The sequence below is a fragment of the Podarcis melisellensis genome (assembly GCF_964234715.1).
Source record: "Podarcis melisellensis genome assembly, chromosome: 4".
In the NCBI taxonomy this organism is placed as follows: Eukaryota; Metazoa; Chordata; class Lepidosauria; order Squamata; family Lacertidae; genus Podarcis; species Podarcis melisellensis.
Genome location: NC_138531.1, coordinates 85,500,089 through 85,644,267, shown reverse-complemented (window position 1 = coordinate 85,644,267; position 144,179 = coordinate 85,500,089). Strand labels below are relative to the sequence as shown.

The following is a 144,179-nucleotide window of genomic DNA, read 5'->3' as shown; positions in this document are numbered from 1 at the left end:
GGTCCCTGCCAGAGAGGAATGACAAACCAAGCTGTTGGAATACATTGAAATGGCAAAGCTGATCGGAAAGCTCAGGAACCAAGAAGACAAAAACTTCTAGAAAGAATGGGGAAATTTTATAATTTATTTAGGAGACCACTGTAAGCAGATGAAAAAAAAATAGCAGGATTCTAATAACACTATGGACAATATGGAGAGATACAAAATACAGTATGGATTATGAAATAATATGCAGTTGAAAATGTTGACAGTAGGACCCATGGAAGGGAGGGTGGGAAGTCTGGAGATTCAGAGAAATCTCTATACATGGATATGTTCTTGCTATTGTTATATCCTTACGCTTGTGAAATCAAATAAAAATTATTTCAGAAAAAAAGAAAGAAAACCATTACTCTAAACCCCACTCTCCTCAGACCTATTTGCATGCCCAGCATCTAATACATCTGCTACTAAGGAAAGGGGCAAGTCTGCAAGTAGAAGGTGAATAATGAACGTGGGCATAGAGAAGTGGGCAACTATCAGCTTTTATCCATCTGCCTTGCCAGCATCTGGACACATTTCCATTTCCATTTGGTGGGTGTTTCATTAGTATATGGCAATACCTAAGATTTCCCTCCTTTTATTCTGTTCCAAGGTTTGGGGCCTTGATTAAAAGGTCCTAGAGGATGAAAAATCAGACTGGTTCTTACTAGCCCCTGCATATTTCTGTGTTTTTATTTGAGGAGCCAAATAAAAAAGTACTGTGACTCAGTTCATAAAAACAAGCTTAGTTTTAGATTCTGTAACTGGGAATGGATTCAGGCCTAATATCCATAGTTAAAGCTTGAAAGATAACAAACTGGACCCAAAGTGCTTTATAAAGTTTATTTTATTGCCACTGATATAGGAAATCGGTGGTGTATGATTAAACAATTCTCATTATGTTGTGGGAGTTTTTTTAAGCAAGCCAAAATTGCTGTTAAGATGCGACGCAGCTGATACATCAAAGATTCACAAAGATTACATCCCTAACTCATCCAAATGGTTTGGGGTGCTTCCAAGCTTTTAGGACAATCAGAAGACTGAATAAACAGGAGTGTTGTGGACGTGGGGTTAGGATGACATGTGTGCATTACGCAAACGTTTCATCATTTTAGTGGTGCTCAAAAGCTTTGGTAATGATACAGATGTTTTCTGCTGTAAGATTCCGGGTGTGTTAGTGGCTTAAACCAAGCCCCCCAGCAGGTAAACTTTAAGATTCCTTCTGTGCTTGGGGTTGTGTCCATGCAACTGCTTGTGAATGTAATTAAACTGTAAGGGGGGGAAGCATAAACTGAAAACTGTGGATGTGGCAAGTGCATCAAAAATGAACCATTTTTTAATAAAAAAACCTCCTAAAAACAGTTCTTCTGAAAACAATATCTCAGTGTTGCCAGGAAAAGTATCTTTTGGCTGTCAAATGCCATACAATAAAGCAATAAATCTACACCGAAGAGTAAACAGGAATGTTATGAAATTTCTCCTGAAAGTCAGAGGATGACAGATGCATAGCTGTCAACTTTTCCCTTTTCTTGCGAGGAATCCTATTCAGAATAAGGCAATTTCCCTTTAAATAAGGGAAATGTTGACAGCTATGTACAGATGCATCACACCAGGAAGGACATTCCACAAATAAGGGGCCACGACTGAAATGACCCTGTCATGGGTCAATGCCAACCACGCAGACCCCAGAAAATTGCAGACATGCTAGTTCAAACCTTAATTTTATATATTTTTTCATGTTGAGCCAAAAGGCAGGCAGAGCAGATTATGTAGGATATGAACCCTAGTCTCCCAGATTCTAGTTCAATGGAAGGGGACTAGTTCATGCCTTGTTATTATTGACCTCCAGTAACAGAACCTAAAATCCCCCTACATAGCATGCTTCCAAATTTGTGCATGAAAATTGTACAAAACGTACACTTTTGTACATTTCTGAGGAGGAGGGATGGGACAAATATATCTTCACCATGTTAAGAAGTCACCAGGCTGGAATGTTTTTTTTCTTCCAATTAAGTCTGCTGGCCTTCCCTGCGGAGTTAAGAGACTAGTGCAGCCTAAGGGAATAAATGAAATATAGACTCTGTCACGGAAGGTTTAGAGCACAAAACTCTTGGGAATTTTATTGCCTCTTTGAAACAAGACAGACAAGTTTAAACCAGGAAATTCTCAGTTCCACCTACATGCAACTAAGCCAACTGCCACCCAAGTGTCTAAATCATATAATGGCATTATCCACATAAATCGTGCACATTTCATTTCCATTAGTGTTGAAATTGCTTGATCTCGTTCTTCCACAAAGCCTTCCCCACTTCACACTGCTGGATCACCTCGTGAAATTTAAGTATGTGTTGAACTGGCCAGAAACCTGGAAGGTGGGTCGTGGGACAGGGAAGCCACTTTTTCCGACTTTACAGCAAACTTGAGCCTACAATGGTCAGATGAAAAACAATTAAAGTGGCTGCTGGACCACTAATTGTTGGGAGTCAAGCAACAACAACCCTTTCAATAAGCTGGAAGGAAGGAAATAACCCTCCTTAATCCAGGAGTGTCAACTCCTAGAGGCTGAGCTCTTTTGCTCCCTGCCCCGATGTTGAGAACAAGGGGGGAAAGGAGATTGAGCACAGAGCCAGGCGTGGCGTGGCTTCAATGGCTGGCTCCTCTTGCTGCTGCATCTTTGCTCAGATGCACCTACCTGAACCTTCAGATCCTCATCTAAGGCCCTGTTTTGAGAGCCCCTGCCAAATGAAGCAAAGCAGGTAACCACAAGAGACTGGACCTTTTCCCTAGTGACATCACATTATGGAATAGTTTTGCCAGAGACGTTCACTTGGTATCACCCAAATGGTGTGGGGTTTTTATTTTGTTTTTGGACTTTCTTGACCTTTTAAACAACTTGCACATCGCATTTGGGGCCTCTCAGTTTTAAACAGAGGGATTTTTAAAAAAAACAACAACAACACCCGTATTTTAATTGTGTTTGTTTAAAAATGTAATAAATCCTATTGTTTTATGCTACACAGGCAATGCACGTTCAATTTGTGCGCAACTGTGAACCTGGAAGTGACCAAGGGCAGAAAAAGCCCTAAAAGAGCACAGAGGGGCAATCCCACAAGCCTTTGCAAGTGCAATCCCAGAAGCCCTTGCAACCAACCATTGTGGAAAGTTGGAGTTTGAGCAAGGATATTTGGAGGGAGTGATTGTGGTGTTTGCAGGCTTTTTGATGGGGTTCACAATATACATGATTTAACTTAAACGCATGGTGCCTCAGAACGTAAATGAGGAATTGACTACCGGTATATCTTGTTATTATGAATCGCTGTTGTTATTTAGCTTTGTGAGCACACCAGAACTGTCGAAGAGGCTTATGTCTGGGCAGGGCTCATATATCTCTCCAGTCTTGCAGCTTCATTCCTTGATGCAGCTAATCCATTTGCTTAGCTTGGTGCAAGCTGAGGAGCTATCTTTGTTCAGCCGCCAAACAGATAAGCACCACAACAATGTCAAAAGTATTTGAAACGCAGAACACTGTGTTCATACTATAGTGTTCATACTATAGAGACTGTAGCAACTGGGCAAATCCTACATCATCCACAAGAGAGATATTTTATCAATGGATCAGGGAAAGCACCAATCACCATTATGCAATGTGGTGCATGAGCAACACTCCTCCTTACCTATCCCTTCTAGACCATTGTCTCAGACTTCCTGTCTCAGCAGGAAGTAGATGTATGATTGTTTTTTTGAAAAGTAAATAGCAGCCATTGAAGGGATGAGTTTGATCTGCAGCAGGGAGTAAGGGGATTTAATCCTTTTGCTCCTGCTTCAGTCCTGATCCAGATCACTTCACCTTGCAGCTGCTGTCTACTTTATTTGAAAGAATGGCACAACTGCTAACTGGGTGATGACCACCATCTACTTTTGCCTCCACCCTTGCTTATATGCGTGTTTTAAAAATACAGGGGTTTTAGTTCATACCTTCTTGACCTTGCCATCCATTACTTCTCAAGGCCACATCACATGTTACACTTTCCCTATACAAGAAAGCACTCCCATGTAGAAAACATAGTGTAATTATGTGTGGGTTGCAAGACATGAGAATTGCACATTCATGTACGTTGCGCATCTGTGTGCACTGTGAAACATTACAAAGCACCACATTTTAAGAATGGCATAGAGTGAGTACAGAGGCAACTTGGTGGAGCATCTGGGAACCAAGACCTATGAAGGATAGTTGAAAGAGCTGGCCCGGAGTTTTGCCCAGAGAAGAGGAAGTTAGGGGGAGCATGACAGCTGACTTAAAATATCTAAAGGATTCCCCATGCAGAAAGTGCAGCAGGCTCAATCTCTGTTGCTCCCAGAGAGCAGGAAATTGCAGGAAGCAGATTTTGGCTAAAGATTACAGGGAACTGCCTGGTGGGAAGAGACATCTGGCAGCAGAACAGATTGCCTTCGGAAGTGATGGACTGTTTTCATGGGAGATATTTAAGCAGAGGATGGAAGCCCATGTGCCAGCAATGCTACATGGTTGCATCCTGCATTGAAGAAGGGTTGAGCTCCATGACCACCAGGGTGGTTCTCTGCCAACTTTACAATTCTATGAAATACAGGCAGTTACAAGAGTCACGAGAGCAGGAAATGTGTAACTTGTGAAATGGCCCTTATTGCACACCATGAAGTAGGCTGGTGAGGGAGTAGCCAGTGTGGTGCTCTACAGAAATTGCTGGAATGTAGGGCTGCCGTACGTCCGGATTTCTCTGGACATTACAGGGACTTCAAAGGTGGAATTGATGTCCAGTGGGTAATTTCCAAAAGCTGGAGCTTCATCCTGGATCAACAACTTTTGAGGTGTCCTGGTTTTTACTTTTTGAAATATGGCAACCCTCTGAATGTGGCTACCATCATCCTTGACTATTGACCACCCTGGAGGGGGCTGATGGGAGTTGGTCCCTAGAACATCTGGAGAACATAAGACTATAAGACAAGCTTGCTGAATCAGGACCATCTAATCCAGAATCCTTGTCCAACCAACCAGATTCCTGTGGGAAACCCACAAGCTGTGCATAAGGACAACAGCACTCTGTTTACCCATGATTCCCAGCAGCTGGAATTCGGAGGCATAATGCCTCTCACCATGGAGACAGAGCCTAACCATCGTGGCTAGTAACCTTCAATAGCCCTCTCCTCCAAGAACTTGTCTAATTCTCTTTTAAAGCCATCCAGGTTGGTGGCCATCAATGCCTCCTTAGGGAGCAAGTTCCATAGTTTAAGTATGAAGAAATGCCACCTTCATTGCCCCTGGACTAGTGCCTGCTAAGGCTACAGCATGTCAGTGAGTTTCTAAGATACCTCTACATATTGTTACAGAAGTTGGATGTTCACCCCAGTCTCTGCCAAGTGGTAGCAAGATTCCAGGGGGTTCCAGGCGCTCACCCAGGGTTTGTGCTCCTTGGGAGAATGGAAGATGCAGTTGTTATGGCTTGGGTTTCTAAATATGGCCAAACCTGGCCTCCCATTCCAAACTAGGCTTGAGTTGCAAGCAGGCCCCAATACTGCCTCACATCATGTATCGGAGGAGGTGGCCATCCATGGAAGAATATTGCAGGAGACTCAACGGCTGGACCTGCACTTCCAGAAGGCAGTGCGACGTTTTTATACTGCAGCTTATTGACCCTACATACTCATATTTGCAAGTCAGTTTAATAAGTGTTTCTCAATAGCTCGTGTTTATGCTGCCAGGCAAATGGGTTAACAAGACTATAACATTTAAAGTGGAACAGCTATAAAAATGATGATGTATTCTTTGGATTGTTCTTGAGAACAATGAAAAGTAAGAAGCACAAGGAGAGCCCTCCTGGATCATCACACTATACCCATCCCAGAATCCTGCTTCCTGCGTTGGCCAATCAGAGGCCTCTGGCAAGCAGGTCATGAAGGCAGTAACCATCCCCTGCTGTCCATAGCAGCTGGTATTCAGCAGTATTATTCAGCCTCTGAAACGGGAAGCTCCATACAGTCTTCATGACTACTAGCCTTTTGTCTGATCATCACTGTCAAGCCATCAGAGGAGTCCATGGCGAGTGTCATCTCCTCCAGTGAGTTACCATCAGTGGTGCAGAATTCCAGAGCTTGCTCCCCCCCCCCCCAAAAAAAAGCAGGAGCAATGACATCATCTGTCAGAACACCAAAGTTATTAAGGGACCTTTCTTGCTTGGCAAGTGAATCAGAATCAGGAGTTCATTTGTGGCAAGGAGGGTAGGTACTTTCCATTTTTTAAAATGGGGTAGCTACATCAAGCTAACAGTTTACATGGTAACACTTATTGACCATATACCATATTTTTTGCCCTATAGGACGCACTTTTTCCCCTCAAAAAAGGAAGGGGAAATGTGTGTGCGTCCTATGGGGCTAATGCAGGCTTTCACTGAAGCCTGGAGAACGAGAGGGGTCGGTGCTTGCGGAGAGTTGTCTGCAGGCCAAAGCCTGCGTGTGCTGAGCTCAGCGCGTCCAGGCTTCGCGCACCTCTCCGCGCTGGGCTCCCACGGCTTGCAGAGAGCTGCCTGTTTGGGGACTGGGGTTGGGGGAAGCTCGGGCCTCCCCCGCCCCAGCCCCGCGCCTGGGGGAAAAAAAATTTTTCCCCTTTATTTCCCCCCCAAAAAACTAGGTGCGCCTTATGGGACGGTGCGTCCTATAGGGCGAAAAATACGGTAGTTTGCATTTCCTATTAGAGGCCAAAAGCTGAATTTCAGATCTTTTGTCAAAGCTCAGTGTGTTTTACAACTCGAATGTTTGCAGCCAGAAGTAAGAACCACTGGCTTAAATGAAGCTTACTCCCAGCAAACCATGCCTAGGTTTGCAGTTACAGTGGAACCTCGGTTTTCGAAAGTAATTCATTCTGGAAGTCCGTCCGACTTCCAAAACGTTCAAAAACCAGAAATCAAAGGGCTGTTGGCAAAGCGAATGGTGAAAATGGAAAAACCTGCAGCGGAAGCCGTTCGACTTCCGAGGCACATTCGAAAACGGAAGCATTCACTGCCCAGTTTTAGGCATTCGGCTTCCGAATGGTTTGGCAGCCAAGACATTAAAAAACCGAGGTTCCACTGTATGCTGATCCTAATGAATGAGGCATTGTGCTATGTGCTATTTCCAGGGCTCTTTTTTTTCATCCGGAACTCGCTGGAACTGAGTTCCAGCACCTCTCAGGTGGGCACCATTGCCATTATAAGAGAACAATGTAGTTCATGGTGAATTCTGACACTTCTTTTTCTAGAAAAATAACATTGGCTTTCTCTCTCTCTCTCTCTCTCTCTCTCTCTCTCTCTCTCTCTCCCTCTCATTACATAACTGAGGGTGGGGGTGTCCCCCTAAATACAAAAAAAATTATAAATTCTAGGATTTGGGGTTATTTGTGATATGAAGGGGAAATATAAGCTGCAAAGGAATTCCTGGGTAGTTTGGCCAAACTAAGGCCATTAAGAGAGCCATTGTGGGTCGTTAACAAGAGAGTGGAACTTCTTGTCCCAGGCATGACCAGAGCCTGGAGAATTGAAAGGTTGACAGGGTAACTGCTCTGGGCGAGAGCATGGGGCTTCTGGGAAGAAGAAAGGGGAAGAAAGGCCAATAAGGCAGGGGAGAAGGAAAGACTCCCTGCAATGTTTTGGGCCATGCTGTAAGATCTGGACCCCCTCCATGGTGTAAATAGGCAAATAAACCCTATTTCTTAAAGCACGACAGCCTCCGCCATGACTTCTATTCTCAAAAAGGTGTGGGCTCCTGAGATCCTATGTGCTCTTGCCATGGCTTGGCAGAGAGAGGGACAGGTGTCGGGCTTTTGTAACAGTATTATAATTTCTCAACACATCTGTCTGTATCTTTGGACTTGCCTTAACAGGAGCTGCCATGATTAGTCCCCACACTTCCAAAGTGAATGTTTAAGCACACCACTTTGTGAATATTTCCCCCCCCCCCTTGAGTAGCAGTGTAGAAATGTGTGGATAAATAAATAAAATAAAAATATGCCACGACACCCCTGCACTCATATTTAATTTAATTAAGCATAGAGCTGCATACGTCAGTGACCCTGACGGCAGTCACCTTTGCGTTATTTGTACAAGATGTGCTGTTCTTATCGTGGAAAACAAGGTGTTTGGATGATGATGATCTGCTTTTCTTTCTCATAGGCCTTGAGAATTAATCCTCATTTGCTGACCTTGCTTCCGCGGGGAGCTGAGATCATCCCAAATGCATTGACTTTTATATTCCACTCACTTGGCTACTGGATTGTTCTGCTTGGAAACTGTTATCTCCAGGGTTAGACTACTCGACACCCACGCAGAAGGGTTGAGGAAGGTGCACCCCTTGGCTGTTCACTGCCAGCCAATTTTTGCTCTTTTCTGGAGCACTTAAGAGAGGAAATTCCTGCAATTGCATGGAAGTCTTTTTATAATTCCGGCTCAAATTATTTAATGCTGGGAACTCTGGGTGAATTGCTGAATTGCTATTGTCCTCTGGTTTTCCACCAATATAAATTCCAGAAGGGCTGTGATTTTTAACTACAGTGGTACCTCGGGTTACATACGCTTCAGGTTACAGACTCTGCTAACCCAGAAATAGTGCTTCACGTTAAGAACTTTGCTTCAGGATGAGAACAGAAATCGTGCTCCGGCGGCGTGGTAGCAGTGGGAGGCCCCATTAGCTAAAGTGGTGCTTCAGGTTAAGAACAGTTTCAGGTTAAGTACGGACCTCCGGAATGAATTAAATACTTAACCCGAGTATTTTGGCTCCTGAGTACTGGAGCCAAAATATAGACATCTACTCAGAAGTAGATTTAGGTAGGTAGCCGTGTTGGTCTGACGCAGTCGAACCAAGTATGCATGCACACAAAAGCTTATACCAAGAACAAACTTAGTTGGTCTCTAAGGTGCTACTGGACAATTTTTTTTAATTTTTTAACATATTTCTACTCGGAAGTAATTATGCTGAGAAGTAATTCTATTGAGTTCAGTGAGACTTACTCCTAAGTAAGCCTAACCTGGAGGCGCATGCCATTGTCTCTCGAGGTGCCAATAACCTCCACTGTCAGTGGCAGTCTGCTGATAGGTGTGGTTAACCTGTTGACAACTGTTAATGACTGCAATTGATCTTACAGGGAAAAGCAAGGGGTGAGATGGCTAAAAATATTTTTTCCTGTAAGAGTAATTGCAGTCGTTAACAGTCGTCAACAGGTTTACCACACCTATCAGCCAATCACCCATTCCCACCACCCTTCTGAGTAATACCCCTCCCCACCCTCTCACTATATATAAGGGTCTGGTGACTTCTGTCTCAGTGTATCTGAAGAAGTGTGCATGCACACGAAAGCTCATACCAATAACCAACTCAGTTGGTCTCTAAGGTGCTACTGGAAGGATTTTTTAAAAATTTTGTTTTGCCTTCTGGAGGGTCACTCTTGTCCTATAGCAGAAGTAAAGCAGGACTCCCCCAAAAAGAAAAAGAAAGACCCAGTACATTTGGATATAAAAAGGTACAGGATTTCAGCAGGAAACTATAGGACATGGGCCAAATGGAAATAAAATCACCCCAAAACTCTTGCATGCATAAAACGCATCGAAAGCTTCCCTGATACCATCATGAGCACAAATTGCCACGAATGCACGATAAAAAGGACATTGTAGGGGGCCCTTTGTTGTTGTTTTTTATATATATAATATTTATTCCAGATTTTAAAAGCTACAAAAAAAAAGCAAGAGCAATACCAAATACAAAGAAGAAAAAAATACACCAACAACAACAGATAAACAAGAAAGAATAAAGATACATTCTCTTAATAAAAAAACCAAGAAAAAAAAAACAAAAAACAATATTAAACCTTTATATGACTTTTTTCCTTTACTTCTTTCCTTGACCTCCTCACACCTCCCAATTTTGTATTCCAGTTCAAATCATTGTTTCAGCCCATCCTTCCAACCTACTTTTCATTTAAGTAATTTAATTTAATATATTAAATTTTAACGTCCTCTCTTTCGTCAATTCAACTCATTTTACTTAGTAGGGGGCCCTTTGACTATATATTATTTTAACACATTATTTTGAAAACATTAATGCATATTTTATTATTGTGTTTGTGGAATGCTCTCCCGGGGGGGGGGGTTGGCTGGCGCCTCCGTTGTGCATCTTTATGCGCCATGCAAAAACATTCCTCTTTAACCAGGCCTTTGGCCCTTTTAAACTGTGTTACGGAAGGAGGGATTATCGGCTTGTTTTTGTTTTTCTTATGCATTTTTGGGGGTGGGTATTTTCTATTGTAATTTTCTATTGTGAACCACCCTGAGATCTATAGATATAGGGCAGTATACAAATGTAATTAATTAATTAATTAATATATTAATTAATATATTACTATATTAATTAATTAATTAATTAATTAATATAGTACTGTAAGCTGCCTATTGAAGGGCATTTTGAACAAAATAAGCACGTTTTTGCTCCAGAGATATAATAATAATAATAATAATAATAATAATAATAATAATAATAATAATAATAATTTATTATTTATACCCTGCCCACCATCTGGCTGGGTTTCCCCAGCCACTCTGGGCGGCTTCCAACAAAATATTAAAATACAATAGTCCGTCAAACATTAAAAGCTTCCCTAAACAGTGTTTCTGGTGAAGGATTTCGAAAGTTCCGAAGACTCGCAGATTGCTTTATATTTGCATTTTCCCAATGAAAATATACCATGTTTGCTAGTTCTATTTTCTGCACCCTGAGAAAGTGGCATGTCAAACATGTGTGTGTGCGCGCGCAGACATACACACACGTCTGAGAACGGAAGAGACGCGGGAAGAGTTCCCTGCAAAACGCTCATAAAAGTTGCAGGAATAGGATCCGATCCAGATTGTTTATCTATAAGCAGCAGCCAATGTTTTATTGCTGGGAGGGGAAAGTGACAGTGGCAGTCTATTTACAATACAGGGAATTTGTACCTGATTTTATTGCTAACTGAATTATGGCTATAAACTTTTAAGGTCATGTTGTTCCATGCGTTTCCTCTGGGAATCACATGCTGGTCATTTGTAGCCCGCTCTTCATATAGCTTCCTAAAAAGACATGCTCATTTTTAGGAATCAACAGAATCAACTCCGGTCTTTTGCATTTTGAAACTTGCTCTGTTCAATCCATTCCACTGAATTTAAAACAAAGAGTAGAAGGCAGAAAATCCACACATTTTTTTTTAAAAAAAATTATTATGGATAATTTTTATGTTGTGAACTGCCCTAAGATCTATCGATGAAGGGCAGAATTCAAATTTAATAAATAAATAATAAATAAACTCATTAAAAGTGTGGTTAACAGAAGAAAGCAATGAGAAATCTGTTTATTTCTAGTAGGGAAATGAAAACCATGCCCGTCTTCTCCACCATACAGAGATGTTTAAATTCATAGAATCACAGAATTGTAGAGTTGAAAGGGGACCCCAAAGGTTCTCTAGTCCAACCCCCTGCAATGCAGGAATCTCAGCAGGCAAACTCCCATCCTATTTTAAACCATATCGGACCCTGTTTAGCTTTGCAAATTACATTAGTTATTTCCGATTTTGCATCTATACATATAAACTACCGGATGAAAGTTCTGATTTTGCTTTACTGACACAATTCCTTCTTTCTTTTCGAGTTGGGTGGGTGATGTATCAGGATTGCTTAGGAGACACTGGCCAGACCACAAGGCAAACAAACACCTCTGGCTCCCAAAATCTTCACAGCCAGGCTTGTTGTCCCCACAAACTCTACTCATGCAGCTGCCGGGAGTCTAGAGGCCTGCTAGGGCTCATCGCAGATACTTTCCCAGGTAAGAATGGACAGAACTGTCGATCTCAGTTGCTCGCAGTTTCTCATTTTTCCAATCTTATGTTAAGTGCCCTGAATTTCTACAGCCGTTTGCAATTTAGTGGTCTGTTCCACCATGCCCTATTTTCCCAGTACAGTGGTATCTCGGGTTACAGACACTTCAGGTTACAGATGCTTCAGGTTACAAACTGCGCTAACCCAGAAATAGTACCTCGGGTTAAGAACTTTGTTTCAGGATGAGAACAGAAATCGTGCGGCGGCAGCGGGAGGCCCCATTAGCTAAAGTGGTACCTCAGGTTAAGAACAGTTTCAGGTTAAGAATGGACCTCCAGAATGAATTAAGTTCTTAACCTGAGGTACCACTGTACAACTTCTGATTTGATCCTGGAATGTCCTGGGGGGGGGAGCCATCAGCCCAGATGTTTGCAGTGGTGCTGTGCTCTTGCCCGAGGCAGCTGACTCGTGCGGCACCAAAAGATGCACATCTTGATTTTCATCAGAGGAATGTTGGAAGGCATGGTTCCATATTGGATGGACTGCAGGGGGAGGGGCAGCACTGACATGATTGAACATTCCTACCTGGAATGATCTTTGGCAGGCAAGCAAGACCTGATAAGAAGTAATGACTCTCCGGCAATTTATGTAGGTTTATAAAAAGACACATTCAGAACCCGGCTTCTCGGCTGCTCGCATTTGCATTTGTTGGTCAGTCTGATGTTTCGTCCCTCCCATAGCAGGAAGGATGCCAGACTCTCACCTTTCCCCTCCTGCCCTTCCCTTGCCCCCTGATTTTATCCAGATGCCTAGAATGGGAACTGAGAGCCTGACCTCCCCCCTCCTCCTCATTCTCACTCGACCCAGACTCAGACCTCTGCTTATCTGCTGATTGCCTAGCAACCCTCTGGCTGCCTTCCAGCTCTTCCTCTTCTTGAGAGCTAATAGAGTCTTCCCTGGGGAGGGGGGGGGGTCGAACTGCCGTTTCCTGATTCTGTCAGCCAGTTCTCATCTGCAGAGCTGGTCCCTCATTCACTTAGTTCAATCTCTGAGTCTAACTCATCGCCTGAGCTCTGGGGGCCACGTTCCTGACACTACCTTTAAAAGAGATGTAAGTCCTTGGACTGTATATAGTACAGTGCTCAAATCACAGGGCAGGTCAGACAGTTGGATTTGATGGACTGTAAGTCTCCCTAAAATTGCATTATTCTGCATGCCCAGCATTATTAACTGATTGATTGATTTGACTGATTGAATGGATTTATCAAATTTGCATTCTGCCCTCCTTCCAAAGTAGTCCAGGTCAGCAAACACATGCACATTTTTTTAAAAAAACCAGCATTCTTTTTCAAATTAATAATGTTTATTCATTTTAGTATAGCTATGTAATAATAAAATGGAGAGGGGGAAATGAGTAGCAAAGTCGTATTAGGAAGAGAGTGGAAATTGTTTTTCAAGTGGGTGTCTAAGACGCCAGATGTCTACTAAACTGCAGTTATCCACCATGGTGAAAAAGGATTTTGGTAACTTCCCTTCTTTGTTTACTCCATCTCTAAGTCTATCCATCTCCAGCGAAACAACTGCGTTCATATCGCCCATTAAGATTATCTTTTGGTCTGCGTATTCCATTAATTTTTCTTCTAATCTTTTAAAGAATTCAGTTTTGCTACCATTCGGGGCATAAATCCCTACTACCATCATCTTTTCCCCTTGCCAATTAATATTGACCCCTATCATCCTCCCCTCCTCATCTTTAAACATTATTTTAGCTTCTATTTTGTTGCTGATATACAGTACCACACCTCTTTTCTTTACCTTATCCAAGGTTTCAAATTCATTTCCCAACCGTTTCTTAATTAACACTTTCCTATGTTTTCTGGCCACGTGCGTCTCCTGGAGACAAATAATATCCATATTTTTCCTTTTCAGACATTGTTCAATTTTATTTCTCTTTTTTTTATCGTTCATCCCATTGATGTTCCAGTTCCAAATTTTTAGTCCCATAATGCTTAGCTTTTCCTTTAACTATTCTTTAAGGTCTTGCTATCTATTATATATTCTCTAAGTCTTCCGTTTCTTCTTCTACCTCCTCTCCTGACCCGCTCCCCCCCTCCTCTCCCTCTTCTGACACTCTTGGTTCTCCTGATGGGGCCCTGTCCGCTCTTCCCGCTCCAAATACCTCCACTTTAAGTTCTTTATATTTCCTAAGGAATTTCCCGGTCTCTTCTTGGTTTGTCAACTTATGTCTTTTACCTCTGTATATAAATGATATCCCTTCCGGGAATTCCCACCTAAACTCAATCTTATTTTTCTTCAGTATCTGCGTCAAGGGTTTGTAAGAGTCTCTCCGTTTCAATAATCTGATTGGGACATCTTTAAAAATAATTATGTAGTTCCCATCTATGTTCAATCTCTTTTCTCTATTCCTCTGGAGGATCCTGTCTCTCATTTCTTTATTTTTAAATGTGATCAGACAGTCACCTGTGAATTTCTTTGCTTTTGTCACATTAACGCGCATTCTAAATGCGTTCAGTATACTATTAGCCATTTCTTCCACTGGTAGACCCATCCATTCTGCTAGCTCCTTCGTCAGTCTTTCTTTAATATTTTCATTCTGTGTTTCTGAGACCGCTCTCAGCCTCAGATTCACCTCCCTCTGCCTTAGTTCATTCATCGCTATAATATCTTTCATCTCTTCCTGTGTCTTACTTAACTCCGTCACTTCTGATTTGATCTTTTCCTTATCTCTCTTGATATCTCTTATCTCCACCTTTGCCTTTTTTAATCCTTCCTCTGTGAGCTGCGTCCTCCTAAATATTTCTTTTATTTGACCCTTTAGTTCATTCACAGTTTCCTCCATTTTTTTATCCAATATCCCAATTCTATTATCCACCAATTCTAACTTATGCTCTACATTAGCTTGACTTTGTTTAATCTCCGCTAACATCTTCAGAATATCTGATTTAAAGTCCACCTCCTGTTTGGAACCCCTCCTGTCTCCTGGGGTCCCCCCATTCGTCCCCTTCTTTCCTGTATGTGACATCATGTACCTTTATACCAGTCCCTCTCTTCCTCTTTCCACGCAGAGTTATCTGTTCTTAACACCATCCACTATTTCCTTACGTTCGCTTTATCCCCTTGTTAGGATTTACATTTCCTGCCTCTGTTTCCCTCCTAATGAGCAATAATCATTAATCAGTAAGTCCATATACAGTGATCAGAGGCAATGCATTTGGTCCGTGATAGATCCTCTCTGTCTCAATCTTGTTCTTACAACAAGGCCCCAGGGAATGATTACATCCCTGCCGAACTTCTGAAGTCCAACATTGGCTGGTGGGCCCCCCTGCTGGCGTCTTTATTTTCTTGGATCGACTCAACGGGTTTACTCCCAGATGGTTGGACTGAGGCAATAATTATCCCAATCTATAAAAAAGGACCCATGACAGACCCGGCGAGTTATAGACCAATCAGCCTTCTGCCTATACCCAGCAAACTATATGCCAAACATCTTTATATCAAGCTAACTAGCTGGCTGGAAACTGAAGCTATTCTAGCGGAAGAGCAAGCGGGTTTCAGGCAAGGCAGATCCACCATAGACCATTGCTTCACCCTAGCCTATTTAATTGACAAATATGCCAAAAAATCCCGTGGGGTGTTATATGCAGCCTTTATCGATCTAAAGGCTGCTTTCGATTCAATTCCACGTGTAAGACTCTGGGATAAATTGAGCACATCAAGTATTGACAAAAGACTATTATTTCTGATCAGCTGTTTATATAAAGACACGGTGCTGCATGTAAGAACTTCGTTAAATGGCCATCTTATAGGACCAGTTCCTGTCAGTAAGGGGGTCAAGCAAGGTTGTATCCTGGCCCCAGTTCTATTCAACATCTACATCAATGATATGGTTAACTGTTTGTCATCTCCGGACTTCCACGCCCCCAAACTGGCTGACAAATCAATATCAGTGCTTTTGTATGCTGATGATGCGATACTCCTATCTCGAACAAGAATAGGCTTAAATAGGCTCATAGGTGAATTTTCAGCATACTGTAGGAGAGAGCAACTTGCAATAAACTATCAGAAAACCAAAATTATGGTTTTTGCAAGGAAACACAGACAGTACAGCTGGAGGATGGATAACCAGACAATTGAACAGGTTAAAGCCTTCAAATATCTGGGTATCATTTTCCAGTCGACCGGGTCCTGGGATGTCCATCAAAAATGTGCCAAAGAAAAAGCAGCTCAAAGTATCAAGATGCTGTCCCGCTTCTTTTACACGAAGGGGGGCAGATACATTCCAGCAGCCCTTGAAGTTTTTCAAGCAAAACCTCTGGCGCAGTTACTGTACGGGGCACAAATCTGGACGGGGAACCACTGCTCCAGTCTTGAAACTGTTCAGTCTAAATTTCTAAGGCAGATATTCGGCGTCCCCTCCTGTGTTCCAAACGCAGCATTACGACTCGAGGCCTGCCTTCCATCTGTAGAAACTCAGACCTGGCAGAGAACATTCAACTATTGGCTTCGTCTTAATCTAAATCCACCTGGTCTACTGCCTCTAGTAATGCAAGACCCTCACAAAAGCAAGTGGTTCAAAACTGTGCATCAAAAACTCCTTACATGCGGTCTGCATTCACAGTCCCTACTATCAATGGGCCTCATTAAAGCAAAGAGTCTAATAGGCCAGCGCCTGAAAGACATTGAACGACAAAACAACCTGATTATCTTAAAGAAACTGTGCCCATGGTATACCTACTTTCCCCCTTCTCATTTTGACTCTCCAGCTTCATATTTGTTTAAACTAACCATCCCAAAATACAGACGTGCCTTTACATTGGCTAGATGGGATGTTCTTCCCTCTGCTGTACTCGAAGGTCGTTACCAAAAGACTCCATTTGAAAAACGACTTTGCCCATGTGGAGATGGTAACACGGAAACAGTGTCCCACGTCCTTCTATCTTGCCCCCTTTACAAAGACCTAAGGAACGAGATTATTACTCCACTCATTCTCTCCAACCCCGGCCGTTCACCAGACATTACACTGTATTTTCTATTATCTGATACGGATAGTCAGATAACAGAGAAGGTCGCGAGGTACATCGAGAGAGCTGCGAAATTGAGGGCCACCATCTGAGTGACAGACTTGTTCATCTGACAGACCTCCTTTTGCTTGTTCTTTTCTTCCTTTTATCCCTATTTTCACTTTTAACTCTTGTATAGCTGTGGCCTGTTGGCTTTGCTAATAAAGTTTTGATTCTGATTCTTGTTCTTAATTTGTAAAACCTTGTCTGATTCTAGTTGTCAGGTAAGTTCTTTTTAGGCACGTAATGTCCTCAAAAGCAGACGTTTCTTCCCTTCTCCCGCTAATTAGTCCAATTGCTGATTAGTCCAATATTAGTCCCTTAGTTGAGAAGGGTTCTAAAAGCTTTAGTCAAGAGGGGGGAGTTAGCAGAAAAAAAAGAGAACAAGAAGAGCAGACGGGGTGAAGGGAGAAGGAGGGAGCGGGGGGAGGGGAGGGCTAGTCGCAACTCACACCGGCTCCATTTTGTCCTCAAGCATCTTTAAATCAGTGCACCTCCCCGCTGTATCTTCGCAATGTCTTTTTTCTTAAGCTTTAAGGGGTTTCACGTTTTCAATCCCCCGTCTCCAAGTAGAGAAATAAGGATATAACCCTATGCATACAGTTCCCGATATAACGCTGGCAGAAGATTGTCCTCTTTCTTTCCCTTTTCGCAAACTCCACACTCAAACTCTGAATGGCGGCGGGGGTTTCTCTTCCGAGTCTCTCATGTGCGCGTGTAACGTTGGAAAAAAAAAACAAGAAGAGAAACGTCCCTTCTCCTCTTTGCAGCCTCCTGTTCACCGAGGACGTCAGTTCTCACTTTTCCCCTGGACCCTTTCCAAGCCCCTCTGCCCCCCAAAGTTTCGTTCCTTCCTTAAGGTTTGCAATTATTTCTCCGAAGGGGGGAGGGGACCTGGGAGAGAACCGCGTTACCGCCCGGGCAAGTCACTCACTTTCTTTTGCACTGGTTTCTCGCCGCGTCTAAGTTGATTTCGGCTTACCGCTGAACTCCGTTTTCCTCTCTTTGTTGCCCCCGAGGCTTCTTTGTTTCTACTCTTAGCCACAAAGTTGCAAGAATCGGGGGTCTCTTTTTTTTGAAAGCGCGCCGCTCTTCCTGCAAGCACAGGGCTTCGCTATCTGAAGGTAAGAAAATGGCTTCCCTCGACCCGTTGAACCTCTCCGCTACGCTCTTCGCCTCTCTCGAGGTTACCTGGCAGCCGGTTTGGTCCTTTCTTTGGTCGTGCTGGGAGCTAGACTCCTTGAACACCCTTCAGAGGAGTTTGGGGGGTCTCCGCGCCCTGGAGTTGCCCCTATCCTTCAGAATAGCTCGGGTTTCCCCTCACGGTGAGAACCCTGCTTGCGCTGGGATCGCGGCTCACCGGAATTTACCTTTCATTCAGAACCTAACCAATCACTTTCACGAATAGATCAGATTTGGATTTCAATAGAATTATGCTCAAGAGTCAAATCTATAGAAATAAGACCGAAAATAATATCAGACCACAACCCATTAGAAATGGAATTGGAAAGCTTTGAGACAAGAACCTTTAGATGGAGATTAAAAGACTATCTGTTAGACGATCAGAAGGTGGTGGAAATGGCAAGGAAAAAACTATCAGAGTATTTTAAGGACAATTGTGACAAAGGCACAAAGGACAACATAATCTGGGACGCAAGTAAGGCGGTAATAAGAGGGTTCTTTATTCAACAGAATGCAATCAAAAATAGGAATAGAGAGAAGAATAAAGAGGAAATTCTAAGACAGATAATGGAAAACGAACAAAAATTAGTTCAAAAGCCCAACTGTCCAAAAACAAAGGAAAAAATAAAAATCTTACAAACTCAGTTTGCCACAATATTAAACAGAGAGGTGGAGTGGAACATTAAAAGACTTAGGCAAAGAAATTTCGAATTTGCGAACAAACCAGGCAAATGGCTTGCCTGGCAAACTAAAAAGAGGAAAGAGCAAGGGATAATTAACAAAATAATAACAGACGGGGAAGATAGATAGATAGATAGATAGATAGATAGATAGATAGATAGATTCTTTATTGTCATTACACAAGTGCAACATTGCACAAGTGCAACGAAATTGGATGCCATCCCTTAAAAACAACAAAAACAAAACAACAACAACAACCAAACAAACCACATTCCAGCCACACCCACACCCACACCCATCAAACTCCCAGGTCACACTATCGAGTTACAGCATTCAAAAAGGCCACAGCTCTTGGATAGAAACTATTTGATAGTTGGATAGAAACAGATAAAGAACTGACCCCAAAGGAATCAGGAGTGAGTTCCTTAACTACTATAGAAATTTGTACAAAGACCAAGAGAGAGTTGGCTTGAGGAAGATAGATAGATTTCTGAAGGAGAAAGGGGGACAAAAAATCCCAACAGAAGGAAAACAAAGATTAAATACCCCAATTGAAAATGAGGAAATAGAGGAGTTAATTAGGGACCTAAAGAGGGGTAAAGCACCAGGCCCAGATGGATTTACTGCTGGCTATTACAAAGAAATGAAATCTATATTGGTGGGACCCCTGAAAAAGACTATGAATAACATCTTAAAGAAAGGAGAAATTCCGGAAACTTGGAAGGAAGCATACATCACGTTTATCCCCAAACAGGATGCGGACTTAACGCAAGTTAAAAATTACAGGCCAATCTCACTGCTGAATATAGATTATAAGATATTTGCAGAAATTCTAGCAAGAAGGTTAAAAAATGTTCTAGTAGATATTATCCATACGGACCAGGCAGGATTTCTGCCAGGCCGACAGATGAGGGACAATACAAGAAGTATTATCGACATGCTAGAATTCTTGTCTGTCAGGATTGACAAACAAGTTATCATGATGTTTATTGATGCCGAAAAGGCATTTGATAATGTCATATGGAATTTCATGCTGAGAAACCTAGAGTATATGGACGTAGGTAACGACTTTTTCAACGGGGTAAGGGCAGTATACACAGAACAGAAGGCCAAATTGATTGTAAACAATACGGTAACGGAAGAGATAAAGATACGAAAGGGAACAAGACAAGGATGCCCGCTCTCTCCGTTACTATTTATAACAGTATTAGAAGTCCTTTTAAATTCTATAAGACAACATGGAAATATAAAAGGAGTGACTTTAGGACATAACGTATACAAAATCAAGGCCTTCGCGGACGACCTAGTAGTGATGACAGAAGACCCAATAACCTCAACAAAAGAGTTACTGAAGGAGATAGAACTATTTGGAGAAGTGGCTGGGTTCAAACTAAACAAGACAAAAACAAAAATGATATGTAAAAATGTAGACCCAAGGACAATAGAATCAATCCAACAGCAAACGCAGATAGAGACGGCCAAAAAAGTCAAATACCTTGGCATCTGGCTAACATCTAAAAATATAGACCTATACAAAAATAATTATGAGCCAGTGTGGAGGGAAATAAAGAGAGATTTAGAAAAATGGGGACGGTTAAAACTGTCAATGTGGGGAAGGATTAATATAATTAAGATGAACGTCCTATCAAGATTAATGTTCCTATTCCAGACTATCCCTATAATAAAAGGGAGTAGGATTTTTAGAGAATGGCAGAGGTCAGTTTCGAGATTTATTTGGCAGGGCAGAAAACCCAGAATTCAATTCAAGTTACTAACAGATGTAAGGGAAAGGGGGGGATTTGCCCTGCCAGATCTGAAATTGTACTATGAGGCATTGTGCCTGAGCTGGCTAAAGGATTGGGTTAAATTGGAAAATACGGAGCTACTTGATTTGGAGGGCTTCGACAACTGCTTCGGTTGGCATGCCTATTTGTGGAAGAACAAAATGAAAGTACATAAAGGTTTCAGTAACCATATCTTTAGAGGGTCGCTAATTGAAGTGTGGGAAAGATACAAAAACCTGCTGGAACCGAAAACACCACACTGGCTGTCACCTCTTGAAATAACAAGCATAAAAGTCACTAATATGAGAAGCAACTGGGCAACATACAACCAACTAGTAACGAAGGTAGATGGAAAGTGGAGAACCAAACCTTATGATCAAATAAAAGAATATGTTTATGATTGGCTCCACCACCAACAGGTAAACCAGATGCTTAGCAAGGATATTAAAGAAAGAGGCTATGCAGACAAAGACTCTAAATTTCAGACGGAGATAATAAACAACAAAGTGAAAAATATATCTAAGATGTATAGAATGCTGTTAGACTGGAATCTAGCCGATGAGGAAGTCAAATCAGTGATGATCCGCTGGGCAAAACATATAGGCCATAGTATACAATTTGAGGACTGGGAAAAGTTATGGAAGGACGGGCTGAACTTTACGGCGTGTACTGTGATAAAAGAAAACGTTATGAAGATGTTTTATAGGTGGCACCTGACACCTATGAAACTCTCAAAAATGTACAAGGTGGATAACAAGTGTTGGAGGTGCAAAGAGGTAGAGGGCTCCTTCTACCACATGTGGTGGGAATGCCGAAAAATAAAACAGTTTTGGGAGAAGGTATATACGGAATTAAAAAAGATACTAAAGTACACGTTTATAAAAAAACCGGAAATCTTCCTACTAGGGATACTACGACAAGAGATAAAAAAGGAAGATCGCAGATTGGTATACTATGCGCTCGCAGCAGCAAGGGTTGTATTAGCTCAGAGGTGGAAACAGCAGGAAACCCCAACAGTGGAGGAGTGGAGATCTAAACTATCGGAATATGCAGAGCTCGATAAACTAACGGGGAAAATTAGATATATAAAAGACCAAGTGTTCACTAAGGACTGGGGAAAGTACGTAGATTATCTGGAATGTATAAGTGAAGGGCAAATAACGCTAAAGGGATTTAAAGATGTACTGTGATAGATTATGGGATATTGTGTAAGGAAAACAGAGAACAAAAGTAGGTATAATGGCAATATCAACGATGAAACGTGTAACCTTATCTACTGCTTCGAATGATTTGCGGTCAAGCTGAAGGAAGTCCTGAAAGATATAGCTACGAAATAGGAGAGTTAAGAAAATAATAATTTTGTGTATTTTTGTATTTTTTATTTATTTTTACTGTATGTTGTTTTTCTTTTACCCTTTTTTGTGTACCTTTTCCTTTACCTGTGTGTCAACCTTTGTTTTTCTTTATGGAATAACTAATAAAAATTTATATTGAAAGAAAAAAAAAAAGGAAGAGAGTGGAAAGAACACATTGCAATAGAAAATTAAATGCATGTAAATATGTTATATGGAACTATATCATCTGCCACTTTGTTGTTCCAGAATTGTCTGGGCACAGACCTTCTGATAAATTTGTTTTGATATTATTATTATTTTTTTAAAAAAAGATTCCTGTTTTATGTTTGCTTTATCTGCAAGACCGTTACCCTGGTTTTCTTCAGCCATTCTGTAATTGTTGAGGGATTTGTACATTTCGAAGACTAGGCAATACAGAATGTTGCTGTCGTCATTAGAGTTTGCATTAGTCATAATACGAAAAAGCATGCTAAAACAGTTAAAATATTATACAAAGTGTTGCATATAAAATACATTATTTCAGCCAGTTGACACCACTGTTCATTCATAGACATCAGCGCCCTGTGGTCTCAGAGCAGTGGTGTTTTGCTCCATTAATAACCAGCCCTTGTGGATGAGGGAAATTGTGCAAAGTGCAAAACACAGGCAAGCCAGAAAATGATTTTAGATGCAATGCATCTGAGGGTCAAGCCTCTCAGATTTAAATACGAGACTGCTGTGTGCCATTTCTGACATTAAAGCCTGTCTTAATGACATCGTTAATGTTATAGGGTTCATTTGTTTTCATAGTGGCGTCCCATTTATCTGGTGTATCAGGGACATAAAAAGCAGGAAAAGAGTGCCTAGTAAACAGGTTCCTCTGTATGTAGTGAGGATGCCATCTGCAATCAACAATTTCCCATTGCAGCAACAATCCGATAATGATTCATCTTGCAGGAAAGGATGTCCTTGATACTGCCAATCTTGCTCTCTAGCAGGACCTTTTTCAGCCTGAGGGGCACATTCTATCATGGCCAACCTTCCAGTAGCCACATGCCAATGGTGGGTGTGATCAGAGGCACAATTGGTGCCATGGACTGGTTGGGCGCAGAGGAATGGTGGGAGGAACCAGCTGGGGAACTACCAAGGGAAGAAGGCTCAGAGCCCAGGGAGTGGTGGTGGAACAACAGTGAGTGGTCAGAGGGAGAAGAGGGAGAAGGCCGAGAAGAGGAGGTGTCGGAAGCTGAGGAGGTAATAGGGTCTAGTGTGCTGAGAGAGTCTGTGGTAGAGAGAAGTGCAGAATCAGAGGCAGAAGCAGAAGCAGGAAGGTCGAAGGAGGGAAGCCAAGAGGCAGAGATGAGTCAGGCTGGTGGAGATTCACGTGAGTCTCCCCTTCCTGCTGCGACAGGCTCTGCTCCCCATTTGTCTCCCAGAACCAGGAGAGCCATGAAAAGGGTGGAGGGGAGATGGGTGATGTGCAGGTGCAGCCTCTAATTGCTGGGGGCAGGGCGGCCCTGGAGAAGATGGGACATAGACAGCTGTGGGAAGGTGGGGACCTTCCAATTCAGCAACTGCTTCATGGGGGCAAGACGTACCAGGGATGAGTTGCTGCGCTCATTAGCTCCTGTGCAGCTTGTGTGTTTGCTAGTAACGAGTTAACTCCAGCTTGCATGTTGTGATTTACTGTTGCTCATTTCTGCCAAATGGTGAGAGGAACGGGTGTGGCTTTTCTCTTTGTACTTTAGGCTACATTCCAGCCATTCAAAAGTCAGAGGTTTCTACACACTCACACCCAAGTCTCCATCAGCCTTCAGCCAAGCAGGCAACACACAATGTAACACTTCAAACACACATTCCAACAGGGTAGAAGCACTTAAGGTTGTGGAGCAGGATCAGTAAGGAATGTGACCTGAGGAAGGAGGTATGGCCTGGGGAGGGCCCTGGGAGCCAGAGAGAAGGCTTGGGGGCCACATTTTAGTCCTAGGCCTGAAGATCTCCACTCCTGGTTGAAAAAGAGCTTCTGCAGAAGGAGGGAGAGTTATAGAATCACACCAAATCATTCTAAGCCTATCCCTTTGCTCATCCGCCAATAACTTAGATCTAGTAATACTTGACTCTCACTCCCTAATTCCCTAACAATCCCCAGCATGACATTGCATTGGCGTGATAACCAGACTTTCAATGGCCTGCATGCTGGGCACTTGGCTTGATCAACTGGCAATTCAAAGGCTGGATACATATAAACTATTATCCAAAGAGCAGGTTGGTGCATAGCCTGGACCTCTCTTTCCTGCAGCAATAAATGTGCACAAGATGACATTGGCATCACCCTGTTTGGCTGACTGGTGGCTATGAACTTCTCTTGCACGAGACTTCCAACCCAGTCATTTGTCAGCTTGTGAGCATTATATAACACAAAGAGTCTTACTAGTCTTCAAGGAAGAAACACTTCGTTTCTGCAAAGCCCAAGAAAGAATTTCCAAGAAACCGAAGGCACATTGCTATCATTCTTCTTAAGGCTGAACAATACAGTCTCCTGGAACAAATAGCATCCTCCCCCCGCCAACCAGCAGAGGTTTTCAAATCACTAGAGCAAGGCTACCTAAAAAGCAGTCGGGAAAATGAAGCCAAACTCAAGACAGTAGAGTAGACCAGCTGCTAACATACCCTGTCTAGAGATTGCTTCAGGAGGCAAAACAAGACATGAGGAAAACTTAGCATGCTCAGATGCTGTTAATCTTTAGCTGGGCATCACAGGGCATGTGTTTGTGTGAATCCCTCTGCAATACAAAGTATAGAATTTACACACAGGTCCGGCTTTTCAGAAGTTCGCCATGCGAAAATTCACTTACCCAGACATGAGCCAATTCATCTAATTCACAACTTCTGTGGATTGAAACAAAGCCATCTTTTGAAAATCGCGCTCCACCAGATTTTGGAATACAGTTCTCCAGCCAAGTAGAAAAATGCATGTTATTGGGTAAGTGTGCCTAAGAATGAATATATGAAAATAACATGCAAAAGTGCATTATCCCAAGTGGAAATTGCTTTGCCAAAATGTGTGCATTAGGCAAAATTGCATATTGAATTATGTATATTATGAGAAAACTGCACTAACATGCTGATAAATTTTTATGAGGACTTTAAAAAAAAAAGGCAAAGTGAGATGGAAATATGGAGACCCACATTTAAGACTAGGGAACTGAGAAACTTAGAGAAACTGAAACGGACAGATTTGCCCATCCATTCCTGGTGATTAATTTCCTTTCCCCCTTTTCCTCTTTAGCAACACATAAGTGGCCACTCAAGCCCCTGACCCCTCATTTCCTATGTGTTGGCAAGGCATTGCTCTGTTGCCCTGCCAATGAAGTATTTTGAAGAGGTCAAAACTGAAAGAGGGCAAAAGCTATAACATTCCAACAGATTTCAGCAGAGTGATTCATGCAGGCAAGGAGTATAGAATGTAGAAGAGAGGGGAAAGGAAGAGCAGGGTAGGAAATCTTAATGTTCACCACTAGACACTACCTCTTTTGCAGATGAGGGTGCAGTCGAGAGACCTTGTTTCATGAGGGCAGAAGAGTGTTGGACTTCTGTTTCTTAAAAAGCAGGGTCTTCCCTTCCCCACATGCTCAACAGCGGGCAACTTCAAGAGCAGTTTGTGATGCTTTGCGAGAGAGGAGGAGGAGGAGGAGAAAGCTAGACAGAGCGGAAGAAAAATGTGACTTCCTGCTGGATGCTCAGAGCACAGGGAATAATCAGTCCATAGCCCACCCAAATGGAAGGAGTCAATAAGCAGTGGGAAAGAGTAAGAATGAATGGGAGACAAGGAGTTTCATAAAGGGTGTGTGCAATCAATACCAATCCTTTGCACAAGGAAAGCAGGACTGCAGGACAAGGGGAGGTGGTTCAATAGCTGCAATGTATGACAGAATAAAGGGACGCGGGTGGCACTGCGGGTTAAACCACAGAGCCTAGGGCTTGCTGATCAGAAGGTCGGCGGTTTGAATCCCCACGACGGGGTGAGCTCCCGTTGTTCAGTCCCAGCTCCTGCCCACCTAGCAGTATGAAAGCATGCCAGTGCAAGTAGATAAATAGGTACCGCTCCGGCGGGAAGGTAAACGGCGTTTCCATGCGCTGTTCTGGTTCACCAGAAGCGGCTTAGTCATGCTGGCCACATGACCCGGAAGCTGTACGCCGGCTCCCTCAGCCAATAAAGCGAGATGAGCGCCGCAGCCCCAGAGTTGGTCACAACTGGACTTAATGGTCAGGGTTACCTTATGACAGAATAACATTAGATGACTTTGCCATGTGAGAGCCAGGACATTTGTGTGTGTGTGTGTGGAAGCTCCATCAGTGTATATCTATCTGAAGAGGAGGAGGATAGAATAGCTTTAACATAAAGTGGGGGGATGGAGGGGACACCAACCCTATCCCAGAAAGCCCAACAAGTGCAGACATTTTTTGCAGGGTGGGTCCATTTTCCTTCCTGCAGCCAAATTCCAATGATTTTGAGGAAATAAAATGTCCTGTGTCGTGTTCAGAAGTAGAGCACTTAAGTCTGCTTCCCTGGTTTAGCATTTAATTTTAAGGAAATCCGGGACAAATCTTTATCCCAATACTTTACACTGACTGGGAATAAAAAGGATATTTAGGATATTTTATTTCGGGGACATTTGTTTGCTTTTTTTACAGACAGAAAACTGTAGTTGGAGCCAAACTACATGTGACCTTAGCCACGAAGTTCTTTCCTTGAGTGCAAGAAATTTTTCTGCCACCCTCTCCCCACAAATTGTCAATGTGGGGCCCCCTATTCCAGATTCGGACCCTAGTGTTTCGGGGGTGTATCTTTACAGCTGTATCATACCCCTCTGAGCTTGCCATCTGAATTTTTAAAAATAGAAATATGCCATTAATTTCAGGCTCCAAACTTGAATTCAGTCTCCCACATTTCCACATCCGCATGTGAGCTGTTTATTTATTCCTCTATTTATTAAAATGCCTCCTGGAAATTCATTTGCATTTTGGTGTGAATTTCTCCTAACTCAGACGTAGTGCTTGAGTTCTGAATCCTCTTTAGAATCTCTAATGGCTAATAAAAAGCGAACGGATAAAACTGCAGAAATGTAAACACTCTCCTTTGCCTTAGTAGCTGATGACGACTTGGAAGACAGCTTGATGCAAGCCAAGTATTTCATCACCCTCGTTACAAGCCACTGTTGAGACAGGGAGAGGGGAGAAGCAGCGATAAGTGCTGAAAGTCTCGTTCGTCAATCTGAACCCTTGGCAAAGAAGGTAATCCCAGATGTTTTTCTTTAAGATAAGATTCCCTTCACTTAACATGGAGCAGGGGCGGATATATTGCAATGCAAATTCTTGCGATTGAATTGCATCACGCAAATCTGACATCTGAAATGACAATATCTGTACACCAGACAGCGGACATTTCTAGCTATCAGACTGCTATGTCAGTGATCTTAAGATCTCCATATTTGAACAGAGGAATTTAAATGTGCAGCTCCGGCGTGCAAGTCACAATTAGTCAAGACGTTCAACGCACTTTATAGAGATAATGTAGTCCTTTCCCACTACAAATGTTACTTGTTTGTGCTGGCTAACTGAGAGGCGAGGTCCGAGTCCAGTCTGAGGGTGCAGTATGGAGGCAGTCCATAAAAGTTGAAGCTGGATGCAGGGCAGGTAGTCGGGTGAGGTCAGGAGCTCCGGCAGGAAAGCATGATAGGGTTCAGCCAGGAACTGTCAACCAACGAAGTTGCTCCTGCAACTTGGGACTGGGGCTGGCTGGCTTTTATCTGCCCTGAGGCACAGGGCAGCCCCAATCCTCAGGTGACTCACCTCTCCTGGCCTGGAAGTGCGCACTCCTCCTGCAGAAACTTAGTTCCCTCCATCTCTCTCTGCCCTGAGCCTCTGCAGCTCAGGAGAGGCTGGCGGGTTACCAGACCCAGAGGCAACCTCAGCTTCCTCTGACGGGGCTGAGAGTGGAGCACCTGCAGGCAATGGGTCCTCCATCACCTCAGGAGCCAGAGCAGACTCAGCTGGTGCTTGCACCTGAGGATCCAGCACAGGTGAGGACCTTTTAAGCTCAAGCCCCAGCCCCGGCTCAGCTGGTTCTGGAGGCGGGGAATCCTGTGCAGGCTGGGATTCTTCAGGTTCAGCGTCTGAATCCAAATTCCAGACCATCACATTGTTTATAAAAGATGCACAGTACCTGGGGCTGTGGCCTGCTCCCATTGCTCACCAACCAACCCCCCTTAGATCTCACCATTTCTCCCTTGACAAAACCCCACCCCACCCCTTATAACTCACCCCAACCCCCTCCCACTGCATTTCACGAACTCCTACTCTTACAACTTGCAAGAAACCTTGCCCTTAGGTTTCCACTCTGCCCCCTGCTTATACTGCCAACCTCACACCAACAACACCATTTTGGCCTCAGCAGTGAGGAGGAGAGAAGCAGCAGGTGGAGGCCGAGCAGGCCTGTTGCTAAGGAGATGCCACAGCCTATTGTGGCTATTCGTTTACAGCTCACCTGGGCTGCCTGGCCATGTGCCTGCCTGCCTGCATCTCTGCCTTCCATTCCCTCTTCCTTTCTGCATGACAAGCAGATGAGCTTTTTTTGCTACTGGTTCCCACATTTCTGCTTTAGTGCTATTGCTCCAAACTATAAGTTTGTGGAATTCCTTGCAGGGGTATGTCCTGGTCAATGGAATCCTATGAGTGTACAGCTTGAGAGAAGGTCTGTAGCTCAGTGATAGAGTATCTGCTTTGCGTGCAGAAGGTCCCAGGGTCAACATCCAGCATCCCCAGGCAGGGCTGGGATTGCCCCTTGTCTTGAACTCCAAAGAGCCTCTGCCAGTCAATGTAAATCAGGCATGTCCAAAGTCCGTTTTGGGGGCCTCAGCAACTTTGGTCGGCCCTCACGCATGTTCATGTCATCAAATCCGGCCCTCTTTGAAAAAGGTTTGGGCACCTCTTAGCCAGATGGACCAAGGATTATCTACCAAGGTTCAAGATGATGTATTCAAGAAAAGAATTAATTTCACACCGCGGGGACTACCATAGTAGTATCTCTTTATCTCATGCTGAACACAAGGAGAACTAGAGTACTTAGACTTCATAGAAGTGCCAGGGAAGTAAAGTGATTGATGTTCCTCCTGGATTGATTCTGCTAGAACAGTGGTAACCACTGTGGTCTCCTTCAGATACAGCTCCCATCATCCCTGACCTTTGGCTATGTTGGCTGGGTCTGTTGGGGGTTGTAGTCCAAAACCATTTCTCCAGCTTAGTTAATGAATACTTGTGTTGAATTCTATTTTATTTTCTTCCCCTTCATAAATATTTACAATGTTTCCCAAATGTTGGCTTTCCCCATAGATTACAGCGATCTGGCGTGCGCCTGACACATTGATTCAGGATGCTGGATGCTGCAAATCAGAGAGATACTGTGGCAATATCCATGTTGATCATTGCTCAACTAAATTTTCTGGCACTGTGGAAAGTCTCCCATCCAAGTACTAGCCAGGCCAGATCCTGCTTAGCTTCCAAGATCAGATGAGATCAGGTGTGTTCAGGGTAGTAATGCCATACACTGGCACAGTGGTAGGTAATGTTCTTAGTCAAGAAGCCCTCTGTAGTTATTGCAAAAGTGGTTTCTTTGCAAATCGATCCCATTAGGCCCAATGGAAAATTACTTGTCCACCAACCAAAGTTCAGCTCATCACCTTTGAAGAAGACATTCCCAGTCCAGAACAGTGAAGCTGGCAACATTTCCTTTGTATTCACTCAGCCTGTGGGAAAAGTTTGTAGCTGGCAGCTCCCAGCTGATTGCAAGCAGGCGTGAACTATATCTCCATCTCTCATGAGATGCTATCTTGGCTGATTTAACACCTTGTCAGAGTGGAATGGCCAGCTGGATGAAAGCAGTTGTGAATGTAAGACTGAATGGAGGAGGGATCATGGCCACCTTTGTGGAGGCAGTTATTAGACCACTCCTAAAGAAACTCATTGGACCACATTTGACTGCAATGACAGCTAACTAGTTACTGATCTCCATTTTCTGGCCAAGGTGCTCAAGTGGGATGTAGTGGCCTGATGCCAAACATTCCAGGTTGACGCAGAAGATCTGGATTCATTTCAATCCAGCTTCTGACCTGGTTTTGACTAGAGCTCTACGTAAATATAGCACACCAAACTTCTCTTACTGGAAGATTTCCTCTTGACATGAAGAGATGCTGGCCAAACTGAGAACTGAGTTTAGTGGCCATAGCATGCTGATTGATGGTTGTCATTTAAATTTTTATTATTTCCCATGAAAGAGAAAAAAGGCAAAGAAGAAAAAAGCAAACAAAGAATAAACAAAATTAAATTAAAAAGATATAAACATAAAATTACACCTGTGTGTCTTCCCTCCACCTCAATTCAACATTCTTTATATCATAAAACCTTGTTATCACTGCGTCCTATACATGATGCTTCATTCCAACCTAAGATTAATTTCCCCAGTTATACTTTAGAGTCAACTTTACATACTTAGTTGACTGTTGTTGCTGTTGAAGAAGTAATGGAATGGAAAGGAATATCCTGGGAAAGGTTATGACTGGCTGGCTGGAAATCTGAACACAAAATCACTCCATATGGCAATATTGTTTTGCAGGGCTTTTGCATTCTGTTCCATACGTACAGCTGTTTTATGATTAAACTGTTGCAAGTGGTTTTTGGGGCGTGAACATACTTTTAGAATAAATATCTCTATAAATAAAGGCTTGACATTTAATCCACATTTATGTATATTGTTTGCAATTTTACTTTTTTAATTTATGGAAGCCAAAGAGAGAGAGAGAGAAGGACAGAAAATCTATTCGGTTTGATTCATTAATCCGAAAGGGTGTGTTGCTTTTCATTTTCATAATTCAACAGGAATTTTAGTCCAATATCTTTATACATCATAAATACATATCTCTCAGGAAAATAGCTGCAGCCATCACTTTTAGACTTTATAGCTCCAGAGGGCAAAACATAATTCCATTTGTGATAGACTTGCATCTCACAGAAATACATCCTAATGAACCTTGCTGGATGTGAGGCTGAACCATTCAAAGTTAGTTCTATCACTCACAAAGTTTTATTCTAAACACACACAAAAGCCACCTTTAAACAAAACATATTAAACTCACATTTTAATTGTCATTTGATTAACAGTTTCAAAGTACAGTGGTACCTCGGGTTACAAACGCTTCAGGTTACATACGCTTCAGGTTACAGACTCCGCTAACCCAGAAATAGTGCTTCAGGTTAAGAACTTTGCTTCAGAATGAGAACAGAAATTGTGCTCCGGCGGCGCAACAGCAGCAGAAGGCCCCATTAGCTAAAGTGGTGCTTCAGGCTAAGAACAGTTTCAGGTTAAGAACGGACCTCCGGAACAAATTAAGTACTTAACCCGAGGTACCACTGTAGTTCTACAGCAACAACAGTAACAATAAATACAAACAGTGCTATTTTTCTAGAGAAAGAGGTGCTGGAATTCGTTCTCTTAGAATAGCAATGGTGCCCACCTGAGAGGTGCTGGAACTGAGTTCTGGTGAATTCCAGCTGGGGGGGGGGAAGCCCTGGATACAAACATATTAACAACATTCTTCAACATCAACCAACATGGTCAATGGTCAGAGATTATAGGACCTGCAGTCTGGCAACATTTGGAGGGCTAAAATAGTAGACGAAATGTGGAAATATATTGTGTTGAACACAGATGTAGAAAGCCTTTGAAGCAAATAAGTGTTAGTTATTTAGTAACATTTTGTTCCTTCTGGAATGACTGCCATGTGCAAATTGAAATGCTAGCAGCCATGAACAGTAGAGCATTTTCTCAGGCTTTGTATCCTAAAATGCTCCGTATATGTTACCTTGATGCTGCTTCAGTGAGGCCCTCTAAAATTAAACCAGCTATGAATGGTTACCTGTATTCAGATGGAAAAGCAAAGTCTAGGAACTAGGAAGAACTAGGAAGGCAGAGATGTGATCATGGTCCCACCTGCTGATGTGCTAAATTCAACCCAGCACCTTTCAGGAGAGAGTGAATGTCAAAGAAGATGGAGAGTCAGATGTAGAGAGTCCACATTTTTCACCTTGGGAAATCAAGCCACAAGCTTTGCGGAAGGAAAGAGAGATAAGAATTTTAAGCATTCCGTAGTAATTCACCTCGCTTCCTCGAAAAGGTTGACATTGAGAGAAGCCCAGCAGGGTTAGAAGGATGAGATAGAAACAGGGGTAACCAACATGGTTGTTCAGATGCTGCTGGGTCCCATCTCCCATCAGCCCAGTTGGCCCAGCCAATGGTCAAAGTTGATGGCAGTTGCAGTCCAACAACATATGGATGGCACCATGCTGGGTACCTAAGCTGGAAGGAGATGGCACAGGTATTTTGGTTGGGAGTTCTGCAGGGTGGTTAGCCATTTTGGCCGGTCCTTGGGGAGGTGGGGTTATTTGCCAGCAGTGGGTGTGGCCCCTGCCAAAGTTGGGGTCTTGGGAAGGCCAGGAAAAAATACTTCTGGGGAGCCAAGGTGTGTAGCCGCCCTGATGAAAAGTGAGAAGGGAGGGGTGGAATTAATGACCTAAAAGGAGGAGAATTCTGGCCCAGAAATGGAAGCAAGAAGAAATACCAATGAAAGAAGAATGGCAGACAAAATTAATGGACTACGCAGAATTGGATAAAATGACAGGAAGGATTCAAAACCTGCAGGACCAGAGATTTACAGAAGATTGGAAGAAATATACGAACTATTTGAAGAGCAACTGTATCCAACAAATTACGCTAGTAGGACTGCAAGAAGTTTTGTAAGGAGAAATATATGAATTATTGCAAAGAAGAGAAAGAAGAGAGACATTAGTTATGATATTTAAATGTAACAGGGAAAGTAAGAAATGTAAATTAAGTGAAAAGATTGGAAAAATTTCAGATGTGATTGATGGAAGTAAAAAAAATAAGATATAAAAGTATGTTTAATAATTGTTGAAAATGATATGTTAAAAAACTAATAAAAACATATATTAAAAAAATAAATGAAAGGAGGAGAATTCAGATATTAACTATTTCAACCCAGTCCTGTGAACTGAATTCAGAAAGGGCTGCCTAAAGTCAAGGGGCATGCTTAAAATGGCAGTGAGGCTAAACTCCTGGCTAAGCAGTGTAAGTATCAATTTCCTTGTAGTACATCCCATGCCAATAAGGTATGTGTGTATAAATATATCAACCACATGAGGCAGGGAAATCGCACAAGCCTTTCATACCCAGTTGTTGCCCAACCAAGAGGAAGTACTACAATTGGGCTGGAAAGACACACACACACACACACACACACACACTGCCTGTATAGTTACTTTACTCATAGATTTGACCATGGGAGAGTTGCTCCTATACCAATGAACGTGAAAGTCACCACAATCTCTCTGTGTCCAGATTCTTGACCCACAGTAGGTATAATTGACCCACAGTAGGTAAATCAGTCAGGTGCTCATTGGTTCTGTGCAATGCCACAATCTCCCTGCTTTCTGTGGTGTGATCTTAGCTCAGCAGTACATCATCTAATTGCTACAATGGCACCTTGGGGAGGGGGAGTTGCCGCCTGCCTCAGCCCCAACTATGCAGTATAGCTTGCATGGTGAGGCTAGGAGAGAAACTTGATTCAGTTCACATTCAAAGGTGAACCTAACCCAATTCACACTTTCTGAAACAAGTTGCAAACCAAAATACAGCAGTCTTGCAAAATTCGCACTTCTCCGAATTTTTGCAGTGCCATTCTCTGGCTGAGTAATGTGTACAAAAATGCATTTGCAAGGGAAATGTGTGCATGTGAATGCATATACTAGTGCAAAAATGCATTGCACCAGGGAAAGCTTTTAAGTCCCATTTGAATAAATGACTACCTAGAATAGCTGCAAGTAACTTGTCTTGCTGATTTCAGCAGGACATACATGGCTGTGTAGATTGAAAAGGACAACTCTCTAACCTAGAAGACTTTGCAGCAGCTTGCATTAAGTCTCATCCTCCTGGCCTATTACCCTTCGTTTTCTAAATATATCTCGTGAGGAATTTGTACTCTGGAACCTGTCCTAACGCCATTCTTGGCAGGGTCAAATTACTAAGATCAGTCATTCTTGTTCTGAGAAGAAGAAGAAAAACCGCAAAGCAACTTGCAGTGGCTAGAACAGCCCTCATCCACTGGGTTCCCCCTCCTACAGCACAGGAAGTGGTAGCTGGGGCTGATGGGAATTGTAGTCCAAAACATCTCAAAGGACACCAGGTGAGTGGAGGCTGTGCTAGAGACTATGTGTCTCTCTTCCCAACCACTGTGCATGCAATGCTTGTTGCAGAACGGGCAGCAAGGGAGTAATAATAAATAATAATAATAAAATTATTTATACCCTGCCCTCCCCAGCCAAGACCGGGCTCAGGGCGGCTAACACCAGGTATAAAAACAATTGATTAAGATACAACTTTAAAAGATCAAAATACAACATTAAAATGCAGCCTCGTTTCAGTAGAAACTCAAATCCAAAACGTTTTGGGGATGAAAACGTCAAATCTTCACCAAGGCCAACTATCGAAACTGGTCCTATGTGGGCTAGAAAAAAGCCAGGGAAGTCCCCAAATAGGAGTTCCATCACAGAAGGAGAAAGGAAAAAGGAAAGGGGGGAGAATCAAGTTGATTCCAGTAGAAGTTGAGTAGAAGAGAAGAGTTTGGATTTGATGATATCCCGCCTTTCACTACCCTTCAGGAGTCTCAAAGGGGCCAACAATCTCCTTTCCCTTTCTCTCCCCACAAAAAAACCTCTGTGGGGTGAGTGGGGCTGAGAGACTTCAAAAAAGTGTGACTGGCCCAAGGTCACCCAGCAGCTGCATGTGGAGGAGCGGTGGTGCGAACCCGGTTCACCAGATTACAAGTCCACCGCTCTTAACCACGACACCATGCTGGAGTAATCTGGATATATTATAATATAATCCCTGCATTACATTAACGTCGCATTCTCATAGCTAATTTGATGGTTTCTTTGACAAAGCTGCAAACACCTGGTTACTTTCCCCAGCACAATTGGGGTAGGCCAGGGACCACCAACCAGGTGCCCTCCAGATGTTGTTAGACTCTAACTCACATCAGCCTCAGCTGGGGATGGGAAAGCAGTTCATTTGCTTCACCTTTTTAATGCAAGCCTACATAATCTGCACTTCCCAAACCAACAGGTTGACTGACACAACCTATTCTTTGAAATTCGCACCTCTGAATTTTGCGCTGCAGTTGTCCAACCCAGAAATGGGTGCAAGATGCATCTATAATAAGGAAGGTGTGCCCCCAAATTGTTCATATGGATTTGGGCCGTTTAAAACACTGTGAGCCCTTGTGGGGGAAAAACAGAGGCTTTTTCGTTAGGCATTTTAGGTACAGAAATTCAGAAAGAGCAGAAAAGACTTTTTATGTACGTGACAACAGCAGCAAGAGTACTACTTGCCCAGAGATGGAAAGAAGACAGTTCCTTCTAGAGAGGAATGGCTGATAAAGATGATGGACTATGCAAAATGGCAAAACTAACTGGGAGACTCAGGAATCAGGATGAGAAGAAGTTTAAGAAAGATTGAGAAAAACTTGTAACTTGTTTAAGAGAACACTGTAAATAATTAAAAACTTTGGCAGGATTAGAGCATAGCTGTCAACTTTTCCCTTTTCTTGCGAGGAATCCTATTCGGAATAAGGGAATTTCCCTTTTAAAAAGGGAAAGGTTGACAGCTATGCAGGGGTCTGCAACCTGCAGCTCCGGAGCCGCATGTGGCTCTTTTACACCTTTGCCGTGGCTCCGGGGCAGATACTAGCGAGGGGAGGAGGCGCATTGTGCACCCGACACTCCCCACAGTGGCGGGCGCTGTACTGGCTGTGACGTCGCATGGGGGTGGTGCGTGCATTGGTCACGCACCGTCCCGACGTCACCTTCCTGCCCGCCTGCTACATTGTAAGGGGCATGTATGCTGGTCACTGCATTGAAAGGGGGCATGTACGCTGGTCACTGTTTTGAAGACGAGTGAAGAACACACACACACAAAAAGGTAACTTGTTAATTTAACGTTTATTTCTATGAGGAGGAGTAATTCCGAGGGGTCAAACAAAGAAATAATAAAAAAGTGACAAAAAAGTTTTTTTTATAATGATGAGTTTTGCGGCTCCCAGTTTTTTTTCTTCTTCGGAAACGGGTCCAAGTGGCTCTTTTTGTCTTAAAGGTTGCAGACCCCTGGATTAGAGTAATACTTGTAATATAAAAAAATATAAAGGAAAAGGTAACAACATTACTAACAAATTAGAAAAATTGGATAAGCGGAATGAAAAAAGGAGTGACAATGGAAACTGAAAGAGGATGGTGGGAAGTCAGTGGATCCAGAGAATCCTATATGTAATGGTGAATGATATGTTTTAATGGGAATTTTATCAGCAAAACGTAATAAAAAATATTTATGAAATAAAACACTTCGAGCCCATACAAAACCATATTTAAGATTTAGAAAATGTGACTTTTTTGTTTTTTTATGAACTGACTATGACTCATGGGAGTGGGTAGAGTGTGTATGTGAATTCAGCAGTGCTTAGTTTGTTAATAATGTTTTGTGGTTTATGAGTGCTGGAATGCTTTGTGAACTTTATCATATGACTTTTTTGTAGTTGTGCTGTTTGATCGATTTTTGTGTAGTTAATAGTGTTTTATAGAAGGCGGTTATTTAATTTGATCAATTATTTTATACAACTTACGTTGCAATTAGGGATGCGGGTGGTGCTGTGGGTTAAACCATAGAGCCTAGGACTTGCCGATCAGAAGGTCGGCGGTTCGAAACCCTGCGACGGGGTGAGCTCCCGTTGCTCGGTCCCTGCTCCTGCTGACCTAGCAGTTCAAAAGCACGTCAGAGTGCAAGTAGATAAATAGGTACCGCTCTGGCGGGAAGGTAAACAGCATTTCCGTGTGCTGCTCTGGTTCGCCAGAAGCGGCTTAGTCATGCTGGCCACATGTACACCGGCTCAATTGGCCAATAAAGCGAGATGAGCGCAGCAACCCCAGAGTCGGTCACGACTGGACCTAATGGTCAGGGGTCCCTTTACCTTTACCTTACGTTGCAATTATGATGATTGACCATGTTATTACTTATTTATGTAAGCCGTTTTGGGACTCATGGAGGGAAAAGCAGAACAGAAATATAGTAAATGGAAATGGGGGAAAAAACCAAACTGACAGATACCTGACAGATTGACCAGCACGGACAAAAACCAGGTTTGGTGGAAGCTGTAGTGCACAACAGCTGGAGGGCATATTCCTTGGTTCCGCTGAGAGGAAATGGGGGGGGTGAATCTCAATTTAATTTCCTCCCAGGAAGGTCAGGAAAGAAACCAGACACCAAAAAGACTTCTAATGAGAAACGAAGAAACCAAAAAGACTTCTAATAAAATCTGCAGCACTGTCCCTTCAGAGTTTACAGTTTCGTAGTTCTGACTTCAACGTGGACAAGAAATGAAGAAGGAAAAAAGCCCAGTACACCAAGTTAATAATATCACATATTTTTAAAAAACCTGAATCTGGTGTTAAGCAGGTAACTGTTTGCTTTTTGCACCTCTCAATGTTAGCTGAATAAATAATCCAAAGGAAGCACACGTTATTTTATATTATGATTTTAGAGCTGTTTCTAGATTCTGCTGCACAAAGACACCCACTGTAATATGCCAGCTGTTCTCCACCTAGAGCGAGGTCAGCAGGATCCGGTTACTCATGACTTGAAATCTGTCCGCTGGCTGTTTCATATAGATTTAAAGCTCACTTTGGTTTGTTTACAAGTTCTTCCTCAACATCGCTCCAAAAGAACTATGGTTTCAATGCGAGGAACTTAAGCATGTTGTAATAAAATTATCCTGCCGGAATATAAGAGGCTTTACAATGTTTACTTGGCAAGATTGCACCATAAGTATATATAACAGCCTTTCCAAACCTGATGCCCTCAAGATGTTTTGGATAACAGCTTTCCCCTACCTTCATGACATGTTGCTTTCCCCTGCTTAATGAATCAAATTGATACGCTTGTGACATTGGTAACCAAATCTTGAATTGCCACTTGCACCTCAGGCCTATTTGCACACCAACATCATTTACACCAGAGGTGGGGAATCTGTAGCCCTCCAGAGTCTGCTGGACTCCAACTCCCATCAGCCCATGGCCAATTGTCAGAGAAGATGGGAATTTTAGTTCGGAACATCTGGCAGGATGGAGGAGACTGATGTATAACATTCACAGTAAGTGCTAGAAGGATGTAAATGTCAGAGGGAGAATCTTTTTTGTACTCCTGTCCTAATCATGCTTACCCAGTAGTAAGCTGCAAGTGTGCAAAGCTTGCAGTTTTGATGGTGTATATTTACAAGGCAGAGGGCCTTCTCAGTGGTGGCGCCAGCCCTGTGGAACACCCTTCCATCAGATGTCAAGGAAATAAACAACTACAGTGGTACCTCGGGTTACATACGCTTCAGGTTACAGACTCCGCTAACCCAGAAATAGTACCTCGGGTTAAGAACTTTGCTTCAGGATGAGAACAGAAATTGTGCTCCGTCAGCATGGCAGCAGCAGGAGGCCCCATTAGCTAAAGTGGTGCTTCAGGTTAAGAACAGTTTCAGGTTAAGAACGGACTTCCGGAACGAATTAAGTACTTAACCCGAGGTACCACTGTATCTGACTTTTGGAAGACATTTGGAAGTTTTTAATGTTTGCAGTTTTATCTTGTTTTTAATACACTGTTGGGAGCCACCCAGAGTGGCTGGGGAAATCCAGCTAGTTGGGTGGGGTATAAATAATAAATATTATTATTATTATTATTATACAACCATCGCACCAGTTTGACAGAAATGACTGCTTCCTGATAATTCTGGGAACTGTAGTTTAGTAATGGTGTTAAGAATTTCCTGACCTCCCTCACACACCTCACAAAAAATAGACTCTGGGAAATTACTGTTAGAGCAGTTTAGTAAATCATTATAGAATACCACAGAAAGAGCTTTCAAAAACGGTGTGGACATTATTGTTTCCTGCTCTAACAGGGGTTGGACTAGATGACTTTTGAGGTCCCTTCCAACTTTTTTGGGAAGTAGGTTTTACTCACGGTTGACCCAGTGAAATTAATGAGCATGACAATGGCCTCATCTGCACTATGCATATAAAGAATGATCATTTCACTTTAAGCAGTCTTGGCTATGAGGCCTCAATTCCCCTCACACAGCTGTAATTCTCTGAGTGGTTTAGGAGCCAATCACTCTTCCCAGGGAACTCTGGGAATTGCAGCTGTGTGAGGGGCAATGGGGTCTCCTAACAGTTCTCAGTTCCCTTAACTAACTACACTTCCCAGAATCCTTTGGGGGGAAGCCATAGCCATGACTGTCTAAAGTGGAATCACACTGCTTTAAATGTATAATGCAGATGTGGCCTAAGTTAGGTCCATTAACGTCAATAGGTCTACTCTTAGTAAAACATAGTTGAATACCACCCTATGATTTTATTATCAAAGATGCACTTATGCATAGATATTTGGGGGGAATCAGCTCTCCTATAAGGCACTTTTGCTTTCTAAATGCCACGTTTCACATCCTTAAGTAAAAAGAATCCAACCTGATGAGAGTCCATGTTGGCGCCTTCCAGGATGCAGAAGCTCTTTGCCATTGTTCCCAGGAGTCACATATGTTGCAATTTACTTATTTATTTAAAAACATTCATATGCCACTGACTTGACAGAAGACCTGTAAGCAGTTTCCAAAGAAAGAATTTAAATATTCATTTAAAAAAAAAAAAAGATAAAAGCAAACGTGACAAACAAGCAATTAAAAAAACCACATACCTAATTATTTATGTATATTACAAGGCAGCAGCTGTGATCTGCATACAGTTATGCATCCAAGAGGCACGGGATCTGGGGTCCAGAAAACTATATGAAAAGATTCTAAGCCAGGAAATCCTTTGAGGATCAGGGCTTTTGGATGCTATTGGAAAGGAAAATGAGGCACGACTGCCCCCATGTGGTGCGTTCAATTCCTTGACTTGTTAAAGTTCCAGGGGATAAGAGGCCTTATGAGAATGTTTCCAAATGAACAAGAAAACTCTAACTGCTGAAATATGAAATATTTTGTCTCTGTTTGTGATGATGGATGAGCCTCACTAGTTGCAATCCGGAAGCCAAATCAGACATACCCAAATTATCTTTCCAGACATCCACTGGAAGTCTGCTCCAGAGTCCAAATTGTTCCTTACTATGCAAGCTGCTGTGGTCTGTTATTTAGCATGCCAGTGTTACACAGAAGTGCAAAATCTCAGCCCTGGCCTAAAGAGACAGGCACACCCATTACCTGTCACACAGCCCCGCTGTTGTATCAGGCGCCGAGAATTAAGTATTGTGTCTATTAAATGCATTACTCTGTTTCTATCACATCCTCCAGGAATCAGGAAACAGAGCTGTTCCATGTGGTCTGGAGGCTTCCTGCCTCAGATTCAGGAGGGGCGGGGTGCTCCTGTAGCAACCTCCGTGAGAGGTTGCAATATGTACATTTTGAGGATAAAATCACCCAACTTGGTAATGACTTCACCAGGGATTTTTTTTCCAGCCGGAACTTGGCAGAACTCAGTTCCAGCACCTCTCTGGAGGGTACCAAAGCCATTCTAAAAGGTATTCATAGTGAGTTCTGGTAGGGTTGCCATATTTCAAAAAGTAAAAACCAGGAAGGGCACCCCGAAAGTTGTTGAGCTTTTATTAGAAAGACAGTTTCTAGTTGAGCTGATGTTGTTGTTGTTGTTTTTACACAAACGCTGAAGAAACATGATTTTATGATTGACTTGCCTAAGATCCAGGACACTTCCCCCCTGACGTCAATTCTGGCTGCCTTTGAAATCCTGGTAATATCTGGACGAATGGCAGCCTGAGTCTTTTCCAGGGAGTCTTCTCTTCTCATGATTTGGCCAAAGTATTGGAGCCTCAGCTTCACGATCTGTCCTTCCAGTGAGCACTCAGGGCTGATTTCCTTTAGAATGGATCAGTTTGATCTTCTTGCGGTCCATGGGACTCTCAAGAGTCTCCTCCAGCACCACAGTTCAAAAGCATCAATTCTTCGGCGATCAGCCTTCTTTATGGTCCAGCTCTCACTTCCATACATCACTACTGGGAAAACCATGGCTTTTACTATACAGACCTTTGTTGGCAAGGTGATGTCTCTGCTTTTTAAGATGTTGTCTAGGTTTGCCATCGCCTTTCTCCCAAGGAGCAGGCGTCTTTTAATTTCGTGACTGCTGTCACCATCTGCAGTGATCATGGAGCCCAATAAAGTAAAATCTCTCACTGCCTCCATTTCTTCCCCTTCTATTTGCCAGGAGGTGATGGGCCCAGTGGCCCTGATCTTCGTTTTTTTGATGTTGAGCTTCAGACCATATTTTGCGCTCTCCTCTTTCACCCCCATTAAAAGGTTATTTAATTCCTCCCCACTTTCTGCCATCAAGCTTGTGTCATCTGCATATCTGAGGTTGTTGATATTTCTTCCGGCAATCTTAATTCTGGCTTGGGATTCATCCAGCCCAGCCTTTCACATGATGAATTCTGCATATAAGTTAAATAAGTAGGGAGACAATATACAGCCTTGCCGTACTCCTTTCCCAATTTTGAACCAATCAGTTGTTCCATATCCAGTTCTAACTGTAGCTTCTTATCCCACATAGAGATTTCTCAAGAGACAGATGAGGTGATCAGGCACTCCCATTTCTTTAAGAACTTGCGACACAGTCAAAGGCTTTTGCATACTCAATGAAGCAGAAGTAGATGTCTTTCTGGAACTCTCTAGCTTTCTCCATAATCCAGCGCATGTTTGCAATTTGGTCTTTGGTTCCTCTGCCCCTTCAAAATCCAGCTTGCACTTCTGGGAGTTCTCGGTCCACAAACTGCTTAAGCCTTCCTTGTAGAATTTTAAGCATAACCTTGCTAACGTGTGAAATGAGTGCAATTGTGCGGTAGTTGGAGCATTCTTTGGCACGTCCCTTCTTTGGGATTGGGATGTAGACTGATCTTCTCCAATCCTCTGACCACTGCTGAGTTTTCCAAATTTGCTGGCATATTGAGTGTAGCACTTTAACAGCATCATCTTTTAAAATTTTAAATAGTTCAGCTGGAATACCATCACTTCCACTGGCCTTGTTATTAGCAGTGCTTTCTAAGGCCCATTTGACTTCACTCTCCAGGATGTCTGGCTCAAGGTCAGCAACCATACTACCTGGGATATACGAGGCATCCATTTCTTTCTGGTATAGTTCCTCTGTTTATTCTTGCCACCTCTTCTTGATGTCTTCTGCTTCTGTTAGGTCCTTTCCACTTTTGTCTTTTATTATGGAAATCTTTGTACAAAATGTTCCTTTCATATCTCCAATTTTCTTGAACAGATCTCTGGTTTTTCCCATTCTATTGTTTTCCTCTATTTATTTGCATTGCTCGTTTAAGAAGGCCTTCTTGTCTCTCCTTGCTATTTTTTGGAAATCTGCATTCACTTCCCTGTATCTTTCATTATTACCCTTGCATTTTGCTTGCCTTCTCTCCCCCGCTATTTGTAAGGCCTCGTTGGACAGCCACTTTGATTTCTTGCATTTCCTTTTCATTGGGATGGTTTTAGTTGCTGCCTCCTGTATAATGTTACGAGCCTCCATCCATAGTTCTTCAGGCACTCTGTCCACCAAATCTAAATCCTTAAACCTGTTCCTCACTTCCACTGTGTATTCATAAGGGATTTGACTTAGATTGTATCTTACCGGCCCAGTGCTTTTTCCTACTTTCTTCAGTTTAAGCTTGAATTTTGCTATAAGAAGCTGATGATCTGAGCCACAGTCAGCTCCAGGTCTTGTTTTTGCTGACTGTATAGAGCTTCTCCATCTTTGGCTGCAGAGAATATAATCAATCTGATTTCAATGCTGCCCATCTGGTGATGTCCATGTGTAGAGTCTTCTCTTGTGTTGTTGGAAAAGAGTGTTTGTGATGACCAGCTTGTTCTCTTGGCAGAACTCTATTAGCCTTTGCCCTGCTTCGTTTTGAACTCCAAGGCCAAACTTGCCAGTTGGTCCTTTTATCTCTTGACTCCCTACTTTAGCATTCCAATCCCCTATAATGAGAAGAATGTCCTTCTTTGGTGTCATTTCTATAAGGTGTTGTAAGTCTTCATAGAATTGGTCAATTTCAGTTTCTTCAGCAGCAGTAGTTGGTGCATAAACTTGGATTACTGTGATGTTAAAAGGTCTGCCTTGGATTCGTATCGAGATCATTCTATCATTTTTGAGATTGCATCCCAGTACAGCCTTCGCCACTCTTTTGTTGACTAGGAGGGCCACTCCATTTCTTTTACGGGTTTCTTGCCCACAGTAGTAGATATGGTGGTCATCCGAACTGAATTCGCCCATTCCCGTCAATTTTAGTTCACTGATGCCCAGGATGTTAATATTTATTCTTGCCATCTCACTTTTGCCCACATCCAACTTACCCAGGTTCATGGTTCTTACATTCCAGGTTCCTATGCAATATTTTTCTTTACAGCATTGGACTTTCCTTTCGCTTCCAGGCACATCCGCAACTGAGCGTCCTTTCGGCTTTGGCCCAGCCGCTTCATCAGCTCTGAATCTACTTGTAGTTGTCCTCCGCTCTTCCTCAGTAGCATGTTGGACGCCTTCCGACCTGAGGGGCTCATCTTATATGCCTGTTGTCTTTGTCCATGGAGTTTTCTTGGCAGGGATACTGGAGTGGTTTGCCGGTTCCTGCTCCAGGTGGATCACATTTGGTCAAAACTCTCCACTATGACCTTTCCATCTTGGGTGGCCCTGCACGGCATAGCTCATAGCTTCTCTGAGTTATTCAAGTCCCTTCACCACGGCAAGGCAGTGATCCATGAAGGGGGAGACCAAACTTAGATTCACAAAATGTTTAGTGTGTATCTGAAGAAGTGTGCATGCACATGAAAGCTCATACCAAGAACTAACTTAGTTGGTCTTTAAGGTGCTACTGGAAGGATTTTTTTTTTGTTTTGAAAATGTTTAGGGATATGCGTACCCATGTGTACCCCCAGAAAAAAGCACTGTGCGTAACTATTTGCTAGCCACTAGTACCCCTCTTTTTTGGGTGGTGGGGGGGAGGAAGTAGGGAGAGTAGTAGCAGAAACAAATTCAAGAGTTCCTGGATTATACTGGCTACAGCATGCTGATAACATGAAGCTTTATTTCAGCACAACATCTGAATCTGCAAAGGCTGCAAAAGCTCTGGATCTGTGCCTGATTGCAGTGGTGGACTGGAAAAGGGCCAAGAAACTTGAGTTTGAATCCTGGGAAGGTGGAAGCTCTCTGAATAGGTGGTTCCTATATCTAGAAAATAGGCTAAAAGGGAGCAAGTGTGTAGCTTGAGGACACTCCTGAAGACATCTTTGCCATTAGAGGGTCAAGTGGCTAGTAGTAACTTTTACCAGCTTTGCCTGACACACCACCAGTGTAGTCCATTGAGGCTGGATTATGGCAGTGTGCTCTCTATGTGGGGCTGCCCTTGGGTGTAAAGGATAAGAACACATTATAAGGTTAGGAAGTTGCATTGGGAAAATTTGGAGGAGTGTGAATGTCAAAAGATGGCTGTGTTTGAGTTTGCACACTGTTTTAGGAATTGCAAATGAGATAGATCCATCTTTAAATGAGAACCGAATCATATTTGTTCTCCATCCTTAGCTCTGAGCAATTTTGCTCTGGAGGCTGCATGTTCATTCCCAGAAACACACGGGCCTTTACTGTAGAATTTCCAGGAAGGCTATCTAATAGAGAGAGGGTCAGCACACTCTTGTTTATTTTCATACCTGCCCATCTCGATAGGCTTGGCCAAATGTTTGTTCTGGCAATCCCTAGCTGTAATATGTCACATTGTCCCTTCTCCGCACACATAGAGCCTGCATGGTAATTTTACAGATCTGCCTAGGAAATGGCTCCATTACAAAGAAAGCATTAGTCAAAACAAACAGCAAACCTATAGGTCTCTTCCATGTAAGAAGTGTTCAGGTCCTGACCAGACCAACAAATTGCTAATATGCAAATAAATAGCACATTAGTTCTTCTATGGATTGTGGCATTTTATGTTTCTACTAGGAAGTTTTTCCAAGTCAGCGGTTTCCATGCTTTCCAGCTTCAGGAAACGCTTTCTGCACTAACTCGCCTGCTAAGAAGATCCACTGCCCTTGCAACAGAACTGCTCTGCGTTGCAAAGGATTCTGGGAAGTGTTCTAGAGGACTTGGGCCCTGCAGAGGACAAACCAGGCCTATATGGCCTCCCCTCCCCTCGCTTAGGAACTGAGGTAAAAGGTAAAAAAGGTAAAGGACCCCTGGATGGTTAAGTTCAGTCAAAGTCGACTATGGGGTTGCGGCGCTCATCTCGCTTTCAGCCCAAGGGAGCCAGCGTTTGTCCACAGACAGCTTTCCGGGTCATGTGGCCAGCATGACTAAACTGCTTCTGGAGCAACAGAACACTGTGACGGAAACCAGAGCACACGGAAACGTCATTTTCCATCCCGCCGCAGTGGTGCCTATCTATCTACTTGCACTGGCATGCTTTCAAACTGGAGCTCACCCTGTCGCGGGGATCCAATCCTCCGACCTTCTGATCAGCAAGCCCAAGAGGCTCAGTGGTTTAGACCACAGTGCCACCTGTGTCCTTTGGGTGCAGGTAACCAGCAGCATGTGATAGTTCTGCTAAAACAGCTGCATCAGCTGCCTATATGCAACTAGGCTGGGTTCAAGTCTTCTGAGCAACACGGATACTTTCTGAGCCCTTATATCCTAGCTTGATCAGTGAGATTACATGGAGGAATACTGTTAGTTGTCTCCCATGACACCTGACTGGCCTCAAACTAGAAATTCATCAGACACTCTCGCCGTTGACTTTGGGTTGACTCCTGAAGACTTTTTTATGGTGACAGACTTATGCAGCTGCTCAAAACATTTTTTAAAAAATTAGCCAGTCATTTTAATGACTACTTTGTACCACTTTTAATAGTTGTCCATTTTTTTATTGTATACAATCTGTCACACCCCACCCTGATGTTTTACAAGATGGCGGTATGAATACAATACAAATGCAAGGGTGATGCAGAAAATAAAGCTTTCGCTTTTTTATCAGCCCTTCATGACAAGCTACCTCTAACTGCACAATTTCAAAACTGGCCGTTGACAGAGTAATCATCCCATTTCACAGATGCTCAGGTGCACTGGACAGTTAAAGGCATCATATAAGCTTAAGCAGACACGGCTTCCCCCAATGCATCTTGGGAACTGTTGAAGTTTGCTAAGGTGCTGAGAATTATTAGGAGAGTGACAATTCCCAGAGTTCCTTGCAAAGAGGGATTGATGGTTAGACTGTTCCTGTTACTCTCCCACCAATCCTCTGGAAAGCCCATTTTTCAGGGCCTATGCTGGCGTAAGGTCTGCTGGTGCTGGCTCAGCCGATTGAGCCCCGTTCAGCTCAGCTGCAATGAGAACAGGGCTTTGCTTCAGCCGGAACTGACTCAGTTCCAACACCTCTCAGATGGGCGCCATTGCCATTCTAAGAGAATGAGGGAGATGTTCGTAGCATAGCAGCCAGTTCTGAGGGGCCAAGATCCCTTCCCTTCGCCCCAATAAAATATTAGAGGGGGTTGCCTCCCCAAAGTTGATGTGCGTTGCCATTCAAATGATGTGCGTGCACCACAACATGTGATCAATTATGTTGGGTGAGGATTAACCCCCCCCCCCCAATATTTTATTCAAGTTGGCACTCCTGGTTCATGGTGAGTTCCAGCACATGGTTTTCTATAAAAGTAGCACTGAATGAGAGGGTTACACCAGCATAAGCTGCATGCGCTGGGAATCATGCATTTGATCTGGAGATCTGCTAGATCCAATCTCACTCATCCCAGTGGATCTCTGGTTTGGATGACTCCCTCAGTCATTAATATAACATCTTTCCTTGTTCCTCATGCAGAGGAAAGGACTATAAATTGCTAGCTGAGGTTTTAGTGCCGTCTAAACAATGACTTGAAACGACCCTTGAAAAGATTTGCCCCTGGCAACAAGTTTGCCCCTAGCAACAGGTATCCCCCCAGCAACAAGGTTTCCCTTAGCAACAGGCTTCTTTATAAGGCAGGTTTTGGAGGAGAGGTTTGCATGTTGTGTTGCGTGAATGCTGTCACTCTGGCCAAATGGCTGAAGAGTCATGAGACAGAATGATTCTCTGTATACAGTTCTACTTTATTTTCATTTGACCAGTAGTTATAAAAGCTGTAGTGTCAATTCTACAATAAATACTTTAAGAAGAAATGAAAGGGGTGAGGTGTTTATGGGAGCTCACCAACAGATGAGCTGAACTGAGAAAGGAAATTCCTTAAGACTTTCTGGGTGACTCTGCTGACTGAGAAAGGAACGCCAAACGATTGGCAAATCGGGTTCTCCCTTAAAGAGGGATTGTGGTGAGACCCGGCAAACCGACACCCTGTGTTGTGGGTGGGTACAATTGGTCAGCCACAACACCGGATTGGTAGGTCCCTCAAAGATGGGTACAATCTGGGCAATGGGATGCAGTCCAAATGGTTCAAGGGACCTATTTATGCCCATGCATGTGACCCAGAGCTTCCTCTTTTGGTGCATGCATTCGGAACACCTGCCCACCTTTCCCTACTTTTAGGGCTGTGCGCTTGACCTTGCTATGCCGTCGTGTGTCGTCTGTCATTGGCACATTGGCGTAGCAAATCATCACAACTTGTAAGGTTGCGGAAAGGCTCTGGTTCAGGTGATAGGGATGAGAGAATGCTCTCGCCATCCCTATGTGAAGGGTATTCCATTAAAGGAATCCAGGGACTCAATGGTTTGGTCAACCCCTGAGAGGGGGTTGTGCCCATACCTGAGTCCAGGGGACATTTGGGGGGTGGAGTTAGCCCGTTCCCGGCTTTCCGCTTATCCAGGTGTTCACCCTCGGCTGACCTAGCTGGAACCCTGCGTCAGCACTACCTGCAACGGTGCAGGGAGTTAGTCAAACCAGAGCCTTTGCAACCAGTCACTTTCTGTAATCAATAAAGTTGTGGCCTAAATTCTGCCAAAAAACAAACCAAAATTTTGAGTCAAGTGTAAATTTATTTAGGGGGGAGGTTTCAGGGTCTGAACACACAAACCTACACTAACATAAGAAAAATGCAAAACAAAAGTGCAAGCAAGCGGGACCGACACTGAACAAGGACTTTTCCTTGCAGGGATGTCAAGGCCTGCTTGCAGGCTCAAGAGAATAAGGAGTTTGAAGGGAGTTCCAAAACTTGATGTCCATGGCTCAGTCACACCTGGCAGAAGTCGTGACTCGGTTGGGCACTGCAGTTTTAGAAGAAACAAGCGGTACCTGCAACAAAAGGTTGTAGCATATCGTGCTCCTCCCTTCCCTATAGTCAGTCAACATGATGTCCTCACTGAGCATTGGGATGTCTTAGAGGAGTTTTCTATTTTAAGAGTCCCCACCCTGCCCAGAAGACCTTTGCACATTGTCAAATCTCAGGTCCCCCCCCCCCAAATCTGCTGATACTTCTCTCCTATGACTACATGTAGCACTTGAAGAATTGTGGTATTTACAGTGGTACCTCAGGTTAAGTACTTAATTCATTCCGGAGATCCGAACTTAACCTGAAACTGTTCTTAACCTGAAGTACCATTTTAGCTAATGGGGCCTCCCGCTGCCGCCGCACCGCTGGAGCCCGATTTCTGTTCTCGTTCTGAAGCAAAGTTCTTAACCTGAAGCACTATTTCTGGGTTAGCGGAGTCTGTAACCTGAAGCGTATGTAATCTGAAGCGTATGTAACCTGAGGTATCACTGTATTTCCTTTTTATTAAAGGGAGGGGAAAGCATTTTTAAAAGTTATAACACAACAAAGAAAAGATAAAACAATTTTAAAAGACTTGGATAATTATTATCATTTTGTTTCATTTATGAATCACTTCCCGTGTAGCATCCTGAAGTGCTTTCACAATGCAAACAGATACTGTATAAAAACAACTGCATATATAAACACTGAGTTTGTTATTGGTATATATGACCAGGAAAAGCTCGCCTATCTTTTGACCAGACAGGCGGTGGCAGTTGTGATTAAGCACTGCCTATAATAATAATAGCAGTGTCTCCAGGATAGGGAGGGATCGCACAGGTGAACAAATACCTGAAATACGTATCCAAATTTCTCTTCAAACCCATGTGTTTCTCTGTCTGCATAACTGCTCTCTTTTTTTGAAGCTACGTCACGGGGTTAAATGCATTCAAGTACCGAGCAGGGAAATCTCTTTTCGAAAGGTCAAAACTTAAAATACACGGCTGAATAATCTGCCCAGTGCTTGCTCTGGGTGTGAGTCACCAGAGCATGATTCATCCAGGGAGAAAAACAGCTGCTGGTGGAGATGAAAAGTTTATGAGAAGGCCTGGGCTCTTGAATCAGATGGTTATCGGCTGCTACGGTTACTACCTATTTTCCCTTGGCTGGTTGCTAGGCCTTTAACTGCAACCTGACACCCACAACTGAGGTTTCTCCTGACAAGGAGGTTGTTATACACCACCTCCCAAGCTCCACAGTAGTGTGAGATTCCAGGGAGTTCCAGACACAGTATATATGTCTCTATGATACATGGTGTCTCTATGATATATGGTTTATTTACAAATATATACAACCTGAACCTGCCATGGAGGGGTTCGGACCGAAAGCATTCCTCTGCTTCCCCCAGAGCCAGAATAGCATCCTTGCGCTCCAGCTCCCCTTGCTCCCTCAAGGCACATCCCAGCTTCCTCTTAACTCTGTTCTGAGCTCTAACCTTCCCTAAAACACTGGCGTTGCCTTTTTAAACTAAACTCCCAGTTGAGGGAGGGATGAAACTCACCCATGGCCAAACGAGATTTGCCCTTTCATCCTCTGCCTCGCTCATGCGGGAGGCTAGTCCTGATTTCGTTGGCTTTTGCCACTTGGCTTAGCAAGGTCTAGCACACGGTTCAAATATGCATTGGGTCTATCCTGAGTACACATGAGTCTGGCTATTTCCTGGTTTTACTACGCTAAGCCTTAATTAAATTCTAGCACCTACAAACCTCTATCTATATCTATCTACAGTGGTACCTCGGGTTACATACACTTCAGGCTACATACGCTTCAGGTTACAAGCTCCACTAACCCAGAAATAGTACCTCAGGTTAAGAATTTTGCTTCAGGATGAGAGCAGAAATCATGCTCCGGCGGTGTGTCAGCCCCATTAGCTAAATTGGTGCTTCAGGTTAAGAACAGTTTCAGGTCAAGAACGGACCTCCAGAACGAATTAAGTACTTAACCTGAGGTACCACTCTAGCTATCTCTCTATCATCTATCTATCTATCTACAGTGGTACCTCTGGATGTGAACGGGATCAGTTCCAGAGCCCTGTTCACATCATGAGCAGAACGCAACCCGTGTCTGCACATCTGCACGTGCACGGGTCGCGATTTGCCTCATCTGTGCATGCATGTGATGTCATTCTGAGCGTCTGCGCATGCACAAGCAGTGAAACCCGGAAGTAACCCGTTCTGTTACTTCCGGGTCGCCGTGGGACGCAACCTGAAAAGATTCATCCCAAAGCGACTTTAACCCGAGGTATGACTGTATCTATATCATCTATCTATCTATCATGATATATATTATAGACAAGATATAGTCTTCATTCGGCTAGTGGTGTCCCCAGAGGCCAACGATCGTGCTGCTGTGTCGGTCACCAACCTTTGCAGAGGCCAGAAGGCACAGGTATAATTTTGAAGTGCTTGCAGGTGCCAGTCACAAAAATGGCTGCCATGGCATACCACAAGGGCAGCTGCATTTAAAAAGGCGGGAAAAGTGACATGAACGTAAAACGAAGAGGCTGGGCTGGTGTAAAGAAGGACTGAGCAGGAAAAGCAAACAGTCTCTGTGCCTGTACACAGAATATGCACCTCCTGCTCCCATACCTGGAAGAAAGAAGCAAGACACCAGTAGTTCAAACTTTATTTGAACATACAAAAGGAGATCTGCAGTACTCTAGTTGTGCCAGAATTGTTGGAGCTGCTCATGTCTATTTGAAAGGCTGAACCTATCCTGCCCTGGGCTTTGGGTGGTATGTTACTTGCCTCCTTCCAAAGCCAAGGCCTTTATGAGCAGGGAAGGAGGCTCTCCCAACTCACTGCCTCCCAGGGCCGTCTTACCCATAGCTGCTAGGGGTGCGGGGCACCTGGACGCTGGGCTCTCAGGGGTGCCAGGCCGAGAGTCCAGGGCCCAAGAGTTGAGTCCAGGGAAGAGCCTTCCCGTCGGTCGGAGCGCCATGGCAGGCTCTTCTGCTGCGGGCGGCTCTGCGCCGCAAGTTTGGGAGCGACCGAGCCAGCGAGACCCTGAGGCAGCCGGCCAGCTCTACCCTCCTGCACGCCTGGGACTGGGCAACTGGGCACCCAGGCACCACATATGCTTAAGACAGCCCTGCTGCCTCCCCAAGTCCCGCGGCTTTAGGTGTGTGCACAGGTTAAACCCCAAAGGGAGTCCTTTCCCTTCCCCCAAGGGCCCCACAGTCCTTGGGAATCAGTCTAGGGTTGAGCCCAGGGGGGCACATTCTCTTCTGTTCAGCCTTCCAGGAACCACATGGCAGTGGTGGGCAGGGTCAAGAGGCAGAAGCAGAAACATGCTCCCAGCAGGAGCTGCCACTGTTGACAGGCCCTCCCATTGCACAGGAAAAAGTCACACCACAGATTTTCTTGCTGGGGCTTTTGATACTGAACTACATGCCCCATTATCCCTGGTGTGAGGTGACATTCGGGAATGCCATTTCTAGTCAGTGAGCTATAGGGCTGCAGAGAATGCCTGTGGCATCAAGCAATGCTTATAGGGATGCAATTTTGCTGACAAAAAGGATCTGAGACTGACTTCTTTGCTGAATAAGAAAAAGAAAACCTGAACAGCATCTGCCATGAGATTTCTCTGTTTCTTCGTTTTTCCAGTCTTCAATTCAGTTCCTCACATTTCCACACCAGTTTGCAATTTTATTTTATTCAAAAAGGCCTCTTAAAAATTCACCAGTATTTTAGTGCAAATTTATCATTATACACATTTTTTTCGTATGCAGTTTTGCCTTATACACACACTTTTTGCAAAGCTGTTTTCCCTAATGCATTTCCGTATGTACATTTATATGCAGTTTAGTGCACGCTTTAGCCTGGTGTATGCACTTTTGCACACACTGCTTGGCTAGAGAGCTGCACTGCAAAGAATTTGGAGAAGTGCTCTTTTTGAAGGATGCTTTGCTTTGTGTGTTGCTCTGGAAAGTGCAGATTTAAATGCCAGCAGAATCCAACCTCTCCTCCTTCACTATTACAGGCTGCACACAGAGTTCTCTTAGGCTTAAGCCTCATGCCCTATGTTCCCTTTGCAGCAGGCTCCATCTGATTATTGGTTGAAAAATTTCTTCCTTGCAGGTTTTTTGCTTAATGGGAAATTTCATCAGAGATTCTAATCAAGAGCACAAGAGAAGTGTGCTCTTCCAACTGCTCTGTTGCCCCCAGATAAAGGAACAACTGATGTGAGGCAAGTTTTTATTTTATTTAGGATCAATTTTGCAAGTTTTACAACTGTCCTTTCATATATTTTACAAAATAAGCTATATATTCTGTGGGCTTCCTCTGCCTTAGAGAGGCCTTTAAAGCTTCTATACACCCTGAGTTCAGTGATCTTAAGGCTCACAGTAGATGAGTCCATTTCTCCTATTAATTGACTGAGGAGGTGAGGCGAATGCATTTAAAGTGCAGAATGCTTCTTGACTTGAGAATCCACAAGACGACTAGCTCCAAAACACTGTGACCTCTATGATGTTTATATTATCGCAAGTGGGGCAGAGACCAAATGTAGCCTTACCACATATTAAAACCATGCACTGCTTGTTAAAAACATGTTCAGAAAAGCAACTGGCTCTTCACCAGGAAAATTGTCCTTTAGACAGTGGGCCAAGCTAGACAGGATCCTAAATTTGTCTTTGAATTTAATGTGCACATTTTAAAAAAGTGCAGCCATTGGAGGCAGGGTGGGGGCTGATAATTAGTTATTTAGTTATTTATTACCCATCCTTCACTCCAAAGTCCCAGGCACAGCAGGAGGCAAAGACAATTTAACTCTTTCCTCCTTTGGTACAGTTGTGACCAAAAAAACCCCAACTCCTCTGAAGCTGCTATTTGCATTGGAGGGAAACTCCCACTGGTGCCAATGTAACTTTCAAGGGTAATGGTGCCTTCGAAGGAGTAATTTTCATGGAGACAGTTGCAGGGGAGAAAAGGGCAAAATTCTCCCTCTGCACCTCCTTGAGATCCTGATAATCGTCTGCCACACTCCAATGGCTTTTACGTGCATTTTTAAAATGTGCATCAATCGTGAAGATGCATTTAATGTCGTGTCTATCTTGGTTCTGTTTATTTTACAGCTTAAAGGCCACTAGAGTGGCTTTTAATCGTTTTTTTAAAAAGCCCAGCTCAAGTCTTGGTTTATGCAAGCTGTTTATACAAGGTAAGCTTCTCCAAGTATGCTGCTTATTCTTAAACCTCAAAAAGCAGTAAAATCCCAAGTACATCGCCTTGCAGCTTGAACCAAGTTAATAAAATGGTCGTGTTGATGTTAATAGCTTCCTGGTATGCATTAGGTCATATGCATGGATATGTATAAAAAACACAGCACTTTGTTAATGGCCTTTGTTTAAACCTCCAGTATCAAATCAGAGAAATGGAAGCAGTACCTGTATACTGTGGGTACAATGTATTCTAAACAGAGAAGGCAACTGGTCAAGGAAGGTTCAACCGAATGCTTCAGTTCTCCAAAGAACTGCTGCTTTCTTAAAACTCTGTTTGTTGGTGGTTATTCATACAAGATGGGAGTGGGATGATTGTACAAATGGATGATCGCTAAGGAAAAAGGTAAACATTCTTCATCTTCCCCATTGCATCCTGGAAGCAAAAGGGGAATGTTTTGGACTTCTTATGTAAATGTTTGTATCAGGGATTGCGAACATGGCATTCACGGCCGCAGTAGCACCCTTGAGGGCTTCCCCCGGCTGCTACAAAGCCTCTGAGCACACACACACCCATTGCCCCTTTGAGGCGGTGGGGGTGGCTACCATTTTGCTCCTTTGAAAAGTACATAGAGCTTTGAAAAGTACATAGGAGGAAGTTGGAAAAGTGAAAGTCTTCCCCACTTCCTCTTTCAGCTCTATGCCCTTTTCAAGGCTCAGATTAATTATACACAAACCAGCTTTGATCTGGATCCCTTGGAAAAGGAAGTTTTGGGTGTGCCTTCTCTTTTTGTGGGGCTGGGCTGATCTGGGGCAATAGGGAAAGAAGTGACCAAGACTTATGGCCTTTACTCAAAACTACAAATGCGGCCACAGACCTACTCTCTGCTGTCTATCGTTTCCACAATTCCCACATTCTGCTAATTGACTCAGGTCAGCATTAAACTGCTGCGATTCTACACTGATGGATGGATGATTGTGTCATCAGAGAATACTCCTGGATGCCCTTGCAGGACATAAGCGGGGGGGGGGGGGTTTGCTCCATAGCAGACTGAATAGGGTTTCCTGGGGAGAATCATCTACCTGGTGCCGTGGGAAAAGGGGGGAAAGTTCATAGAATCATGGAAGGGACCAGAGATTCATTTAGTCCAACCCCCTGCAATGCAGGAATCTCAGCTAAAGCATCTGTGACAGTGCTTGTTATTCGTTTGGCCCACATACCACTAATTGTAGTGCAGAGGTTTTTTTAATCTGTGGTGCCTGGTTTAAAAAGAGACTTGCATGATTAGGTCAACCCATACTAATCTGCAGATTAGGCAGATATAAGAGAACAGGGATACAGGAGTGGGTGGTATTGCCTGAGGTCCTGCATTCAAGGCTTGCATGCCAGTTAAAATGATCAAACAACCCCAAGATAAATCTGCCAAGTAGGAATTTTGCCTCCTTCATGGATCACTGCCTTGCCATGTCAAAGGGGTTTGAATAACTCAGAGAAGCTATGAGCTATGCCATTCAGGGCCACCCAAGATGGACAGGTCATAGTGGAGAGTTTTGACCAAACGTGATCCACCTGGAGCAGGAACCAGCAAGCCACTCCAGTATCCCTGCCAAGAAAAATCCATGGCCAAAGAGTGCCTGGCATGCTCTGGTCCATGGGGTCACAAAGAGTTGGACACGACTAAACAAAAACAACAGGAATTTTGCACAGGGTGCAGGTATAGGGCAAGGTCCTCCAGGTATTGCTAGACTACAACTCCCATCATTCCTGACTTTTGGACATGCTAGCTGAGGTTGATGGGAGTTAGAACCCAACATCATCTCGAAGGGCCACACTGGGCAAAAGGGTTATCTGTATCCAACTTGTGTAGACACGAAGTGCAACCACCATCAAATACCTGGCCGTGACTAATAGAAGGTTTGGTTGTGGGTGGTTCTTTCAGTGGTGCTGGGGTTACTAGATGAAAGGCGGTAGCAATACAAACATGTGAAATGAGACAAGGTAGGGCTGGCTTTTGGTTTCAGTTATTTATCATAGGGCTGCACAACGGATCAGGGCCAAGAAGGGAGTAAGGCAGTCATAGACCAGGCATACAGCGTACCTCCCTAAGAACACTTATGGTTCCAGTCATTTGCTCCTAGACACAAGAGCTTTAAATATATTGGGTTGCATCCCATTGCATTATTCTCAGAGTAAACCCAATGAAACATATGGACTGATTTTTTTTTCAAAGTAGACCCACTGAAATAAATGCCCACTGATTGTGGTGTATCAACTCTATGACTTAGTCCGATGCAACTCATATTGTATATCTCAACATATAAACATTCGCCAAGGAAAAATTCTAAACGTTGACAAGGCAGATAGTAGGAATTGCTGCTTGGCAGTGGAACGCCTTTCGTGGGATGGATTATCAAGACTCCTGGCACCTTGGTCCTTGGACATATCTGCAATCGAGACTTAAAGCATTTTAACATTTCTCCCCAACGATTGCTGGGGATTGTAGTTCTCTGAAGAGGACTACTGATCTTAGCGCCCTCACCTAGGATTCTTTGGAGAAACCCTCAGTGTTTAAGCCAATATGGGTTTGTACTGTAGATGCACTCCCAAAGAAATGTTCCAGAACGCCTTCTTGCAATGGAGGGATTTAAAGAAAACACTGTAATGTCACGGTAACATCATGGCTTTCGGATGTGTTCTATTGAGCCTTCCTCTTGTCCATCCCAAGCGCTTAGTTAACGGAACAGAAATTATTTCTTTTCACTTTAATTAAAGCAATGTAATTGTATTTTTGTTTTTGTTTATTTAAAGAAAGACCAGTTCATTATTTTTTAAAAAAAGAAAGTGATCAGAACCTTATTCCTAAATGCTTAATTTGTAAACCTCATTCATCTCAGTGGAATTTACTTCTAAGTGTGCATACGTCTGAAGTGTCAAAATATGTGTGCACGTTAGTGGGAGTGTGAAAGAGAGTGAGAGAACAAGAGAGCTCCCTGGCACCAGTAGAACCAGTAATTAAAGTCTTTAATTGTGCGGCTTCTCAAACCATATTTTACGTCTTTTCCTTTCAACGGTTGAGTTGGCCTCCGTGGATGGGGTTAAATAACATCTGCTCAAAATGCCGGTTTCCCCCAGTTAACCAAAAAGAAAAAGAATGGTCAAGATGTATCTACTGCTGCTGCAAAAGTGTCAATTATGATTGAAGAAGAATTGCAGGGGGAAGGGGTGTAGATAGAACTGATATGGCTTTCACTGGACTGCCAGCTTGGAGGAGGAGTGTGCCCCCCCCTCACTTTCTTTTTCAGAGAGAAGTCCTTTGTTCCTGTTTTGGCTCAATACACAGTTTCTCCCCAAGCTTCCGGATGAGTTCTGCCAGGTCTTCTGTGTTCTGTGATTTTTCTTCAAGGAGCTCGTAACGGAGGCTTGAGATGTCCTGTTTAATTTCTTTCAGCTCACCTATAAGAGAGGGAGAGAGAAGATCAAGGGCTTACGAGAAGAAAAAGGAGAAGCCGGAGATGGGGAGAGGGACAACATTACGAAAAGCCCCGATGAATCAGACCCAAAGGCTCATTTGGTCCGGCAAATAAAACCTTACAACCCCCTGGAGCAGAGGGAACTGGCTGGCCAGTTCTGCCACCATTACCTCTAGCTCCCCCTCAGGACCCCAATGATTCTATGATTCTATATATATATTTGTTCTTGGGAGAGTTATAACCTAGAAGCCACGGCAGCTGTTATGCTAGGGTACGCTGCAAATCAAAACAGAAGCATTGTAGCAAAGGTGCCATTTAAGTATGGGCTGGGGGAACCCAACAACTTTGGCAAGCCTTTTAATTCTGCTAACCCGATATTCCAAACGACATCCATTTTGGAAGCCTACCTTCATTGACTTCGTCACTTTCTTTGTCCACCTGAGCTTTCAGTACGTATCGCTTGATAAGACGTTTCATAATTTTCTGGGAAAGAGAAGCAGAAAAGCCTTTCAGATACAGTATTGGCTTGCGCATCCTGATCCTAGACAGCAGTAGCGGCACATGGGGTGAGGCACAGTTGTGTCTGACATAGACCCATAGGGTGGCCGTATTTTGAAAAGCAAAAAAGAGGACACATTTGCTGACATGCGTGGGGGATCTCTAGGACGACTCTCATTTTCCATGCCCATGAAAAAGAGGGCATGTCCGGGAAAAAGAGGACATATGGCAGCCTTGTCACTGGCACTGAGGCAGCTTACCCAGATGAGGGCAGAACAGGGGAGGCAGCACAGCTAGATAATCCTTTAGGGAAGTCTCAGGAGAGGAAGACTCAGAGCCAGGGGAGTGGTGGTGAGAGACAGGAGACAGGTCAGAGGATGAAAGGAGGAAGCAGAATGGTTGGATGCTGAACAAGCAATAGGCTTGAGTGAGAGAGAGAAGAAGAAGAGGGCTGTGGATAATCCTTCTCTGTTTGGCTGTCAAGTTCTTTACAGTTACTGTACTCTGTTAGCATCTAGATCCTACCTGATACTTCCTTTGAGGGTTCCTTAAGCTGTTTAAGTTGAGGTCATCTGAGCTTCTTATACTTGATTCCTTACTTTGACCTAGCTGAAAAACAGAAAGAAAAAAGTACTAAGTGAGGATTGCTTAATAAATCTCTTCTTCCCCCTTTCCCTTCTTACCACATATTTCATTAGAATACTGTACTCCCTCAGCATCGCTCCTATGCACAAGAGAGAGGATTTGGAGATATTTTGGATAAAATAACTCTTAATGGGGGAAGCTGCTGGGGAGAAAATGAAATGTAAATGTTTGCTGAAGAAATGAATGTCTTCAATGAATGTTTAAGGTCACATTCACACCATCTTCTTGAGACACTATAAACAATCATGGCTTGCCCCAAAGAATTCTGGGAGCTATGGTTTGTTAAAGGTGCTGAGAGTTGTTCTCCTCACAGAGCTATGATTTCCACAGGGAACTACAGCCCCCATAATTCTTTGGAGGAAGCCCTGAGTGGCATCATAGTGATATAAATGTGTGGTGTGAATGGGGCCCAACTGTGTGCTTCAACAGCAGAAATTACAGAAATCCCATTGCTCCAAGACCAACATGGAAATCCAAAGGACTGGTTAAGGGGGAAGGGAAAGGATTGCTCAACCCCCTCCGCCACCAATTCACTGGAAGAAAGCTTTTAAATTTTATAAGTCGCCTACAATGAAGATGGAATCATGCAGGTCATAGAGGGCTGGGGGATCCTTTCTTCTGCAGCATCCCAGAAACACAGATCCCTTGGAGCAAAGATACCTAGTAAAATGTTTTTTGAGGGCTAGCAACTTTTGTGGGTTTATTTACAAGTCTGCCTTGAGATTTTTGCAGTGCAGCTTTCAGGAAGCCAAGTGCCTGTGGGGCCATATGCAAGAATTCCTTTCTTCTAATTGTGGAAAATCTTCTTTTTAATTACACTACTAACATGAGCAGACAGTTCTCACAAAACATTTGCTTGGACTGGTTAAGACTTGTTACAGCAATGTCTGGACCGATTCCTGGATTTCAGTTGTGTAAGCAAGCCATACCAAAATAACTTTATGTTGCCTTTCAGAATGTGACCACTTGGTGGCAAGCGATGCTCGGCTTCTAAAGAAGCCTTTTATTCTCTCACAGGAGCTGGAAGGCTGCAGCGAAGGTTTACATCAACAGAATTGGACGGATAAGTAATAGCCATTCATTTTACCCGCAGGAGTGAATCATCGGATTTGGGGAGCTGATAAACATTCTTTGTGAAGATGCAGAAACGCTCAGGCTGAGCTCTTATTAGAACATCTACACATCCTAACTATTGACTTTAGCCTTTTTTTCCTGAAAAGGTGAGGCAGGGGGAATCAGACAGCAGAGAATAAGAGTTTTTATGGAGCTTATCTTCCTCTGGTTCTCATCCCCTGCCCTTCTCTATTACTTTGGGTTGTATGCATGAGCAGAATGACTTTCATGAGCGCAACAGAACTTCCCCTCCATCTCTTCCTCCTGTGCAACCCACAAATCTGCTACGGGAGTTCCCCTAAGTCTCTGGAGCACATTTGAGGGAAGTGCAGGTGGTGTTGGTGGTGGTAGGAGAAGTTCCACTGCACTTGCATAAGTTTGCAGGTATTTTTCTGCTTATGCAATGACTTAGGGGGATTCAACCTTAGGCAGCCTGGATGGTTAAGTCCAGTCAAATTCGACTATGGAATTTGACAGCAATACACTGCCCAAAGATTTTCCTGCTTACGGAATGTCCTTTTACTATGCCTATTTATAGGGTAGTCGTGTGTCCCAACATTACAGAGTCCTCTTTTGGAAGATCTGTCAGGGGGCAGTCATCTAGTTGAAGGGCTGTCCACCTCAATTCTGTTTCAAAGATGAAGAACCATCAGAACGTCTATGGTGACACGTTTTGCATTCTGTTTCCCTTATAGTCATTATTTCAAAAATTGCATGTATACACATAAATGAGCAAATGCAAATTCTACGCAAACTGATACCACCTTCTGATTTCTGTGTTTTTGGTGATTCATACATGGCCACCCTACCTAATTAGGAGTTTCCTCCCAATTGTATAAGTTGCAGGTACGAAATAGATATATGTTAACATGGGGAAAAAGGATGCCCTGGTCACTCAATCTAAGATTTTCTTAGCAGAAATTACTATCCTGCTGATGTGGACAATAATCCTGAACCTTCAGTATTCTACATAATTTTACTTTCCACTTAGCAGCAGGAATGATGGAAAGATGCACAGATAAACTCCTCTTCAAGTTAGTTGGGGGGAGGGATCTAGAGATCAAATGCATATGTCCATACAGATATGAATGCATGTTGTCAAGTGCAGATCTGCTGTCAGCCCTGCAATACTGTGGTCTAAACCACTGAGCCTCTTGGGCTTGCTGATCGGAAGGTCGGTGGTTCAAATCTGTGTGATGGGGTGAGCTCCTGTTCCTCTGTCCCAGCTCCCGCCAACCTAGCAGTTCAAAAGCATGCCAGTGCAAGTAGATAAATAGGTACCGCAGCGGTGGGAAGGTAAATGGCGTTCCCATGCACTCTGGCACTCGTCATGGTCCTCTGTGCGCCAGTAGTGGTTTAGTCATGCTAGCCACAAGACCCGGAAAGCTGCCTGTGGACAAACGCCGGCTCCCTCGGCCTGAAAGGGAGACGAGCGCCGCAACCCCATAGTCACCTTTGACTGGACTTAACTGTCCAGGGGTCCTTTACCTTTACCTTACTCTTGGGTAATATGCACATTCCAATCCATAACTAGTAAAATGAGTCAGCAGGCAGCGCTGTTCTCTGGGATATCTGTTTGTGTGTTCAAAGCTAAGCCCACAGACATTCCTTCCTGTACATACGACCATTGGTTTAGGTTCCACATTTCCACCACAATGGACACTGAATCAGAGGCAATTCACCCTCCAGACTTCAAAACTGTAATCAAGAGAAACGAAGGATGCTTTTCTCTCTACCAAGAACCCTGCTGGCAGCATTTGCAAATTTAAGACTGCATTTAGAAACCCTGCGGCCAGCAGAGCCAGGCTGGGCTAGGCGTTTGGACACCTCCACACTCCCTCCAGCATAGCAGATCCAGAATTTGGATTGCTCTGCCTGTTTCTAAAATTGCAGCCATCAAATTAACGTTGTAGGTTAGGGAATTTCTACCAGAAACCCTTGAAAGAAAACAACCATTTTATTTAGTGGTGCAGGTCTGGCACGAATTGCCCTCCTCCAATGGAGTCATGCATTGCATAAAGTTGTTTACAATTCCAGAATGCGGCAGGTTTACTCCATTGCGAAGTTACCTTATTCATCTCAGCGTCTTCCTGGAAACCTTTTCTATTGCAAAACAACAACTTAAAAATCCACTTCTTTATTCTGAGCGACAAGTAAATCAGAGATTTGGGGCTAGGCACTAGGTTGAACGGCACCGGGAGCGTTCTGCCCTCCTCAAAATAGGAGAACCACAGTTTTGCTCTTGCAAACTTCCATTCCACATCAGCATCATCCTGGAAGGCAGAGAAAAGAGTTAAGCTGTGGTCATGTGAAATGATACGCAAAAGTTGTTTTGCTGGATGCTCAGACTCCAGCTAGACTCCTGCGCTGAACTAAACTGCAGGAAATAACAGTAACGCTACTTCATAGGGAGAGCTCGCCTGGATCAGATAACGGGTGGATTGAGGTTCTAATTGTGTTCAGCCCATTTCTGACTGTGATCAGCTAGGTGGTTGGAAGAAGCTCCCTGGCAGGTCATGATTCTAAGGAATTTGACTTGGACGCAGTCTAATGCAGTTGAACTTAGATTCCATTGAAATCTGTAGGACAAATTAATACTGACTTAGCTCAAGTCCTGTTGAAATAATGGCACTTTTAAGCAACTCAGGGTTGTAACCAGTGCTAGTCCTACTAAGAGTTTGTTTTTTGATCATGAACTTATATTTGTTCTGAAAAATTGTACTGATTTAATAAAGCAGGGATGGAATACCTGTGGCGCTCCAGATGCCACTGGACTATAGTTCCTAATATACTTTGACCACTGCCCATCCTGGCTGGGGCTGAGGGGAGCTGGGAGCCCGACCACATCATTACTCAATGATGACTGAGTAAGCTAAAGGTACTTCAAAAGAGCATTATTACCTCAATCTCTTGGAATGAGCTGTTGATCATCGCGATAAGCATGTTCAACAGAACAATAACCATGGTGACGTTATAAACCCCATAAAGGACATAACCAATGTTCTCAATAAATTTGTGCCTATAGTTTATGACAACTGATTTCACTTCTGAGAGTCCAAATATTGCCCAGAACAAAGTCTTGAAGCTTTCTTCCACTCTGAAAGAAAGAAAAATAAATCCCAGAAACATGAACGTAACAGTGGAGTAAAATATCTGTAAAAGCTGAGTATGGGACCATCCAGGCTTGCCCTTGCCCCACTTTTTCCCCTGACTATTACTGATGAATCAGAGCAAACATCAATCGGATTTTCTCCAGATTGCTGTTTGCTCTGATATATCGCTTAAGACCGGGTTTTCCTGGAGAAAGAGGCAGGGCAAGGGCAAAACCACTCAGACCCAGCCTAGAAAGCGCAAGAGAAGCGGAAAACCTCAGGCCCATGCTTTCTAGGAACAAGCCCTATGTTGGCACCAACTTGCCTCCAATTCATGATCATAGAATCAAAGTTGGAAGGACCCTCGAGGGTCATCTAGTCCAACCCCCTGCAATGCAGGAATCTCAGCTAAAGCATCCATGACAGATGGCTCTGCTTAAAAGCCTCCAAGGAAGGAAAGTCCACAACCTCCCGAGGGAGACTGTTCCACTGTCAAACAGCTCTTACTGTCAGAAAATTCTTCCTGATGTTTAGTTGGAATCTCCTTTCTTGTAACTTGAATCCATTGGTATGGATCCTACCCTCCGGAGCAAGAGAAAAGAAGTTTGCTCCAACATCCATGTGACAGCCCTTGAAGATGGCTATCATATCTCCTCTCACTCTCCTCTTTTCCTGGCTAAACACACCAGCTCCATCAACCATTTCTCATAAGGCTTGGTTACTAGACCCTTGATCATCTTGGTTGCCCTCCTCTGCACATGTTAATGGCGCAGGAAAATCAGGTATGTCATGATAATGTTAAAAATGTCCACATTTTAAATGTTCAAACAGGGCATGATCAACCTCTGCTTTTGCACAAAAACCATCAGGGAGAACGTGCAATGGAAGTAGCTGCAGTCGATATATACTTTAGCATGCACAAGCATAATTTAAATTTTAATGGACCTGGTGACATATATGGACACTAGCAACTAAACTATGCAGCACTGACTAAAGATGTCTACATCACACTCTTGTTATGCACAACAAACTGACCTTGTCCTAATACATCTCGCATAGGAGGAGTGCATTATGTATTTATGCAAACTAAATAATATAAAGGAGGACCTAATCTATAATTCAAAGCAGGTGCTTCTATTTGCTGGTTGTTGCGGCTGTTCAGAGCTACCATAGCCGCTGCTTTTGGGAGTGACATCTGAACTGATCCTGGTAGTCCGTCCGGACTAGTAGAAATCAAAGGATTGCCCCAAAGGGATAGCCAGCACTTTAATTGAATGCGCCAATCACCATGAATCCATTAACATGGAAGTGCCTTTAGAATTACTTTATAGTAAATGTGCTTGGCATTAAGATGCATCACTACTGCTAGCTTAGGAAAGATGGTTGGCAAATCAATATTTAGGAATTGCAGACCATAGCTAACCATGGCCATAGTTTGGATACTTAACATTACAACAGCGAATGCGCTTAAATCCGACTGATTGCCTTCCAACAAAATCATCTACACTTACTACAGCAAAAGCAGATTTCAACATTTACTTACGTAGTGAAGGCTTCGTTTTGCTTTGCCCCCAGGTAGTAAGAGTAGAGATTAAACATTCCTATCATGAAGGCCACAAAAACCATGATAAATATGACCATGAACTTGAATATGTCTTTCACAGTTCTGCCAAGCGATATCTGTAGAGGTCCGAAGCTTTCATTGGCTGGCAAAATATAGGCAATTCTTGAGAAGCTTAAGACCACAGCGATTGCATACAGGCCTTCAGATATGATTTGAGGGTCTGATGGATCCCAGTCTATTCTTGCTGTAAAAAAAACAAACAAAAGAAAACCCACAAAAACATCTGTTTAATGTTTTGATATATGTTCCATATTTAGCTGCCCAAACGTTAAGCCAATGTCTGGAGATCTTGCTGTGCATCCCCTTGCTATCAGAAGTAAAGCGCTTGTGAACAAGAGAGAGAAGCACCATTCAGAGGGATGTCAACACAGAGAGACAACAACAAAATGGCTGCTGCTTTTCAGGCAAATTTGTGACATTACCCACATGCCGTTTCTGTGGCTATTAATGTATGAACTGCAGCCCCTAGTTAGGGTTGGGCAATATCAGCTTTTCAACATTGCAATATATCACCAGTCAAACATCGCAATATAGTGATACATCGCAATGTTGAAAAGTGGAGGGAGGAACAAGCTGCATCGGGCCTGGTCCCGTGAGGCACCGGGGTGAAATCGCCTCAGCTCCCTCAGTGGGAGTGGCAGTGGATTCACCCTGGCCAGGGTGAACGCCAGCTTGTTCCTCCATGCGCCGGGTGCTGGAGGGAGTCCCTCTGCTGTCAGTGCCAGGCGCACCGAGGGAAAAACAAGACTCGGGAGAAGGTGCCATCACGCTCTAGCCTTCAAACCGGTCCTGGGCAATGTATTGATACACCATTGCCCAGCCCACTCCTACTAATAGTTTCGCATACCTCTGGTTTTTGACATTTCAGTGTCTCATTGTTCTTATTATTTTTTAAAAAGTGTTGTTTCATTTAATTTTATGACTATGCAGTTACCTGGCTTTACATTAAGATTAATATATAAAAAAGGAGAGAGATGAAATAAACAAATGAACAATTCTGTTCACAGTTATCTTTTTATTAATCATTCTTTCTTCATTTTGAAATACAAGTAACTTGGCAAAATAAGAATAAATAAATAGAAAGGGAGTGGAAAGGGGGTGGTCATCTAGGAAACAAGACTTTGGGGATCCCACTCATAATTGAACCCAATGTGTTTTGACTATATGCAAATTTGGCTTATGTGCTACCCCTAGAATGTAACCCCTGCGTAGGTTGAAAGTCACCTCTATTACAAAACAACAACATACAAACTGCATTGTGAAAGATAGAATCATAGAACTGTAGAATAGGGAAGGACCCCGAGAGTCATCTAGTCCAGCCCCCTGCAATGTAGGAATCTCAACTGAAGCATCCATTCAACCTCTGCTTAAAAACCTCCAATGAAACTAAAAACCTAACAGCTCTCAAACTCATCCATTGCAACTGCAGTGGGTTCAGAATTATATTGCTTAGGAAGTGAAGAGCAGATCCTCCACTGTTATAAATTGCCATTGCTTCCTAGAAACTGGTGGTGGAGCCTGAAATCCTAGACAGTGGTAACTCAGGTTATATACGCTTCAGGTTACAGACTCTGCTAACCCAGAAATAGTGCTTCAGGTTAAGAACTTTGCTTCAGGATGAGAACAGAAATCGTGCTCTGGCGGCGTGGCAGCAGCAGGAGGCCCCATTAGCTAAAGTGGTGGTTCAGGTTAAGAACAGTTTCAGGTTAAGTACGGACCTCAGGAATGAATTAAGTACTTAACCCGAGTTACCACTGTACACGCTTATCTGAGAGAAAGTCCTGCTGAACTCTGTGAGGCTTACTTCTGAGTAGACATGCAGAGGACTGCACTGGCTATTGCTTTTCTGTCCAGCACACATCACTTTATCTCACTGTAACAACTCCTGATTGTTCATAACCTCTCGGTTTTACGTGAAGAAACTAGTTATACAGTAAGGGGGGGTGTATAAACTGCAGCTAAAAATGAACATTCCAGTTTCTTCATTTGAATTACAACCTGCTCTATAAGCCCAGAGCAACTTACAGCACTCTTTCTACATATTAATAGTTATGTTCCCAAAAGGGTTCACAATATAAGGAAATCAAATGGTTTAAGGATAAAAAATAAGCTAAATAATTTTTAAAATATTTATTAATAAAAATAGTAATAATGATGTTGTAAACATAAAAAACTGATGTGTTTATGTATAGCTATATAACATCACAACTACATCAGTCCATAAAGCCATCCAAAGGATAGCGTCATTCCCATCGGGGCTTTTTCTTCAAACAGAAGAAAATTATTTTTATAGGATATATTAGGAAAGAAAATGAATATGAAACCCGCTGCTGCCTTGCCAGGCAGGAGTTGTAAGCTCACTGAAAGTAACTGAAAATCTCCACCCCTTGCATGGGTTGTGAAAAGAAGAGGACATACAGCTCAGTAGTAATGAATTCCCCAGGCAGATTATATGCAGACAAGAACTCATGGTGGAAAGCCTATAAGGAGCAACCATGGGAGAGGTCCCTCAGGAGAAAAAAAGACTATTGTATTATAAGCTCTAGATGAAAACATTTTATCCCACAATGGCCTTACATGTGAAAAGGATCATGGGGGTCTAAGTAGACAACAAACTTAACATGTTCTACCCGGACACTGAGGTCCAGCACCAAGGGCCTTCTGGCGGTTCCCTCACTGCGAGAAGCCAAGTTACAGTGAACCAGGCAGAGGGCCTTCTCGGTAGTGGCGCCTTCCCTGTGGAATGCCCTCCCACCAGATGTCAAAGAGAACAACAACTACCAGACTTTTAGAAGACATCTGAGCCCTGTTTAGGGAAGCTTTTAATGTTTGATGTATTATAGTATTTTAATATTTTTTTGGAAGCCGCCCAGAGTTGCTGGGGAAGCCCAGCCAGATGGGCGGGGTATAAATAATAAATTATTATTATTATTATTAGAGTCAACGGTGTGATGAAGTAGCAAAAAGAGGTAACACTATTCTGGGCTGCATCAACAGAAGTCCAGGGAAGTAATCAAGGGAAGTAATAGTACCACTCTATTCTGCCCTGGTCAGATAACACCTAGAGTTCTGTGTCCAGTTCTGGGTGCCACAATTTCAGAAGGATATTGACGAGTTGGAACGTGTGCAGAAGAGGGTGATCAAGATGATCAAGGGTCTGGAACCCAAGCCTTATGAGGAATGGTTGAGGGGGTTGGGTATGGTTTGCCTGGATAAGAGGAGACATGAGAGGAGATATGACAGCCATCTTCAAATATCTCAAGGCCTGTCACATGGAAGATGGAGCAAGCCAGTTTTCTCCTGATTGGAGAACCCGAACTGGAACAGTTCTCCTTTGCTCAGCCAACACAAATCTCAATGGTTCATAAACTCACCCAGGGTGTAGTATTTTATACTGGGAGGCAATGTCACCGTTTTCAAGTTCTTCATATCCACACCTGCATCGACCATGCTCTGGGCTCTGGAAGCATGCCAAAATGCCATGAACCTCGCAATGAACGAAGCTGCAAAAATAGCTAGCATCCCGAAATCCAGCATATTCCACAACTCAAACAGGTATTCCTTGGGACCTTGGGACCAAATCTCTTTACACTCGGACCATATCATACCTAGAGGAGGAAAGAAGAGAGCACACACAGCATTAGCTTTCCACAAAATGTCATAGAAAAATATATCTGTTTGAGTTCCGTGTCTTGAGAAGTAGAGATACCTGCTTTAAAAAATGAAAGCCAAGTTCTTATTTTATTTATACAAGAAATATTCCACCCATTGCTTTGTGGGACATCACCAGGAGAAGAAAAACCTACGGACTAAACCCTACGCAAATCATGGGTGGAGTCCTTCAGGCAACTCCTGCAACTATTGCTCTGCTTTCCTTTGGACCACATAGGAAGCATGAAGAGTGGGGTGTTGTCATCTGGGCAGCCCAGGACTTCCATACACACTGCCTAGGCTTCTGCGCAGGGAGGTCAGTTCAGTGCTGCTAACGCAGTAAAAACAATGCGGGAGGCAGCAGTTATGAGTTCCTGGTTACTGCAGCCACAGCAGGCACTGTGATCCTGCAGCTCTTTACCCGGAGGTTCGTTCCACTGTCTCTCAAGATGGATACCAACAAATTCTATTCAGGTTCCCTATTCATTATGTAAAAATGGTGGGGTGGCAATTTGGTTTGTGGAGAGTTGTCAAATTGCAAGCTGGATATCGGCACTCTAGCTTTGAATTTACCAGTGCAGCAGATGTATGTGGCGGCTATGGGTTTTCATACACCAACAGCTTTTATCAGCACCCCTTCTATAGCAAACACTGGTGAGAGAGGCCAGTTTACTAGCAATCCTGGAATGGCAGAGCGTGTCACAACCTCCCTCCCTGCTAGATTTGCCAAGGTGAGCTGTGCCTCCCCAGGGATGCTCATTCAAATAAGGTTTCTGGTGTAGTGAATTCGTAAAGAAGCGATGTTTAGAGCCTAGCAACTGACCACGCCATTTCTGACTGCTGTGACTTGGGAGCAGAGCTTTGCTGCAGAAGCTGATATGAGCTGAGAGCTAGTGTGTGGAGAGGGGGAGAGAGAGAGAGAGAGAGAGAGAGAGAGAGAGAGAGAGAGAGAGAGAGAGAGAGAGAGAGAGAGAGAATTGAGCATAGAGGCCAGCCTCTGAACAATGAGCTTCTCATTCTTCTACCACCCTACACTACTTAAGAATAGTGCATGTTTCATGCAGTTGGGATCCCTTTTGAATTTAATATTTAATTCAACACTGGGCCACCTTGAGCAACTGAACCCAAAAAGCACCCCCTGCTGTTACCATACAGCAAAAGAGGAAGATATCTTAACCAAAGTTGGAAAAGATTTGGGACGAGCTGCATCTGCCTTCTCCTGCAGCTGGAAGTGTAAAGGTACTGCACAGATCTTCAGCTCGCTATGAGTTTTAGATGGCATTTCAAACGAATGAATGTGTGTTATAATTATTATCCTATGTTTGTGACTGTGTGCATTTCTCCTTCACAATTTATACAGCTTTCAGATATCTACTTGCTCCTTCATGTCTCTCACAGTGCTCAGTTCATTAACTTTTTATTACATTTTATAGTAGCTTCTAATGCATAACACCTAATCAACCAGAAATGCTATCTCCTACCAATTTGGATTTCTCTGATGTTGCATGTTAGTAATCTCCAGTGCTCACTGACAATATCTGAATACCCTCATTAGCATCAAGTTACTGTCTTGCCTGCTATCAACTTTCTTTTTAAAAATTGGCTTTAAAAGATTTAATTCTTATTTTAGATAATGCAGCCAGAAATGATTGGTTTCATTGGATGTAACATGCTGTCACTTCTATAGAACACTTCCCTGAATTTTCGGCACTTTCAAAGTAACATGCTACCTCTTTTTTCTGCATAAGGCTTAGAAGAAGGAAACAGAAGGTGTATTCCTTTTCTTTCTTACTTTTAGCTATAACAAGAGTAACATGTGTACACATTGAAACTTGCACCCCCTTTTTCTAGGCTTCTGAAATGTAAATTTTAAATGAATTAATAACAACATGTCATCTGTACGGTGCTGGGTGCTTTAAGATGTGACAATCAACTGTGTTTTCTGGGGTGAATTGTCTTCTCTATAACCAAGAAAGTAGGAGCTGGGTTTTGGAACCAGGTTAATTGGCAGAGACTTAACAGATCTGATTCAGAATGTGTTTGCTTGTATGAATAAGTAAATCATCTGATATAATCAGAGCATTCTGAAAATGCACCTCAAATGTTCCTTGTTTGGTGTGCTAACACATAAATGCATGTTGTCAGGGGCTCAGGAGCAGAGGCACAGGGGAGAGAGGAAATGGAGAGCGAAGGGGAAGAATCTGAGGGCAGCGTAGGGGAGTATGAAAGTGGCCCGAGAGATTCCATGAGCCTCTCCAGCGAATCAGAAGATTCCCAGAGGGGGGCGCCGATGGCCAGGGCAAGGGGGGTCCCAGGGGGGACACACCAGAAGCAAGGGGCCAGCGGGGACTCCCAAAGCAGCAGCGGAGATCAGGACCAGCTCCTCCACCAGAGCGTAGTGGGGGGGAAGAGTCACATGTATCAGGGCCAGCTTCTCCTCCAGCAGGGAGAGAAGATGAGTCAAGGCTGGCCACGCCTCCATCGCAGAGTGAGGGAACGGAGGTTCAGCTAGCCTCCCCGAAGGGGGAAGCAGTGACAGGAGCAGTGTAACGGTCAGGAGGAAGGTGGCCGGCTGGGCGCGCGCGCCAAGTTCGAATGTACAGGCACGCGGCGCAGCAGGAAACCCGGATTGGGAACCAGGTCCTAAAGCCCACCGGAGGGAGGGGGAAGACTCAGGGGACTCAGCGTCAGAAGAGTCTAGAAGGGGCGAGACCCCAGCGGACAGGCGGGCCCAGAGGAGAAAAGAGCAAAGGAAGAGGTGGAGCAAGGCTAGAGTCTTAAACTGGTGTCAGGGGGGAGGAGATTCAGACGGAGCTTCAGCGGTCTAGAGTTTGAGACGTAGAGCTGCGCGCCGCGGCTTTGAAATCGAAACTGAACTTCAATAAAGACTTTTGTAAATAGTAACGCACTGGCATTGGTCCTTTGTGAGCTGGGACCTCGGGCAGCTCTGACACATGTGTTTCATGAAAATCACCAAAGAGGAAAGGAAGGAAGAACGCTGTGGCATTTTCCACTCACAACCTATGAATGAATGTGGAATTCAACAAGACTTCACTTTGTGTCTCGTACTTCACCACTATAAGAGAAAAGAGTCCTAACAGACACACTGTCCTCTGCTATTGTTGCAAGACGCAGCTTTGCAATATGTTTTTTACCTATTACCCATGAGATAATCAGCAACTCCATCCACGAGAAGCACGAAGTTTTCATCCTGAACAGCTGTTTTCCATCCGTTCTGCTTTCATTGGGCTTCAGTTTGGTGCCATCAAACCTGTCTGCCGCATTCATGACCAGCAAACCAAGGAAAATGGTGAAAGAGGCTGCATGTGCCACAAATTTCATAAAGGGTCCGCGCATTATTCTACCCAACTGCAAAAATAAAAAAGAGAGATTTTAAAGATCACATCATTCCCCCACCAAAATAAATTTACCTTGAGAAGGCTGCTATAGAAAAGAAACAACAGTCAGGCACAGCAAAGAAACAGGAGAGAATGCTTTGCATAAAATAATTACCCCTTAATGCTATTTCTAATTAGCCTTCTGCAGTTTTCTGTACTTCCATACACCCTGTATGTTGCTCAAATTGCCCAGAGACTTCAGGATTACAGCAGTGCAGGGGACAGAGGAATAGAAATGCCAGGTGATGCTATGGCAAAATGGTTGCTGCCACTTTTGAGGTGGGAACCACAGATTGAAGAAACACAGCTGGGGAAGGGGCATAACTGACAGGTAAAGCACATGAGTCCCATGCAAGAGTCCCTAAGTGCAATCTCTGGCATCTTCAGGGATGGCTGGCAAAGACTTCTGTCTGTAAGCATGGAGACCTGCTGCCAACCAGCATGGACAATACTGATTTAGATGAGCCAGAGTTTTGACTTTGTATAAAAGCAGTTTCCTATGTTTCAATGACCACAGCGTGGTCAGGCAGTGGTCCACTTACAGGGCATCCCTCTCCAACTCACGTTAAGGATAATGGTTTAAATTCCTGAAAAGGCAATGTTTACTTATGTTAGATTACTGTGTACTTTTAACATGGGGGATTTCCTTTGGCAGTAGTTCTCAAGTGATTGGCTGACTGTGAGTCACATGAGAGAGGCATTCCATTCTGTTGTGACTTTTATTCCAGTAACTGTCGTTTTTAACTTCTCTCTGTTTTCTCTCTGTGTGTGAGGGAGAATGGCTGCTGAAAGAAACTTCTCAGGAATCTGCTGTGGATAGTGTGTGTCTCTGAGATACATCTGAAGTGAAACTAACAGAGGAAGATCCCTAAACATTAATAGGGAGAAACCCGGAGCTTCATGTAAGGAACAAAGAGAATACTGTTGAGTTGAAAGTAAAAACCTTTCATAAGAAACGTCAAAGACTTCCATCTACAATTCAAGTGAGAACATACCCTTGTTTGACTAAGCATGTGATTGTAAATATATTCTCAGTTATATGTTTATGAAAGTAAAGTTCTTTTGAATTGGACATTGTCTTTACAAAGAAGCTATCAATCACCTAGAAGAGTTATTTAGCTTCCTAGCTGCAAGCTACTCTGTTACTTTGCATATCATCGAAATTTATTTTTTATATATACACAGCAGCCCAGGAGAGGGCCAGGCTGTGGCACTTGTGTGTGACAGGAGTGAATCATGGGAAAACTGCTTCCCTTACCCTCTGCCTCAGACAGAGTCTAGACCAGCCTTTCTCAACCTTGGGGCCCCAGATGTTGTTGGACTACAACTCCCATCATCCCTAGCTAGCAAGGCCAGAGCTCAGAGATGATGGGAGTTGTAGTCCAACAACATCTGGGGACCCAAGGCTGAGAAACCAACAATAACTCCAGGAAGACCTTAGCCAAAGAAGTGGAGTGGAACCCTGTGTAGACTTTCAGCACCAAAAACCACCCAGCCCCCCAAGAACGCTGTCTGCCCCTGATGATGCCACACACAAAAGACCCCCACCTGGACCCCTGACTATCTTCCTTCGCCTGCAGCCCTCCCAGGAGCAGAGGTGTCATTGCTGGCCTGGCAAGAAGTCCAGAGCTGGCACAGATGTACTTGGCTGGCAGTCAGAGGGCTTCGCTTCCTGGGCTGTAATTGGGAGGAGCCAGAGTAGGACCTGGTGCCCATTGGGATGTGGCAGATGTCCAGGAAGGGGGAAGAGCTGCCTGAGAAGAGCTATACATCCCAGTCTTTTCAGAGATTAGAGCTCCCTGCCAGGCTCTGGGGAACTGAAGGCAGACAGCTTCTTGGGTAATAAGGGTGTCAGGGCATGGCTTAAAAATGACAAATGCAGATCAGTGTGAGCAAGTGTGAAGTGATTCACCAAACAGCAAAAAGGTCCTAACTCCAAATGTATGCTAATGGAGTCTGAAGTGGCAGAGACTTGGGGTCGGGATGGATAGCCGAGCGAAAATGTCGAGCCGGCGTGCGTCAGCCGTGGAAAGGTCAAACTCCACGCTAGGTTTGTAAGGAAAGGGATTGAAAACAAAACTACCAAAACATAAAGTTGTTTTATGCATCTATGGCGAGGCCACACTTGGAATTCCGGAGATCTGGTTGCCTCATCTTAAAAAGTATATGGTAGAACTGGGAAAGGCTAATAAAAGGGCAGCAAAATTATTCAATGGGCTACAACAACATCTCTGTGAGTACAGGTTAAAACGTTTGGGGCTAGGGCAGGGGTCTGCAACCCGCGGCTCCGGAGCCACATGTGGCTCTTTTACACCTTTGCCATGGCTCCTGGGCGGATACTAGCGAGGGGAGGAGGCGCATTGTGCGCCCGACACTCCCCACTGTGGCGGGCGCTGTACTGGCTGTGACGTCGCATGGGGGCGGTGCATGTGTTAGTCACGCACCGTCTCGACATCACCTTCCTGCCCGCCCGCTACATTGTAAGGGGCATGTACGCTGGTCACTGCATTGAAAGGGGGCGTGTAAACTAGTCACTGTTTTGAAGGGGAGTGAAGAACACACACACACACAAAAAGGTAACTTGTTAATTTAATGTTTATTTCTATGAGGAGGAGTAATTCCGAGGGGTCAAACAAAGAAATAATAAAAAAGTGACAAAAAAGTTATTTTTATAATGACGAGTTTTGCAACTCCCAGGTTTTTTTTCTTCGGAAACTGGTCCAAGTGGCTCTTTTTGTCTTAAAGGTTGCAGACCCCTGGGCTAGGGGCTTTTTAGTTTGGGGGAGAAGGCAAGTAAAAGGGAAGAAGATAGAGATGTATAAAAATTGTGCATGGAAGCAGATAGAGAGATATTTTTCTCCCTTTTTCATGATACTAGAACCCAGGGTTATTCATAAAGCTGAATGCTAGAAGCTTCAGGACAGACAAAAAGTAATATTTCTTAACACAGTGCATATTTAAATTGTGGCATTCACTTCTACAAGATACAGCAATGACCAGAAACTTGGGCAGCTTTAGAATGGGATTAGATGATTAATTAACATGTGCTATTAAGGTGAGATGGGGTATGCAGGAGAAATTATTTTGAGGAGATATGGAAGGTGTTTGTAGAATTTGTACTGTTAAAACGGAAAGGGGTCAAACCATCACAAGAGGTTTTGAAATTCTGGGAGGTTGGATAGTTACAATGGAATAGTCATGGAGGGTGGGATGCACATTTTTATTCAAAATTTTTTATTATTATTATTACTTTGTCAAAGCTGGATATAGCAAACAAAAACAAAAAAAAACTAAGATGTGTATAAAAATTTGGAAAATGTAAAAAGAAAAAAAGAATGGGATTAGACAAATTCATGGACAATGGCTATTAGCTTATGAACTTTTTTTGCGAATTCTACAGGGAAAATGTATGGTGAAATTTAAATGGAATTAATAGGAATTAAATCTATGCCTCTTTCTATGGGAAATAGTTTTGTGCGTATACTTGACTGTGTATGATGGTGTATGTCCCTGTATGTTAAGGGTGTGTCGGTCAGGTGTGCGGTTGAATGTGGCCCTGCCCACTATTCAAATATGGCTCCTGCCAGCTTTCTAGCAGGTAATGCAGCCTTCAGCCTGAAGAAGACTTCTCACCCAAGGATTAGAGGGTCAACTCAGTATTCTGAGTGCATCTGTGACTGTCTCCCTTCTCTTGCCAAACCTATTCAATGGAAGCAAATCCCAAGTAAGTGTGCATAGGATTGCAGGTTTAGAAATTGTTTCCCTAGCCACCAAAAAATGTGGAAAAGATGGGGAAGATCCAGGATTCTGTGTAAGGCCTATGGAAAACTTGAACCACTCTGTTTGATCGGTTCTATAGGAGGGTAGCAAATTATCTTTTAGAAAGCGAATACAGTGGTACCTCGGGTTACATATGCTTCAGGTTACATACGCTTCAGGTTACACACTCCACTAAGCCAGAAATTGTGCTTCAGGTTAAGAACTTTGCTTCAGGATAAGAACAGAAATCGGGCTTTGGTGGCGCGGTGGCAGCAGGAGGCCCCATTAGCTAAAGTGGTGCTCCAGGTTAAGAACAGTTTCAGGTTAAGTATGGACCTCCGGAACGAATTAAGTACTTAACCCGAGGTACCACTGTAAATATAACTATTAGATTGAAATTAGAGACTGTTAGAAATAGTAGGCATTGGAATTTCCCATAGGTTTTAAAATACTTTCATAGTCAGCACTCCAGAGCCAGATTAATTTGAAAGGCATGCAGGCTCTGGTCAGGTTACACGGCGAAAGGGGTGCATGACAGGTTGGAACACAAGACGTCAAAAGCGTCAGGCAGGATGTGTGCAGAGAAACTTTCCAGGATGTGGTAAGTTTGCTGCTCACAGCTCATGGGAAAAGGTTTGGCAAGAGAAGGAAGCAAACATAATATCTCACTGAATGAGGGAAACTGCACAGTGGTACCTTGGGTTAAGTACTTAATTCGTTCCTGAGGTCCGTACTTAACCTGAAACTGTTCTTAACCTGAAGCACCACTTTAGCTAATGGGGCTTCCTGCTGCTGCTGCGCCACCGGAGCATGATTTCTGTTCTCATCCTGAAGCAACGTTCTTAACCTGAAGCACTATTTCTGGGTTAGTGGAGTCTGTAACCTGAAGTGTATGTAACCTGAGGTACCACTGTATTTGCAATAAGTCTGGTTTATATGTAAAGGGAGGTTAAATTGTTTTCATTTTTCAAAACAGAATCAACCACAAATACTTCCATTTTTTTTATTTTTCCAGCAACTATTTAATAGGCACCATTACGAAGAGTCTCGAGCTACTTTCGTTCTTTTCTTAAGCATGTTTGTCACGGCCACCCAGGACGGGTCCCAGCTCACAAGAGACCTCACTCCGTTGCAGTTTATTTACAGGAAAAGTTTATTGAAGATTTCTGCTTCTCGTACAGTTCAGCATCGTGGCCGTACGTCTGTCACGTTAGACCGCTGAAGTCCCCTCTGACTCCTCCCCTCTTCCACACCAACTTAATAGCCTGGCTCTAGACCACCTCTTCCTCTCCTTTCTTTTCCGCAGGGTCTTCCTGCCCCCCTGGGTTCCCTCTCTCCGTGACTCGCCTGAGGCTGAATCCTCTGCCGCCTCTTCCCCCCTCCTTCTGGCTTTAGGGCCGGGCTCCTCCCCTGAGCTCTCTCCACTTCCGCGCGCCTCTACGTTTGAACTTGGCGCGCGTACGTTGCTGCTGACCTTTCTTTCGACCGCTACACCACCCCTTGTTCTGCTCTCCACCCTTTCCGGCTGAACACCTTGCTCCAACCCCCTTTCTCTGTTCTCTCCTAATCCTGCTCCCTCCGAGAGGCTGACGACTCCACCCCCTTTTCTCCGTTCCGGCTGAGACGCCTCTTGCTGCGTCTGTCTTCCACTGGGCTCCTCTCCGCTTCTCCCTTCTCCTCCCTTTTGCTTGATTAAGGTAACCCCCTTTTGAGAATCCTCTGACTCGCTGCTCAGACTCGTGGATTCCCTCAGAATTCCGTCATCTTCTTCCTCATCCTTCTGCCCCTCCTCCCACTCGCTCTCCGTCTCCTCTGTCATCTCCTCCTCTCTCCCAGAAACCCTGACATCCATCCCCCCCTCGAAGCCCCCCCTTCCCCCCTCCCGCTCGCCGGGTGCAGGTTGAGGAAAACGTGGTACTTCCTGGGTCGGTTCAGGATACAAGTTGTCCACCTCAACGTTCTCCTCTGTCATCTCCGTATATGTGTGTTCGAACTCGGGTTCCCCACCCACAGACCTCACAGTCTCTTCCTCCATCACTGCTTCTCCTGGCGCTGCCTGCCAAGGACCTACCATCCATCTCTGACTCCATGCCTCCCTTGGCTGATCCACCCACCAACAAGGGCCTGTCTCCTCCCCCCCCAGTCTCGGATCCCTGGTCGGGCTTGTTTCGGGCGTATGGCCCTCGGGTGAGGAGAAACCCTCGAACGTGCTGTCTGACAAAGTGGGCGTGAAAAGCCAATCATCAAAATACTCCTCGGGCATGGGCTTGTGCGGAAAAAGTGCATGGAACTCCTCCTTCAACAGGGGTTCGTCCAACGCGTAACCCGGCACCCAGCTATTGGCAGAGGCCGGAGTGCCTTCCCTGGCTAGAAAATATTCAACTCCCTCCTCCCCCCATCTCGAGTCCAGTATCTCTGTGACCTCGTTAAGAGGTTCTGGTCTTGGCGATTCCCCCCCCTCAGGCGCCCTCCTACGTGGCTCTGGGAGTGCTCCTGACTCTTGAAACCTGTGTGGGGTTTTGTAGGGAGTGAGCACCGACCTATGAAAGACCGGGTGCACCCTGGAACCCTCCGGAAGGGCTAGACGAAAAGCCACCGGATTGATCTTAGCCTCAACTTGATATGGCCCCAGCTGCCTGTGTCCTAACTTCTTCTTGGCCAATGACCTGGCCGGCATCGCGTGGGCTGCTAACCACACCCAGTCCCCAATCTGGATGTCCTCTCCCGCCCTCCTGTGCTTATCGGCCTGCACCTTATACGCCTGTTTTGCCAGCTCCAAATGTCTCCGCAGCTCCTCGTGCACCTCTTGCAACTCCGCTGCAAACTGGTCGGCATCTTGAGGCCCCCCCCCTCCTGGTGCCGCAAATCTCGGGAAGGTTCTGGGATGACGGCCATTGTTCGCGAAGAAAGGCGTCACCCCGGTGGATGCGTGTTTCGTGTTGTTGTAGGCGAATTCAGCCATCGGCAGATAGTCCACCCACGCCGCAGGTCGCTGGTTGGCGTAGCACCGCAGGTACTGCTGCATGATCGCGTTGACCCTCTCCGCTTGACCGTTGGTTTGTGGATGTCTCGCCGATGTCAGGTTGATTTTGACGTGCAATATGCCCAGAAGCTTTCGCCAGAAAGTGGAAACAAACTGGCGCCCCCTGTCGGACAAGACGGACTGCGGAAGTCCATGCACTCTGAAGACGTGATCGATGAAGAGCTTTGCGGTCTGTTCTGCCGTCGCCACCTTGGCACAAGGGATGAAATGCGCCATCTTGGTGAACAAGTCCACCACCACTAACACCGCCGTCTTACCTCTGGAGCTGGGCAGGTCCGTAACAAAGTCCAACGCTACCCTCTCCCACGGTTGCTGCGGTGTCTCCAGCGGTTCTAGCAATCCCGCCTGCTTCTGGTGCACTGGTTTGGACCTCTGGCAGATATCACACCTGGCGACGTAGTCCGCCACCTCTCCTCTCATCTGGGGCCACCAAAAGTCTCTAGCCACCAATTCCATCGTCTTCTCTTTGCCGAAATGGCCTGCACTAGGGGCGTCATGCAATTGTTGCAGAACCTTGGCTCGAAGATCGTCGGTGGGCACGTAAAGGGCACCCTTACGAGTCAAAAGTCCATCTTGCAATTGGAACTCATCGTTGTCTCGCGACCCTCCGCGTAGCTCCTCCATCTTGGACTGTGCAAACTGATCCCTTTGCAACGCGCGTCGCACCGCGTCCAGGTCGACTGCGATGGTAGCGCACGTCCACGCCTGCGGTGCGAAAATGTGCTTTGCTGCGATTGGAGCTGCTTCCTCCAAGTATTGCGGCTTTCGGGACAGCGCGTCTGCAATAACATTGGAGTCTCCTGGGATGTATTCTATTTTGAAGTCGAAATCCGCAAAGAACTCCGCCCAGCGCATGTGTCGCTGGGTCTGTAACTTAGCCGTCCGCCAATACTCTAAGTTCTTGTGATCCGTGCGGACTTGCACCGTGTGCTTGGCTCCTATTAAGAAGTGTCGCCACGCTTTGAAAGCTGCATGAATGGCCAACAACTCCCTGTCCCATATGGTATAATTGCGCTCCGTCTTGCTGAGCTTCCGGGAGTAGAACGCACCCGGTCTCCAGTTGCCTTGCGAATCCTCTTGCAAAAGAACGGCCCCAACCGCTCTGTCTGACGCATCGGTCTCTACCCGCATGGGTCTGCCGGGATTCACGTGGAGCAGCTGCTCTTCGGAGGCGAAAAGACCTTTAAGCGTCCGGAAGGACCGCTCCGCTTGTTCGGTCCAGACGAACTTCTTCTTCTTGGAACTGAGGGTGTCAGTGATAGCCGCCGTCGCGTTCGCAAAACCTTTAATAAACTTGCGGTAAAAATTGGCAAAGCCGATGAACCTCTGGACCTCTTTCCGATTTCGAGGGCTTTTCCAGTCCAACAGCGCTTGAACCTTAGCCCTGTCCATGGCCAGTCCCTCGTCGGACAACTTGTAGCCAAGGAAATCAACCTCTCTGACATCAAACTGGCATTTTTCCAACTTGGCGTACAGCCTGTGGTCCTTCAGCCTCTGCAGGACCTCCCTCACGTCCTTATCGTGATCCTCCGACGATTCCGAGAAAATCAGGATATCGTCGAGAAAGCAGACACACTTCTTGTAGAGGAGACCTGCTAGCACGTGGTGCATAAATGCTTGAAAAACGTGGCTGCCATTTTGGAGACCGAAAGGCATGACTCTGTATTCGTATGTGCCCAGAGGGGTGAACATGGCGGTCTTCCACTCATCTCCTTTCCGGATGCGGATGAGATTGTAAGCTCCACGTAGGTCCAGCTTGGTGAAAATCTTGCCCCTCCTGACGGTCGCTAAAAGGTCGTCAATCTTGGGCATGGGGAAAGCTTTGGGCTTAGTCAAGCTGTTTATGAACCTGTAATCCACTATAAGCCTTTTTTGGGGCGTGTTTTTCTTCTTCACAAAGAACACAGGGCTGCCACCCGCTGCTTTAGATTCCTGGATGAAACCTCGCTTGAGGTTATGGTCTATGAACTCCCGAAGCTCTTGCATCTCGTCTTCCGACATGGAGTACAGCTTGGCAGCAGGCAGTTGCGCCCCTGGCACTAAATCAATCGCGCAGTCGTAAGGTCTGTGAGGCGGCAACTTGTCAGCTTCCTTCTCACAGAAAACCTCCAAGAAGTCCTGGTACTTGTGAGGCACTGTTTGCACCATACCCAGATGCAACTGCTGCTCGGCTTCTCCTCCCTGATCGGTCTGAAAGCAATGCTGAGCACAATACGATGAACAAAAGGTGATCTGCCGCTGGTACCACGCAACCGCGGGACTGTGCCTCTCCAGCCAACTCATGCCTAACACGATGGGTGTGTCCGATAAGTGGGTGACATTGAAACTAATAAGTTCTCGATGGTTGCCAATCTGCATCATCATGGGAGGGGTTTGCTGCACCACTTGCCCCCCCAGCAACTTCCTGCCGTCTACCGTGACCACGTTCAGAGGCGTCGTTGCAGGCAGGAGCGCCATGTTGTGCTGCTTAACGAACTGCAGTCCCACGAAGTCGGCGTTGCTTCCCGAATCGATCGTTATTGGAACCTCGAGGAGTCTCCCATCAGGCAACTGGAGTGTTGCTGTGAGCAGAACTGCCGGTCTGGGAGGCAAAGGGTCCACGCTCTGCAGTGATGCTGGGGGCTTGTCTACAGATCCGCCTGGCTGAGCCCCAGTAGCTCTGCTTCCAGCCAGGCACTGTCGTTTCCCTGAAGCTGCTCCCCTGGTTGCACCTCTGCTGTTACAGTTGCCAGTGCTGCAGTGTGCTTCTGGAGCCTCTGGGGGCACTCTTTCGCCATATGGTGCGCACTGTCACAGATGTAACACTTCCTGGTTCCTCTAGGAGGCTTCGCTTTGGCTGCACCAGGGACAGGGCTCTGGGATGGCTTCTGAGCCCTAGCACCACCAATCTCCATTGGCTCCTCGCTGTCCTTCCCCATTGGCGAGGGGTGCGCACGGCTGAAATCCCTGTGCACAAAAGGGAGAGTCCTCGCTTGCGCACGCGCTTGGGGCCCGTCCTCCTCGTGCCACGGACGTCCCTCATGTCGAATTCCAATAGCTAAAGCCCGTTGCACCACGTCTTCTAGGGTCTGGGGTCTGTCCCCCCTAGCGATCTCATCCTTGATGGGGGGGCTCAATCCCTCCCAAAAAAGATCTCTGACCGGCTTACTGTCCTTTGGCCAATCTAAGGCGGTGAGCAATGCAAAAAATTTAGAGTGGTATTGGCGCACAGTCGCTTTCCCCTGCCTCAGCCCGTGCATTTGACGGCGCGCAATGTCCACATCCACAGAGGATTGAAAACAAGAATCCATCGCTTTGATGAACGCAGTTGAATTGCGACGGGCCGGTCCATCTTCGCGCCACAGATTGCGTAGCCAAGCCCTGGCCTCCCCATGCAGGTGCGAAACAATGAACCCCACTTTCTCCTCCTCATCTTTAAAATTGTGACGGAGTAAATGCAGTGCATATACGACGTCCGCTCTGAAATTGGGATAGTCTTGCAAGTTGCCATTAAAATGCGGAACCAGGGCACCCCCCCTCCGTCCAAGCGCAATGCCCTCCGCTCTGGAACCTGGGGCCCCCGCCCTGTCCGCGTGTTCCCACCTTGCCTGCAAATCCTGGCACGTCTTCTCCAAGTCGTCATTCTTCTTCTGCGAAGCAATGACTGCCGATGTGAGAGCGGTAACCTGATCCCGCAGTGCAACCAGCTGCTCCTCAGCGCTCATGGCTGCTCCCGTTCGTGAGCTTCGCAAAAAAAAATTTTTGCTTTCTGAGAGGGGACTTACTGTCACGGCCACCCAGGACGGGTCCCAGCTCACAAGAGACCTCACTCCGTTGCAGTTTATTTACAGGAAAAGTTTATTGAAGATTTCTGCTTCTCGTACAGTTCAGCATCGTGGCCGTACGTCTGTCACGTTAGACCGCTGAAGTCCCCTCTGACTCCTCCCCTCTTCCACACCAACTTAATAGCCTGGCTCTAGACCACCTCTTCCTCTCCTTTCTTTTCCGCAGGGTCTTCCTGCCCCCCTGGGTTCCCTCTCTCCGTGACTCGCCTGAGGCTGAATCCTCTGCCGCCTCTTCCCCCCTCCTTCTGGCTTTAGGGCCGGGCTCCTCCCCTGAGCTCTCTCCACTTCCGCGCGCCTCTACGTTTGAACTTGGCGCGCGTACGTTGCTGCTGACCTTTCTTTCGACCGCTACACCACCCCTTGTTCTGCTCTCCACCCTTTCCGGCTGAACACCTTGCTCCAACCCCCTTTCTCTGTTCTCTCCTAATCCTGCTCCCTCCGAGAGGCTGACGACTCCACCCCCTTTTCTCCGTTCCGGCTGAGACGCCTCTTGCTGCGTCTGTCTTCCACTGGGCTCCTCTCCGCTTCTCCCTTCTCCTCCCTTTTGCTTGATTAAGGTAACCCCCTTTTGAGAATCCTCTGACTCGCTGCTCAGACTCGTGGATTCCCTCAGAATTCCGTCATCTTCTTCCTCATCCTTCTGCCCCTCCTCCCACTCGCTCTCCGTCTCCTCTGTCATCTCCTCCTCTCTCCCAGAAACCCTGACAATGTTTAAGCTAGGAAGGAGTGAAAGGCCAGTGGAAAATGGCCAAAGATAAATAAACTGTTTACGAAAAGTTAAGTATGGCTGAATCTAATATTAATAAAGGTTGGTAAAGCCACATGCTGGGCACACTAGTCTGCTAAATTATTTAGGAAATCTTCATTCCACCCTCATCCTCCAGCCAAATAAATAAGTAGCAACACGCACTTTAACTCAGAAGCAAGTCTAATTCATTGAGACAAATGCTCCAGTAAGTTTGTTTAGGGTGGCAGCCTAAAAATAGTTTTGTTTTTCTTTTGCAAAACAGTCTGTCAGTCCCTTCAGAGGCTAAATGACTATTCCCTCCCCCTAATAAAGCTTGTTGTTTATACTGACAAGCTCCTTTTTAAAGCTTCCAAGGGGATGGTTAAAGACAGCAATGATTAAAACACACTTTGTAAATGATAAATAAAATACCTTGGCAGTGTCCTTTCAAATTGATTACCTGCCTGCATTCACAAGTGAGGATGAGGCTGGGAAACAGCGTCACTTGAAGGTGCCAGGAAAGCAGGTCAGAGCGGGCAGAAGACAGATGTGGCATGCAATAAGCAGCAGTAGTAAAAAAAAAAAAAAGCCAGTATGGCTAGCAGTGGCTCTCCAGAGTTTCAGTTGCCTGGGAACATTTCTGCCACAATGGCCTGGTCCACATGCAATGCTAAGCCAAGCCATGACATAAACGAGTAAGCGCATGGAGTAAAAATTACAGCCATTTAGCTCCACCCAGCACTGCTGCCGCCATGCTGCACAGCGCTAAGCCATGATTTAGTTCAGCATTGCTTCTGAACCCAGGCTAGTGGCTTGTTTTATTCTAGACAAACCACAAGGTTTGGTTTGGCACTCATGGTTTGTCTTAGGGAGCCTGGGTTTGGACACTAAGCCAACCCATGTCTTAGGGAGCATGGGTTTGGACACTAAGCCAACCCATGACTTAGCTCCAGCCAGAAGCAAAGTAGCCATGTTTTTCAGTCTGTGGGCACTTGCTCATTTGTGCTCAGCCATAGTTTGGCTAAGTGTTACGTGTGTACTGGGCCATTGAAAAACATGTCACAAATCTCTTTATCTTCTTACTGCCCTGGGTCTGCTCCCCTGGGTCTTCAGTTTAAAGGCGATTGCACAGCAATGTAAACATTTAGCTACTCTGTTTGTGTAACTGGACTGCAGCACCAGTATGGCGTCTTGTATTGTGTTAATGCTGTCATTGCTGTTGATATTTCATAATGTAATGTTGATATTGGATGTTGGTATTTCATTATGCAATCAGATTTTTCGTTAGCTTCAAGCTGTCCCATTTTCAGTACAGTACGCTAGTTTAAAAGGCTTAAGGCTTCAAATGATAAAATACAGAGAGAGAGAGAGAGAGAGAGAAAGAGAGAGAGATTATATGCATGTGTGTTGCCAACAAACAGCACAGGCACGAACACAAAAGACATAAATGATGCCTTTCAGCCACTGTTTTCTCCCCCATTCCTGCCACCTTCACAAATGAAAAGCAAATTAAGTTGAACATAATGCTTTCGCTGCTTTTTATTGCGAACAAGGTGTGTGATCCTGCCTTCACACCATTACAATAAATAACTTGCTACTAAAGCATTGCTAAGTGCCTCTCTTATTTATTGTGCATGCTTCACTTTAGCCCACTTTCAAATCTGCATGCAAACGAAGTACAGAAACTGTTTTAAAAGGCTGGTGCAACCTTGCACCAACTAGTACCTTACTGCATGGAGCAATCCAATAAGCCATCGACAGGAATGGCAGCCCAACAGCAACAGCAAGAACCACTAAAAACTTCACCGCCATCGTCTGTTGTCGTAAACCTGACAGATTCTCATACCAGATAGAGAGGAGCTGCTGCTGGCAGTTTGGATGTGCTACAAACTAAACGACAAAGGTAAGGAGTACAAGAGAACATTACCACCACTCATTTCATAATTAGCCGCTAGCAAAGGTATTAAAACAGAAACAAAGCAGGTAATCTTCATGTGATTATCACAGAGGGAAGAGCAGCGGTGTGGATGAAAGAAGCTTCTGTGTGCAATACATGCCTATATAAAACAGGAAGTTTCCTTGTCAAGACAACACACTGGGTTTTACGTTTTCTGCAATTTCATCCTTTAAAATGTTTTTTCCCTCCAGGTTTCCCCAGAAGATTCTTACTGCAAATAAAATCTGCCAGGTTGGGTCAAGCAGATGGTGTAAATTGTGTTCAGACATGGCCTCTGGGAAATTTTTCAATCTTGGCATGGTGGTAGCATCCATTCCCTTTTATTGGATCACAGCATTTTGTAGGAGAGGCCTTGTGCCTCTGAAAATGTGAGGTGCACTTTAGCTACATTTAAATAAAATCTGCACAGCAGGCACCTCATGGAAGCTATAGAGCAACTTTCTCCAAAGTTGAGTGTTCCCCACCCATGTAGTTGATACTCACATGGACCTCTCCACACCTTCAAAGGCTTCCATTTCATTGAAATTGGGGTTTTTTGGGGGGGAAGGGACTGTAATGCAATTGGGCTATATTATAATTTTGACTGGTGCAGCCCAGGTTTATGCAGAACATGCCAATTTTGAAAGGACTTCAGTGGCAATCTGTTAGAATCTAGGACTAGTTCCAATTATTGATATTTGCCTTTAAGCCGCCTTGCACCAAGTCACAACACTGCTCCGTCGGACTGGAAGTGGCACTCCAAAGTTTCAGAAAGGAATCTTTCCCAGTCCTACTTGGAGATATCAGGGATTGAACCTGGGATTTGCTGGGTGTAAAACATGTGCTCTACCACTTAGCTATAGCCCTGAAACATGTACTGCATGTGGGCTGTATGTCCTGCAGGTTTCCGCTTATGTACTGCAGGATATATAAATGCTAAATTGAATGTCAAAAGCACTTCCAAATTATCCAGAAAGTTCAGGAAGGTTTATCTTCACATGCTGATTCATTGGGACAAGGACAAATGTTCGTGGAACTCTGTGTGTTATTTGGATACTTGGTACTTGGGTAGGAAGATAAATGGGAAGGAAATTAATAGAAACATCTCTGACCCAATCAGCTGCTTAAACCAGAGCTTACCTTTTTGACTTCATACTTTATGGCAAGTTTTAGGCGGCTAAGGCTAGGGCGTCCGTGCTCCCCGTGGTGCAGCTCAACATCTCCGTTTAGAATAGCTTCTACTTCTTCTGTGTTTCTGCATAAATCAAGAAGTCCAACCACAAAGTCTTTGCACTGCATAGACAATTTTTTGTAATCATTCTGTGAAGGAAAAGAAGCCACAGAAATCGGCCATTTTTTAAAATAAGCAACAAGCATAACATTAACTAGTGACCCATCTAGCTTTATTCAAAGGTGACTGGCACAAGTCCTGCCTGCTCCAAGTCCATTTTAGGAGGAGGAGAGGGAGGTGGGGCTTGCATTTTCCCAATCAGCAGTGATCACCTGCACAGCAGCAAACCAAGCAGTCACATAGGTCACCAGGCTGCAGTCTCCCCCACTATGGTGAGATGCACGGTTAAAATTAAAGTAATTACTTATAAATTTGCACCTGTACATGCAAATTAGCATGCACATGTTTTGTGCAAACTGGCACCCTCTTTTGTCCTCATCTTTGGCAATGTGAAAGTGATCTAAAGGTGGTTCATTAGATTCCCCTTAAACTGGCATGACAATATATATTTTTTCCACTGTAGGCTGAGTAATCAATAACATCCTTAGCTGTGCTTGGCTTCTTAGCCTGTGGCCAAACAATGACAGCTCCACATTTTCATAACTAAATTGACCCCCCCACACATGCTCTGGGGGGCAGTATACCTCAGAATGCCAGACACTGGGGAGACAAAACTTCCATCCATATTTGTGGACTTCCTAGAGACATTTGGAGGATACGGCTATAGCGGAAAGTCCTTCTCTACCACAAAGTCACATGGCTAGAGTGGCCCATGTGTCATTGAAAGGAGGAAAAAATAAGCACTTTGTAGTAGACCAGCTTTGGCGGGTGGCACCAGAACGCCTCTGGCGGGGTGGGAGTGGCGGCAGAGACGGCAGCAGCCACATACCCCCTCAAAAAAAAATATCCTGGCAGGAGGGAAGAGTGTTCTTGTCTTTGGTTCCTACTTGCAGGTTCCCCACGGTGGTTGACCAGATGGGGCATTGCCCAGAACCATCAGGATCTTCTTATGTTTTTACATTAACCAATGGAAACAGGAAGCTAAAGTAGATGGCTTGATCCAGCAGTGGCCTCCTGTTATAAAACTAACCCCTAACCCCAGGAGAAAAAAACCCCCAAACAACTTACCTTGAATTCTTTTTCAATGTTAGCAAGCACAGCCAGCTCATTGCTTAGTTCTAAGGCAATCATTACGGGGTCCTCGCTAGACAAGGAAAGGTAAGCAGGGCTGGCCAAACCTTTGTAGGCATTGATCCTGGACCTGGAATGGCTGAAGGAATCGTGCTTTTGCTTCTCGTTGCATTCGCTGCATTTGCAGAAGTAGTCGTGGGGCCTCTCGATGCGAGCGCCTTTCCTCAGCAAGGTGTGCACGATTTCGTACTCGTGGCAGTGAGCAGCTAGGATGATGGGGGTCACGTCGTGAGAGAAGCGGGTGCCGTCCTCGTCGTAGGCGTAAAAGTCATCGTGCTGCACCTCCGATTGGCTGGGGCTTGTGGCCAGCCTCTTGCCTTCGGCGAAGGCAGGGTGACCCAAAATGGCTTCTACTATCCGGACATAACCTTTGCTAATGGCCAGGAGCAGGGCGTCCCCAACCCGTGACAGGTTCTCCTTATTAAGCAAGAGCTCAGTGATTTCCAGGTGTTCGTTCGCAACGGCGAGCTGCAGAGCATTCTGCCCCATGTAGTCCACGCAGTTCACGTTGAGCGAGGCACATTCCTCCAGCATCTTGCGGACCACAGGAATGTTGCCATATTCTGCCGCTTCCAAAAAACGTTCCTCTTCAAGAGAAAGGCTGGTTGAGTGGTCATTAAACATATATGCCGGTCCACGATTGGCAAGCCTCCTGCCTTTCTCTCGGACAATAGTCTGCTGTCGGAGGGCATGTCTGTTCTCAGCGCCTCTACTGTAGGGAAAGAGAGAAATAATTAAATCTTCAGCTTCGCTTTGCTTTCTTTTTAACGCATTTCTTAGACCTGTGTAAGGGAAGGTTTTTTTGAGCCAAGGCTGAGGAATCCTTATCTCCACTCACATCCATGGGCTGAATTTGATAGACAGATGGGGACAACCCAAGTGATGCCAAGTGACCTATTTTTGCCTGTGCAGGTTGAAATCAGCAAAGCACTTGCAAAGCCCCTTTGCACAATGTTTCCCAAGCACCAATTATCAGCTGACTGTCAGTGCTTCAGAATCTGTGTGCAAGGGGCTTTACAGGCACTACTAATAAGCTGGTCAGTGGTTTCTGCAAAGACCCTTTCATCCAAGCCCCAGCTTTACCTGGCATCGGGTGTGGGGTAGGTGGGTGCAGCTTGGACAAAATGCATAGCCTTCAAGTGTCCCGATTTTCCCAGGACAATCCTGGAATTGCAGAAGCCGTCCTGGCTTCTGATTTGATACCAGAATGTCCCATTTTCCCCCTCCACTAACACTGTGCTCGGGGAAGAAGATAAGCCAACACTTGCAGCTGGCACTTAGAGTGGTGCTGTGCTTTCATGTGTGTCAACTGCCTCCAACAAGAGCGTGGCTCCAAAACACACGTGCCCTGATTTTCATCAGAGGAATGGTGGAGGTTATGACAATGGCTTCACAAGCCAAATGAGCAGGCTTGCCATCTGTGGCTTCCCCACCCCTGCTTTGAGCCTTACCTCCAGTTATAAACCGACAGAACCAAATTAACTTAACATTAAAAACAAACTGTGGAAAGAACAGGTGAAAGCAGCACTCAATATGGCTAACAACTATAATAAAATAGCAAAAATGGGTACAATGGACAGCTAAGTGGCATGGGACATTCATAGGAACTCACAGAAAGCCACGTTATAGTCAATCAGACCATTGGGGTCTATCTGGCTGTGATTGGCAGTGTAGTGATAGGGTTCCGGACAGAACCTCGCAGTCCTACCTGGAGATGACAGGGATTGAAACTGGGACCTTCTGCATGCAAAGCAGATGCTCTACCTCTAAGCTATGGGCCCTTCTCCTTCCCTGCTTCCCCCTTGTGCAAGAAGGCACCAGCTCTACGCTACCCTTCCCAACTTAAGTGCCAATGTTACAGAGCTGTCCTGGTTGCAGAGGATAGGTCCCAGCAACCAGCAGATTGATCATTACATAACACCCGTATTGTTTTGTCGGGTTGCTCATCGCTGTGTTTGGGTGCCAATGCACAAAATATAACTGTGCAACAAGTGATTCCCTGTATACCACTGCATTACAACAGCTCCAACACGTTTGTTGCTCCAGTTAACCTCGTGAAGAAGTTTTGACATCTCACTAATGCAGTGTGGGTTAATCATATGCATTTTGGGAACTATAATTTAAACAACCTGCTCTCCAAATGATAGAAGAAATGGGTACACCCTGCTTTGTGAGTAGACATGGGCCAATGTCACCCCACCCACCTCATGATTTCATCCAGCTCAGAGAAAACAGGAAATTTGTAAGAAAATCAGCTGTCTTCTCACTCTCTGCTTGTTCTCTGTTTATTCTCAAAGAACCTCACTCAGCACCAATGGCGCTTTCACTTCCAGATCCTCAGAAACGTTTAAGGAAGGAAATTCCAATGCGGAAGAGCAGGGCCGATGGCATTTCAAAAGTTACTTGCACCACGATAAGCTATAATCTGTCAGAAACGTTTCCACTGGCCTTACCTTTATCCCAGCAGCATAACAATAGCTAATCTCGACTCACACCTGCTCTTCCATCCTCATCCCCAATCTGAATTAAGACCAAATCCATATAGCTTCACTTGCTCCCCTTCTCTCTCCTTTGCATAAGTCATCACAAATTACAAGCAAATCAAATGTATCCTTTGCATTGCATTTGGCAAAACTCATAGCAACTTGATCATCTGAAACAATAACTGAAATTGGCTTTTGTTTTTTAAAGAGAATTTTGGTGTTGTTGTTGGTAGAAGTACATTAGAAGATTCCAAAAAACAAATGTGCATATAAAACCACCACAACAACAAAATGTATGAAAAGAGCAACAGGTCTGCTGAATGAAATAACTTGCCAATAAACATAAAAAGAGTTCTACAGTATTGTTGTTATCCTCATGTGTGCTGTTTGGTATGCTGGTGGTTCAGTAGAACCATGACATTTATTGATATAACTGGAATCCGTGCAACATCTAAATTATCCTGTTTCACTTTACCCTCAATGACTCGCCTGTGTTGGGTCAAATGTTGAGATAATGCTGAGATTTGTTTATGTGAAGCTTTTTTCATCCTTCTCCTCAGCCCAAAAAAAGCTCCCCAGAGTAGGTTATGTAAGGCTAATAAAAGCAAGACAGTTGATGAAATGGGAAAGAAGCAGAACCACAGCTAGAGGTTGGGTCTTTGTTGTTGTTGTTGTTTAGTCGTGTCCGACTCTTCGTGATCCCATGGACCAGAGCACGCCAGGTACCCCTGTCTTCCACTGCCTCTCGCAGTTTGGTCAAACTCATGTTCCTAGCTTCGAATACACTATCCAACCATCTCGTCCTCTGTCGTCCCCTTCTCCTTGTGCCCTCCATCTTTCCCAACATCAGGGTCTTTTCCAGGGAGTCTTCTCTTCTCATGAGGTGGCCAAAGTATTGGAGCCTCAGCTTCACGATCTGTCCTTCCAGTGAGCATTCAGGGCTGATTTCCTTAAGAATGGATAGGTTTGATCTTCTTGCAGTCCATGGGACTCTCAAGAGTCTCCTCCAGCACCATAATTCAAAATCATCAATTGGTTGGGTCCAGCCTACGACAATAACCAAGCCAGGTCACCGGTGAAAGGTTTCTGAGACTTTTGTCTGTGCTATGAACCACCCCCACTGGGCACTCACAGGAAACTGTTCCAAATCTTAGTTCCATGCCCAGCTGATAATACCTATTAAACACTTCATATTATTATTCTGTTTTTCTTTTTTAGGCTTAGGACTTTTCTAGTTGCAGAGGCATAGTTGACCTCAGCCATCAACCAGTTTTCAAACTGAGCAAGACCTGTCCGCATCCGATGAAAACACACAGTTAAAACGTTTACCAACAAGTGGCAGGTAGCAGATTCCAGATTCCAGCCTTACAAAACCCACTAGCAGAGAATCCAATCCAAGACCATTGGCTGTACAGCTGGATAAGTGCTTAATGGTTATTGTATTTATTTATAAACCAATAAAAAATGTTGTTGTTGTTTAAAAAAAAACAGTTCTTGGATTCATTGGTTCATTTATTCATGTTTGGTGGGAACGTTAAAAACTTTTGAAGAATCATGTATTCTCCATTATAATCTGCAGTTACAGGTCAAGCCCTTTCTCCAAATTCTGCCTTAGCCCTGCTATCTTTGGATATAGACTTAGACTTCAAAGCAGCACAGTTTATAAAATGGGAACTAAAATTAGATGCATGAAATCATAAAACTTCCTCCTTCCCAATAACCCAGCAGAAAAGAGGAAGCGAAGAAGAAGAAGAAGAAGAAGAAGAAGAAGAAGAAGAAGAAGAAGTCGTCAATTCTGTGGATCACCTGAGTAAGTTTGAAAGGACTTGCTTTTGATGCTCTCAAAGTAATAACAACAACAATAATAATAATAATAATAACAACAACAACAATAATAATAATTTTATTGATATCCCGCCCTCCCCAGCCGAAGCCGGGCTCAGAGCGGCTAACAAAAATAAAAGTAACACAGCATTCTAAAATCAATTCATTTTAAAATCAATTCAAAATCAAATTAATGGCAACCAGTGGGCTAGAGTTCTGTGAGGATTACCAAAAGATGGGGTCAGACTGTGCCAAAATGGGCCTGGCAGGCTAAGAAGCAGGACCAGATTCTGACTGAGCACGGGGCATGTAGCAATGTGCCCTTTGCTGGGTCCTCTCTAGCTATATTCTGCGATATCTTCCATTGATTTGGGGATCCCCATGACAGGCATCAGTGGTTGGCTCCACTGGGACTCCACCAACTCCCCAAGGGTGCCCTTATGCTTCCCCCAGGACTGGGAAGGACACATGTGCTTATCTTAACATCTGTTTGCATGAGAGGCCTCTTTTCACATGGTGAGAGCCATTGATTTCTCTCATGACTCAGCACACTCGGGTCACTAAGGGTGCTACTTCACCTGCTATCACTCCCCGAATCTTTCTAATACCGCAATGTATGCAGCGTAAAGTATACTTGCAAGACAGCCTTTCAAAACACTTTCCTGCCAAGGCACTCTGCAGAAAATCCTCGGTAGAAGGAAAACCATTAAACCGAACAATGCTGCTTGCTTTTAAAGAAAAACCCTGAAAGGCCTTCAGAGAGATTGCAAAGGCTTTTCAACAATAAAGACACCAACACCCACCACCACCAAATACACACACACACACACATGCACACCCTGGATAAAATCTGATAGAATTCACTATCTGTTGTCCAAATCTCCTAAGCAAATAAGAGACAAACCTGGGGTGTATAGATTGGCGATGACTGGAGAATAAAAGGACCTCAACCAAATGATAGGGGGCACTGGATTCAATTTATTTTCATTCTTGCACAGGAATGCCAATTCAGCATCCAAGGATTTCAACACAGAAACACCAAAAAGCAACTCCAACTCCAAAGCAGTAAAACAACAAAATTAAGGCCGCTGAACCAATAGAAAAAGCAGCAACGGCTAAGAACCCTGAAATAATATCAAATAAAACCAGCTTTGGAGTCTGCGATGCTCCACTACACTGCAGTTATGCAGAGCTTTTTCTCTTTCTGGCACAGTCCAGTGATCTCATGCTCACATTTATTTACAAGCCATAAAATGGTTTCTTCTAAGATTTGCCCATAAAAACGAAACCGAGTATTTTTCTCAAAGTTCCACATCCTCAGGAACATAAACAAGGGTTTGATATTTTAAAAGCAGAAATAAATTTTACTGATAGTCAAGTCATTTGATAATTTCAGTTAGATTTCCTGTGAAATAAATATGTTACAAGTCCAAATCTATTCCCATATTTCAAACATCTCAGTCTTGCAGTATCAAGGGTTTAATTAGGGTTGTCAAGCAATTACAAAATTGGGAAAGATTAATCATCCGCCTATTAATGGTTTAAATTTAAATAAATCTACATACTGTCAAATCCTCAATATAGATGCCTAAAGGAAGTGTGAGGCAACATATAGCTTTAATAAATAATAGCTGTCATTAATAATAAATATCATTTTAATATTCTATTTTTCACTCTATGTTACAGCAATACACCACAATCAAAGTAGCATACTGAGTCACAGCAGCCACTACGGAAAAATAATCTTAATGCTTCATTCTGAAGTATATTATTATTATTATTATTATTATTATTAATTAGATTTAAATACCGCCTTTCCTCACAAGATCTCAGGGCTACTTGTGTTTTTACTTTTTGTCTCAACACTAAAACTACAAAGTAAAAACACAAGTAAATAGTTGAAACAAGGACAACAAATTATTATTATTGATTTGATTCATAAGTATACACTGTAGATGTGATCTTAATCTGCAATGTAAAAGATTTTCCAAGTTTGTTTTGATGCCATGTAGATGACTGCATACAAGACTTAACATCTGTGCATGTATTTGTCTTGGAGGACAACACTTTCTGCTTCACAATTTATTTATTTTTAAAAAAAAATTTAAGCTAGGAAAGGGGAGAGTCATTTCATCACTTTCCTGCCGTGTTCTGTAACGATCCTCAAATTTAATCGCTTCTGGCTGATGCCAGAAGCAGAATATTTGAAAGAAAGACATTCATCGTGTTCAGGTCTGATGTCAAATCCCACTGGGCTTCAAGGTGGTCAGGCAGGTCAGAAGTTACAGGACCACAGACAGCTCCAAGTGAACAGCTTGCTTTCACAAGAATCTCTCTTTTTATCATATGTGGTGGGAATGTAAGAAAGTGAAAGACTTCTGGGAAAAGATATATAATGAATTGAAGAAGATTTTAAAATATACATTTATAAAGAAACCAGAAGTCTTTCTGTTAGGAATATTAGGAAATGAGATAAAAAGAAAGGACTGTAAATTCTTTCAATATGCAGTAACAGCAGCAAGAGTGTTACTGGCCCAGAAATGGAAACAGCAGGAAATACCGACTGTGGAAGAATGGAGAATGAAGCTGTTAGACTATGCGGAGCTGGACAAATTGACAGGGAAGATTAGATATTTAAGAGACCAAAAGTTCATCGAGGACTGGGGGAAATTTGTGGAATATCTGGAACATATAAGTGAGGGACAGATAACGCTAAAGGGATTTAAAGAAGCACTGTGGAAAATTAAGAAGTATTGTCTAAAGGGAATAGAAAGAAAGATATAAATAATGTCAATATAAATTTAATTTAAATAATAACTATGGATGATTTATGGAAAAGCTGAAGGAAGTCCTGAAAAGGAATAAGTTGTGAAAAATTTGATGTGAAACTGATATGTTTTTGTTTTTGATGTAAACTAATAAAAATTTATTCCAAAAAAAAAAAAGAATCTCTCTGTTGCACTCAAAACCCACAAATCCCTTGTAGATGTTAGATTGTTCAATCGCCTCACCCTAATAATGGCTATAAAGAAAGCCCTTCCAGTTGCAAGCCAGGATGGGAGTGTTTGCATTACTCCAGCTGAATGACAGGGTGGAGTTCCAGGATGTTTGCAGATTGAGCCCCAGATCCAAATTATCCAGACAAGTGCATCATCTGGGATGTGACACTTCTAATACGTTCTTATTGCTATTGCTAATTTGATAGGCCGTAAGCCACTCTGGGCACATTTTTGCAGGGAAGTGGCATGGGGAGAAACAGACGACAAATACAGGATTGCTGGGGAAAGGCAAGCAGGGTGGGGAAATGGAAAGAAACACAGGTGCAGTTCCCTTCCAAAAAGTCACCACTTTTCTTCCTGCTTCTTATCTCCTATAAGGCTCATTTGCTGCCAGGGCAGATGTCATTCTTCAGACATGAGGCCTTCCACGGCGCCATTAAAAGTGTCCAAACAGCTCTTCTCTAAGGACAGAAAAACGAAAGAAGGAACTCATCTTTGTTACTAACAAGAACTGACACCATCTTCCTGTAGTTATCAATCCAGATTTAAGCTCTGAAAATCTAATAAATATACAGAATTAATGAAGAGATTGGAAATGTAATTGTTCGCCATATTGCTAAAGACAGGCTGTCATGCAGGGAAAAGGTATCGCCAAAGAAGCAAAGCATTATGTACAGTTTTGCTTTTCTAAAGAAGGAGGGTCTCCACAAAATCAGTTTTGGAATAAGTAAAGGAGTTTTGCATATAGGGGGAAGAAATTATTTGGCATACCTAAGGAATCACCACCCAGTCCAAATATGGTTGTTAGAGAGGCAGAAGTATGCTCAAAGAGTCTGGGTATGACCTTATTTAAGCATCATCCATACTAAGAGCTGAAAAAACATGGGAAACATAGCAAGGTGTGCAATCTTGAAGGGGGATTAGACAGAGCCCTCCTGACCAGACTACAGCATGCATCCAAAGTAGTTGTAAATCAGTTGTTCCTTTAGTGATCTCCCAGCAGCAGCAGGGCTGTCTTTGAATAAAGCTAGAAACTTGTACACCATAATTTAGGGAACAGATAGACATTTATTCCATAAAATGCTCATTGTATAGCAAGGCACAAAGGAGTAACAAGATATGATGTGGGAGGATCTTGTTCAGATCTCTTAGGTGCTGGTTATTGATGTAATTATTAAATGTAAAATATTTATATGCCACCCTTCACCAGAACTGATTTATAGAGCTGCTTAGAAGATCACAATTCTAAAAGTACAGTTCAAATAAAGTGAACAACTGCATAAAATGATTTTTAAAAAAACTCTGAAATACAGTATGTGGATGCTACAGCCAAAAAACATTCCCCCTTGTTGACGTCAACCTTGTCTCTGAAGGGATGTGGCATTGGGAGAAGGGACTCAGAAGGTGGTCTCAAGATAGGGGCTTTAAAAAAGTTTAATGGTAGCCAGGGTGGCAGCGGTAGTTAAATCCAATTGGGATGGCAAAGCTGTTCTACCTATGTCATTTTAATATTAAAGGGCTCCTGCTGGTTGAAATAAGGTGATTTTGATCTATTCCACCTCTCTCTGCAGTCCCCAGAGCTACCTCAATGCTCCTCCTACCCCTAGGCCAGTGTGGTGTAGTGGTAAGAGCAGTGGACTCGTAATCTGGTGAACTGGGTTCGCTTCCCCGCTCCTCCACATGCAGCTGCTGGGTGACCTTGGGCTAGTCACACTTCTCTGAAGTCTCTCAGCCTCACTCACCTCACAGAGTGTTTGTTGTGAGAGGAGGAAGGGAAAGGAGATTGTTGGCCGCTTTGAGACTCCTTAGGGTAGTGCTAAAGCGGGATATAAAATCCAAATCCAAACTCTTCTATTAAGGTGTGCAGAACGAAGAGGGAATTGACAAAAGCCATCTTCTTCCTCTCCCTGCTTCCACCAGCAGGAGACTCCTATGAGCAGACTTCTGCTCCTGGGAATGCAGGGATCCAAGGCATTGTTTCTAGTTGTGTTTGTGTTAGCGTTTTGTCTAATGTGTTTTTCAGAAAGAGTTCAAGCAGCACTGCAAGTGGTAGAAAGTGAGACATTCCTCTGCCACTTATCATGACACCGTGTAGGCTACACTATTCACAATGATAGCTGCTTCTTATTTAGTATATAAAAGATTCAGTTGTTGTAAGTGTACACCCTGTTGCCATGTGTCCTTGTCTACATGAGCATACGCCTACACACAAGGAAAACACATTGGGGTCTTTAACCAAAACATGCAATATGCCACAGCAAAAGCTGGGTTTTCTGAGTGGTGGGGGAAAGGAAGAGTTTTGAGTACAGTGGTACCTCGGGTTACAAACACTTCAGGTTACAGATTCCACTAACCTGGAAGTAGTACCTCAGGTTGAGAACTTTACCTCAGGATGAGGACAGAAATCGTGTGGTGGTGGCGCGCCAGCAGCGGGAGTCCCCATTAGCTAAAGTGGTACCTCAGGTTAAGAACGATTTCAGGTTAACAATGGACCTCTGGAATAAATTAAGTTTGTAAGCAGAGATACCACTCTACTCATTTACGCAGTTTATTACCAAAATAGGCATGATCACTGCAGATGGTGACAGCAGTCATGAAATTAAAAGACACCTGCTTCTTGGGAGAAAAGCAATTACAAACCTAGATAGGATCTTAAAAAGCAGAGACATCACCTTGCCAACAAAGGTCTGAATACATAAAGCTTTGGTTTTCCCAGTAGTGATATATGGAAGTGAGAGCTGGACCATAAAGAAAGCTGATCACCGAAGAATTGATGCTTTTGAATTATGGTGATGGAGGAGACTCTTGAGAGTCCCATGGACTGCAAGAAGATCAAACCTATCCCTTCTTAAGGAAATCAGCCCTGAGTGCTCACTGGAAGGACAGATCATGAAGCTGAGGCACCAATACTTTGGCCACCTCATGAGATGAGAAGACTCCCTGGAAAAGACCCTGATGTTGGGAAAGATTGAGGGCACAAGGAGAAGGGGACGACAGAGGATGAGATGGTTGGACAGTGTTCTCGAAGCTACCAACTTGAGTTTGACCAAACTGTGGGAGGCAGTGGAAGACAGGAGTGCCTGGTGTGCTCTGGTCCATGGGGTCATGAAGAGTCGGACACGACTAACAAATGAGCTAACAAAGACAAATATCTTTGTGTCTTAAATCAACAAGGCCTGAAACTTTACTGGGAGTTGGTATATTACAGGTTGAAGACATCTGACCAGGCATTTTTTTAAAATAAAACAATTACTGACCCTGCCTAAAGATGCTGAACAGTGCTTTATTTTATATTGCATAATCCTACTTTTCTAAACATAACTGTTAATAATGGTATTTGAAATAACAATATACAGTAGAGAGAACTGCATTTGTGGCCGGACAGGGGCAAAGTGAGATTCAAAACCAATCACCACCCCAGATCAATATAAGAAATAGGAATACTAGTCTATTAAACTGCAAGGAATCTGTTTTTCTGTTTCTTGTGTAATGAACATGATTGAAAAGTGGATGAGAGCTGCTTCTGCTTTAGAAGTTTCCCAGAGTTTAAACTTGCTTCTGGCAGCAGCTATTAATCTTTGGTAGACTCTGTTGGAATTCGAGCTTTTATTTTGAGCTTCCAGACTTTCGGCATCTTTCAGAATATCAGCTCTCAATCTGTTTTTTCTCTTACTGACTGCTTTTCTTAACAACCACCTCCTGCTAAAAGGCTTTTAAAGTGTCCCATACAGTCAAGATGGAATACCAGAATTAGTTTTTATATAAAGAGAGGAAGAAAAGGGGGAAAATGTTTTAATTATTCTTCCAAGTTTCTAGGCAATAAATGCAATGAGTAGGAACAGCTTAGTTCCTGGATCTAGGCTCAACATGTTTAGGTTTAATGCAACTTTCTGCTATATGCACAGTCTGGGCTTGCAATGGGACCAACATTAAGAGATTAATACTATTCATGCATCCTTCAGCAGCCAGGTGCCCTTTGGACCAATGCTTTGGACTACAGCTCCCATCAGGCCCAGCTAACATGCTTGCCGGGGAAGACGGAAATCCAAATCACCCAGAAAGCACCAGGTTGGCAAAGACTACATTAGAGAATGAAGAAGAAGAAGAAGAAGAAGAAGAAGAAGAAGAAGAAGAAGAAGAAGAAGAAGAAGAAGAAGAAGAAGAAGAAGAAGAATAGTAGTAGTAGTAGTAGTAGTTTGGATTTGATATCCCGCTTTATCACTACCCTAAGGAGTCTCAAAGCGGCTAACATTCTCCTTTCCCTTCCTCCCCCACAACAATCACTCTGTGAGGTGAATGAGGCTGAGAGATTTCAGACAAGTGTGACTAGCCCAAGGTCACCCAGCCGCTGCATGTGGAGGAGCGGGGAAGCGAACCCGGTTCACCAGATTACGAGTCCACCGCTCTTAACCACTACCCCACACTGGCTCTCAATGAATGAAGTGGCAGTGAAGAGACCAAATCACATCAATTCACTTGGTTCTTGAGAAGCCATGCTTCTTTGGAAGTCCAAGCTACTTCATCCAGATGCTGGTTTGTTTTTAAGGCCATAAAAATGTGGTGTAGGGAACAAGTGTAGGATCTGGACATCAAAGCCACCCTCTGATCCATGTCCCGCAACTCACCCACAGCCAATTTACTAAATTCAGGGCAGTCATGGGCCAATATCCAAAAGGCTACTTTTGGTTCCCCAAGACTTGAGTGTGCCTGTTAAGATTTCTTTGGCTTGCTTACTTTGAACATCAGACATACACACCCCATGTCACTACAACACAACCTGCTTTTGAATGTCCCCCATGTTTCAAAGCAAATTTGCTATGTGGTGTGGTGAACTTTCAGCTCAAGGAATGCAAACAAGTCCTTGGGGTATGTGGAACTGATGGGTTGGGTTTTTGGGTCCCAGCCATCAATATGTTTTTGCCTTCTAAGCCTTACATTATATTAATAAAATGAATTTGTTTTTAGGACTTGAGCTTAATAGGCTAGCATTGATCGGACTCTACGCTTAACTGGTTTGCATTGTATGAAATCAATTAAAGAAAATGAGTCATCCCATTTCACAATTTTTATTTAACAACATTTATATACTGCTTAATTGTAAATAACATTTGTAAGTATATGCAGAATGTATGATCCATTACAAACAGAGCTGGTTGTGCACCAAATCTCTTGTCTCATTTTCCTATTCCTTTCACTCTTGGTGAAACAGTGCAACTCTGACGCCGCGCAGCAAAACATGCCGAGGTAGTATGAAATGAAACCATCCATCTCCATTTGAAATGTCAGCAATGCAATTTAACTTCTGGGTGGAATAAATTGGGTGCTCTGCTTTGAGCAGCCAAAGTAAATGGATCCAACAGCTTGAGATTCCCTTTAACTGGATGTGTTTCCACACAATGCGGTAAACAGGAAGCTTGACACATTCCAGCTAAAACATTAAACACTCATTCCCTTTGCTTTATGTGAAATTATATAATGGACACTACCATGGGCTTTCTCACCCAGTTAGAAAGAATAATTACATTAGGCAGTATCTGACGAAATACTTCCACTTGTGCAATGGAACTTTCCCTTCCTACCCTCTTCCTATGCATCTCCTTGCCCTCCCCAAATCTTCTCTGAAGGGCTTGGGGGAACCCTGGAACAGATTCAAGAGGTGCACAGAGAAATGAGAAGGAAGGAAAGTTCCATTATGCAGCCCTAAGTATTGTGCTAGCAGATCTACTTTGTTGAGTAGCACCCATTTTAAAGTCCTCATAAAGATAATGGAGAGAGAGAGAGAGAGAGAGAGAGAGAGAAAGAAAGAAAGAAAGAAAGAAAGAAAGAAAGAAAGAAAGAAAGAAAGAAAGAAAGAAAGAAAGAAAGAAAGAAAGAAAGAAAGCTCCAATATAGCTACAATATAGCTACAATATAGCTACAATATAAAAAATACAGAAAGGACAATGAATACCATTTTCTCCTGGCTCTACTAAGGATTCAATGGGGCATAGACAAAGTATGGATGGTTGGAGCCAGTCTACATTAGTTGAACTTAGTTGCTATTTAAATCAATGGGACTTAAGTCATTAATAAAGTATCCAATGGATTTCAATGGGACTGAAGTTCAACTAACTTGCAGCACAACTCTTATCTGTATCTCATTGACTTGAATGAGGCATACGTCCCAGGCAATTTATATGTTTGCAGCCTTTGTTTGTATCCAACCAGGATCCAGGAGAGGCGTGGCAGAGTTCAAAACACATAATTTAGGTAAAATCAATCCATGTAATTAGATTCATGTAATTAAATATTGTAAGGCATTTAAAATGTGTTTTGGGGGAGCTATTGGTTTGCTTTTTATGATGATTATGTATTTTGTGTTCTCATTTTGTATTTTTATGTTGTGAACTGCCCTGTGATCTTCAGATAGAGGGTGGTATACAAATTTAATAAACAAGTAAGTAAATAAATAAAATGTAACAGAAATGTGCTTGCCCTTGTCCTGTTTTATGATGCAATATTTTGTTTTACGTTTCCCAACTCACATCTCTGCTTCTTGAAGCAGAAAATGGCCGACATTTTTAATGGTAGCAAGGAAAATTAGCTATTATTTCTGCCTAATTGGGCATTTCTAATAAATATTTATCTGATAGGATGTGTTTAGCTTAGAATTATTTAGAGGCCTGATGTTGATTGCTGTTTGTACTCAGAAGGAAGAGAAGAAGAAAAAATCCAGTGCTGGCTCCAGATATCAGGGGTAAACTCGCCATAAAAACAAAACCAAAGCACTCATCTATTTCATTTGTCTTTCAGACAAGATAGAGCAATTAACCCGCTGCCAGAAAGAAACCATTGCTGCAGCAATTTATATTGCAATGCATTGAGGGATTTTGTGGCTATGGTAGTGTTCATGATGCCTCTGACTGATGTGACAGAAGGGCAGGGAAGGCAGAGAGAGGGATGGAAATGCAGAGAGCTCAAAGAAGTAGGGAGGTAGAAACCTGAAAATAAGAGAAGCAAGCAACTGATGTAGCAAAGGATGGTTGGCACTGAAGTCATCGCTGATAGAAATGGAGATGTGAATTTTCAGCTAACAAAAGTCAGGGTAACAGCAGATCCATGATGTTTTGTCCCACAGAGCAAATATTGCAATATCTGAAATATTAGCATACTTACTACTGGAGTTTTCAAACAATATGTATGCATTTAAAGGTAAAGGGACCCCTGACCATTAGGTCCAGTCGTGACCGACTCTGGGGTTGCGGCGCTCATCTCACTTTATTGGCTGAGGGAGCCGGTGTACAGCTTCTGGGTCATGTGGCCAACATGACTAAGCCGCTTCTGGTGAACCAGAGCAGCGCACGGGAACACCGTTTACCTTCCCGCCAGAGCGGTACCTATTTATCTACCTGCACTTTGACGTGCTTTCGAACTGCTAGGTAGGCAGGAGCAGGGATCGAGCAATAGGAGCTCACCCTGTCATGGGTATTCGAACCACCGGCCTTCTGATTGGCAAGTCCTAGGCTCTGTAGTTTAACCCACAGCACCTCCCACGTCCCTAATAAAGGTATTGGCCCAGTATTGATTTGGGATGTAACCCAGGATTTACCCAGGTAGTTCCATTGAATTCAGAGGGCTTACCTCTGAGGTTACATGCACAGAATTGCCCTGCTAGTGTTGTTATTGTCAAAATACTGAATCTGAAATTTTATGGACAATCCTCAAGAAGGAATGGGACCGTTGTCTAGAGTATGCTGTCACTTACTTCAACTGCACCAATATCTGAGCCTGAAAATAGAAGAAAACTATTAAAATTTCATTAGCAGCAGCTTCGTGTTTACTGCATCATCCACTATAAATCAGAACACAGCAGAGAACTCAAGAAGGCACAGAAGCATTAAAAAATCACTGCCATGAAGGACTTTTAATTGCAAAGACTCCCACAGTGGCATTTGGAATGATTTTTCCAAGTAGACATTGAAGTCCAGAAGCAGAAGACCTCATTTTGATATATTTTCCTACTCCTAAGGCTCATAAATGATTATTTGGAACCAAAATACTAAAATAATCTGCTTCTCCCATGTTTTTATATAAAAACAAGCATCTTACAATGGATGCAAACATTCCTAAGAGAGTTCCAGTTTCTCTTGAATGAGACGGATTTTCTAGATTCATTTCAATCAGGGTTTAGAGCTGGTTTTGGCATGGAAACTCCTTTGGTTGCTCTGTGTGATGACCTCTGCTGGACAACAGACAGGAAGTGTGACCCTGTTGGTTCTTCCCGAATTGGTGAGGGTTTGTTTGACAACAATGAGAAACCAAGCCCTTAGTGTCATCGGCTGTCAGGGCTGGAGTCAGACACATGTCAGCAAGGAAAGAAGCAGATCTCCGTTGTCGGTGAATTTAACTCTCTATTCAAAGAAACAAACATACAACTCGGACTAGTGGTCTAAGCACACTTTCCAGTAGGTCTTGCCCCTATGGAGCAGTTGCCAGGACTGAAGATCTGCTATCCACCCTTTCTAAGGTTCCTCCTCCCCTGGATGTTTTCCAAGCAGTCTCAAACTGCATCTGCACACCTCTGGCCTCCGTTCTGCTCTCCTTATAATTCTGCATGTTCTTGGAGACCAGGGTGGAGAGGAGCTTGTTGCAGAAGGAGAGGGAGACTCCCTGGATTCTTCTGCAGCCTCTTGACTCCCCTCCTCTGCTTCAGCCTCCGAGTCTGAACTATTCCCTGTCACAGACTCTTCCTGCTCACTAAACCCTGTTGCCCCTTCAGCATCTGGTACCTCCTCCCCACTCTTCTCCATCTGACCTCTCCTCAGAGTCCCGCCACCAATCTCCTGGCTCTGAGCCTTCCTCCTTTGGGGTTTCCCTTGGGGGGTTTCCTTTCTGGTGCCTCCTACCACTCTTCTTCATCCAGCCAGTCCTGTGCAACACCCTGCCAATAGAGATTCAACAGGCACCTTCTGTGCCAGCTTTTAAATACCTCCTGTAAACTTTTCTATTCCACCAGAGTATATCCCCTACAGTGGTTTGTTAATGTTTGCTTGTAATTTCTTTTTAACGTTTTGTGCTTTTATTGCCTGGTTTTACTTTTTTATATTGTTGTAAACTGCTGTGATATATTTTTATGATACAGCAGTGTGTAAACATCTGGAGGGAACCACATTGGCTACCCTGGCATGTAACTTAACACATCAGTATCAAAACCCAAAAAACCCCACACTACAGTAAAATCTCAATTTGCTACCAATACATTGCTGCAGCCAGTTACCACCAACAACTGAAGCAGAAAGGCATTTGGATCAATGATTTGGGTTTTCTGTTTCTATCAGGCAAGTTTCATGGGGAAGAAAAATCCATTCCTAGAATTACATCAAAGACTGATGCTGGTAGATTAAGGTTGAATCCATAAGGCCACATAATACCTAATTAGCAACAAACCCCCTTGAGTTCAATGGGAATTCATACAGCTAAGTGAGTACAGGACTGCAGTCTTAGTAAGGATTTGTAAAATCCTATCCTTAAACGCTTATTGTGTTCCCATGATCACACTTACTTAAAAAAAATCCATATTTACAATTTTTCTTTTCTTTTCTTCTGAAGTGCATTTAAACGGGTAAGTGGTATTAACCTCCAACACTGTCAAAATATGTTGATTGATGTGAGGTAAACCACAAACTCCAACAAGTTTGTCAGCCAGCCCCATTTGTATAATCAAGTCCCTCTTACTCTTCAACAAGCACCTATAACGCTACTCAGAGTACACCCATTGAAATCAGGGTGAAAAGTGAAAGAAATATAGTAGATCAACAGAGTATTTCAGCTTGCATCTTCAAGGGGAATCTGGAGGGAAGGTTCTGTTTAGTGTTTCAGGGGCGTCCCATTCCGCTCTGCAATTCATGCCTCAGGAGCCACCTACATCTATGATTATGAAGCATTAAAAGCAAAGGCAGCAAGTGGTCTCAAAAGTCCAGTACATTTTGCAATCCAATCTAGAATAAACCCAAAAGCATGTCTTCTTTGTGAATTGCTTCCCGCTCTCTTTGCCCCTGGTTCAACTTTGTGGGTTGCAAGTTGTATGGCTTTGGTCTAACCCAAACTTTGGTCTCCAGCTGTTTGGGGGCTGCTATTCCATCATCCCTGACCACTGGTCTTGCCAGCTAGGGATGATGGGAATTATAGCCCCAGAATAACCGTGGAACACTGGTCTAACCTAACTGACATTTATTATGTGGCTAAACATGCTTCTCTGATCTCCTTGGTGAAAAAGAAAGCTATCCGCGCAAGAAACAAATAAATTTAGTGCTGCCCTACGACCATTAGCAAGCATTTGGGTGTTAACCCAAGACATCTCTTAACTAGTTCCCTAGTGACAGACATCCACAGAGACAAATGGGCATTAAGGCTTTCCATTTAAGACTTGAGACAGCATTATCACTGGCACACAAATTGTTTTCATGGTAGAAATATGACGGAATTGGATGTGGAGAGGATCTATGCTAAAAACCTTTATGTTATTAACTTTATCTTGAAGACATTAGTAAATCCCAATGAGGGAAAACTATGGATCTGCCACTAAACACACTGCTTGGGTGTAAAGTGAGCTTCCCTGAGCTTATCTGCTTGCATGTTTCAGCCTCGATAACACTTTCAGCTCATAACAATAAAGAACCTGGAGAAAAGTCGGGAGGTTATATGTGCTATTTAGCCACAATTTCCCACAATCCTTCCATTTTTCTTTTGAGGTGGAGAGTAGAAAATAAACCATGAAAGGCATCGTGTGTATGGATGTCAGCAAAGATACATGTCATGATTTAAGCACCAAGGTGAGTGTCCTGAGTGACCCCAGTTATAAGCAGTAAACTGAACAGAGATGCAGAGTAAAAGGTTGGGTAGCCAGTGATGCAGGTTTGCAGAAAGGAATTCAGGCCCAATTAGAACTAAGGAACAAATCATCTCTTTTGTGATCTGTCCAGGGTGCTGAAAGACCTGCTGCCCCTGACCACCTTTGCTCTCTGCTCCATGATTCCCAACCTCGCACAGGACATTCAGATCCCTGTGTACCAACAACCCACTGACATCGGCTCAAGATAACTTGCTGAACCTCGCTTTTCCCGACCCTTCTGTGGGCTCTGCCTCAACAGAATTGAGCATCGTAACCCAACGTTGGTGGATGAACCAGAACGAGAAGCAGACCCAAATTATCACTTGGATAACTGCAACATCAAGGAATGAATTAAACAGTGTGAAAGTGTAATTACAAAGGGCACTTCGCATCTCAGGAATAACTTCATATCACCTTGTCTGGACAGGCACACCTTCAAAAGCTGGGTGAATTGTTACCAACCTGAGGGATGCTTCCATGCCTTCGGCCCAACGATGGGCAGCAAAAGAGTTAAACAAAGAAAGTCTGGCAAAACCCATTTCGAGATGTATGCTTCTTCCTGTGTGCTCTAAAGGACTGTCACATGGAAGGAGGAGCGAGCTGGTTTTCTCCTGTTCTGGAGCATAGGACTCAAACCAATGGCTTCAAGTTACAAGAAAGGAGATTTCGACTAAACATCAGGAACAGACTCCCTCAGGAGGTTGTGGACTCTCCTTCATTAGAAGTTTTTAAGCAGAGGTAGGATGGCCATCTGCCATAGATGCTTTAGTTGAGATTCCTGCATTGCAGGGGGTCGGACTACTAGTTGATCCTTGAGGTCCCTCCTTCCAACTCCATAATTCTATGATCTGAGGAGCAGGCAAAGGCATCCTTGACTGCAAACTGGCACTATGGACAAGGAAAGGAAGGGAATATTGGTAGGCCGGGTAGCTTTCTGCCAGTGCTTAGCTAAGGGACACCTGATTAATTCAGAAGCCACCCTGTTTTATTACACTGTGCCCATTCAATATAAACCTAGTAAAGTGCTAATAGAAAAGATCCCACTTTGTAGGCAGGAAAAAATACAAGTCATGCTCTGCTTAAAGCACTATTCAATTCACAGGAAACAAAGCCTACGGTGTTTGCTCAAGCAGGACACATTTTTATTAGTCGTATGGAAAATGCTCATAATTTATCCCGCCTAGGATGCTCTGCAAGCTTCAATCCTTAGAAAAGTATCAGAGGGAACCTAACTGACTTTTCACATTGTAATATATACTGTAGATCAGGAGCGCTGTCAGGCTTGGGCAGGGTGCCTTTTTGCAAGGTGGGGGCTGCATCACCTCACCCTCTGCTGATCTGTCCCCACCCATATAAGCAGTAGTTGGATGGCCATCTGTCATGGATGCTTTAGTTGAGATTCCTGCATTGCAGGGGCTGGAATACACGATGCCTGGGGTCCCTTCCAACTCTACAGTTCTGTGATTATATGATTCTACATAGTCCTGGATTGGCTGCTTTGCTCTCTCTTTGCCTGCCACCCCCTTGTTCTGCTCTCCTAACAAGCTTGCTAGATGGGAAAGGATGGCTTCTAAAGGGTCCTTCCCCTATATGCTTAGCAAGCAGGAGAGAGTTCTTAAATGGGGAGGCTGGGTCACAAAGAGCTCACTGCAAGGAGTTTCCTGCCGGCAGATGCTCCTCCAGCTCCCTGTCATCTTCGTTTGCTCACAATGTCTCTGAGCCTCATGGCTCAAAGGCATTCCATGCAAGAGAGGATGATGGCTGGCTGGAGGCACATCGACTGCCACTTCTGCTTTGCTCTGAGGCCTCCTGCCAATGTCCTCATTATTTGCCATCATTCATTCTGGGAGCCCCTTCATCTGTAAGGTCCTGGACTTCTGCCCTGAAGCCCATTCGCAACAACACCACCGACTGTAAACTCAACCTCCGAATGCTATATAAGATAGATGCGCATTTCATCCTTATCGCAATCGTGTTCTAAATCCAGCCTGCAGACGGTTCGGGAATCAGCGTGTTTTTACATGAGTAGAATGTGTCCTTTTATTTAAAATGCATCTCTGGGTTATTTGTGGGGAATAGGAATTTGTTCATTCCCCCCCCCTTCCATATAGTCTGACCCCCCACAAGGTCTGAGGGACAGCGAACCAGCCGCCTGCTTTAAAAGTTTGCTGACTCCTGCTTAAGAGGGAGGAGAGATTAAATGAAGAAAGAAAGATAAATAAATAAAATAAATAAAGTTGCTGTAATAGTATCTAGGGTTTAACGTAAAATCTCTTGCTGGCCCATGAAAAGTTGCAGGTATTGCCTTGGATTAAATTAGGGATGGTGAACATTTTATTAGCCGTTAAGACTTATATTACAGTGCATGAATAAAGAAAGTGACTGAATGTGACTGAATAAAGAAAATGGCTGAAGTCATCACAGCCTCCAAAGAGAAACTATTACGGTCAATATTAAATATATCGATCTATGTTTCTGCCCAGTTATGTATATTCAAGTGTTTTGCTGCTGCCTTGCTTCTAACCTCTCCACAACAAAAGGAATTATCTATATTAGGTAAGGAGAAAGGTGGAAGGGTGAAAATGAAGATGGATCCAACCCTCTGAGAAAAACAAACAAAGCAAGCCACTGAGTCATTGGCAGTCACTGGTGGGGACAAGGAAACTTTTGATGTCAGCAAATAACACATTGAGTTATGCTGGTATTATGGTTGCAAGGTAGAGCTAAATCACAGGGGGTACCAATTTCCATGAAAAGCGTAATATGTGAACAAGGCCACTGTCGAGGAGTTTATTTCTTTTATATCTAATATATAAACAAGTAGTGAATGCAGTCCATGCCTTTCCCCGGTTCTGCAGTCTCCTGTATCTCAATCACTGCAACTCTCCCCTGTGTAGCTAGGATGCTGTTTTCGTCATTAGTGTTGAATTATTTGGTTCTGTAGCCGTGCATTACACATTCTGCAGTGATCTGTGTAGCCTTTGATCATCTGAATCTGACACAAGTGCCAATAAAAAGGAGGAGAGGCCTTTTACTTTCTTAATGATCAGGCTGCCCAAATTTCTCGAAGCCCTGGGTTGCTGACATTTACACCACAAATTTATCAACAGTTGCCGCTTACCGCAAGTCAAATGTCTATCGCACTGATCCTCATAGCTTGAACTACCATTTGTCTGTTCTGCAAGTTGCTGTTTATAAGCTGAACAGCCTGCTTACACAGTTATGAGCTTGCCATGCCTCAAAGGCTGTCTTCAACCTTAGTCAGAATTGATTTTACCCACCACATTACTGTCTCGTTTGCCACCTTTGTTCACGTTTGTGTTGAGCTTTAATCTTACAGTACAATTGTGCAGAGCACAGGTGTGGAACCTTCAGGCATTCCTGCCGTCCCCCATTTCCCCTGCCTCCCAGCTGTTTCAGATGAGGGAGGAGATTATGAGAAGAGGAGGCTTCAGCCTCCCACCTCTACTATCTTTCCCACATGATCTACATGAAGCACCTCCATGAAGCAACCTCACTGAGTTACAGAGCCAAGCAGGCAAGGGAGCAAGTTTTGTCTCTTCCTGCATCAACAGCTTGCTGTGTTTCCTCAATGTTCACACACCATCTTAAGATGGAAAATAGACTAGCCTGCTAGCAACTGAACTAGCGAACTACAGAGGTTTTACTGATGTTTCTACAGGTGTTTTTACTCATAATGTTGCATGCTGTATACTGCCTTAATATACTTTTATTGAAAGTGCAGGTTAAACATATTTCAGTAAACAAAATAGAATTTGCCCAACTCCCTTTTAAAAGCATCTGTGTTATTGGTCATCGCCATATCCCGTAGCAGCAAATTCCAGTTTAATTATGTGCTGAGTGAAGGAGGACTTCTGCCCTGCATTTCCCATCTTTCAGCTTCTGCTGAAACCTGGAAGGCTTGGGTTTCCCAGGACTTGACCCTGGAGAGAGAATTGTGAGATGTTTCATATATCAGATGTCAGGAACAAACTGTGAGGAGCCACAGACTGCATACAAGGAGAGAGGTGAATCTACGTGTTGAGGCTCCCCACTGCTCATTCACCAGACCATGGGGTTTGCTGTCTTGTCTGAACTGGCAAACAATGCTCTGTGCTTGCTATGCAACCCAGGACAGGAGACTACCCAGTTGGGCTTCCGTGTGCCTCTAATATCAGAAAGAAGCACAGTGATATTTTCCTAAGCTTTAGAGAAGTACAGGACTTCATCCCTTACATGCTAGGCTTTGGACCTAGAGCCTGGACTCAGGACCTAGAGCCTGAGAGAAGGGCAAGGAGTTGTCCCTGATAAGGTGTGTGCTTTGGGGAGCCTCCTTGCTTCCACATGCCTCCAAAATGACTCAGGAAGCTCTGACTGACAGTAGGTGACCTGCCAAGGCTGGTCTTAGCAGGTGTCCAATCACATAGACCACTAGTGCCGGACTTGGATGGGGAGTGAGACCCAGGAGTGGAGAATCTTTGTTCCTCCAGTTGTACACCATTTTCCATAGCCATTGGCTAGGATGACTGGGGCTGGTGGAAGCTGGAGTCCAGCCAGATCTTGAGGTTCCCTATCCTTGTTTTAACCCTTTCCCCACAGGGAAAGAGGAAAGAGGAAAAACATACATTTAGGGCAAAGCCGTTGGGGAAAATATGTGGGAACAGAAGCCAACCCCCCCCCCCCCCACTTTTTGCTAAATGTATATTATCACTTCTCACATAACATGTACTTTGTCCCTAAGAGGGGAAGGAAAACTGAGAGCGAAAATGGACACAGAGAGGTGCAGTTGGAACCGCAGATGTGAGAAAAGCTGAAGTTCACATATAGTTTTCAAATAACCAGCCAAAATATTTGGCTGCAGGCTTCTTAACTCCATGCAGCAGGGATCCAAAGGGCGGGGAAATGTCGTGGCATGTTCTCGCCCCAGAAATGCTTAAGCTTATTCCAGAAAACCACAAGAAATTGAGTTTTCTATCCTTCTTCATATCTACCTATCTATACATCAACTTGATAAAATTGTTTGATTTTCAATTTTTTCTCACATTTAAGAGCAGGCAAAATGAGCTGCGGTGAAGTGTAACTGAGAGGTCCAAACAGTGTAGCCAGCTTGAAAACTGGCAAACACCCAGTTGAGCAACCAATAGCCATAGAAGGAAATTTTTGCTATGGGAAGAAGGTCAGATTGTAGCAAGCCTGAAGTGAATGCGCTTAGGTATACACACAGCTTTTGTGGCAGAACAATTGCTTGAGTAGGCGGAAGACGACAGGGAGTGGTGGAGATTTAACAGGACAAGCAAAGGTCCAGGACAGGTGAGCATATGATGCCAAACCGGGTTTGCCTTTTGCTGGACTCTGGACAGGAAGAAAACTACAAATGAAGCTGTCTTGGAGAACATGCTACCTTATCTTGTAGAAATGTCTTAGCATAAGGCAAGCAGCTTGAACATTCATTCTCTCTATTTGCATCAGGATCAAGTAATCTCTTATTTAATTTGGGGGGGGGGGGCACAATTTAATTTTTTGGTGGGTGGGTGGGTGTATAATACCACTTTGAATCTTCATGTGTTAGTGCCAAAGCTACCACACACACACACACACACACACACACACGAGAGAGAGACAGAGAGAGGGGGAGAGACAGAGATAGAGGCAGACAGAGAGAGAGAGAGATCTGCAAAGTACACCACAAATTCAAAAAAACCTGCAATAAATAATTCAATGGACAATAGCCCCCAAAAACATCTTGATAAGAACTCAACGCACAGAATACTGAAAAACCTGCAGAGAGGAATGATAACTGGGTGGGATTGGGCTGGAGTGGCTGGAAGAGAAAGGCGCAGAAACAGTCATAAACCCATAACTTTGTAAGCATGCATGTTAGAAAGAACCATGGTCTGGCTAGGTCACTTCCTGGTTCACTATTTCTAAATGTCTCCAGGGATGGAATTGAGAATGTCCATATAAATCCATGGAGAAATCTAAGAAGTCCATGTTGCTGGGATTGACACAAATGTGTCTTCATTTCATTTCACTTTTATTTTGTATACTGCCTTTATACAAGGTGGTTTGCAAGCTGGAAAAAAAAAACAGACCACAAGGATCACACACCTAATAACAATCAGATCCAATACCAAAAAAAAAGTCATAAGAAAAACATATCTTTAAAATAAACAGCTTATTTCAAATAAAGAATATTCAATAACCCATTAGAATATATTAGTAAACAGTAAAATTAAATATAATCAAATAATAACTAAACAGTTTACACTTAACAATTACAATAAATAATTGCTAAACAATAATCAATAAAAATAGCAGAAATTCACAGTGCTTGAAATACAAAAAAACCCCATGTAAAAGGATCCAGTTGTGAAAACAAGGACACACAACTTATAAAATTATTTTTAAAATATTTAAATAATGTCTTCCAACCCACCAGGGGCAAGAACAACCTCAAAGAGAACACAGGACTTGTCATAAGCCTAGTGTGGAGAAACTGAAGAAAGAGAAATTCTTCTCATAATATTAAGGTAAAAGGTAAGGTAAAGGACCCCTGGACGGTTAAGCCCAGTCAAAGACAACTATGGGGTGTGGCGCTCATCTCACTTTCAGGCCAAGGGAGCCGGCGTTTGTCCACAGACAGTTTTCCAGGTCATGTGGCCAGTATGACTAAACCACTTCTGGTGCAACAGGACACCGTGACGGAAACCAGAGTGCACAGAAACACTGTTTACCTTCCTGCCACAGCAGTACCTATTTATCTACTCACACTGCCATGCTTTTGAACTGATAGGCTGGCAAAAGCTGGTACAGAGCAACGGGAGCTCACCCCATCACACTGATTCAAACCACCGACCTTCCGATTGGCAAGCCCAAGAGGCTCAGGGGTTTAGACCACAGCGCCACCTGTGTCTCTCATAATACTAGAACTCAAGAGCTACCAATGAACCTGAACGATGGACTATCCAGAACGGACAAAAGGAAGTAATTACTCATACATCACACAGTTAAACTATGGAATCTGCTACCACCATGGGTTCTCTATGCCTGGTTTACCCTTGAACTCTGATGGGGCAAGTGGAATTTACGTGCAATCCTATCCCTGTTCAATAAGAATAAATCATGATTAGGATGGCACTGTTCCTGGAGTGCAGAAATATAAGCAACAAGTCAAAACCCACATCCCACAATTTCCAAACCATTAACTATAATCAATTTGATATGAATCAGATCACATACTCATAAGAACCAAGAGCTCAGGGACCAATAGGTTGTGGACTTGCCTGGAAAGGGGAAAAAATGAAGCTCCTCAGGAGTCATTAGCCCCTGTTTCTTGCTTCCCTGTCGCCAGACTAATGCAATTATCATACTCAAAATGCCAAAGTTTGCATAAGTAGGAACAAAAATGAACTTTATTGGTTTAAGCAATACTATTCTAATGTGCACACTGCATTACAAGGCATGACTTATTTTCGAAATGACCAAAGCAGTGTTTTCTGCAGGGACAGTGGAAACTGATTTTACGAGCAATTAAAACAAATAAATAAAAACCCTTCCAGTTCATTGTGACGGCAGGACTACAGTGTAAAATGTGGTTTCTAAAGTTTTATGTGGACCTTTCTGATACAAAAGCAATGGAAGAACACTTGCAGTTTATGCCAGACCTGTTCTGCTCTAAAAGCATTGGGAGATCTAAGTAGCAAGAAACGATCCTATGATGTGGCTACCACGTCCATATTTCCAACTTTAACCTTGATACAGTATAGCTGTCTATGGCATGTTGGTGGCAAGGGAAAAAAATAGATATATAAAAGATGAATTCCTGGAAGCCAGAATTCAAGTTTGGGGCAAGTACTCTTTGGTGAGAGTCACAAAATCACAAACATGCAGCAAAGTAAAGCATGGAAATATAGACTGTTAGACCTTTAAAATCTGCTCTTCTAAGTTCCTTCCAAGGTTCCCCACTTCCCTTAGCATAGAAAAAGACACATATTTGGTAAGTTAAAAATAGCTTTACTTACAAACTCTTCAAGTGTCCAGTTCATGTGCATTTCCTGGGGGGGAGTCACTGTTTTGCTTTTGTTCCTGTTTTTATTATGTATTTTTTGTTTTTTGTTTTGCATTTTTATCTTGTGAAATCTATGGATGAAGGGCACCATACAAATTTAACAAATAATAAATAAGTACCAGTAACTTTCCATATAGCCATCAGAGCACACAGGCAGTGAAACCTGGCTTAGTTACAGTGATGAAAGTTCCTAAATTATTGGTATAGGAACAGAAGAAAGGCTTGTTAGAGCCATGTGGCTAAATTGCAGCAAGCAGCTTAGCCTCTTCACGTGCTGAGCTTCTCTGGTAGACTGAGGTGAACAAAGGCCTTGATTGCCTTCCTCCCAAGGTGAGGGGGAGTAGCCTAGCTAAGCCTAGCAGGCCAGCATACTCTATGGCATTAACCCCTTCATGCACTAATTAGACTTAAGCATGTTGGTTATATGAAGCTGGATATCCCACAGCTTGGTGGCGTCATGGTGAGATTACTAGAATGTACTTTATGTGGTGATACTTGCAAAGACTCTTTGAAGACTGCAGTAAGTTCCAAGCACAAGTGCTTGGCTGTTAATCACTACTCACCCTTGTTAAGTCATATTTCCAATCCCCAGTGTTAAAAGATCATCACTAGATTAAGTATCATCACAACCGAAAACATTGGTTTTAACCTGTAAAGCTCCAAACAAGGGACCATCTTCTCCTTTATGAACCTGCTCTTTGTAAATTTATCCTTTGGCAGCGAGACAGGTTTCTTTCAAGGAAGGAAAGGCCGTGTGCATTGTTTTCCATTCAGGCACTTCAGAGTCTCGAGTCTGCTTAGCTTCAGAAAGGCTGCCAAATCCTAGACTTTCAATGATTAAGTGCATGGGATTCTTATCCAGCACTGAATATTGCAAGAAAGGTATATGGATCACTGCTCATAATATTTTGTTGTAACAGGTTTTTTTTCCTAACATCCATGTTTTCCTTCTTTACAACTGAAACTGTTCGTTTTAACAATGCCACAAACAGTTTTCTGATGAGGTCTCTAAAGACTTGTTCCACAGACTGGAACGTTTCTGGAAATGTTTTTACCCTGTGAACACATTCCCCCCCCCCCAAACTAGTTTTAGAATGCTGTTTGAAAGAGATGAAAGAACAATTAAAAACACTTAGGGGTAGGGGGGTGGGGAAAGCAATGTTATTGAAACTAGTTCAGAAAACTCAAGAAATGCATATACTGTACTGGGGAAAGAACAGAATGCCTCAGTCAGCAATCTAGAATAATGCAGTGGAAAGTGCTCTCCATCACTGCTTCCACTAGTGATGGAACAAGCGATCAGTGCTGTGGCATTAATAGCAAGCAGATGCTCAGCAGCAGGAACCTCACTGAGAAAACAGCATGCAAGCATTTGCAGATCGGGGGAAGCTAACTGCAAGGCTTGGCAGCTTATAGAGTGCATCCGCAAGAGCAGAGAGGGAGGAAAAGGTACTGAAATGTAAAGGGCAGGAGGTTGAGAGCCAATCACAATGGGAGTGCGCCTTTAACAGCAGTGCAGGATTTTAGCAAATGTTGATATTTAGTAATTTTTTATATCCCACTTTTCCTCCAAGGAGCTCAAGGTAGTGTACATGGTTCTTCACAGCTACCATTTCATCTTGACAACCCTGTGAGGGAGGTTGGGCTTAGAGAAAGTGGCAAGCCAGTCTAAGGTCACCCAGTAAGTGTTATGCATAGAATGGGAGAACTGTCAAGTTGGAAGGGACCCTGAAGATCATCTAGTTCAACTATCTGCAATGCAGGAATACGCAGCTGCCCCATACGGGGATTGTACCTGCAACCTTGATCTTATCAGTACCATGCTCTAACCATCCTGTGTATATTTGAACCCTGGTCTCCCAGATCCTATGGTGGATCTACACCGGGGGGTGTGTGTGCTATAAATAAGTCATAAATTCAATTGTTATAGCAAAAGGGGGGGAACGGTATGTAAAATTGCATAGAAAAGTTTTGTGCTCTACAGTGTCTTCTGGTGTTGCAAGTGTATGATGCATTTAAAACGCTGGGTTTTTTTACTAATGTAGCTGAGTCCCTAGTCCAAACCCCTCACAGCACTGCACTGGTTCTCACCTGTATTAGAACATTCAGCTGCCAAAATGCTCTTGTCTACAGAAGAGTTTGAAAAGTACAAGAGGAAGCATAACTCTGCACAATAGACACTGAAGGCAACCAACAGCCTCTGCCTGGCACTACTGGAAAACTGCAGTATTACTCTTATATTCCTCCTTTGCAGCCATTCCCCTTAGCCAGACATGAAATACAGTAATGAGAACTATGGATACGCATTACAATAAGCAGGGTTTATTGTAACGTATCATTTCATCGTTCATTACAATTACTGTGTAAAACTATTAAAAACTCCTCTAACAGGCTTGCTAAATTTGCCATAATGGCCTTGCCAGATTTATTAAATTCTATTAGGGTGGATGGTCACACAAACAACTTGCGACACCGAAAGCCAGCATCAGCACCCAGCTCCCTGAAGAATTATTATCTCGGGCATGCTCTTTCAATAAGGTCTCCTGCACCAAATCCTTTCGAAATGAATGGGGTCTGTGCAAGATTCAAGTATTGCAGGCTTGAGTGAAAATGTCAAGCAAAATATACAGAGACAGAGGGGTGAGGGGGGGAGAGGCCACTGTATGATAACTGAAAAGGAACACTGGCCATATTTTCTGAACAAGCTAATTACATTTTCTGCTCAAAGTTGATTCATTATTTTAGCATTTATGAGGAAATGAAAGTCAGCCATGCAGAAATATGACTACAAATTACTGTTGCTCCAGACAAGTTTTTCAAGTTGTGCTATAAACCATTTGTGAATTAATGTTCCACAGAGTTTAGCAGGGCACTATTCAGAGAATGTAACTGCAATTAGCAACACGCTTTCGAAATATCTGAGATTCAAAGTATTGCAGCATTTTTTTGATTAACTATCGATCTCCTCCTTATATTGTAATATACAATTGAGGGCTTGTTTTATAGGTAAAGAAGACAAAGAGAAACAGCTATCCCATATAGCTAAATACTCCAATCTTGACCATTTTCTCACTCTCTTAGGTATTTCACAAGCAGGTTTCAGGTAGTTTCCATGTTAAGAATAACATGAACCTGTAAGGTGGCACTTAGCAAAGTTTCGGATTAATAGCTGGATCCATTCCTGACACTTACATACATAACTTAGGAACTCCAGGGAGCACTAAGCCTTCTGCCCCTTTCTTGACAGCACTTGGATAGGCATACTACTAGCACAGGTAATGAAGGTGCAGCTCTAAGGAGGGATGGGACGTCTGGAGTTGTCGATGAACCAAAAAGATGCCTTTTATGAGGACTATTGGTCACATAGCCTAGTATTGTTGGTGCTGATAGGTACCAGCTTAGTTCTCACAGCAACCTTTGTGTGAGTTATGTCAGGTGGAGAAACAGCGAGATGCCCAAGGCCACTCAGTTTGTTGAGAGATCCTCCTGACGAGGTTTGCTGTGCCCTCCAGATATTGTTGGGACTACAACTCCCATCAACCTCATCTTACATGGACAACAGATGATGGGAGTCATAGTCTAACAACATCTGCAGGACACCATTTTGGCTATTTCTGCTCTAGGCAGACCAATGGCTATTGAGGGGTAAAACCTGCAGTGTGGGAGGTTGGACTATTGAGATCTGGGTTCAAAGCTTCACTTGAAAGGCTTTCTGGACAAACGACTTCCAGCACATGGTAAAACAGTTCTCAAACTATACCATAAACTAGAACAGGGTGGCTGAATATACTCCTAAGAGCATATAGTGCTTAGTGCTGCAAAAATCTGCAATCAGCCAATGGTGTGGGATTATTGTGGAGTTTTTGAGCATCTGTTCCATGGCAAAGTCCTACCCATTAGTTTGGGATTATCTGCACACATATCCATTAGATATGTTAGCAATCATTATCCTATGGAATTGCCCCATTACGGAGAGAGAGAGAGAGAGAGAGAGAGAGAGAGAGAGAGAGAGAGAGAGAGAGAGAGAGAGAGAGAGAGAGAGAGAGATATTTATTTCATTCCCAACTGAGGCTATGGTGTAATTTCAGTACTGGAAGATAATATAATACAGCTGTTGGCCAGTAAGTCACTTACAGGTTTTTCTAGTCCTTGGAATTTATGCAATTTAGTGAAATGATGAGCTGAGAGAGGATACTGGGATTGTATGGCAGGCAGTTTTCATCATCAAAATAACTACTGGATTGTTTACATCTTTCTGTTTACATTTTTCTGCTAATTTTTGTATCACCTTGGCTCCAAGCATTCATTTGAAACCTCAGCTGTACTACTGTAGAAGCCAAAGTGTTAAAATAAAAAATGTTAAACCAACCTCAGCTGGGACCTTTACTTATTTTCCTATATGAATTGAAGCTTCTGTTTGGCAAGAAAATGAAAAAGAAATGGAATAAGAAAATAAAGACAATTTATGGAATTATTTAAAGAAAGACAGAGGTGGCACTTCTCTCTCCTGATTTGTTAATTGCAATAAATAGAGGGCTGGTGCTGACATGTCACGATCCAGCCAAAGTTAAACATTGAGACTGATGGACATTGAATGAATGAATGAATGAATGAATGAATATAGGATTGCAGCGTAAAGATGGTTCCTGTTTGAAGGAACTCTGTACTCTGATTGTTTTGTATTGCAAACTAGGCTAATTCTTTGAATTGTCATAGCAGACAACAGTGAATGATGGGAATTGTTGTTGCTGGCATCCATCTGTCTTGAGAGACAATGGCGTATGCTTCCAAGGGTGAAGTCAAACCGCAGTGTTAGCAGCACCAAAGTGACGCACACATACACCCGGGCGCAAGCCTGGGCAGTGTGTTTGGAGGTCCTGAACTGCCCAGACAACAAAACCTCCCTCTCGGCCTCGCTGATGTGGTCCAAAGGAAAGCAGAGCAACATGTTTGGCACCAGCTTGGCTGCAGGAGTTGCCAAAAGGAGGCATGCAGGCATCCAACCATCTTAGGGATTCTACGCCAGATTTGTCTAGGGTTTATTCCTGAGCTTTTTCTTCTCCTTAAGATATCTCACAAAGCAGCGGAGGTTTAGGGTCAGAGTTTTGCTTCTGCTAGATGGACTACCTTCCCAGGTTGACAGACCCCATCTGCTCATCACTTTCCTCTGTTAGATTTATGTTATGCCACTGTGCAGTTTTTGGAGTCACAAGACTCTGTTTACATTCCAGACTGCTGGAAGTCTCACGAGAGACGGATGTTGATGTTACTGGTTTCCTGTTTCTTTCTCCCAGTTGTTCACTGACTCTCTCAGAGAGCAGGTGTCTATTCTTTTCTGTCCTGCATAGATAGAAATAAACCTAGCGATGTAGCATATATTTCTCGCTCTTCTGCTGTTTGGGTACTCTGCGTAATGAGAGAACGTGCCTGAAGCTTCATTAAAGGCTTAGGTCATTAATCACCGTTGGAAGACAGCCTCGATGGATTCTGACGTACGTCGTGGGGGAGAGTCGTTTCAACTCGGTTGTACGGAATCTCCAAACCCTCTACACAGCATGTGCAGAAACCGCCTTCTTGACCACTGGATCCACCATTGGTCCCATCCGCTCAGTCCAAAACTGAGCTGAGCAAAGCTATACTAAAATATGGTTTATTGACATGAGAATTTAGCCTCTATATGCTGAAAACAAATCCCAACAGCAAATGAAAATTTATTTCTCGGAATGAAAGATTTCAGTATCTTTGACTGCAGCGACTGTAGCATTCATGGATCCCACCTTTTAGCATGGCTTATTTTGAATTAGCTGTAAGAATGGCAGAGTTAATGGGAAGCTTTTTTCCCCCAACAAATTTTATGTTGTGGCTGAACGTGATTGCAGAATGCACTCATCTGTGCTGTTACCATAAATTACAGCATCCATTCTATTTTTTTCTTTTCTTTTTGAAAGAAAACCAAAGCACCAAGATTAAAGCTGAGCCTCAGCATTAAACAGATGGCAAAGCTGCAAATGCTAACAGCTCTGATCACCTGCTGGAACGTGGGTGTGGCTGCAAACAACCTCCCTGACTCCAAACAGCTGATTAGGGTACATCACCATTTTTCTCTCTCATTATGGATGTGCAGATGTCTCTGGCAGCCCCTGGATAGCTCTATATGGCATCACAAATGGAGCCAATCTGCTCCATTTGCACCCCTGTCACTAGGGTAGCTTCATTTTCTTTCATAAAGTTTTTTGGAAGGGTGTGTTTTCTACGTGGGTTTGTTTGCTAAATCAGGCACAATGCCTTTGCTGTGTTTCCTAGCTTCACTGGATGTGAATTGCTGCAATGTGCCGCTCATTCAGCAATACGGTCTTCTAAAAAGCAGCCGGAGAAGGACTCACAGGAACCATTGGCTCATCTAGCAAAGCACTGTCTAATTCTGTACACAACATCGAATCACAGAACTATAGAGTTGGAAGAGACCACGAGGGGGTCTAATGCAACCCCCTGAGATGCAGGAATCTTTTGCCCAAGGTGGGGCTCAAACCACCATCACCCTGAGATTAAGAGTCTTATGCAGCGGCTCTCCGGGGTTCCAGACAGAAGGTATTTCCTGGTGATCTTGGGATGTGAACCTGGGAACTTCTGTGTACGAGGTCCTCCCCAACATTTAAGATTGGCACTTAAGATTTTAGAAAGGAAGATGCTTCTGTAAAGGTTGGTGACCACTAGAATGTGCACCTTCCTGTCCAGTTGTTTTTGGGGGCGAAGGTGCATAGCATATGTTCTCCCAATGGTCTATGGCCCTTCTCTTCTCTGGAACTGACTCTGTTCAATTCCACACAACGAATTTTTTTCAAGTGCCAAAGCAACACTTCATCCCTCCTGAAAAGGCAATCACATAACCTCTTGCCATGCAGCAATCTCTACAGAGCTCCTTTCCGCACATGGTGCTCTCCATAATCGTAAGCAGCCCTCTGTAATGTGGAGGCTGGCTACAGTATAACACTGCCCTGGATTTAAAGAACCAGTGGCGCAGTGGTCTAAACCACTGAGCCTCTTGGGCTTGCCGATCAGAAGGTCGGCGGTTCAAATCCCCGCGACGGGGTGAGCTCCCGTTGCTCGGTCCCAGCTCCTGCCAACCTAGCAGTACAAAAGCATGCCAAAAAGTGCAAGTAGATAAATAGGTACCGCTCCAGCGGGAAGATAAACGGCGTTTCTGTGAGCTGCTCTGGTTCACCAGAAGTGGCTTAGTCATGCTGGCCACATGACCCAGAAGCTGTACGCCGGCTCCCTCGGCCAATAAAGCGAGATGAGCGCCGCAACTGGACCTAATGGTCAGGGGTCCCTTTACCTTTACCTATGTAAGTATGCATGACATTGCAAGCGTAATCTAGGTTTCATGGTATCGCGCCGGAAAACTTAGCAAAAATGGCACATTTATTACAACTGGGACATTTGGCCCAACTCATTTGCTACCTATGCATCCTAGCTGTTATTCCTCTTCAGGGACTGTTCCATTTGTATGAATTTGAATTTCTCCACTTTCTAGTTTCATGCAGTATTAAAAAGTACCACCATTCACCAGGTTGCCATCAAGGGATTATATATGTTTGGCCTTAATAAAGCATAGAATTGCAGTCTGCAAACACAGGTAAAATTGTATGCTTGGTGGGCGTAATTAAATACAAAGGCCAGCTGGCTCTCTGGGCTCTTAAATAAAAAGGAATTTAATCTTAGTTTAACAAGATATAAAGGAAACACATTTGTATAAGAAAGCCTCGGGATTTACCCTCCTCTAATTACTACTTCACCCTCAAATCCTTTCATCCTCCCTCCCCAGTGCCTGGGGCACTGGAAGTATGTTTTGCAGGCAAACAGCACCCTGTTTATCATTCATTGCAGAATGAAGCTGCAGTGTAGAAGTGTCTGTAAAGGTGAATGTAGCCAGGAACTTACCGTATTTTTTGCTCTATAAGGCTCACTTTTTCCCTCCTAAAATGCAGGCTGTGCAGCTATCACAGAAGCCAGAATGCTGCTTTCACTACGCAGTGATCCCTCTTGCTGTTCTGGCTTCTGAGAGTCAGAATGTTTTTTTTCTTGTTTTCCTCCTTCCAAAACTAGGTGCGTCTTGTGGTCTGGTGCGTCTTATAGAGCGCAAAATATGGTAAGTTTGAAAATGGGAAAAGCTGCACTTGAATGGGGATTCCATCTTTGCGCATTTTGACAATCCTTGGATTGTGCAAACAGTGTTTGTGTGTGCTGTGTGGCAGCCAGAAACATTTTTGTCTTGCAGAACTGCAGGCTACTGTATATTTACTGGGACACATGTCTGTGACTTTCTGGTGTTAACTAGGGAAGTCTTAAGACAGCTTAATAGAAGTGCTAATGGTAAATAAATGTACAGGTGATAAAGTTTTTCCCTTGATCCCTCCAAAGGGTTGTGTAACTAAATAATTGTCCCATTAACAGGATTGGCAGCAACAGCAGCAGATATGTTCTATGCTTAAGTAATATTATTTTAGGGTCATTTGGTAGTCAAAATCCATCTAAATGAGGAGCTGGGCTTTGGGAAGGAGATGCAAGACTCTGGCAAGGTCCTCAAACCCTCCAACCTTTTCCCCAAAGCTGGGAATGTGCTAATTAGGCTTTGGGAAGAAGGAAAGAGAACTCTAGGACCCTGTCAGAGTCCTCACACATTCCTTCCCAAAGTCCAGTGCCTCGCTTCCCCAGCAGAGTGAGAGCTGGGGGCAGGGCCTCAGATGTTGCCGAGGGCCGCTAAAAAACACCTTGAGGGCCACATGTGGTCTGTAAGGAATGAGGCAACTTTTCAGTATGGCCAGTGAGTCTGGGGTGACTGGAGCTGGAGCCCAACCACAACTCTGCCTGAGACATGTGCACAAACTTATAAGCAGTTATTTTAGACTTAATAAGAAAACTATAATGGATTTATGTGGAAACATATGGTTATGTAGGAAGTCTGCAGAAGAGAGAAAATGTACATTTGTATGTCATGTGATAAATTGGGGTGGAGGAATGACCCAGTAATCTTTTACTTCTGATTAACTTGGTTGCTTTACACATTTAAAGTGCTAATCATTCGACACCCACAAACTTTTATTATTCCGACAACTTTGGTGAGAAGTCGTTAAGATTCTGCGTCTGAGAAATGATGAGCATTTGGGTCAAACCTAAATTTATTTTCATCTCACTCTGAAAATAATGTATTATTATTATTATTATTATTATTATTATTATTATTATTATTTATTTCAAAACAGGCATAATAATTTCACTAGATGTTAAAGGTATATTGCCTCTGAGAACCAGGCCCTAGGATGATCTCTTCCCTCTTGAAGCCTGTTCTCCCCAATTAGGAAAAAAGAAAGGATATGAAGTGAGGCAGGTCATTTTGACTCAGGTTTTCTCTAAGCAAGCACACAGCAACCTCCTGTTAGCAATAGACAATGATCAATGGCACTCACCTAGGGACTCTGGTAAAAAATGTGTTCTGTCAACTTTTGCTCAGTTTTACAATCTAAGAAGGTGTGTTACAAATCACAGTGATCTTGTGGCCCGAGAGTTGATAATGTTGAGTTCAAGTCACATCCTTGCGGTGAATTAATTTATTGGCTACTGAAGGCCATTTATTTCATAGCAGTTGCCTACAATTCCCAAACTGTGGGACATAAGTCTGATAGACAAGTGCCTACACCTTATTGTTTCCAGTAAGTGCAAAAAAAACAACCAACCCCAACCCTTTTTTATTCCTGCAGAATCATCTACCTGTGCCTATTTTATTTTATTTATTAGATTTATATACCACCCTCTGCTGCAATAATCTCAGGGTTGTGGGTTTGAGCCCCGCATTGGGCAGAAAATTCCTGCATTGCAGGGGGTTAGTCTAGAAGACTCTTGTGGTCCCTTCCACAAACTCACCAAAAACCAACAGGCTACTATTATAAGCGCTTATGCACCAACACTGGATGCCAATGAAGACATTAAAGAAAAATTTTACTCTCAGCTGGATACCGTCCTATCTGAGACGCCTAAGGAAGATAAAATTATCCTCCAGGGTGATTTTAATGCAAGAGTTGGGCAAGATTTCAATCTGTGGCCTGGGACTATTTGGAAAGAAGGAGTTGGCAACAGCAACCAGAACGGAATCTTACTTTTGACGATATGTGCAGCGCACAACCTTGTTATTACCAACACACTCTTTCGACAGAAAAATAAATTTAAAACTTCATGAAGGCATCCTTGGTCAAACCACTGTCACCTCTTCTTGTTGTTTAGTCGTGTCCAACTATTCGTGAACCCATGGACCAGAGCACGCCAGGCACTCCTGTCTTCCACTGCCTCCCGCAGATTGGTCAAATTCATGTCACCTCTTAGACTATGTTATTGTCCATGTTAAAGATCATCATGATCTTAGCAAATCGTCTCTTAACAATATCCGAAGTGACCCTTCCTGAATCCCAAAATGCTTTTCGGCCTTCTAGGGGGACAGTGGACATGATTTTCACCATGCAGCAGCTTCAAGAAAAATGCAGAGAGCAAAACCAATCCCTGTATATTGTGTTTATTGACCTGACTAAGGCTTTTGACGCTGTAATTCCCTGGGGACTGTCCTTCTGAAAATTGGCTGCCCAGATAAATTTGTAGACATCATTCAGCTCCTCCATAATAATATGATGCAACAATCACACACAACAATGGCTCTCAAAGTGAACCATTCACAGTGGGATCAGGTGTTAAACAGGGTTGTGTTATTGCCCCAACTCTATTCTATTTTCACTGCCATGATCCTACACTTTGTCGAAGGAAAACTCCTCACCAGAGTAGAAATCATATATCGAACAGATGGAAAGCTCTTCAGTCTGAGCAGGCTGAAAGCAAAGAGTAAGGTTACCGTAACTTCCGTCATAGAGCTTCAGTATGCTGATGGCAACGTAGTGCATGCACACTCAGAGGATGACCTCCAAACCATCCGAAATATCTTTGCAGAAGCTTACAAAAAGCTTGGCCTATCACTCAATATCCAAAAAACCAAAGTGCTGCACTAACAAGTACAAAATAACCCCTCTGCAACGCCACGAATCCAACTCAGTGGTGTAACATTGGAAAATGTTGATCACTTCTCCTACCTAGGCAGTTATCATTCCACAAGGGCCAACACTGATGCCAAAATCGAACATCGCCTGAGCTCTGCGAGTGCGGCTTTCTCCCGATTGAAGTGCAGAGTGTTTGAGGACCGGCACATTTGCAGGGAAACCAAAATGCTTGCTTACAACGCTATTGTACTACCAACGTTACTATATGCTTGTGAAACACGGACCACTTATAAATGCCATCTCCAACTCCTCGACTCCATCAATGGTGTCTCTGAAAAATTTTACACATCACTTGGGAAGACAGCAAACTAATATCAGTGTACTGGAGGAAGCAAAGATCACCAGTGCTGAAGCAATGATTCTTCAACATCAACTTTGTTGGACTGGTCATGTTGTGCGGATGCCTGATGATCGTTTTCCAAAGCAACTACTCTATTCCAAACTTAAAAATGGAAAGCATAATGCTGGTGGTCAACAAAAGAGGTTTAAAGACTGTCTCAAGGCAAATCTTTAAAAAATGTAGTATGAATACTGACAACTGGGAAACACTGGCCTGCGAGCACTCCAGTTGGAGAACAGCCTTTACCAAAGGTGTCGTGGGCTTTGAAGACACTCAAACTCAGGAATAAAGGGAGAAACATGCTAGGAGGAAGGCATGCTTGGCAAATCCACACCGTGATCAACTCTCGCCCGGAAACCTATGTCCCCACTGTGGAAGGGTGTGTGGATCCAGAATTGGCCTCCACAGTCACTTACGGACTCATTGTTAAAACCGTGTTTATGGAAGACAATCTTACTCAGCTACGAGTGATTGCCACAGAAGAAGAAAATCTATGATTCTGCTTTTATTGTTGGTGTCTTATTGTTAGTCGCACCAATTTTTTTGTGAAGAGTTTGTTTTCAAATTCGTCAAGTTTCTTTTATGCTAAGTACTGTATGTATGTATGACCATCTTGGCTGTCTCTTAGTGAAGACCCAGGTCATTGAGCCTGAGCTTCCACAGCCACCAGCCACCACAAACCACCATTGGCAGGCCTGGCAGCGGCAGATACATTCAGTGTTTATAATATTTCATCCTCTTGCTAATTATGCTGTTTTAAATGTGCATTTTGTATTTGACTTCCTTTAGCCATGTTTTCTTTTGAAATGCTTAAGTTAAAAAAAAACTTAGCCATTTGTATTCTGTACTTGACCTCCTTTGCAAAGTTTTATTTTGAAATCTTCAAGATAATATTTTAGTTTCCTGTTACCTATGTTGTTTTGAATGTATACTTCATATTTGACTTTATTCAGAAATGTTTTATTGAATTTTTTTTATGTAGCCTGCAACCTGTCCCACCCCTTAAAAATATAAAGTAGTATAGAAATGAAATGAATACTAGTGATAATAATATGTAGACTTATAGCCACTGAACTCCTTAATCTTAATCCTTTCCTATTACTGCTGCCTCCTACCAACAGTCCTATTCTGTGCCAGGCTGTGTTAATAGGTTTTGGCAAGTTTAAGTGGTATAAATCAGAGGAGGTGGATAGCAAAATGACTCATGTTAAGTAGTTAAGATACAAAGGGAAAGCATTAGCGAGGAAGAAACTATGCCTCTTACAGCCATCACTGAATGTTTCAGATTCTTGTCATGTTACATAGTGTAATCAGTTCTTATTCTGCACGGAGGAATGACTGTACCTCTCAAATGCATGAACAAGTTAAAGTTGTCACCATCAAATCAGGAAACAGAAAAACAGGAAGCACAGCATGTAAAGTTCATGTAATTTCTCAGAAACTCTATTCTTTTAAACATCTGTATACATTTCTATGCATTATTTTGAATGTATATATTCTGGATTTAAAAAAAAATAGGTAACCAAACACAAATGCACCATTTAAGATAGCTTCATTAATTTATTTCTAATTTGGCTACACTGAAATGTGCTTTCAGATTTCCTCATCCAGAGGCAAAATTGATGAAATCTGATTTTCCTGGCTAACCCAGAATGTACCAGGTTTGGCAGCTCAGGAGGCGTGGAAAAGTGAGGTGCTGTGCTCGGTTTGTTTCACACAAAAAATTGTGAGAAGATGTGACCTAAATCCCAAACTAAGTGTCAACATTTCCAAGGAATTTTGCATATTGAGCTGCAGTCTGCAACAGCTTGATGTCAGCAGTCTTTAACCTCTGCAGAGATTATTCTGTTTGGAAATACCAGTGTATATGTCTTGCTAACTAGAGTGTTGTTAGGATGGATAGCCAACTAAAATCATCACACTAGGGTGAGGGAATATGCCATGTAGATTAGCAAAATAAAATTACTGTTGCAGATGGCAGTGGTTCGTGGCCAACTTTCCCTTATATTCACAAGGCATGCACAACTGGTTGTGACCCATTCATGCGTGGCATAGACTCCTGATGTTAGCCCCTACTCCTATGGGGGGAAAGAGTTGACATGTTGGTTGGGAAGGGAGCAAAAACATCTGTCACATAACTGGATTATGCTTCAGGGGATGTTAATAATGGTCTGCTGAAATGAGAACTCTCTGGCAAGGACCTACACAGATATTCCATGCCAGAGAGCGCTCATCTCTCCTTCTCAGCAGACCCTTATTAACATTCCCTGAAGCGTAATTCACTTACCTGACAGATGCTTTTGGTTCCCTTCTCTTCCCCACCCCCATTCCCCCAAAAATACACATTTCTGCTCCATTTACACACACACACAACGCCTTCCTACACATATGTCGAGTCCAAGACAGACTAGCGTTACGCAGCAACTTGAAAAGAGATGCCTCTTTTTTTCCCTTTTACATCTATCATTTCCTTTTTCCTCTCCACTTCCTGCACTGGGCTGTAGGCAGGAGATAGTATTACTCATTGCATCTGGCGAGAATTTGTCAGTTCTTCAAATCTTTTTCAAGTGTACTGCAGTAGAGTGGGAGGCCAAAGACTCAGGTTGGCTGTGCCTAAAAGTGCCTCTCAAGAATACAGTACAGTGGTACCTCGGGTTACATACACTTCAGGTTACATACGCTTCAGGTTACATACGCTTCAGGTTACAGACTCCACTAACCCAGAAATAGTACCTCGGGTTAAGTACCTCAGGATGAGAACAGAAATCGTGCTCCAGCGGCGCAGCAGCAGCGGGAGGCCCCATTAGCTAAAGTGGTGCTTCAGGTTAAGAACAGTTTCAGGTTAAGTACACACCTCCGGAACGAATTAAGTACTTAACCTGAGGTACCACTGTACTGTATTCTTGAGAGTAAAGTTCTCAGTAAAGGTACTTCTGGGCACCCTCCCTTTCTTTTCCACCTTCCTGGTGGTGCTCCCCCCCCCCCGCCACAACACACTTTTTTTTTCCTTTGGAAGAAACCACTGAGTGTCAACTTGGGGGGGGGAGAGGTCTCTGCATCATTACCAGCAGAAATAATGGGGTGGGAGGAGGGAAAGCAGATAGTTTGAGGTTTCAGAGAGGCATCTGGGTGACCACAATGCCAGCTGAGAGATCTCTTTTCCAGCTTCCCTTGGCCAAAGTGCAGGCTTCCCCCAGGTCACCACGAAGCAGCGATGGTCTCTTCTCTCACCACCCCTCTGTGAGCCATTAATTCTTCATACTGCTGGCAAAAAAGCAACCCAATCACACACTCCTGGTGCCTTGCAGCCTTCCCAGTGGCGTAGCGTGGGGGTGCGGGGGGGCCGGCCGCACCGGGCGCAACTTCTGGGGGGGCGTGCTCGCACTCGCAGCTCTCTGCCCCTACCTGGCTCACTCACTCTCTCTCACTGCAGGGGGTCCAAATTACTGGTACTTGCCTTGCCCCGGGTGCTGACAACCCACGCTACACCACTGAGCCTTCCTCCAGCATGCAGCAGGTAGATCAACTCACAGCTTTGCATCCTGTTCCCTTAGTTTGTACTCGCAATCATTTGTGGACATTAGGAGTCTCGCTCCATGTGAAAATGCACGAGGAGAGAGGAAAAATCTGTCCCACCCCCACACACCCTCCTTTATTTGTAACTGCCCTAGTTAGAAGGAAACTGTTATTCATTTCATTCCACTGGAATCTTTTCTAGCCTACAAAGGACCTCAAGATGTTTAACGCTAGTACAGTGGTACCTCGGGTTAAGAACTTAATTCGTTCTGGAGGTCTGTTCTTAACCTGAAACTGTTCTTAATCTAAGGCACCACTTTAGCTAATGGGGTCTCCCGCTGCCGCTGCCCAATTTCTGTTCTCATCCTGAAGCAAAGTTCTTAATCTGAGGTACTATTTCTGGGTTAGTGGAGTCTGTAACCTGAAGCATCTGTAACCTGAAGCACCTGTAACCCAAAGTACCACTGTAATGGAAATGCACCATAGGATCTCTAGAGTAGCTACACACTCCCTCTGACAGCAGCCCCTGACAAACATCCTGCCATAGTATAGGAGTTCCCTACACTCACCTTATTCCCCCTCTTCCAAACACACCTGTAGCTGTAACAAAAAGCTCACGGTCAGTCCTGTGTAAGAACTGTCGCCTTCTTTATGCACCCTGCCTTGTTCAGAGCAGGGATGGGGGAACCCGTGGCTCTCCAGATGTTTCTGCACCAGAAATCTCACCCTCCCTGACCATGGCACATGCTGGCAGAGCCTGGTGGGAGTTGGAGCCTGCCAACACCTAGAGGACCCTACAGGCTTCCTCATCACAAGAGAGAAAGCACCTGCATCCCTGTGTGTCACCTCCCTCCTTCAACATACACTTTGCATACATTCTCTTCCTCACATTCCACTTCCCACACAAATACGCTGCTCACTTACAGCCCTCGCCAAAATACTCCCCGCAGACACACATCCCTAAACCTGGGCAGGAAGGCTCAAATGGTTGCCAACCTCGATGGAAGCAGCAGCAGCGCTCAGAACCTCAAATCTTAATGTGTTAAAGAAGAGCTGTGGGAGAGTGCATGCTTTGCATGGGAAAGCTCCCCGTCATCTCTGCGCAGGGCTGGGAAATCCTGGACAACTGCTGCCAGCCAGTGTAGGCAATACTGAGTCAGGTGGAACCCATGATCAGATGCAGGATAAGGCAGCTTCCTCTGCTTGTAAATAGGCACTACAGTACATAAATGTGTTGGTGTAAGTTTTCCCTTTGCCTGTTCATTCAACCGGGCTGGGAAGCAGCCAGCAGCTACCAGTTCTGGGGTGCCAGGCAGGCAGGAGCCCTTCCCGTGCCACATCCAGCCCACAGGGGCCTCCATTCCTATGTATGGGGTGCCCCAAATTCTCCTCTGCTAGTGGACAACAGGTTGGCTGCCTCTGCCCCTTGGGCATGGCATCGGCTACCTTCTACAGCCCATCATTCCCTCAGTTCTCACGCCTAGAGAGCTGGGCAGCGAGCAGCCCACATCTTTAATTCTTAGCTGTAGCTAATGCCACCCTCAATCTCACACACCACCCTGTGATGGAAAGAGGGGCTGCCCCCCCCCCAATCAACATCAATACAAATCTGACGTTCTGCACCCACCCCAACAAAAATCCTGGCTACACCCATGGGGATGCCTCTCTGGAAGAGGAAAAACACAGAGACTCCATTGCGCGAGAGAAACCACCAGCGCCAGCCACCTATTCCCTATCTTTCCTCCACGGGTGCCGATTTGAATTAAATATTGAGGGCGGGGGCGCCCCAGGTAAGCCCCGCCCTGCAAGGTCACATGACATGGAACACCATTCGAATGGCAATAGTCATCAACTGGGGGGGGGGCTCAGATATTTTATTGCGGGGGACGAAGGGGGCCTCGCCCCCTAGAAGTTGGCTCCTAGGCTTCTTTCAAACCCCACGGCGGAAAGGCTCCCTAGATAAGGATCGCCCCCCCCCCCAGGCCTCCCACGTCTTCCCGCGCTTTTCTCCTTTCCCAGCGGGGGAGGCTGGAAGCCACAGGTGCAGCTCCGTGAGGGGAAAAGCTCCGCGCGCCAAGAGGAGCTCCCTGAAGGAAGCTCTCTGGATCCGGGAAGCGAGTCAGCCCGACCTCATAGCAGCCCCGCTACTGTTTCACACGACCCGCTTTGAACTCTTGTGTTTCGAAAATGAGAGAGAGAGAGAGCGCAGCTGGCTTCTCTCTGCCCCATTCCCACACCGTCGTCGTCGTGAGGGAGAGAGACGCGCCTGACTTCCCACCCCTCTCCAAAAAGCGGCGCCCACCCCCTCGCTTTGGCGGGAAAAAGCCACTCACGCGGGGTAGTAAGCGTAGGGCGCCGTGCAGTTCTCCTCACACGCCTCCGAGTCCATCAGCAGGTAGTCGCGGCTGTCGTTCCTCCGCGCCCCGCTCGCCGCCGGAGAGCAGCTCGGCCCGAAGGGCGGCTGGCCAATTTGGCTCATGGCGCTGCTGCTGCTGCTGCTTCACCCCGCTCTTGGTTGGGGTCGTCGTCCCTGAGAAAGCCCCTCGTTTCCTTCTCCTCGAATTATTATTTAAAGGATGACACCCCCCCCAAAAAAAAAAAACCTGCCACACACAAAGGGGGAGAGAGTGGGGCGCTCCTCGCACTCGGGGCTGTTGCCTTTCCTTCAGAAATAAGGAGAAAAAGTGGCCCCGGGGTTCCTGCCGAGGAGACTCGCCTGCTTGGCGCGCCCGCCGCTCGCAGCTACGGGCAGCGCGGTGTCCCCATGGCGAAGGAGGAGCCGGGGTCGGCGGAGCTCCAGCGGAGGCAGCGAAGCCCCGAGCAGCCCTTCGCCTTCGCTTTGCTGCCGGGGTCGCTCGCTGCAGTCCATGAAGGTAGCGGTGGCGGCGGCAGCAAGCGAGCAGCCCCTCAGACTCCGACTGAGGCGAGCAGAGAGAGGAGTTACTATGTCAACCAGCGAGATCCGCCGCCGCCGCCGCCGCCACCCCTCCGAAAGTCGTCACTGCCCGAAGCCTTTGCCAAAAAAAGGAGGGGGCTTTAAAAGTTTGCGCGGCTCCCGCTGTCGAGGAAGAAAGAAGGGGAAAAGGGGTGGAGGAGAGAGAGAGAGAGAGAGGAAATCACACGGCGCAGGAGGAAAAGTTCTGGCGCGCCCGGCCGAGATGCGAGGCGCACCATCCTCCGAAGCCACACCCCTCGGTTCCGCCCGCCCCCTCGGAGCCGTCGACGTTCCCTGGCTTTCCCCTTTGTAGTAGCGCAGGCACGTCCAACAGGTAGATCGTGATCTACCGCTAGATCACAGGACGTCTGTGGTAGATCACTGGTAGATCACCGGCTCCCCCCATAGAAGCTCAACAACTTTGGCTCGCCTAAAAAATAGCTCATCATTTTCTCCCTGCACCCCCACAAAACAGGGCTTTCCTCCTCCCTAAAAAAAGAGCCCAACAACTCTTTAGCCTGAAACCCCCAAAACGGCTTTCGTTCCTAAAAAAAGCTCAAGAACCCCCCCCCCCAAAAGAGGGTAGATCGCTGCCAGTTTTTAACTCTGTGAGTAGATCGCAGTCACTTGGGAGTTGGCCACCCCTGTAGTAGCGCATCATAAGGAAGCATCCTGTTTACAAGCTGCCTCCCAAGGGAGCAGCTCTTCCGGAGGGTCTCCTCCTCCTCATGCGTGCGATCCTATGCAAAGGCATCGAGGCGGCGCAAGAGCTAGGATAGTCCCGCTTCTGGTTTAGACTCACCACCTCTCTCCATCGCCAAACATCGTGGAAAGGTGTAGCTCCGTCGGTAGAGCAGGAGGCAATTAATCTCGGGGTCCTTGGTTCACGCCACACGTTGGGCAAAGAGATTCCTGTGCTACAGGACTAGATCAGTGGTTCCCAACCTTTTTTTTTTTTGCCATGCCCCACCTAAGCATCTCTAAAATCCTGGTGGCTTCCCCCCCCCCCCAGTGGCGTAGCGTGGGCTGTCAGCACCCAGGGCAAGGCAAGTAATTTGCGCCCCCTAACCCGTGGATTTGCACCCCCTAACCCTAACCCCCAGATGTTGCGCCCGGTGCGGCTGGCCCCCCTGCACCCCCACGCTACGCCACTGTTCCCCACCACCCCCAATATAATTCTTATTATTCAAAAAATGAACTACTCACATGGAGGAAATGTCATTCACTGTTAATAACTCATTCTCGAGTTGCCTCCCTTAAAAATCAAATTGCCTCCCTGTAGGGTGTGTGCCCCATGTTGGAAACCACGGGACTAGATGATCCTTAAAGTTCCTTCCAAGTTCCAACACTATGATTCTATAATAGGTAAAAGTAAAGGTACACGGAAAACTCTGGGGTTGCGGCACTCATCTCGCTCTATGGGCCAAGGGAGCCGATGCTTGTCCACAGACAGCTTCCGGGTCATGTGGCCAGCATGACTAAGCCGCTTCTGGCGAACCAGAGCAGTGCATGGAAATGCCGGTTACCTTCCCGCTGGAGCGGTACCTATTTATCTACGTGCACTAGTGTGCTTTTGAACAGCTAGGTGGGCAGGAGCTGGGACCGAACAACAGGAACTCACCCCATCACGGGGATTCGAACCTCCGACCTTCTGCTCGGCAAGCCCTAGGCTGAACCACTGTTCAGACCACATTGCCACCCGTGTCCCAATGATTCTATGATACCCTCAGCCAAAGAAGGTGCAGTTGCTCCAGTGTTTGCCTTCCTCTTACCCTCTCATTGCTTTTTTAAAAAAATCCTGTATCACAATTGTTAGATAATGAGCCTGTGGCAGAGACTGCCTTATCCTTTTAATATCTGCACAGCGCTTAGGAAAGTTTCGACACACTTTATAAGTGTGCCATCCATCTCTTTTTCACTTTGGCACAATAGCTGACCATTAATCTGTCTTTTCAGGAAATACATTTGATAAATATGTTCTACTCATCTTTTATTTTTATTATTTCTTTTTTAAAAAAAATATAATAATAATCCACAATGGTCTTTTTTTCTTTCTTTCTTTTTTAAAGCAGGAGGGAAGAGGCATAAAGGATAACAAGGGCTTGTTACAGGATGACTTTCATGTAAATAAAATGGATGGCTTGCATTACCAAAATGTATTTCAGCCCCATGATATGCGGCTGACTGGAAATTGTGTTTATCTGACGCAGATGCATCCGTCTTCATACTTGGCATGGTGCATGCCTCGCAATTAGGCATCTGGTTGTCTATTCTGGACAAATATCTAATTCACCAATTTCGCATAAGGGCCACAGAAGAGCCTGCTGGATCAGGCCAGTGGCCCAATCCAGTATCCAGCTCCCATAGCAGCCAGCCAGATGCCTGTGGGAAGCAGGCAAGGCAAGGCACAAGAAGGTTCTGGTGGAATGGTTATTGGAAGCAACACAGCTCTGCTGAGTGCAGAGTTAAAGGGTAGGGGGAGGAGAGCTTCAGGGCGCGAAAAGCTAGGAGGAAAAAAACAAAGCAAAGAAACTCACATCACACATCTACCACACTAACTTTAACTCACTGCTGTAACATAACATTGGGGAAAAGGGAAAAGTCAGAGCTGGACCATAAAGAAGGCTGATCGCCGAAGAATTGATGCTTTTGAATTATGGTGCTGGAGGAGACTCTTGAAAGTCCCATGGACTGCAAGAAGATCAAACCTCTCCATTCTTAAGGAAATCAGCCCTGAGTGCTCACTGGAAGAACAGATCCTGAAGCTGAGGCTCCAATACTTTGGCCACCTCATGAGAAGAGAAGACTCCCTGGAAAAGACCCTGATGTTGGGAAATATTGAGGGCACAAGGAGAAGGGGACGACAGAAGACGAGATGGTTGGACAGTGTTCTCGAAGCTACCAGCATGAGTTTGACCAAACTGCAGGAGGCAGTGGAAGACAGGAGTGCCTGGCATTCTCTGGTCTATGGGGTCACGAAGAGTCGGACACGGCTAAACAACTAAACAACAACAACCACACTAGCTTTAACTCACTGCTGTAACGTGACATGGGTGAAAAGGGAAAAGTTATCTCTACGTCACATCCAGTTCATTAAGGTTCACAAGTAATTGCAATCATACTAGAAAATGATACAGCATTTTCCAAACTCACTCGCTGTTGCAAAGAAATACTAATTGGATTGAATTTATTCCCATCTTTCAATAAGATTTTTAGGCAAGTATGCTCAATTTTGTAGGGATTGCAGTTTCTTTTACTAGCTGATATCAGTGCACCGAGTTAAGGATTTTGTGCTGAATATCAAAGGCTAGGAGTACTTAGTGGCTGTGTTTACTTGCTTTGGGGCTCAAGAAAGACAGAAACATAGGATTAAAAAACCCAACCGAAATACTCTGTAATTGCTTCTCCCTGAATTATAGCTATTGAACATGTTGAAAATGCTACTATGGACAGATCACAGTTTTGTGTGTGATTATTATTTTTAATTCTCCCCACAATTCAAAACATTGTGATTGTTCCTTTATTGCTTAAAGAAGGGTGTAATCAAAACATTATTCAGCCTACTGACACAGTACTTATATACAAGCAGATTTTTGCTGCTACATTGCCCTCCAAAATTTATAAACAACTCATTGAAGAGAATGAAGGAGTGAAAGAAGCGCATTTGGTTTCTGTTGCAAAATGACATTGTAACCCAGGCTCAGTTGTGGTAAAATTATTAATCTGTAATATTAATTATGAATTTGTTAAATCATTTTGTACATCAAAGCTCAAAGTGTCCTAACAAAATTAAATACCAAATATAAAATAATTTTCGCTTTTAACTATTAAGTTTACTCACCTTGTTTTTTATAAACTTGTTTTTAACCTTGATTTTTATTTACAATGTTAATATATATTGTATATCCTTTGCAAACCATTTGGAGGATTTATTTAAATTTAAGAGGAATACACATTTTGTTAAATATAATAATGTTATTAAATATTAAACAATAATAATAATAATAGTAATAATAACAATAATAATAACAAACAATAAAATTAGTATGGTATGAATATCATTGGGTCCAATCTAAGTCTGTGGCTTTAAATACTGTAAAACAGTATTCTAGAGTAAAGGAACTGCTGAACAGCTGTTAAAGCATCCTTTTCAACATGACTAAAGAGTTGACCATGTTGCCACCACAAAGTGATGCTTCCAGAAGGAGAAGACATTCTCCACCCCCAACCTAGCTGAATGCCACACCATCCTAAAGATGGTTCCCTTAACCAACTACATTCTTTCTGTGGCACCCCTGTGGGGCTCAGGAGCCCAGTTACATCACCCCTGGCCTGCAGAGCTGGCAGCCTCTCACCTTTTTTCAAACATACTCAGCCTCTTCTGCTCTCCCATCTCTTTATAGCTAGGGCTTCTGCAATAAACAGCTGTGCGAGCCTTTTGGAGGCAGAGATGTGAGAGGGCATCAGAGGAGGGAGGAAAGGAAAGAGAGACAGGGTTGCCTGCGGCACCTCTGACCATCATTCAAGGCAGCCCAGGGTGCCACGGCACACTGGTTGAAAACCACTGTCCTAGGGGTAGAAGAATATTAGACCAGGGACTAGTTAGAGCTAGTTTAATCTGAAGCTGGGAAGACCCAGAGACTTGACTTGACTATGCTGGAATCCAATTGTGATGACTTTGGGAACTCCCATAGAAACCTAAGTGGGGAGTAAGATCTGTTGGAATGTTAATGCTATATGAGCCCTGTCCTCTTTAGGTTCAGCATATAGGCTCAGTCAATTGAGAACAGGATGGAGATGGACCACTAACATGCTCCAGAAAACTTTCCTTATGTTATACAGTGGTACCTCGGGTTACAGACGCTTCAGGTTACAGACTCCGCTAACCCAGAAATAATACCTCGGGTTAAGAACTTTGCTTCAGGATGAGAACAGAAATCGTGCTCCTGTGGCACAATTTCTGTGATACCTCAGGTTAAGAACAGTTTCAGGTTAAGAACGGTCCTCCAGAACGAATTAAGTTCTTAACCAGAGGTACCACTGTATATGTGATACCATACATCACAAAGTCACTGCAGTCAAATTTAACAAAAAATATGAAGGGTCAAGAAATCTCTTTGTTAACTCCCCTCTTCAACCATGTGAATCCAACTAGGCAGTATGTATGAGCTGATCAGTCGAAGTCCTAACCATGTGCTTAGAAATGTTTTTACCAAGTTCTGTAACTGCGTTTTTCTTGCTGTTTCATGGAAAAGCACATGAATCTGGCCTTTGAAGTTTGTAAGTAAAACCATTATTTTAAACTTACCAAATTGTGTGGTCTTTGCCGTGATGAAGGGGAAGAAAGGGGAAGCTCTTAAAGCAACTTATAAAGAGGATATTTCAAAGCTCTAACAGTGTGCATTCCATGTTTTACTTTGCTGCATGTTTTGTGTTTTAAAATCTCCGCTGAGACTTTCTCTCACCGGAGAGCATTCTGCCCCATGTTTGGATCTAGGGATCCAGAAAATTCTTCTTTATGAACTAAAACTATCATAAACTGACACAGACCATGATTATTATTGTTTTTCATTTTCAAACTACAGTATTTGAGAAATTTAGGCAGCTTGTAATTGGAATGTTAAGAAAGATGTCAAGGTGTCACCAAATCTGGAATAGATGAGGGGATTCAGATTTAATGTGTAACTTTACACCAGCTTAATTCACACTGGTTTGCTTTATGCCAACTTTCTGTAAATAGGGTTGCTCCCTGTGGCAGCATGCTAAAATCCTGGGATCCACTAAGAGCTATGTTGCAGATTTTAAATTTTATAATGAAATATAAAGGCCAGGGACTGCTAAAAAAGGAACTCTTAGTGGTCTCATAATTTACCCAGTTTGAATGCTAAAAGTTTCTCCATTAGCACTCATATTTCATAATGGAAGATCTAATAAAGTAAATATACTTGGAAGCTTTGTCTTATGGGAGGATTGTGGTTTTATTAAAATGATGGGTTTCTCTTTTAATGGAACCGTGATAAATACAATTAGATTTGTATGAAAATGAAAGCTCTGAGAATTTTGTTGTATAAGGTTTATTTCATATCAGACATTGTGTAAAAGGTCATAATATTCCTCAGAATTTGACTACATGTGAGATATTACTCTGTGGTTTGAAGGAAACCAGAAGCCTGTTAATGAATCTTTATAACGTCTTGCAGGAATCAGAAAATGTAGAATTAGGTTTTGAGATACAATGGCAGCAGAATATCAAGTGCAATGTTTCAAGGAGGAGATTGTGTTGCCTTTTTTCCCCAGCCAGGATTTCAAAACACCATTTATTGACATTTAAAAGGGGGGGACCCTTCAAGCTTTTATATGACACATCTCTGGTGTTCTGTCCTCCCCACTCCATGATACATCCACACATTTATCTGGTATGCAGAATGGGAAGCTGTAATCCTTTCCCTCCTTTACTAGGTCAAGGAATGAGAAACTTGGAGCTCGCATTCCTTGGCCAAGCGAAGGGGGATGGCGAAGGAGAGATATGGGGAGAACACACTGGACTGAATCTTGAGATTCCTGCATTGTAGGCAGTTGAACTAGACGGCTGTTGTGGTCCCTTCCAACTCTATGATTCCATAAAGTCTTCGTAGATTCAACAAACCAATAAGTAGTGGGCTAAATCTTTAGGCACAATGCCACTCCACCTCCATTTAGCAAACTCTCTCTTCATAGGGGTTCCAGCGATAGCATCCTTCAACGATGGCAGAGAGCATGCACTGGAGCCACAGAGCTATAAGGGCTTTTCTCCATCTGATATTTTTGTCACTGGTTACATGGCGAGGGCGAGGAGTCTGGCATCGCTTCTCAGCCTTTGGGCTAAGACCTAGTGTATTGTGAGCAAGTGTGTGCTAACATGCTCATAGGATTACAGCTTCCCATGAGTATCTGGCTGGCCACTGTGAGAACAAAATGCCAGGTGACACATACCTTTGGTCTGATCCAGAAGCTCTCTTCATAGGCCCCATCACCCCTGACTGTCAGCTATGGCTGTTAGCTGGGGCTGGTGGGAGATGGAGTCCATCAGCATCTGGCAAACAACTTGCTTGCCATCCATATATACCCTGTAGATCATTGGTAGGCAAACTAAGGCCCAGGGTCCGGATCTGGCCCAATCGCCTTCTAAATCTGGCCCGCGGATGGCCTGGGAATCAGCGTGTTTTTACATGAGTAGAATGTGTCCTTTTATTTAAAATGCATCTCTGGGTTATTTGTGGGGCACAGGAATTCGTTCATTTCCCCCAAAAGAATATAGTCCGGCCCCCCATATTGGTCTGAGGGACAGTGGACTGGCCCCCTGCTGAAAAAGTTTGCTGACCCCTGCTGTAAATGGATCCCTGCATTGCAGGGGGTTGAACTAGATCTCCCTTGGGGTCCCTTCCAACACTACAATTCGATGATTCTACGGAATTAGTAAGTTCAGGATTCAAAGAACTGTATAACTACTTCTGTACACAAGCAGGTTTGTGATTCTCAAATTGCAGCCCCTGCGCGATATGGCAACCCTCCTTTGAAATCGAGGATGCATTAATTTCTAACTCCTGCTCTAAGCCAAAAGCCATGGGACATGCCTGGAATAGCGAACTGGAGCCAGACCTGTGTCAAAGTGAGAAGCATTAACTGTTTCACAACATGCCCAGAAGAAAACATTTTACAATCCTCCTCCTATGTACTAACAGTTAATTCATTCTCTGAGTGACAGCCCCAATGGAGCTGAAACAGCACAGACCATGTGCAAGGGATTGGCACTGGCAGAGTTGGAGGAACCCCAATGTTTGCAGCTGCCCATGCATGCTGTTATTGCAATGCCTTGGTGGTGCTATACTACAATAAAGTGAGGAGATCTATTTATGTAAAAGGAGAAAGAGAGGCTTGCATAAGTCCAAAAGTATGCAAAACATCAATTAATAAATTCAGGCTGGAATCCAGGATAAGATTGGATTCATATTGCCATAGCATACGCGTGTGCGGGCACACACACACACACACACACACACACACACTGACTGCAACAATAATCTGACACGGGTCATCTGAAGCCTGGAAGAAATGGCTGGGGCAGTTTGCACGGTAAGAGACAAATAACATTCAGATGGCTTGTTTATCTAGCCATATAAAATCAACTTAAGATCTCTAAACATGACAGCACTGGCATTTAAGGATGTCCCTATAAGGCCACAACCCTACGCTCATTTGCCTGGGAATATAAATCCCACTGAAATGAGAGGGCCTTACCTCTGCTTGAGCTGCGAAGGCAATCTCTTTGGTTTCAAAACTCGGCTAGATGAATGCATGAAAATGCTGAATGTCAATTCATTTGGCTGCAGGCAGGGGTGGAGGAAGGGGGTGCGGTGGGTGCAGGCCGCCCCGGGTGTCACCACTGAGGGGGGAGGGACAAAATGCCGGGTGGCACTCGCCGCAGGGTCTGCAGCACGCCCGAGCCACACATCTCTCCTGGGAGAGACGCAGTGGCTTGGGCGCACGCAGAAGAAGAGTTTGGATTTGATATCCCGTTTTATCACTACCCAAAGGAGTCTCAAAGTGGCTAACATTCTCCTTTCCCTTCCTCCCCCACAACAAACACTCTGTGAGGTGAGTGGGGCTGAGAGACTTCAGAGAAGTGTGACTGGCCCAAGGTCACCCAGCAGTTGCATGTGGAGGAGCAGGGAAGCAAACCCGGCTCACCAGATTACGAGACTACCGCTCTTAACCACTACACCACACTGGCTCACAAATGGTCCACCCTCTGCCTCCCCCAGCTCACAGCTCGCCCCATCCATGGGGTGCTGCCCCAGGGTCCCAAGCGGCTTCCTCCACCGCTGGCTGCAGGTCAGTGGGATCAAAAAGGAGCCATGTCCCTCTATGTTTGCAAAGCTCTTCCCTTCCTCCATTACTCCCAATGTGCATTTCCACTGCTTTGCAGCACTGGAAGGGTTGTTTGAAGGGAGAAGGTGGAACCCTGCCCAGTAGCAGATCTTTTCCCACCTAAGCACACCCTTCAACATTTCGGCAGAGCAAATCTGGACACACACCCTGCCCACTCACTCACCAGCTGCTGTCACCCACCCACCCACTCCTTCGCAACTTCGCCACAGACTCCTCCTCCTTCTCCAACAACACCACGGACATACTTCCAGAAGCTGGCAGGAGAAGGAGGAAGGAGGGTGGTGGCACGGGGGAACAAAGTAAGTTTTACTTCCATTTTTTGGTCCTGCGCTCTGGCGTGAGCCAACTGACTTGGGCCACAGGGTGGGACAAAAACCGGCAAGTGCATGGGAGCCAAAGCAGGACACCCTGCATTGGGACCAGAAGCCGAGGCAGCTTCTGTCAATCTGGGATATCCTGCTCAAAATGAGACACTTGTATGGTATGCATATGTTCAGGGGTGGGCCAAGGTTTAATTACTGTTGTAAACACACAGTCAGGAGACGGTACTCTCGTGTATCCTTCTCCTCCCTCCTGTTGAACAGAGGGGCAATCCTGAGGGTTTCCTAAAGTAAAGCTGCTAGCAGACCATCACCTGTACTTTGCAGGATCGCCCCCTCTGATCCACAACTGTTGAGTGGAGGTAGGGATCCAGGGAATCACCCATCCCATGCAGGATCGCCCCCTGACATTTTCATTTCTTCTTTTTTTCCATTTTACTTTTAATTTGCACAATGCCTTTCTATATTGCTATACGCAAGGCGGTTTGCGAGCTGAAAGAAATGACAAAGATCACACACCTTATAACAATCTGATGCAGCACACACACAAAATAGTCATAATAAAACAAATTGCAGTAATGGGGATAGAGTAGGACCTGATAATGTGTATCTCAGATGCCAAAGGCCAAGATAAAGAAACTACGTAGTGCTAGGAACTGTATGATGAAGGTTTCAGCTTTCAGTCTTGATTGCAATCGTATGGGTGGTCACACTGGAGAAGCAAGCCCTTAGGAAGAACGACTGACAGAGTGAAGCATCTAGAAAAAGACAGAATCGCATTAAAGTGGTACATGCCCTTTCAGTGAAACGGAGGAGAAGTGAAAACTCACCTGGAATAAAAGAGGAGAGAAAGGGTAGAAAACACCATGGAAAGGGGGGAATCAGAGTACTTTAAGGGAGTCACCAAGTGTTCCTAGGATTGCCTGGGTAAATCTGAGTCGTGTTTTGAGATAGTGGTGCTGCATCACTGCAGGGGGAATGGCAGGACAAAGACAAGAACAGCCAAATGAATGTAGCCCCAAGTCCTAAGTGACCAAGGAACTGAAAAGGTTCGAGATGACCAGCACAGCAGAGAAAGGGTGCGGGAACTCTCAACATCTCAAAAAAAAATATCAAAGCTTGGGGGAAGCGGGAAGGAACGCTTAATTCTCTGTAGCCAACGTTTTTATGGCTCCAATAAATTGAGAGGGTTTAATCAACAGCATGTTTTCCCTCGTAGCAGATTTATGCTTTTGCGGCATCTCACAACTGTGAAATGGCAACTGAGCAACTGCTGTAAATTCTGACAACGGCTAACTTAACGGCTCAAGTTTTACAGGGGATTTTGGGGTGAGTAAGAAAGCCTCCTCATACTTTACGAACAAGTCATAAGAGTGGGGGACCTGTGGTCACCCAAATGCCACTGGACTACAACTCCCATCAGCCCCGTGGTCAATGGTTGGTTCACCAGAAGCGGCTTAGTCCTGCTGGCCACATGACCCGGAAGCTGTACGCCGGCTCCCTCGGCCAATAAAGCGAGATGAGCGCCACAACCCCAGAGTCATCCGCGACAGGACCTAATGGTCAGGGGTCCCTTTACCTTTACATACAAGATGAAAGCAAACCAAGGTCCGATTTCCATCTTTGTGCACAGAACTCTGTTTTTTTAAAAGAGATTTTTCATGATGATGGGATTGGCACTGGAATGGAAAACATTCTCTCATGAGTTTACCCATCCCACATATTTTTCCCTGGGTGGTTAAAAGGCTTAAGAACTTTTCCAGTGAGCATCTTCAATAGACATGTATTTCACATGCACACAGAGATGTTTATTGCACACACAGAGAATACAAATATACACATTTAACACTTCAATGGGGAATAGCTCCACAAACAATGCGTTTCTACTGTTATACTCCACCTCAACCTCTGAGTGGTGCAAGATTCCAGGGGTTCCAAGCTTATCCAAGGTTCGGTTTCCTCGGAATAAGGGACAGCAGAGACTGTGGCGTGTTAGGATATGTGGTTTGTTTACATCTATATAGAACCTGAGACTACGTGGAGAGACTCACACCATTAACACCCCAAGCGGATCTTGCTTCTTCCATAACTGCAGCCTTGGATTCCATCAGAAATCAGGCATAGTTCCCTCTCCCAGCTGCTCACCCCCAGCCTTGCTCCTAGCTTGCAGACACAACTCTCTACTCTGGCCTTTGTCTTTCTAACTACCAGCAAGTTGAGGGTAGGAGGCCCATACCTTTTTTCATCTGGCACAGAACTATTTCCTTTGTTACCTTAATGGCCCATACTTAAGAGAGCAATTACCTCACCAGGAAGCTAGCCTGGCTAACTGGATCCAGGAAGGGGCTCAGGCATACAGCTTAACACCCCTCCCCAACCCCCTTAAAAATGTGCCCTGGGCCATCTCCCCCTCATGCTACGCCTATATATATATATCCACATACACACTCACACACACATATAAACACACATTTATTTATTCACAAGATGTAGGATGTATCATCAATCGTATATGAGTCACCTGTTCATTTCAAGCTGGCAAGATACAGGACTCTTCAAGAAAATATAAACACAATGCTTACGCCATTTCTTTAAAAGCACTTTATAATGTGATCTCTATAGTCGACTCATCCAATTGTAGCTGCCAGTTGAGCAAAGGATATGCTCGTGAGGACACCGGGCCTTTTATCACACAAAACAAGCTTGTGTTCAGCGGAGAGTGTATCCAGTTATCATTGCTGGATCTCAAGAAATATGATTGATAAATCTCGCAGACAGTGTTTCTCAGAACCTGAAATATTTCGCAACTGGTAGCTCCACGTTTTTGCTCAAAATGGAAGATTTGTAGTTTCTAAAATGTGTGCGCAGGTCAGCTGTTTAATTACGTACTGAATATGACATCTTTTTTTGCACTCAGTGATATGGATAATATTATTGGACCTGATGATATACATATGTAGATATATAAAGTGTGGTTTTAATCCCGCATCATTCCATCATCTGTCGTATAGCTTAAATCGAAGACTGAAAAATCTCTGTTTATATGCCATTAAGAGATGAACAATAACATTTTCACTCTGTATGATAATCTGACAGTAGCATGATACGGACGTTTCCTATTAGGGGTGACAAACAATATATGGAAGGAGAAAACCACATATACTGCATATAGAAATGTACTTTAAAAAAACATTTCTGTGACAACTGAAGCCACAACTAAGTATTAATTTCTAGTAGGAAATATTGGGTTTTATTAATTTGTTCGTAGCTGTTGGGACGCGGGTAGTGCTGTGGTCTAAACCACTGAGCCTCGTGGGCTTGCCAATCAGAAGGTTGGCAGTTCAAATCCGACGGGGTGAGCTCCTGTTGCTCAGTCCCTACGCATGTCAAAGGGCAAGTAGATAAATAGGTACCACTCCGGCGGGAAGGTAAATGGCGTTTCCGTGAGCACCGCAACCCCAGAGTCGTTTGCGACTGGACTTAACTGTCAGGGGTCCTTTACCTTTTCTTAGCTGCCCAGAGTGGCTGGGTCAATCCAGTCAGATGGGTGACATATAAATAATACTATTACTATTATTACTCAGAATAATCCATATAAAAATCCAAGCATTTTTTATCTTTGATTTTTTGATCTGCGTCCTTGGGTCACTGAAGAAGATCTTTATCAAACAGTTCATCCCTCCTGGATGAAACACAAATTGTTCAGTGTGGCATGTGTTCATGTCTTGGGATGTCTAAGAGCCTGAGAGTGGGGTGCCATGGGCTGAAAGGTGGGGGCGACGACTATTGAGGGCCTGAGTTGTGGAGGACACTGAAGATGCTTATGCAAGGCTGCTTCTCAGTGCTTTTTATCTAGAAAAAAAGGTGCCAGAACTCACCACGAAGTTGTTACAGTAAGTGCCACGCTTTTAACCAGCGCTTTCTTTCTAGAAAAAACAAAACAAGGTGCTGAAACTGCACTCTGGCACGCTCTTGCTGGGGGGGGGGGGAGACACTGCTTCTCCTGAACTCGATGCTAGGGGTGCAAGAAGGC

The 144,179-nt window shown here is 44.1% G+C and overlaps 1 protein-coding gene across 1 annotated transcript; it reads right to left on the bottom strand.

Annotated features, from left to right (window-relative positions):
• Positions 1 to 55,574: 55,574 nt before the first annotated feature.
• On the bottom strand, positions 55,575 to 131,110 carry TRPC6 (transient receptor potential cation channel subfamily C member 6). Its single transcript, XM_081909666.1, has 12 exons — positions 130,297 to 131,110; positions 86,705 to 87,479; positions 85,486 to 85,665; positions 84,135 to 84,299; positions 70,814 to 71,027; positions 67,382 to 67,615; positions 63,927 to 64,191; positions 62,193 to 62,388; positions 61,361 to 61,564; positions 58,059 to 58,142; positions 57,443 to 57,518; positions 55,575 to 57,018 (listed from the first exon to the last, which is right to left on the bottom strand). Exons 1-12 carry the CDS (start codon positions 130,440 to 130,442, stop codon positions 56,864 to 56,866), a joined length of 2,694 nt encoding a protein of 897 aa, XP_081765792.1. The 5' UTR covers positions 130,443 to 131,110; the 3' UTR covers positions 55,575 to 56,863.
• Positions 131,111 to 144,179: the final 13,069 nt, after the last annotated feature.

Coding starts and splice junctions, on each gene's coding strand:
- TRPC6 (XM_081909666.1), bottom strand. CDS start 130,442: ATGAGCCAAATTGGCCAGCCGCCCTTCGGGCCGAGCTGCTCTCCGGCG. Junction 67,616..70,813: donor GATTATCTCATGGGTAATAG/GTAAAAAACATA, acceptor TTCCTCCTCTAG/GTATGATATGGTCCGAGTGT. Junction 62,389..63,926: donor CAAAACGAAGCCTTCACTAC/GTAAGTAAATGT, acceptor TCTTTCTTTCAG/AGTGGAAGAAAGCTTCAAGA.